The sequence below is a fragment of the Dysidea avara genome, chromosome 12 (assembly GCF_963678975.1).
Source record: "Dysidea avara chromosome 12, odDysAvar1.4, whole genome shotgun sequence".
In the NCBI taxonomy this organism is placed as follows: domain Eukaryota; kingdom Metazoa; phylum Porifera; class Demospongiae; order Dictyoceratida; family Dysideidae; genus Dysidea; species Dysidea avara.
The window spans coordinates 6,802,410-6,946,588 of NC_089283.1; the positions used below are offsets into that span (position 1 = coordinate 6,802,410).

At 37.6% G+C, this 144,179-nt stretch overlaps 7 protein-coding genes and 2 long non-coding RNA genes across 18 annotated transcripts in view; 7 read left to right on the plus strand and 2 right to left on the minus strand.

The window, feature by feature from the left end:
- The first annotated feature begins 7,800 nt into the window (after nt 1–7,800).
- LOC136240628 (uncharacterized) lies at nt 7,801–12,272 on the plus strand. Of its 2 annotated transcripts, none has more exons than XR_010693912.1 (4): nt 7,801–8,255; nt 10,049–10,180; nt 10,956–11,063; nt 11,131–12,272. It is a non-coding gene; the product is annotated as an uncharacterized lncRNA (long non-coding RNA). The 2 variants fall into 2 exon arrangements; XR_010693911.1 differs by having other exon boundaries at nt 10,049–10,144.
- Nucleotides 10,887–26,452, minus strand: LOC136240626 (uncharacterized). Of its 5 annotated transcripts, none has more exons than XM_066031644.1 (17): nt 26,358–26,452; nt 25,769–25,831; nt 25,610–25,654; nt 17,609–17,931; nt 17,244–17,357; nt 17,038–17,179; nt 16,261–16,424; nt 16,133–16,212; nt 15,607–16,081; nt 15,483–15,554; nt 14,785–14,935; nt 14,592–14,730; nt 14,375–14,537; nt 11,878–12,001; nt 11,689–11,776; nt 11,494–11,636; nt 10,887–11,069 (listed from the first exon to the last, which is right to left on the minus strand). In XM_066031644.1, exons 4-13 carry the CDS (start codon nt 17,684–17,686, stop codon nt 14,465–14,467), a joined length of 1,488 nt encoding a protein of 495 aa, XP_065887716.1. In that variant the 5' UTR covers nt 17,687–17,931; nt 25,610–25,654; nt 25,769–25,831; nt 26,358–26,452; the 3' UTR covers nt 10,887–11,069; nt 11,494–11,636; nt 11,689–11,776; nt 11,878–12,001; nt 14,375–14,464. The 5 variants fall into 5 exon arrangements, with proteins under 5 accessions (XP_065887716.1, XP_065887715.1, XP_065887713.1 ...); XM_066031643.1 differs by having other exon boundaries at nt 12,706–14,537; XM_066031641.1 differs by having other exon boundaries at nt 11,878–14,537.
- Nucleotides 19,405–20,877, plus strand: LOC136239798 (uncharacterized). Its single transcript, XM_066030549.1, has 5 exons — nt 19,405–19,473; nt 19,588–19,659; nt 20,082–20,243; nt 20,294–20,394; nt 20,457–20,877. The coding sequence occupies exons 1-5, from the start codon at nt 19,405–19,407 to the stop codon at nt 20,875–20,877; spliced, it is 825 nt and encodes a 274-aa protein (XP_065886621.1).
- Nucleotides 22,495–24,386, plus strand: LOC136239799 (E3 SUMO-protein ligase ZBED1-like). Its single transcript, XM_066030550.1, has 2 exons — nt 22,495–23,298; nt 23,436–24,386. Exons 1-2 carry the CDS (start codon nt 22,495–22,497, stop codon nt 24,384–24,386), a joined length of 1,755 nt encoding a protein of 584 aa, XP_065886622.1.
- A 3,877-nt stretch (nt 26,453–30,329) lies between the features above and the next one.
- Nucleotides 30,330–45,337, plus strand: LOC136239800 (uncharacterized). The gene is made up of 4 exons (XM_066030551.1): nt 30,330–30,851; nt 34,891–35,611; nt 35,666–35,806; nt 45,269–45,337. Exons 1-4 carry the CDS (start codon nt 30,793–30,795, stop codon nt 45,335–45,337), a joined length of 990 nt encoding a protein of 329 aa, XP_065886623.1. The 5' UTR covers nt 30,330–30,792.
- Nucleotides 45,338–52,348: 7,011 nt separating this feature from the next.
- Nucleotides 52,349–71,622, plus strand: LOC136241281 (protein NLRC3-like). 5 transcript variants are annotated; one of them, XM_066032472.1, is made up of 10 exons: nt 52,349–53,034; nt 53,102–53,446; nt 55,630–57,087; nt 57,181–57,321; nt 62,057–62,221; nt 65,937–66,110; nt 70,551–70,924; nt 70,973–71,022; nt 71,374–71,392; nt 71,454–71,622. In XM_066032472.1, the coding sequence occupies exons 1-9, from the start codon at nt 52,752–52,754 to the stop codon at nt 71,375–71,377; spliced, it is 2,994 nt and encodes a 997-aa protein (XP_065888544.1). In that variant the 5' UTR covers nt 52,349–52,751; the 3' UTR covers nt 71,378–71,392; nt 71,454–71,622. The 5 variants fall into 5 exon arrangements, with proteins under 5 accessions (XP_065888544.1, XP_065888548.1, XP_065888545.1 ...); XM_066032476.1 differs by lacking the exons at nt 71,374–71,392; nt 71,454–71,622 and having other exon boundaries at nt 55,630–56,506; nt 56,567–57,087; nt 70,973–71,217; XM_066032473.1 differs by lacking the exons at nt 71,374–71,392; nt 71,454–71,622 and having other exon boundaries at nt 55,630–56,238; nt 56,284–57,087; nt 70,973–71,217.
- A 3,270-nt stretch (nt 71,623–74,892) lies between these two features.
- LOC136240618 (centrosomal protein of 128 kDa-like) lies at nt 74,893–104,974 on the plus strand. Its single transcript, XM_066031629.1, has 27 exons — nt 74,893–75,157; nt 75,214–75,269; nt 79,465–79,519; nt 85,572–85,633; nt 88,072–88,127; nt 88,183–88,217; nt 88,275–88,357; nt 88,481–88,598; nt 88,767–88,841; nt 94,386–94,963; nt 95,966–96,035; nt 96,170–96,227; nt 96,285–96,331; nt 98,786–98,833; nt 99,562–99,633; nt 99,685–99,756; nt 100,019–100,123; nt 100,827–100,901; nt 100,953–101,039; nt 101,143–101,202; nt 102,887–102,973; nt 103,137–103,234; nt 103,475–103,541; nt 103,591–103,704; nt 104,602–104,673; nt 104,733–104,792; nt 104,893–104,974. Exons 1-27 carry the CDS (start codon nt 74,975–74,977, stop codon nt 104,947–104,949), a joined length of 2,550 nt encoding a protein of 849 aa, XP_065887701.1. The 5' UTR covers nt 74,893–74,974; the 3' UTR covers nt 104,950–104,974.
- LOC136241208 (short-chain collagen C4-like) lies at nt 76,426–78,942 on the minus strand. The gene is made up of 2 exons (XM_066032394.1): nt 78,670–78,942; nt 76,426–77,826 (listed from the first exon to the last, which is right to left on the minus strand). Exons 1-2 carry the CDS (start codon nt 78,940–78,942, stop codon nt 76,426–76,428), a joined length of 1,674 nt encoding a protein of 557 aa, XP_065888466.1.
- Nucleotides 104,975–137,698: 32,724 nt separating the features above from the next.
- LOC136241543 (uncharacterized) overlaps nt 137,699–144,179 on the plus strand; it is a 9,708-nt gene continuing 3,227 nt past the window's right edge. Inside the window, exon 1 of the long non-coding RNA XR_010694319.1 lies at nt 137,699–138,352. This is a non-coding gene — a long non-coding RNA (uncharacterized lncRNA). The remainder of the gene's footprint in view (nt 138,353–144,179) is intronic.

Here is a 144,179-nt window from a genome sequence, read left to right on the forward strand (position 1 = left end):
ACAAATTGATGTGAACTAGGGATCAGTCTGTTTTGGTTTTTTCTCTACCATTTTTTTTCCATCATTTCTTTTATTTTCCACCTGACCATTTCTAACTGCATGGCTACAATTTCACTTTGTCTATCTCGATCGTCACTTGTTCCTACAATAGCACAGGAGCTATATATTAACATATAAATCACTGTTCTATTAAAAGGCTGCTGTCACTGCTACAAATCTTATATAATCCAGTATAAATGGTTGTGATGATATAGTAGTTTTACTAATTATACAAAGAAAGGTAGCAAGCAAGTAGTAAGTGTAAGGAAAAATTAGGGACTAGTAGGAATTATTACAATAAAAGTGTCTAAACAAGGGGGACGAGCTACAATCACCTGAAGTACACCTACTTTAGCCATGCTGTTTTATTGCCAATTAGCCATATGAGCTGGAGTAGGAAGATTATCACTTTAGGCGATAGCAGTCTTTTTAAAAGTACTTTGTATCCCTACTAGTTTGTAAAATTTCTAATTTTTCCTTACTCTTGTTAGAAATACACGACTGTTTTATTAGAACTGCTTTGTTAGAAAATCTCAACCTTGAAAAGTTGCAATATCACTCTCTAAAAATGTTAATTTAAATAGCAAGATCTCAGTGTGTACCCAGAGTGCTAATTAGTAAACAACAAATACGTACCATATTTTATAAGATCTTGAACATTAATCCTTTTTAATTTGTATGCTGATTGGTACTCAACACCTCCATCATGTTGAAATTAAATTCCCCAACCTCTTTCGTGTGAAAATCACATCTCTATTGTTGCAATAAGCCTGTTCAATATGGTAGCTGGTACATCATTAATATACTTGTTGTCACTATCTAACCACTGCCATTTGACCTTGTCATAAAACAATTTTGCTTTATACTTTGTCGATTCCACTGAGCGAGCATAACTTAGAACCTGTTGAATTTCAAACTTCAAATTGGCTACATCATCAGTCTCCTCTTAACTGAATATAACTGAGATTATTAGTAGTTTCAATGCTAATCTCTACATGCCTCTGTTTAGACATTCTTGTTATTGCATCTATATCCTTACAAGATAGGTTGGGAACAAATTGATCAAACAATTTGTATACTGTATACTGTTTATCATTACTGTGTTTTAATTGATCTTAAGTCTTTTCCACCTTCATCTTATCTGCTGTAGAGATCTGCATGGAAAAAGGCAAGGTTGGAGCTTTAGACTGTGATGAAGATTGTTGTCCACCACTGACCACTCCTTCAACACCACTATGAATTTTACTTACTTGTTCAAGAAACTTATCTTTGAACAACTCGCATACTGTCTTCTCCAAGCAAACACTGCTAACTCTCAACATGTAATGGTTGGGCCAGGTCAAACTAGAACTGCATACACTACTACGCTGAAGTTTTTCAGCATATGCTAAACATGTGGCAATCATTTTCCCAAGTAGCCATTTCTGACTTTTAGAAACAATAGTGTGAATGACATGCTTACACTTCAAACCACCAGTGGAATATGCTCTTTCTTCACACCCTCTTGATGCAAAATCATCAGAAATGTTCTGTACTTCAGGAACACATTCGTGCAATGTAGCACTTGCTACTTCAGACTGTCCAGTCTTCACCTTTGAGTTTACCATGACATCACTGTCATCTTCAGTGAAATCTCCTTCCATTATTTCAGCCTTCACATATCCAACCATGAAAGACTTGACTACAATATGAGTTGCAGTACTGTGAGAAGGTGCTGGGTCCTGTTGAAGTGGTTAAGCAAATAATGTTCCTTTAAAAATGTTGGTAGGCTGTGTTTCTGTGTTATCATCAGGTATTCTTGGCAATAATTTGTGAAAATTTGTATACAGCCTGTACGCATCCTCCATATAAACCATCAATTTTATTATTTTAATGTTGGTGGCGGTACAGTTAGATTTTAAATGAGATTCAAGTGTGTTTACTATAATATATGCAGCAATATCATGTGGAAAGTTAAGACCACCAGCGTCAAGGGCAGGAAAAGCAATAGAACAGGCCTTTAGTCTATCACATGTCTTCAAGCACTTCAACACAATATATTCTGCATGACCTAAAATGTGTAGGAATTTCACTGAGTTTAAAAGAGTCAGTGTATACATGAATATAAGGTTCACCATTAAAAAATTACATATAAGTATGTACACACTGAGCTGAGCCCTCAAAAGCAACTCATAATTTCTTGAAATTTGCTACATTTCCTATGTGAAAGCTATAAAGGTGTTCAATCTGTTTCAACCCTTTCTGATGTAGCCAAACTGCACACACTTAACACCTTTACTGACACCACTAATCATCTGGTTGGTAAAAAGCCTTTTCTCTCTCATAATATAGTAACTTCAACTTCTGTTTTTGAATGTTTTATCAAGGCTCAGCTCAATATATACATACGTACTTACCTTTTCAGAACTTTCCATCATATTTTAATTCAACTGCATAAATATCCACTTGCTAGTACACTCAATTACGGCAATCTTTCCAATAGGAACTCTTCACACTTTTTAACATAACCATAATAAGCCTTGAGTAGCAATGGTGTCATTGCTCCATATCTTAAATCAAGACTGTCATGAGAAATGCTGACATAAACATCAACCTATGATTCACACAGTGCATTTAGTCATCATCTAATAAACACTACTAACTTCCTGATTCAGCAACTCTCCTTTATGAAATTCTATGGAAATAGTACTTGAAGTGAGCTTGTCATTTGATGATGTGATACTAAAAATTATTTTGCTTGAGAGTCTGTATCTGATGGTATATATACAATTACTTACACTATCAGTACACATTAACATAATTATGGAACCATCTAAACCCCATGTAGTGTGATAAAGCATGCACGTGCATGTTTTATGAAAAATGAAGTCAAACAAAGTCCTAAAATTATGCAAGCTACAAATGCAAGTTTTAATTAAGCCATTACTTAGAGAAGCAAGACTCAAATGAACCACCTTATTTGTCTGCTTGAAAATCTTTTTGTTTCCATAGCCCAAACGGTATGTATGTCACATGAATTTGTTTACGATGTGGTAGACATACACATCTTCATCATTTCTTAAATAAAACTGCCTTCATACATAGGGCTAAAATTATACCTTCGCCAATCCAGGGTGAATATTTTAAGCCACATCCCAATGCTACTGTAGACTAATGCAAATGGAAGGTAGGGCTGGAATCTAAGTACCTGTAGGTAATTTTTGCTGTACAAATTGATTTCCTTGTTCCTCCTACTGTCTATAGTTCCTATAACTACTCAGCACAAGGTGATTTAATAGTTGGACACTAGAGAAAGTACTAAGAAAATAAAAAAAGTTCAGAAGTTTTGCAAACTAGGGAAGTTTTTCTTAAGTGTAATTATTATAATGGTGTGGCAAATGAATGCATATCATCATACAGTATGCTAGTACTGTATATTAGGGATCATCATGGAGGTTTGGGCTTTCTTGCTCAACAATATCCCCCCAAAAACAGCCTCGCCTTTCCTTTACAAGTACACAAAAAGTTTTAGAATTTTCAAGTAGAGTAGGGATCAATAAAAGGTACTGAACAAGCTGCACGATATTAAATCACAGTAAAACAATATATCCCTGCTGTACATTTCCTGCACTACTCCAACTTGTTTCAGTATCTAGCAAGTATAGTGATGTCAAGCCAGTGTGATGATAACACCAGGTTTCCCAGCTTGCCTCTTACACCAATGATTAATGACAAAGACATAGCCGCAATGATGTGTGCATCATTTTAGATCAAAACAATTCTATTTTAAATATGGTTAAGAAAAAGCAAGGGATTGTGAAACAAATTTAGGGAAGATTGTCTTCTCACCTGCAGATATACTAGTGAACATAATAACCACTTGGTTGAATTAAGAATTAAATGTCCACTAGTATATTTGTAGGTGTAGGCGACCTTTCGTGTTTTTCCCAACTTTTTTTCAATGATCCCTAATCAAACTTTCCTTATACTTGTTTGCTTACTGTTTTGTAACAATGTTATGATGACTACTGAACCCACACATACCACATCAAAATAAAGCATAGCGCCAAAGGTAATATTTGCGCACCCCAACTATCAATTACTGACTTGAAAGTCAAGTGGACATTATGTTTCACTTTCAGCTATGTTCATCCCATTTCATAGTATTACAAACAAAGAACAGTAGGAGAAGCGCCTCTGCAATCAGCCCAGTCACCATGGAAAATACAGACAATTCCCATTTACAAATGTAGAGAAGCCATCACACCATCAGGTTTACCCTGTAGTGTTTAATATTTTTTACATGAATAAACACTCATAAATATTCATCAGATTCACAGCAAACATGGTTCTTAAATTCATGCACCTTTATTTATGCTCTTCATTTTTGCCAAAGATCAATGCAATTAAGTTACAAGTTTGTGTTTTATAACAATTTTTGCAAAGTGTGTGAAAATAAAGTGAAGCCCCCATTGTTTAAACAAAGAAATTAAATCAAAACTTTGAACTCCCATATCTTGCAAATGGCAGGTGTGAATTTCAGCAAATTTGCTGGGTGGCCTACCATGCACTACCTGCCATAGCAGACAACTATATTGTAAAATTGTATGTTTTTGAGAAAGTGCCATGCATGTGCGAAATGCTGTTTTCTTTCTTTCTGTCAATATACTCATGGTGTGGCACGCTGGTTTTCTGGGCCGCATTAGGGTGTTACAATAAGTCAAATAAAATGCAATTATAACTTCTACCTTTAATACTGTAATCTATCATTGTGTCTGTATAGAAGTTTGTACAAAAAATCTAAACCACAAAGTCAGCCATAGGTTGCCTTATCAATTACTAAAATAAGTGAAATCCACTTAAAAACAGCCAAGCTGTACAATTAGTATGCTGGGTGAAAAAGCGGTGAAATCAAAAGAAGTGTGGCTAAGAATGGCTGCTATGTTAGTATCATTGCAGCTATTTCCCTTTTGATTTCACAACATTTTTTACCTTTAGTTAGTAGGCTTTGAAGACCACTTTGTGTAAACAGTACAAGTAAGAAAATTTATGACCACATAAAACTCACCAAAACACTTTACTAGCTGGCCAGTATCTTTTATTGCAGCCACTCCCTCAGAGGCTGAAGACTTACAGGATGTGGACGTAGGTAAGTTAATACATGATCCTGAAGACTCAGCTGTTGATGAGCCAACAGATCCTGATAAAGCACATGATAATGACTGACTAGGTGTCATTATACAGTTGATGCGATAGCTGGGACTGTATTAGACCAAACATATGAGCATCTTGAAAAGATTGGTGCCCAAGCCACAGTGAATGCTGATGAAGTGAGTGATGGTGACATAGCTGTCAGTGGTTGACTCAACAATAAAATACCACTTAATGATGACTGGCTGGCTGAAGTAGATACCATTATAAGATTAGTTGTGGTTACCGCAAGACTTGCTGTCATTACCCACCACTGATGCTGTGACGGGTGATGTATGCCACTGACACAATGATACCAAAAGTAAGTCAGCACTCGTTGAAGTAGTTGAAAGATTGGCTACATCTGATGGTAACAGTTCCTGAGGGCACTTTGGCTTTAGACAAAGTCAAACCATAGATACTACTACTATGTAACACAGCGTAGTATCTATAGATACTACACAGTGTAGTACAGTGTAGTATCTAGCTGAGTGGCTCATCTCGCTTGTACCTGACACACTTTTTCCTATGACAATTTGTGTAATACTCCAAGAAATGTATCAGTGGTTTGATTATGATTATGATTATGATGTGATTTGGGTTGAGGCTTAGAAGCCTGTACACCCATTCAATTACATACATATACATACATAAATTAGATGCAATGAACAAAAATTAACCATGAATATAATTATTACATTAGCATAAATCTATAGTCATAAAAGTAATTATCTATAGCTGATTTAAAATTATTTAATAAAGAATTTCCTACAATACCACTCGTAAGATTGTTCCAATCATTAATTACTCTAGTACCAAAATAGTTGACCCGACATGAAAGGTGGGCAGGGGGCTTAAGTAATATATATGCGTGACCTCTAGTTTGCCATTAAAATGTATCGTCTTTTTCCAATTGTTTGATTTTATTTATTTATTTTATTTTTATTTATTAATGCTTTACAGCACAAGTGCTGAAGGTCTGTAGGACACCTGGTCCTACAGCCTGCTCAAAGACTTTAGCTACTTAGACTTATGCCAGCACTCCTTTCAAAATCGCATGGAGTAATACCATAGCTTTTCCATGTAGTATGCAACGGCTTCCATCTGCCAGTGAGCCACAGGTAACGAGAAGAGAAGACTTCTATGTACGTCATTTTGAATTTAGCACCATTATTAATATTCACGTTGGATCAGGTGATCGATAAACGTTGCTGAGTAATATCGATCTAATCCAAAACAGCCAAGCTGTAAAAAAGTGTGCGGCCCTCAGAAAGGCTATGGTGAAAAAAGATGTGAAATCCAAGGTGGCGGCCAAGAAATGGCTGTGATGGTAGGTTAATGGTAAAAATTTTAATAATGACAATTCAGGTAAATTTTGTGAAGCGGCACAAAAATTCACCTGAATTGTTGTTATTAAAATTTTTACTATTAATCTACCATCACAGCCATTTCTTGGCCGCCACCTTGGATTTCACATCTTTTTTCACCATAGCCTTTCTGAGGGCCGCACACTTTTTTACAGCTTGGCTGTTTTGGATTAGATTTCATTTCTTTTTGTATTTGTATACCCCAAAGCTGGCCTATGGCCAGCTTTGGGACTTTTTTAACCTATGTTTTTTTTTCTTTACTATAGGAAGAAGAAAAGATGAAGTAGATGTACTTTAAATATTTTATCAGTAAATGTACAAATTATATATATAATACATATGTGACCGGATTTGCGAAAAGGGGGCTTCCACACACATCCAATTTGCCAACTTTGACAATTGATAACTTCAGATTGGAAAGAGCTATTGCCTTGAAATTTGGGCAGTGGTGATTTCTTTGCAGCTGAACTCTCTACAAGGTAATTTCTTCTCGCTGATCTCTCTACAGGGAGATTTGTTTGTAGCTGAACTATCTACAAGGTAACTTCTTCTAGCTGATCTCTCTACAGGGTGATTTGTTCGTAGCTGAATTCTGTACAGGTGATTTGTTTGCAGCTGAGCTCTTTACAAAATGGTTTCTTTGTAGCTGAACTCTCTACAAAGTAACTTCTTCTAACTGATCTTTCTACAGGGTGATTTGTTTGTAGCTGAACTATCTACAAGGTAATTTCTTCTAGCTGATCTCTCTACAGGGTGATTTGTTTGTAGCTGAATTCTGTACAGGTGATTTGTTTGCAGCTGAGCTCTTTACAGAATGGTTTCTTTGTAGCTGAACTCTCTACAAGGTAATTTCTTCTAGCTGATCTCTCTACAGGGAGAATTGTTTGTAGCTGAACTATGTACAAGGTAACTTCTTCTAGCTGATCTCCCTACAGGGTGATTTGTTCGTAGCTGAATTCTGTACAGGTGATTTGTTTGCAGCTGAGCTCTTTACAAAATGGTTTCTTTGTAGCTGAACTCTCTACAAGGTAACTTCTTCTAACTGATCTCTCTACAGGGCAATTTGTTTCTGGCAGAATTTTCTACAGGGTGATTTCTTTGCAGTTGAACTCTCTACATATCCGGAAACTGAACGACTCGAGGAAAAAAATTTTTAACTTTCAAGATGTACGCGCCTATATAGGAGCAAGCCTTTTAGCGCTTTGGCATGCAGTGTCAAGTAATGTTTAACCACCTTCCAGGTTATAGTAGCAATAACCAACATGAAATATATCTACCATTAAAAGATGAAAGCTATATACGGCGGTTTTCATAGTACAAAATACGCTTTTGAGAAATACACGCAAGACTATTAGTGAATGCACTATTGACTTACGCTAACAATCCAAGCATAAAGTTTTTCTGCGTTTCCAGGTTCCCATATGGTAGACTAGTTCTTCATTTAACCCTTCACCAACGACTAACTCTTTATCCAACGGTTTTCATAGTACAAATAATTTTAAAAAAAATTAGCACATATAATCTTTATGAACTACGACAAATTACGAGCATAAGCGGGCTTTATTGAAAAGCGCCTAATCAATAATTTTCTCTGTCTGCTACTGGTCCCCGTACTGCTCAGTCAAGATCTAACCAGCTTATATAATCCGAGGTATAATCGTGTCTTCTCCATCTCTACAGGTTAGCATTAGCGTACTGTGATGCATACAACTGGTTTACTATGCGTGATTATTGTATTTCTCCTGGTCTCTACGTATTTGCCATATGTTTATAACTTATATATGTGCACGGGTATAATTGTATAATTGCACGGGTAGTTGTCCTATTTAAGAAAGAGAGAAAACCATCCGTTTTATTGATGAAAACACAGTAACAGTACAATTGTATCCTCGGACACATGCTACCACAAATAGGGCAATATAAGCTCCACAAGTGGGCATGGCAAGGGTAACAAAAAAACAAAAACGGCATTACATATACGCTCAATTAAAAAGACAAATTAATTATATTCATCTACGGCTGACCAGCACGGCGAATCACGATATTCGCTAAGAGGGGGCAAAGTAGACACCATACTTGCCAGGCACGTGACCTTGAAATTGTTTTATTTCAGGAAGGGCCTTCTTCGCCTTGTTTGATTATTATTATTATTTATCTGATCCAGTGTCAAGACAGGGTGACACCAAAAGGCAGAGTCGGTGTTTCCCTAGAAGATACAAAACTAAAAACGGAAGGGACAAATACAGAGAAATCATAGCTACAAAAAGTTTAGCCTTGATAACTTTAAGGATGGGCAAAATCCACTGCAGTTTGCTTGCAAGTATAGAAATTTTTATGCTACTTACCTTAGTTAATGACAGCATCTAAATAGTATATTATAAAACTTTGCATCTTTACCGTCTTTAAAGTAAAAGTATGTTTTAAACATAGCTAAGGTATACATGGTCACCTCATTATAGTGACTGTGTCAAGTAGGTCCCAAACACAGCATAGGTGTAGTTCATGACCTCATTAATAAAACCGTCTCATTATAGTGACCATGTCGAGGAAGTCCCAAACATAGCTAAGGTGTATTTTATGATTATGATTATGATTATGATTAAATACGGGTAAAGGCACAGCCTGCATACCCGATCAATGCAGTAATTATACAAAAATAACTCTTGAATCAATTAAATGACTTATACAAAAATAAATCTTGAATCAATTAAATGACTATCTAATAATGATTTAAAAGTGTTAATCGAAGAACTATTTACAACATAATTAGGCAAACTATTCCAATTGTTTATGAGGACCAAGCAACTGAATTTATTATATTTTCAAGTGAGCAATAATTTTACCTAAACCTTCAGTATTCTTACATATTTGCAAGTCTGTCATAGTATCTGAAGAGTGTCTTGCAAATTTCACAATCACATAAAGTTATGCTTGAGCCAAAAATTTGGACCTCGCAGCAATATCAGTGGTCAATTTTCCAAACAAAAAAAAAAAAAAAGGCAAAAAGAGGAGACAGTGGTTAGTAGAATCAATTTGGTCATGTTGCTCATGTGGAGTATAGGGTATATGTCTTATGGCCCTACAAATGAAGAATGAGTGAGTTGTCACACAAGCAATTCAATATAGTTCACCCAGTGTTCCCAGCAATCATTCCGGATCAAATGGTAAGCATAATGCTATAGTTATTTTAAGTGGCCTGGTGGGTGCTAATACACCACTGTATACAGGGTATCTGTGCAGGCTGTATTGTGCTCAATGTACTGTGTCATATAACAGGGCTGTATGGCACTACCAGGGCCTGGATAAACTCATTTATTGTGGTGTTGGAGTGTTATTTAGCTCATCGTTAATACTTATATAAACTAATGTGTTTCTTACGTAGTTGATTATCACTGAGACATTCTCCTAGTCCTACCCTTGTAAATTTTGGGGTATATCCTAATTGTTTGGTTACTTTGTGTTCTCCATTGTAGTCTGACTGATGTGCAGACATCTTCCTACATATGTACCCTAGTGCAGCTCTGATGTTACGCTATCTACTAGTTATGATAAATGTTGTGGACAACACAGTACTGAGTTGTGTGTAGTAGTACATAATTATGTTTGTAAGTATGAGATTTGGGTTTGTGAGCAGCATCGTGCTCACATATTTCTGTTTTTACGTGTGTAGCAGTGGTTATTGTTGTCTGTGTATATTTGTTGCGAGGTGGCATAGTCAGGTGGCTACAGCATTAGCCTGAAGGTTCCATGATTCAGCTGGGGACATGGTGGTCTGGTGTAAACTGGGAAAACAAATATCAACTGTTCCACGTCTTGCATAGTGCCCAAGTGGGACCATGCAACTGAGGTGCCCAGTCTCACCTAGCTGTGAGACATGGTGCTAGGATTTGTCTACATAAGATTTGAGTCCAGCTTTGATCCCAGCACTGGTTTGCTGGGCAGCAATAGCTGTATGTGATTCACACGGCTGCCAAGGCTTTGCTTTGCTTACTGTGTGTGCATGCGTGCATGCATATGCACAAGTAGAATAGCCAGAGCCCTGACCTGGTAATCAAAAGGTTTTAAATTTAATACCCAGTATCTGTTGTTATTGTTTCCTTGGACAAGAAACTTTACTCACATTGCCCCAGTCTAGCCAGTTGTTTAGTAGTGACCATGTGTAAAATGGAAAGCAACCCACCCAGCTGTGCATGGTAACATCAATGTGTTAACTAAGTATGTACAGGTATGTGTGCAATGTAGTACTATGTGTACAATCTTGTTGCTGGTTTCTATACTAGTTGTATCAAAACTACACCCCATGTACATCCACAAATTATAAAAATACAGTGTTCAAAACCACATATCAGTTACTTTGATTGTTACTATTGTTTTTTAAAGTCACAGTTTGCTTTTATCTTCCCACTGTGATGAACAAATCTGGCATACATCTGTCAATGATCTTCTGTCTGTGTTGAGCAGAATCAATATCGTCATAGAAATGGAATGGTATGTCTGGGTTTCAAAAAATACAAGTGAATATTTGTCACACAACACTGTACACTTATGTACACAGGCACAAAGGATATTGCTGATTGCAGTTGTAACCAAAAGCTCTGAATTTGTTGGTACAAGGACAAGGAAATGAAGCTAGTGAATTTTTTTTCATTGGTATATGCAGCTATTTGCACACATTGTATCACATTTGCTACTATTTCCTCATAGCTTATCGTATGGGATAAGTAAGGACTGAAAAGATATGCTGCATACATGTACATACTACATACATTCAATTATATAACTGTTTGTGCATTTATATATCTTGAAATGATTGACACATATATTATCTATCACACATGTGTACAATAACCTCTGTAGGAAATAATTTAGGTATATATTTACACAATATCTATTCACAGGTGGTAATTAATTTACAGACCTAAATGGAAACCTTTGCAAATTTTGTTTGTGGTTATAAATCCTGGCTCTGAGTTCTCCCTTAAAACTTCATTGCTATGCTACTTTGTGAAAGTGTCATATGGCCACATTGTCTTTCCAGTGTCAAGGCTTGTGGCTTGCTGGCTGAAGTTTGAGAGGAACACGATAATCACAATCACACTTTAACAAGTATCACCTTTCATGGAATTGCCACAAGGTCTCCTCGTATACTGTGTGGAATTGCCACAAGACCACATCATCGTGTGGTTGCTGGCTGAATTTTCCTATATAGTAATATTGAAGAACACTTCTAACAACTATATTACCTTGTAATTGCTACAGTACTTCATGAAAGTGCCACAGGGCATACCTCAGATGATCTTACCTTTTGGACTTCACTGAACTGGTAGTAAGGGCAATCATTTAGAATCTCTGTGATCTTCAACTGATTAGAAATGATGCTTATGTCACATTGGCTGCATGATCACTTCATCTTGCATGGCAGAAATCTATTGATGTGATTGGAGCATGAGTTAACATTGCCTCAAAAAGTGTCTCTAAAATGTAAGGAGCAAGAATGAGAGACATTGGAGTATATTTGCTGGGCCATTTAAACAGAATGTTGAGTCCCTCCTCACCTCCTCACCTTTTACAATATATATACATTTGTCATGTGCTCACCTGCAAGTAGAGGTAATGCCAAGAAATTTTTGTAAGCTACATTTTTAGTCTATCACACACAAGTAAATTTTTATGTTTTGCAATATAACAATCAGGATACATGCCAAACGCAAAGTTGCTACATGCGAGTGCAGTGGAGGGATGAAAAGTGGTCTTTATTTGCATGTACTCACGTAGTGACATTGCGTTTAGGGATGTGCATGTACTGTAGTTCAGCTACTGTTTGATATGCCAGTCTTTCTTCAGCAAGCAAAAAAATCATTAGTACACCAACACTGTATTTAGCTGAATTTGGTCAAAAAGTTTAATTTCATAGATGTAATTTATATTGTAGCTGATTTATTAGCAATAATTTACATGGACAAAAGTGGTTTGACACTTTGATGATAACAAAAGAGAGGTCCCACTGTATTTACACACTGGAAAATTAAGTTAGTAGCAACCCACTTGTAGAAGACATGCCATTTACAGGTAGTTTAACACAGTTTTGCTATGTGGAAGTTGCAGTAATTGCTGTGTTTTCATTACATACTTTGTGAGTTCCTTGAAAGAGCATTTATCAAGGAACAAAATCAAGGTGAATGGTTGATAATCCAATTCTTCATCCAGTTTGCGAGCCCTAGCTTTATGATAGTGACTACCCTTGAACCAGCACAAAATACTATCAGAACTATACACACTGTTACAGTCTTATGTGATTATAGGCATATCTCACTGTCAGAGGAGGTTGTACATGCTTTAAAGTGCCCGCAAAACAAAATATGCAAACTTGTTTTAGAGTATGTCGATTTCAGTCTAATCCTGTGAAGTATCATTGTTCTGTTATGTACATGAAATTCTGAAGGAGTTATACAACCAAACCAAAACTTTTCAGTTTCACTCCCAAATTCAAGTACATCAGGCCAGACCAACCTAAATTCCCATTTCAAGCATTTTCTAAACAAATGCGGGCAGGCAGCCATTATTTATTATTGCTAAAACTTTGAATTTTTAAAAAAAACAACACTAAAACTAACCCACTAATACAATAACGAAAATTATATGAATATTTGAAATTCCATGAGATGGTAAAAGCCATATAATGGGGATTTTTTGGGCACTTCCACTAAAGCATGCAAGCAAAAATGGGAATTTAGGAAACAACTTGGTTTGGCCTTACCTTGAAGCTTACGTGAAACATAATCTGAATACCTACCAGCAAATCCCATCGTTTCATAGTTTTGTATTGGGACTGTTAATAAGGGTCACACAAGGAGTAGGTACGCACCGTAGGTAGATCTGTGAACTCAAAGCCTTGACTGGCGGAAATTTCACTTTGACCTGTGACTAAGCAACAATGTTTCAGTACTTTTCGATTGTGGGTTGGAAATTTTTACCTACTTGGCATGAATTCGGTGGCCTTGACTTTTTACTTAGACTTTGACGGCGGTCACAGATCTGAGTGCCTGTATGTCACCCCATTGTCACATGAAATTTCAAACAAAAGGATACGATTAGGGCAATAAATTTAACTTGGAGTGCATCTAACCTCACTATAGTAGGCATTCCAGTACCCCAATTTTTTGGAGTGCTAGATCCAGCCCTGCTTTCCCTTTTGTATTTGGAAGAGAAATCTCGTTCAAGGCTAGCTACCACAAGTATGGGTACACTTCACTGACCTGTTGATAGTATAAGCTTTCCGTTGTCGTATTTTTCCAAACTGCCCACCTCTATGTCTGCTTGTTTTACTCTTTGGGGCTAGGTCTCAGTAGAGGTTCCGCATATACAGGCATTGACAAGATTCACTACCCTGATTTCAACGGGGAATTTCACAAACGCGCTTATGGATTTTATATTGTAAGCGCGCATCGGAATGCGCGCTTATAATCTAAAATCGATAAGCGCGCTTGAGGAAGGGTCTAGGGGACGGGGCTATATTTGACTGTGAGTGATAGTGTATGTTGTCAGGATGAGACCAAGAGCACATAATAATAACTCTTAGTGAGTAGTGAGACCTAAAAACAATTTAAGACGAATATACGGAGAATATACTGAAGTTGGGTTGAAGTGACGACTATGCTAGCGAACTGTAGCGGAGCAATAATGTTTGTAGCTCTAGTCGAATAGTAGAAGCTGCAAATACAGTCATAACATAACAAAGGTTTATTATACTATAAATTTAGTAGCTACTCAGCTTCTACAGTTTACGAACACATACATACTGAATGCAATAAAGCGGGCGCCGGGACTGCCTCGCTAGATAGTTACATTGAACGGCCCAACCCAGACCTCTCAAAATAAAGTTAAATGAGTTACTCAGTTCTGCGTCTTTTGGCTCTGCTTTGTGACATTTTGCTACCATTCTTTTGTTCTGTACTTCTCTGTCTGCAATGTAACTTAAGTTAATGGCATTAATATACAATGGCAAAATCAACATACGCATAAGATCTTTTTCTTCTTGCATATTCCATGACTTTCTTAATCCTAAGTTCATGCTTTACAATGTCCACAGTTGGGTTTAATTTATTTGATGACTTAAAGTATATAGATTTACAAACATCATTTTTTTTCTCGATAGCTGCAAGTATATTGAACTATAAATTCAGTCTTCTGATCGATATAGCTAACATACCTTGACAAGTAAATTGCTTTAGATTTCCGTACATCCGTATAAAATGGGGTGCATGGTACATCATCACATGCATGTAAGGAGTGATATACTTTGGCCGGTAGCCAGCATTTAATGATCTCAGCTTTGTAAAATCATCCACCCATTTCTTTGCCTAAATACACATACACTGTTAAAAATGAAGTGTTATGATAGCACCTCTAGGTGCTATTTTTTGACTGAAGCAGTCAAAATTTAGTACTTTGAGGTGCTACCATAGCATTTCTAGGTGCATAGCGTACATCATGTAGTATATATGCATATGTGATGTGTCCCAAGTTCATGTTTAATTGCTATAATAGTATATGCATGCCATAGGGAATTATATATGCCTGAATAACTTGGGGTGTAGAATGTGAAAATCCAGAATTCATACTGTAATTCCATAACTTGATATTAACACATTCTAATAGAACAGCCACCTACACTAACAGAACAGTCAGCTAAGGTTTCTTTACTCCTCTGCTATAACCTTGCCCATTATAAACCTTATATACATGGAACATATACATGCAGTCAAAGTTTTGTTGAACATTGTACGTAATTCAAGAATCATTTTTATAAGCTGCAGCTAATCATACAATTTGTGTATATATAGCTATCTAAAGAAATCTAGGATGAACATTTGGAAATATTTCACTGACTACTATTATATTGGTTACCTTTTCATGTAATCTGTTATAGTCAATGAGAGGGTTTTTTGAGGAAATGATGTCATAGGTATCTTTGAAATCCTTTAAAATAAAAGATCAGGTAATTTATGCAGTGTTACACAAAAATGGTTACCTCCCAGAGCTTCTTAACCTTATCAGCTCCTGGCTGATCTGGAGTTGACTGTGGCTGACACAATGGGATCCTTGATGGAAAAAACTTTAAAAGATTCTTTTTTCTATATCCAGGTAAGGATGTAAAAGTGAAGGCTGATTTGTTTTCCTCATTATTATTCCAAATATTAAATGGAATGCCACACCTCCGAATGTTCTTTAGGATAGAATTAATCATTGGTCCCTTATTTAACTTCCACTTACTCCTCATTTCACATTTGTCATGTGCAACCGCTGTTGAAATTAAATTGCGAAGTAAGACGTCTGTAATTCGTAGAAGTAAATGTAGCTCATCTGGAATTACATGGTCCAGTTCAATTTGAAGTAACGGCAGTCGTTTACAACAGTATTGTTTCTTTTCGTAATCATTGTACAAGGACTTAAGTGTTCTTCGCTTCTTTACTAGATACATGCTGTCATTCACATCTGTGTCCCATCTGCAATTGTGCAAGCCTATAATAATATGCAAAACCAGTTTAGACACTCACCTGTTGCTATCCTCCACCTTGCACCAAACACATGCATATTTGCACGATGCCTGTTTTAATCCCATTAACATCAAAATCATCTAAAAACCAGAGTATAAATATGCAATAAGATATTATAACTTGCATGCCTTATAATCACTGCAAAGAAAAAATTCCAGATCATAGACCTCATCATAGATTACTATGTTTGGTTTAGCAATTAAAGCGTTTATCTGCTGCAGTGAAATCCTCATCCCTTCAGCAATATTTTCATATGTCTCCTCAGCTTTTATCACCGAGACCACTTGCACATCTTTTTAATATTGTAATTGTACATATGCATATAATTAAGTAACTTGTCGTAATTGTACATACTTATATAGTTAAGTAACTAATTGAAATTGTACACATGTAATTGCACATCAGCATTATACCCCTGGAGGGTCCTGCTGATTAACAATAAATAATAAATAATAATAACATCTGCATATGTGACCGGATTTGCGAAAAGGTACCTTTTTCACACACAAATTTTGACCCATTTTTTGAACTTTGAATCTTCATCACTTTTTGATTGTGGAATATAATTGGCTGAAATTTTTCATGAGTGTAGCTATAGTATCTGGCTGCAATTTCAGACTAAGAGCAAGTTGATCGGTATAAGGAGTCAAGTGTAACATGATTTTGTTTGCTGGTATGTAAAATGTGTGGAAAAGGTACCTTTTCGCAAATCCGGTCACATATAGTAAGATCATGTCATGTTGACTTGTCATTTAGTTTTTTTTGCCAATAATGCATGAAAGTATCATGCATGTATACAATGCAAGTATTCTGCATATAGAACATTACATTGGTAAAGTAAAATGAATGTATAGCTTAATTATAACTTAAACAAATGTGACAGTGTAGATATGTATACTGCATACTTGATTGGTTGAACTCCCGTCCTCCGCAAAGCACCGTGAAAGATAAAATGCAAAAGTTTGATGTACGGCTATACTTAGCTCCATCTAGTGAAATCTTCACTTTTACTTTGTTGGTAGTAAATCTGGTGGGATCTTTGTTTAGCTGTAATTATAGTAATGAATGACTGAATGCAAGTAGTCAAGTATGCATGCACATCGAAACTTACCAATTTACGAATTGTTTCAGACAGCAATTTTACAAAATCACATTCCGCTCCTTCAACACTACAGTCTGTGCTATTAACTGGAATAATTTCTAGACTTTTCTTGAGATTTTGAATCTGAAAAAATATTGTAGACATTCTTGTGCAAAGCCATACAAATTAACATATAGTGCATACTATTGAATATTTGATAGTTTCATATACACTTGTGATAAATGCATGAAGTAATATATATATATATTCAGCATTTATCAACAGTAAACTTCCTCTGACTTCAGAGTCGGGGTGTATATAAGTGCAATACACCTCGTAGCCATGGTTTATATATTACATATATATATATATATATATATATAGCTACTGCTTACTTCATGTGCCCTAGGTAGGCTGTTAGGAAATAGCGATGCTATTTCATGGTATGATTGCACTGAGATATTGAATCTCATCAGCGTGTGAAGGAGCGCCTTCTTTGTGTCATCATTTACTTTGCTTCTGGCTGGTGTTATGATGTGGCGTTTATTCTCACTTGAAAGATTTAGATCTAGATCCTTTCCCTCCGCTGTCCTTACTATTAATGACACAGGTTCCAAACCAGCTCTCTTTAGGCCTTTTAGGTATGCCTTTGTTTTCTTTGTAATCAAAGATAGCTTTCGTTGTTTTTGTCGTTTTTTCACTTGATGGTATGGATGACCTGCAGGATAATAAACCATGTATGCTGCAGTGTATGGCATGCATCCTTGTGTAATTTATACTATGATGAATAATATAGTTGGAAATTTTAAGAGCTTTGGCCTCATGGTACAAGTATGGCATTAATAGTACATATGTTCGAGCACTATACTGTAATTTTTATTCATGCATGGGTAATTCCCTCGACTCTACAGCTACTCTGCTCTGAATGTATAGCTAGCTTCACAATTTATTCTGTAATAGCAACAATTGATTCTTTTCAATGATTTGATATTGCACTCATGCACATGAGTGCATTATATAATATAAAGTCGCGAGAAGAAACTTTCGCGAGTCACTCGATTGGCTAGAATAATGACAATCCCTATAAAGAAAATAATCTTGACTTTATATATAGCTATTTAACTTTAGCTAAGCAATGCATGTATTCTTGAATGCTTCGTATACACTTTTTAAAAATTCTCGGTAAAAGTTTCGCGAAAGTTATTCCCTCTAAAATTCTTGCCGCTATACGGGCGGCGCAAGACTAATAAGCTAGTGTCCAGCCCAGCCTACCTGGTATCTCAATAGGGCATTGCTCCATTTCCACTTCTGTTTTAAACAGTAGAAGCTTTCTAGATAAACGCTTGAACTTGCTTTTCTTCGAACCAAACAAATCCCTGTAATCGTACTTAACGGAGGACGCCAGTTTCTTTAGCCTCCCTTCGATTGTCCTATTTACTGATGCAAATAAGCTTGATTGACAAAGGCTAAAGTTTAAGAGATCTGCATAATTAGGTACTGGTCTGCCTAATTTTCTCTGGATGTTGATCTTTTCATCCCACTTGTAGTACATGGAATTAGGTATTTCCAAGCTAGCTACTGGATTCTTGTTCTTCTCAGACTTGAACTGTCTATGGACAGTTGGATCATCGGGCACAATCTTGTCCTTGATTTGCTCATCTAAAAGTCTCAGTTTAACTTCTAACTCAAGCTGCTCTGAAGCAGAAGACATGCTAGCTACAGCTCTGCAGACTCTATCGTTCGGACGAGGACGACTACAAACACTCTTGAAATCTGATACTATCACTGAATTTATACATGTACATTCCCGCCATTTCTTACAACCTTACAGTGCTGGTTAAAATCGCGCCCTTTTTCAACGCGGGACTGCCATGACAGCGTATTGTCTTCCATCATCCATGATAGTCCCCAGGATCGTTTGCCCCTAATGCATTCAGTCCATGCAGCAAACTCTAGTTACTAGCGCATGAATAAAGTAACTATACATTCTCTTAGCGCTGGTTCCTACAGCTATAACTGCGCTCTATATACTAGCACTATATAGCTACAACTTAATTATATAGCATTGACGGAAGTGATCACATCTAGCTTTGCATGTTTACCCATAAAGGGTATATACCAGCCTGATCGTCCCATTTTGTGTTGCATGTGTATATGCAAGTATACGTAATAATACTACCTATTCGGATGCATGGAGACTCGAGGAAAGAGAGTAAGCGCAGTAGCGCTATTACAAGGAAAAATTGATATCAGATCAAAGGTAATAACTATATATGTATTACATGTATGAGCTATAAATTGGAGTTTAGAATTTATAGGATACACAATATATTAGCTAATATAGGTAGCTATATTATGCTAGCTTCTTTTATAGCGAAGTCGTTATGATGATAGTGAGGATGAAAGTCACCATCATGTGGGAGGCCATCCTGATTGCAGTGAAAATGTGAGTGCATGTGCTAGCTAATTAGCTGAAACCCTGCTCTATCTCCGCTAAGCTACAGTTTAGTAGCTATAGCTACAGTAGACAATTCTCCACTTAGCTATACTCACTTAACTTTGAAATAGCATTATAAGTAAGTGTATATAGCCATGCATATAATAGCTAAATTGTATTAGCTGCATAACCATTGCATATCCAGTGGTAATGCATGTAGTTGACGATTCCCTTGGTAACTATATACCTAGAAAGGCTACATCCATACCTGCCTTATATTGTGACTATAGCTGTACGGCTTTCTAGCAGCACCTGATGCAGTATATCATGTACATAAATGCATGCATGTAAACTATAGCCTGTGTATATATGCATGGAGTACTACAATTGTCTCAGTTAATTAGCCTGCATGTGTTACTGATATTATTTAGAATCACTGTAACGCAGTGTCAAATGTTGAATCAACTGGCCGTACTGCATCAGGCAGCACAGCCAGGAAATCAGCAAGGAGACCAATCACGAGAACAGCCAATGTAACATCCAGAGAACATCAATATTATGAGATTGAAAGGGTTATTGTTAGTGAGAAAAAGGTATTTTCACGCAGTATATTTGGCAATACTGTTATATATGTCATATTCAGGTTAGCGATACACAGAGACACTTCCTGGTTAAATGGAAGGGGTACCCAGAACATGAAGCAAGCTGGGTACCAGAAAGAGATGTCAACGCAGAAGTTTTAAGGTATACACATAACATTATAAAGCATTTCATCAATTTATATATTATATTTTACACCACAATAGAAGTTACTATCATCCTACCATTGAAGAGATGGAAGCAATGCATTTATATCAGCACGTAGATAGATTTAAGCATGCAATAGTGACAAAGCTAACTAGTAGAAGTAGTAGTAAGTACATTAGAATAATATTTGATCATGCAATTTATCGTAAATTATTTGGGGGCAAGACAGAACTTCATGCACGGGACTTTAGCCAACACCTTTTTTCAGCAGGATGGGATAATGCATATGAACAAAATGTAGGGGTAGTTAGGACTATTTATAGTGGAAGTAAAGTATTGTATCCCATTTTAACTCATCCATATTTAGGTAACAGTAAGAAAGGTATTTTTTGTAAGTTAGCAGGAAATAAGTACAGGGCAAAGCCAGTGGTTCACTTAGAAATGTTAAGAATTTTTGTAAATGTTCAAGACTGTGTATAACTTAGATATGCATAATTTAATAAGCTGTATATATTTGATGTTCATTTCATTTGATTGGTTCTTGCCACTGGGAAGTTCACTTAAATAAGTACTGCCTTTGCAATGCCATTATATACTTGCAGTTGCTCTTATATATAGCTACAGTTATATAATGTTGCAGGGTTTTCATTATCGTGATTGTCATGTCACTGTGATGACAACATTCCACATATATAAGTACGTACACTTCTGGTAGACCAACTTTGTAGAATTTTACATTGTCAGCAACCTGTATAGCGTTAAGCTACATTTTGGAGACCATTACCAAAAGGTGATATAGTGTACTTAGACAGCACACACACATCACATTTAATTGTTGCTATAGGTTTTTTTGAATTTAGCTTATGCAATATCCTGGCACTCTCTGTAATGTTATTTGCTTTGACAGCCATTCAATTTTTACTACAAAGCTGGTTAAGTGCATGGTACTACAAGTTACAAAGTGGTAACTTGAAGCAGGAGCTTACAAGTGCCTAGTCATCACTGCCCATTTCACTGTATAATCTGGCAACTTTGCAAGTTTGCATGGGACACTATGACTCTGTGAAGTTCTCATATTCATGGGACTGGCACTTTGGTTATCTTACCTCTTGACCAAAAAAGATAATTGATAATTCAATTGAGCATTAGGTGGATATCATTATCCAGGAGACTAGCAGACTGCAATGTGACTGGCACCTTCATGGCCTAAGTAATTAACTACTACATATTTTATTTTTATTTTAGCTAATTGTTGATTGATAGACCACAAGGTTTTTCAGGACCAGGTCACCACCTGGTCAGTAATTTCTCTGCATTCATCACAAGGTTTTTGATGCTGTATGGCATATTTCACTAGCAGTTTATGGTAATGTCAATGCAGCTAGTACTTTAATCTCAATTTTACTGAACATACTAGAATTATTATGAATGGTGATTTCTTAAAGAAATACTGAAGCTACATGGCATAATTGGCATAGCATGTGTAGCTATGGTATTGATCGGATGCAATGTACACAACTATAGTATATAGTTTGTAACATAACACATGCATGTATGCCTCAACTCAAACACCTGCATACCTGTTGTGGCTTTGCTGTTCAAGACTTTTCAACAGTCATAATATACTGACATGCTGTGTGCAGGGAATACAAGTTAAGTTGAATGCAAAACAAAATTCCAGTACATAGCTCACTTGCAGACTAGAACCCAAACTGAAGCCATGCAAAGAAATATAGCCACAGGATTATTGGCACCAGCCTACTTGACTACTTGCATTCTACTTGTGGTGTTGTGACTTGCAGCAATCTTATGCCTATAAGCTGATAACTGATAAGCTGATGCCTATAAGCTGTGCGTGCGTGCGTGCGTGCGTGCGTGTGTGTGTGTGTGTGTACCATATACACCAATACGTATCTAAGATGACATCATCTGGCTAGGATATCATATACTATACATTAGGCTTCAACGGTATACCGGTATATTTATTTGATTTCGATATCAGTTGCACACCGGTAGTGTTTACTAGAATATCGAAATATCGCGCATGCGTTTAATAATATCACGTGAGTTATTGTCAGCAGTTTTTATTGAACAAACATGGCCGACTCGTCGTGTACAATTGTGCCAAAGAAGAAAGTTGTGTCACCCGTTTGGGATTATTTCGGCCTCCATGCAGATAGCGAAGGGAAGATTATTGACGATGGTGTGGCGGTGTGCCGCCAGGGTAACGGCAACGTGCGAGCAAGTGGAGGAAATACATCAAATTTGCTTTCACACTTAAGGACTCACCACCCGTCGAAGTACACTCTAGTGTTACAAGCCCAAAGGGAGAAAGCGAAAGAATCGTCCACCGCATCTTCATCATCTACCAATGCCAGCCAAGCTACGCTCCCTGAGTTATTTACCAAAACTCAAAAGTATGAAAGGACTACAAGGCGATGGCGAGAAATAACAGATTCAATGACTTACTGCATCAGTAAGGACATGCTTCCGATTTATACAGTCGAGAAAGAAGGGTTTCGTCGTCTCACTTATACCCTGGATTCAAAGTATGAAATACCTTCAGCTAAATATTTTTCCAGTGTAGCAATTCCAGCACTGTACGAAAAAACAAGGGAAACAGTAGCTGTGGAAATTCAAAGTGCCTATTACTTTTCTTCCATCACAGATATGTGGTCCAGCTCAACGATGGAACCATATTTTAGCTATACTATGCATTTCATAACGAATGATTGGACGCTACAGAGTGGATGCCTTCAAACACTGTTTGTTCCTAAAGACCACAATACTGATAATCTCAGTGAAGTCCTAACAGAAACACTAGCTCAGTGGAAGTTAGAAGTAGGCCGACAAGTTTGTATAACAACAGACAATGGCAGCAATATACTATGTGCCACAACCGTAAGGCTTATGTGGACACAATTATCGTGCTTTGGCCACAACCTACACCTGGCTGTTGTTAATTCTATAAAAGATGAGTCCAGAGTTCAACGTTGCTTGGGACTATGTAGAAAGCTAGTGTCTGCATTTTCCCACAGTTGGAAAAAAAGCGAGACTTGACAAAAGCCCAAAATGATCTTGGTGTGCCCCAGCATTCTTTGGTAACAGACTGTCCTACTCGTTGGGGAAGTTTGATCAAAATGATTGACCGTATTCTTGAGCAAGAAGCTTGCATTCGACAAGTTTTTGTAGTTGATCGTAAGAATGCTCACCTTATTCCAACTTGGCAGGATCTAGAAGTATTGGAGTCGATGAAGGCTGCACTAGGGCAATTAGATGATTTCACAGACATGTTGTCAGGTGAACAAAAAGTTACAGTGTCTTCGATCAAACCTGTATTACACGTTTTGAAATCTAAAGTGCTTAAAGTCTGTGAAGGTGATGCTAATTTAACCAACTCACTTAAACAAAGGGTTTTGGATTACCTACTGAACAAGTACGATGATAATGATGTTGATGAGCTGTTGAATGTCTGCACTTACCTTGATCCAAGATTCAAGGGAGTGTACATTGAAAATGAAGTTGATCTTGCTTTAGTAAAGGATCGTTTGGCTAGAGAAGGCACAGAAATGATTGAAGATCAAGAAGGGGTTTCTGAACCAACTTCTAGTTCCCAGTCATCATCTGCGGTATCTGACCCTAGTATCAAGAAACGTAAACTCTCAAGTTGGCTCAAGGAGACAGTTGAACTACAATCATCATCCAGTACTCCTCAAACTCTAGATCAGAAAATAAATAAGGAAATCGAAGATTATCTAAAGTTACCAATGTTAGATGCTGAAATGGATCCTCTGCAATGGTGGAAGGTTCACATGGTAGTACTTCCCACCATGGCTAAACTGGCACAGAAGTACCTCAGTGTGTGTGCTAGCAGCTCACCTTCAGAGAGAATCTTTAGTTGTTCCGGCAACATAGTTTCTAAAAAGCGAACTCTTTTGAAACGAGAGAAGGTAAACATGTTGGTTTTTTTGAACAGAAACCTTCACTAGATGTTGACTATACCTACCTATCATCTACATGAACTACTATAAGAACTCATCACAACTTTTTTAAAACTGTCATGATCAACTTATAACTTTTACAACTGTCATTTACTTACAACCTTTACAACTGTCATTAAATTATACTATAATTTTTACAACTTTTATATCACTAATCACTATACAGTGTTACTTGTGATACCATGCAGGCCTGTGGGTGTGCAGATTACAGGCATATCATGTATGTGTGTAGAATTATACAGTTTATGTGATATACCGGTATATCGTGATACATTAGTAGTATCGAAACCGGGTATAATTTTTCCAATACCGCCGAACTTTACTATACATTCATACAGAGAACAAACAGCGTGAACCAAAGGAGGGGTGTCGTAATATAAATCGATTTGCAAAATTTAATGTGTAAATATCTATAAACCGATGGTCATAGGGACAAAAAAAATGTGTCAGATTGGTGAGGATGTCAGATTATCAAGGTAGCATTTGATACATAAAACAGTGTTGGATTGTATGGGTATTTTGGATTACAGGGTTGCCGGTTTCACCATACAATGTAAGCTATATACTACATGATGCAAGCACATACAAGGCCATGTATTGGTTTCTCATCCCTGCCTGTACCGCCGTTAATTAATTTTACCTCATCAAGGACACACACTCATACACACACTGACACACTCAAAGCAAAGCCTACAGCAACCATGCGAAACACAGAGCTGCTGCCCAGCGAACCAGTACTGGGATGCCTGTACACCACTTAGGCACTTGAGTCTTATGCAGGAAAATCTTCCTTGGGCAGGACTAGAAACCTGCAGGAGGACTGTCCAGGTCCCATGGAAAGAGGTCACAGGACCCGAAGTTCCACAACTACCCAAGCACCGCTAAGCAAGACAATAACGGTTGGGTGTTGGCTTCCCCATTTAAACACCAGGTACCCATTGATGTTAACAGCTGGGTGGGGTGCTTTCCCAGTTGACACCATGCCACCAGGCACCCACAATACAGCTGGGTAGACTGGAGCAATGTGAGTAAAGTTTCTTGCTAGGAAACAATTACAACACCAAAGTGGCCCCAACTGGGAATCAAGCCTGGAACCTTTCAATTACTAGGCCAATGCCCTAACCACTTGGCTGTACTCCCCCCCCCCCCCCCCCCCCCACACACACACACACACACATGCTCATACAGTATGCACGCACATACACACATACCTTCTGCCTGTCAGGAAAACTTCATATTCACTGGACCTCTGTTACCTAAAAGTACAAAAGCACATGTATAAAATGTGCATGCAACCGCACATATATACATCTATAGGCTCTACACACATGCTGGTTTGTATCACTCGTATATTCACATCACATTCATACCTGCATAGCTCATTGTGGGGATCTCATCCAGTTTTTATCTTTGTTTGGTTCCTGGTGGGAGGCCTGTGGGTGGGATTTACCACATGATTGCATCGTACCATAAATGGGGGAAGTTTCACTGGGAAAAACTTTCGTATTTTTCGCCCTTTCAAAACAAACCACATGAAATTAGTGCTATCAATTTTGCTCGGCTTACTAGCTATATTTCCATGTTATTTAGTGCTCAGTTTATTTCTGGATACATATGTACATTCCTATTCTTATTTTAAAACACACTGTTTGAACCATGATATTGCACTTTGATTCCAAACAGTACTTCTGTGTGTGGTGTTTTTGTGCTCCCCATCCCAATTTGTAAACAAACTCACCTAACTATGATAGACTCGTGGGACCGAACTGCTTTCTCCTGTCCTTATGTATACTCAGTCTCCTGTCCTTATGCATACTCAATAAACCTAAGCTGGTAAAAACTGGCCTAGAGCAGATACTAGAAAAACATCGCGGTCGGGTCACATGAGACCGTAAGCTTACAACCAGGGTAAAATATTCTTTTAATGAAAACTAGGCCCTAATCATATGATGAACTTACAAGATTTACTAGCGATAGCTGCTCCTGGTTCTCCCATTCATACATCTACGTCTCAAGTTAAAACGCCCTCTATATAAATTATTTGTCCTCAGTTGTGTGCGCTTAGTGCCTAGACTTGAAGGCCGTGCATTTTTACGCATGCGTACTATTAATAGAACGCACGACTACTCTATTAGAGTTGTGACAGATGACGCAAAAATGTATGGGATTTTTCCATATGACATGGTGGTTTCTTTGTAGCTGAACTCTCTACAAGGTAATTTCTTCTAGCTGATCTCTCTACAGGGAGATTTGTTTGTAGCTGAACTATCTACAAGGTAACTTCTTCTAGCTGATCTCTCTACAGGGTGATTTGTTCGTAGCTGAATTCTGTACAGGTGATTTGTTTGCAGCTGAGCTCTTTACAAAATGGTTTCTTTGTAGCTGAACTCTCTACAAGGTAACTTCTTCTAACATCATTCTACAGGGCAATTTGTTTGTGGCTGAATTTTCTACAGGGTGATTTCTTTGCAGCTGAACTCTCTACTTGGTGGTTTATTTGTAGCTGAACTATGTACAAGGTAATTTCTTCTAGCTGACCTCTCTACAGGGTGATTTGTTTGTAGCTGAATTCTGTACAGGTGATTTGTTTGCAGCTGAGCTCTAACCGGAATGGTTTGTTTGTAGCTGAACTCTCTACAAGGTAACTTTTCTAGCTGATGTCTCTACAAGGTGACTAGTTTGTAGCTGAACTCTCTACATGGTGGTTTCTTTGTAACTGAACTTTCTACAAGGTGACTTCTTCTAGCTGATCTAACACAGGGTGATTTGTTTGTAGCTGAACTCTCTACAAGGTAATTTCTTCTAGCTGATCTCTCTACAGGGTGATTTGTTTGTAGCTGAACTCTCTACAGGTGATTTGTTTGAAGCTGAACTCTCTAAATGATGGTTTCTTTGTAGCTGAACTCTCTACAAGTTAACTTCTTCTAGCTGATCTCTCTACAGGGTGATTTGCTTGTAGCTGAACTATCTACAAGATAACTTCTTCTAGCTGATCTCTCTACATGGTGATTTGTTTGTAGCTGAATTCTATATAGGTGATTTGTTTGCAGCTGAGCTCTTTAAATAATGGTTTCTTTGTAGCTGAACTCTCTCAAGGTAACTTCTTCTAGCTGATGCCTTTACAGGGTCACTAGTTTGTAGCTGAATTCTCTACATGGTGGTTTCTTTGTAACTGAACTCTCTACAAGGTAACTTTTTCTAGCTCATCTTTCTACAGGGTGATTTATTTGTAGCTGAATTCTGTACAGGTGATTTGTTTGCAGCTGAGCTCTTTACAGAATGGTTTCTTTGTAGCTGAACTCTCTACAAGGTAACTTTTCTAGCTGATGTCTCTACAAGGTCACTAGTTTGTAGCTGAGCTCTCTACATGGTGGTTTCTTTGTAACTGAACTCTCTACAAGGTGACCTCTTCTAGCTGATCATTCTACAGGGTGATTTGTTTGAAGCTGAACTCTCTACAAGGTAACTTCTTCTAGCTGATCTCTCTACAGGGAGATTTGTTTGTAGCTGGACTCTCTATATGATGGTTTCTTTGTAGCTGAACTCTCTACAAGGTAACTTCTTCTAGCTAATCTCTCTACAGGGAGATTTGTTTGTAGCTGAACTCTCTACATGATGGTGTCTTTGTAGCTGAACTCTCTGCAAGGTAACTTCTTCTATTGATCTCTCCACAGGGCGATTTGTTTGTAGCTGAACTCTCTACATGGTGGTTTCTTTGTAGCTGAACTCTACAAGGTGATTTTTTCTAGCTGAACTATCTCTTTCCATAGTTGCATGAACTCCATACAAGGTAACTTCTTCTAGCTGATCTCTCTACAGGGTGACTTGTGTGTAGCTGATCTCTATACAGGTTTCTTATTTCTAGCTGATCTCTTGAATTCTCTTCAGGGTGACTGCTCTATTAGGATGACTGCTCTATTAGAGTATCTCGATCTCGCACTTGCTGCACTAAGTTGGATTTCGTGTTATAACTCCGTGGCTTTAAGTCTGATTTTTCTACACCATTGATTATACTTTCTAAGATGATTACTCCATCTGTACAACGATTTTCAAAGCATTACCCCAAGCGGTTTATCTGGTAGGCGTGGCAAGCAGTCGTTTTTTATTAGCTAATCTCGATTGCGTAATTGTTACACACTGTTGGTTTTTTCGTTGTATCTTCCTGTTTTTTACCTCGATTTCTTTCAAACCACAAAAGGTTTGAGGTTCAATAGTTAACCTATTCACCCACCGATTTTCAGCTTCTTCCCATACGCGGTTTACCCTGTAGGCGTGACAACATATTGGTGTTATTTGTCGTGAATAATCGCTCATAACTCTTTGCCTGTTTATCGTATTCCAGCCAAAGTTGGTACCGAGATGCGCCTTTATATCCCCCTTCTGTGTGCCAAATTTCAAGGCAATCGGATATGGCGTTCGAGTTTTATAGCAGTTTTTGTAAGTGTGCGACAAGAAAAAGAAAAATAAGAAGAAAAAAAACGAAGAAACTGAGCCAATTTTTGAAGTCGCATATCTCGGGAACGCGCTAAGCGATTTCGCTCAAATTTGGAATGTGGAGTGCTGCAGTTAGAGGGCATGTCCACAGCAAAAATCGTCTTGTTTCATCAAGGAAGCACAGAGCTACGGAGGTGCGAAAATTGCGTTTTCTTTCTTCCTGTCAATATACTCACGGGTGTTACTCGCCGGCTTCTTGGGCCGCACGACACACTACCGTGTGTCTTGATACTTTATACACAATGACCAAAGATGTCCGCGTGTACATGCAGGCGCCTATGGAGAAATTGTCAGTGTGATCGATCATATTTTAGCAAGGGAATACGTCGAGCTCTAAGCAGCAGGTATGGTTACAAGACAATACAATAAACAAGTAAAGTATGCATGCTGTTTCGACTGAGATAATTTCAATTGTGATCGAGCCTCGGCGCACTTTTCACATCAGTCCTTTGTCCATGTCATCGTTGCTCCAGTGTACCTATCTCTGCTAACTTCAATGAACTGTAACTATAATTCTGTAATGAACGGTAACTAAAATTGTTTTTTTTTTTTTTTTCACTTTGGATGTCAGCACCCGTTTCTGGCATACCTTCAGCATGCAATTTGATTTTTTACTTGCACGCATGCTGTAAAGCTAAATAAATTAAATAAGTAAAATTAATATTAAACGTTTGTTTGTACCTTGAAATCTCGTACAGCCTCTTAATCTTGTTGAAATCTTAAATCTCAGCTCATTTTGAAATCTGAGATCTTTAAAAACTGCTGTAAAATTCCGTATATTCCCCGTATACTGCCGTATATGCACGATCATAAGCGCTACACCATAAAGGATCCACAACTTTTGTATGGCTTCTAGAGGCGAAAAATTTTGTGTGGAAAATTTCCGTACTTCTCCGGATACCAATGATCACCTGATCAATACATGCTGGATTTTTACAATTTTTTTTTGCTGTGAAATCTGAAATCTTGCTAGAAAATCTTTAAAATCTTGAAAAAAAGTTGAAGATTTGAAATCTTGTACAGGATTTTTTCCAGTTTCGGACCCCTCGGTTTGTAGCTAATATCATTATTATTCAGCTTTAGCCTTAGCTTTAACACTGAAGGTCTACAGCAACTTGTGTTGTAGCCTTTAAATTGCCCTAATAAACAGATGTTGGTGACTTTAAAACCAGCTGAGTAATAAGGCGAAACAGAAAATGGGTCAAAGAAAGGATAAAGGCGAGGATAAAAATCCCTCTAACCCCAGGATTTGAACTGCAGGCCACCCAAATAGTCCTACTGGTTGCATCACAAGCGAAAATTAATATGATCAATCAAAATAATTTTTCCATGGGCTCCTGTGCATTAGTCCTCCAAATAACGTGGTCATCTTGTGCTCATGACATCATTGTGGATACATTGTAGATAGAGATCAAGAAAAAGCACTTTTACTAAGAGTGGCCCAAGTACATCTATGTATTAGCTATACTGGCAGAAACAACATGGTGCATGCAATCCATGCATAGCCCCATGGGGGTAAAATTTTGTAATCCTCAATTTTCTAGGGGTCATCCCCCCAGACCAGCATGGTTCATTTGCTGCTGAAAGAGCAAGGCACTTATAATTTTAAGTGTTACATGTGAAACAACATTAAGGCTGCTGAGTTGTCTTTTCGACTTGTGCCAACACCTGGACTGCAATCGACATTTGTTACATAATAGATGGACTGATACTCGATGGCTTGTTCCTCTGAACACACTGACTCAGCCACTCATTGCCAGGCGGCAAGAACAGTGAGTGATTGGATAGTACCATACTCGAGTGGAAATTGTATTACTATGATCTTGTTAGTTAAGACTAAGCTCCAGGCAACTGAAAGGGCCTATTCGTTTGAACAACTACCTGCCTGGGTGAATAGAACATGGACCATCGTACTAATACAGGTCATAGATCTGAGCGCCACTGCTACTACGATCAAAGGTAAGCTTTGCACGCTACTATGGGCCTATGTGTTTCCAATTTTGGCACAGTGCGTACTTTAATAAGCTGTACAGGAACTTAATAGCTAGCTCACAAGTTACACTGTAACTAGCTGTGCTACAACAAAAAAGTAAACAAACTAGTATTTGTTAATTTAAAAATGAAACGGTAGAGATCTATGCAATAAAAAGTAGTGAAACAAGGGATGAATGTTGGTATTACAGCATAGCTTGATGGGAAAGTCCCTGCTTTGGCACATTAGCTATAATTTTGCTCAATGCCAAAGTAGGGACTTTGCCATTGAGCTATGCTGTAATACCATCATTCATCTCTTGTTTCACTACTTTTTATTGCATAGATCCCTATATACCTCATTTTTGAATTAATTTTTAAAAAATACTAGTATGTGGTTACACCTAAACAGTGAAATAAATCAGATACCTTTGGTTTACTCAGATGATAAGATAAGAGTCATTGCAGTCAAATCCTCCTGGGGCAGGACTAATACCCAGCAGGAGACTGTAATACATCTTACAGTTGAAGGTGTGGGCACCTGAAGTCCCACCTGGATTTCACTCATACACCAAGATATACACACATTCACTCACTCTTCACTTTTTATCCAACAGTCCTCATGGAGGCCACCTACCTAGCCAGGGGATGCTGAGTAAACCAATTACAAGACTGTCTATATAGGCCAGATGAGAAGCCCCTAGGCCTCTGTCTTGAATAGACCTGGTCCAATCTCCAATAAAAATGTAAAACCGTGCATGCATGCATGCATGGTCCTAGTTATTGGTTTGCAAGGCCAATGTGATGGATTTCCTGTCCCTGCCTGATCTCCACCACAAGGTCAGGGACAGGGATTCTGACATTAGCCACACCACTAAAAGTGATGATTGTGTCACTAGACCCACTATGTGCAGGTTAGCATTATGGGCCCACACACACATACATATAATTATATTAAATTAACTGGCAATTCTACCAGATCTATGCACATCTATACAACACAGCAACTGTAACATCTTTATAGTGACCAATGCTAGTAAAATGCATGTTGAATTGCATGTTGATTTTGTTAGTTTACACATTTTAGCTTCCTTGACATTAATTTCTATTTCATAGATGATTTATCATAAGTTTGACTTATTTCCTGCTTATATGGCAAATTCTTATGAAAAACTCTAGGAAATATTTTCATAGGAGCTTCCTTATGATAACATTATGTAGATATCATCACCACTAATGGTTTCCTAATGAAAACACCAGGAATTTACAGGATAATTATTTTTGTGCAATGAAATTGGTCCAGGTAGAAAGCATGTACAGATGTACATAATAGCTACTAAAGCTAGCCTTAGATTGAAAGTAGTCTGGAGATCAACTGGTGTGGGATTCTTCTTTGCATTTTACAAGTTAAAATTTCAATATCAAGGTTCTGACTTCCTGTTGTGCAGGCTTTCAACTTTTTTTATGGGGGTTGTAATAAATATATAAAATTGGAGGCAAACACCAGACTAACTGATTTAACTACCCGACATACATACACACTTGTACATTCCATCATAAGTATATCAGTGTTGTAGGGGTAACAACTGTAGTCAGATTTTTGCTAGTGAATTGTTAATACAATTTGTACCAATGCTTACTGAGACTCAGTTTACATAGGCATAGAAAAATGAGTCTCCTTGAATAAAGCATCATCTTCTATGATGGGTCATGCCAACCAAGTGGCTGAGCTATACCAACATTGCACATTCTGAAGATGATCTATACTAAGGTTTCTGATATAAAACTTATTTTTGAGTCAGGAATAGCAAGTGAAATTGAAAGTAATTAGCTGGCTTATGTTGTTGTTGTATAGCTAATAATTATTCATGGTTACTTGGACAGTTCAGATGGCCAAAGGCAATACAAATGAGCAAGGCTTGTGATAAAGTATGAATATGTGTTTGTATAGCCATGCCATGGACATATATATGAAGAATGTAATTGCGTGGGTAGTTGGATTTATATGAATTTGCTGCTGGTAACAATTACCATAACTTTGAAATGAAATATGCTGTGAGCTTGCAACACATATCAACTTGTTTCTTGGATAAAGACCTTCAATTTGGAACCTAGTTTGAACAAATTGAGTGCTGTATGGGTGATATATAGACAAAGGTCACTATTTTTGAGCATAAAATGAACTGTACAGGATACCAAAGGTCAAATCTGCAATGGCTCCATATCTCAAAATACACATCATGGTAGGTAGGTACTATGTGCAAAATTTCATACTTTCTGCACAAAGTGCACAATTTGTTCATTTTTGCTAGCTAGGCCGCTCTACTAATTATAACAAGTAGAAAAAAAAATTAGGGATTTTAAGCTGGATTAGGGATCAAAGAACAAAAAAGCAGGGAAACAAGGGAACAGCTAAAAAGTTGTGAAACAAAGGAGGTTGACTATACCTGTAGATATACTAGTCAGTGGACATCTAATCCCTATTCTTCAGTCTATAACCATGACTGAATTAGGGATTACATGTCTACTAGTATATCTGCAGGTATAGGCAACCTCCCTTGTTTCACAACTATAGCTGCTCCCTTGTTTCCCTGCTTTTTTGTTCTTTGATCCCTACAACTTAAAATTCATAATGTTTCGTTCTACTTGTTTGTTTCCTTTTTTAACCCAATTATGACTACTGAATCCACGTGTACCACATTAATGGCACCAGGTATTCCATAAAATAATTTTGCGTCTGAACACACACCCCAATAATCAATTGCTCACTGAAAAGTGAGGTGGCCATTACACTTCGTTTGTAGCTATGCTCCATTTGTTACACAGCGTTACAAATGAAGAACAGTACTAGAAACTTCTCTGCAATGAATCCGTGCAGTCACTATGGAAAATGCGGGTGAAAAGCATGACACAGCCAGAAGGAAGCCGTATCGTGGTACTGCAAATCACCACCTTGTGTTGTCAGTGAAAAGAACTGGAACACAAAGGAGGACAAAGGTAAGTCCATGATACATGCATTGTACGTACTGCGGTTAGCGAAAAGGCATGTCTCGGGACAAAGCAACATTGAGCAGTGAAAAAAATCAAGCCCGTAGCCTTATCCATTGTCGAGTTATGCTTGGCTGAAGGCATCAGTTAGTTAATCAGTAGAAAAGGTTTAAAGTTTCATAGAAACTTGTTGGAAGGGTTTGGGGTCACTTTGAAGACATTTTTGGGCTTGGCTATGCCTAACCAATACTGCCAAGCTGTTATGAAGAAACTTTGAGGGTGATTTTAGGGTGATATTTTTGGGCAAGAAAGCCCAAAACTGTATGATCCCTAATATATAGTACAGTAATACAGGACTACTGCAATGCATGATATAGTGATATGCAGCTAGAGCCTATATATATATATAGGTACAGCAATGCCAAAAATTCAAACTTAATGTTTATTCTGAAGCTATGAGCTGTAAAATCTATGCAAAAGGCTTCTGGTTTTAACATCTGTTTTTCCTCCATCACATGTGTCAAAACAAACAAAAATTATTGCTGGGTCTGGCACAAGCTGACTCACGAGAAGTGTCAGTAGCCATGGCACCACACAACCCTTAGCAAGAAAGGAAAGGTCTGGTGAAATACAAATTCCATATCATTTCTATAATGCAGAAATCCTGTGGCATTAGCTGTCAATTACACTTTTTGTACTATTATTCTTGTTTATCTGAAGGAGCAGGGATCGCCAGATCAGCACATTGTCAGTGTTTATTATTGTTATGTTACTGTACAGAGGTCCTACATAAGGAGTATATTGTATGCAAACAGTCAAAAAGCTCATTACGGAAGCTGTAGCTATGCATGCATAATAAGGTTATGAGTCACTATGATTTCATCTGTTATCACCCTATAAAAATCACTCAACTGCTACTCTGGCTACAGTTCAGAAACTACAGTTACCAAATCACAGTGAATTTCATTCAGCAAGCTATATATTTTATTGATCCAGCTTGTGTAGCTGCAATTGTGATGGCATTTTCTTTCTCATCTAGAAATATTCGTCTCGATGCATCCTTTCTTAAAGCTGAATGCGCAGACTACAGTGGTCACTATAGAGAGTCAAAAATCAACCTCAACAGCTACATTGCCAACGTTGATGGTCAACTGAAATGGGCTGCTGGTGGAAACTTTTTTGCCTCCTCTTCAAACCTCAGATGTGTTGGAGCTTCTACACTGGAAGCAACCTGCAGGAAGATTAATGGTCAACAGATTATTAGTAGGATAGATCTAAACGATGCTATCACAAACCGTAACGGTCATTTGTTGGGCCTTTTACCAAACGTACCTGGCTATTATTCCGCAACTTCTATAGATATTAGCCTCAGGGGAACTGTACTGAGAGCTAAGTGTAAAACTAATAAGGGGGACTATCATGAATCTACTATAGATCTCAATGACTACATTGCCAATCTAAATGGTTGTCTGGAATGGGGTGGACAAGCATTTGGTGGAAGTTCTCGAAATATTAGTCTCGATGGTTCTTCATTCTTAGTGGCTGAATGTGTGGATAAATCAGGACATTACTACCGCACCAGCATCAATCTTGACCATCACATATTCAATGCCAATGGAAAGCTGGAGATGTACATCCATCGGTTTGTAATAAAAGTTGACAAACATAATGCTGAGCGTGTTGCCAACGTATTGCAAAGTTATTATGATGCCAATAAAGGCAATGTTAGGACACAGGTTGCTGATGGCGATGGTGTGAAGGTAATTCAACAAATTCAAAAATATTGTATGTTTATCTGTTTTCCAACAATCTAGTATCTATATGTCTCTACCCATTCTGGAATGGATGATGGACTTATTTTCCAGATGAGTAGAGGTGCTGAGGCATCCATTATCCATGTTGCTAGCAAACAAGGGAAGATAGATGGTGTGAAGTTGGATATCTTACAAGCTAAGGTAAGTGTTTGCTTTATGAAGTGATACCTATAGCATGGAAGAGAGCATGCATGTGGGTGTGGGAACAAACTATACTTATTCACAGAAATAGTGATGTGCAGTATTGAATTTACAAGCACTGATACACCATTATTTAAAGTAATGACATCTAATCTAATCAGCCAAACTGTGAAAAAAACTTACCGTTCAAAAATGGCTATTGTGAAAAAAAATTGATGCAAAAGTTGGTGGTTAAGAAGTGGTTATAGTAATATCATGTTAGTAAATCATTTCTTTGCCAAAGTTAATCCACAGTTGGTCACTTTTTAACTCTTTCACTATCCCTAGCCCTAGGGGTGCATGATCGATGAACCTTCATGCAGCTTAAAATTTATATGTAATTAACTAATTCAAATAATTTGAGACTAGTTGACTGGACAAATAAGCACATGCATTGTACCTGTTAAATTATAAGCACTACTTCAACACTTTCAAACCATGTGTTGCATGTGAAAGCAAGGTTTATTCACAGGTTCAAGAAAGGATGCCATAAATTGGGAAGGCTATTGGCTAAAGTGACCATTTGTACTGGGGCTGAAACAAAGAGTTCGGAACTTTGAAGCTTCATTTGGTTTCACTACATTCAGATGCTGTTTTACCCCTCCAAATCTTTATTACCATGGATACTATCATGTTAAACTAGTTGCACAAGTATAATGTTACTCCTTATGGCAGCTGCTATTTATGGTATAGCTAGTTGTAATTTAACCAATGGTTGTACTGGAGCTTAGGGTTGGGCAATATTAAAAATATTCTACCATAGTTATTGTGGAGCTTATTATCACGATTATTGCAAACATCACGGTATTGAAATGAACTATTATAGCAAGTACGCTCAAAACGGTTCAATTATATTGGCATGGGTGAACTTTGTTTCAGTTACTCAGCTACGTAGCTACCACAACTGCAAGGAGTTTGGAAAAACCAGTCTTACTTATATACGTAGAGATGCCATGGGGTGCATATAAATTTTGAGGGAGACATAGCTAGTTCCTATGTATATAGCTAGCAGATAATTTACTAAGGCTTACTAAGGTGAGGCCAGAACTTTTATTTCACAATCACACAGTAGTATTGCATCCGGTATACGTGCCTCGCGTGTATTCTAATAATTAGTGCGTCACTTCATGTAGTAGTTATAGTCTGTAGTAGTACATGGGTTAGGCTTGTTTTCTAGTACAAGGAGGCTAAAATGCTGATTGACAAGTACAATATGGCGTTGTTAACACGAAGTGTGTAGTTGCAGCTGTATTCCCGCTATGATGTCGCAATAACCATTATACCGGTACTAGTGTTTTTTTTGTTTCAAAACAAGCCAGTATCAGTTATTGCCAGCTATAATATTGCCTTGTTACCATCATACTGGTATATCGCCCAACCCTACTGGAGCCATATCATAACTTGCTATTGGGAATTGTAAACCAAAGTGGTGAAAATAAAATTTTACATAAAATCAAATTTTGCTATTAATTATTATGAATTATGTATTATAACAGCTAAAAATCATGAGGGGTCCTTCACTTCCAGAAATGTCGTCGATGACCATAGAAATTTGGCAATTTTTATTAGAAATGTAGAAATTTTTGTTGGGAATTCAGAAATATTAACTGAAATTTTAAATACATAAATCTATACGATTAAAATTTTTATAATGTTTGGCATTGAATTTTGATTATTTCATTAGTGTAAGTTATATTGCATGGATTTATATGTGTATATACACGAGGCCAGATGCAAGGAAGAGGGGTCACTATCAATAGAAGACGTATAGCGCCATCTAGATTATACGCACTAACATTTGTCCGTAATCTGCTTCGTAAATTTGTTATATACTTTCGAGTTGATTCGATTCCCACGGTGCAAAGGCCACAGTGTAAGTCGTTTTGGCGTGTCCGTGGATTACTGGTGAGCGTTTTATTCAAATTCCTACCTCACCCCAACCATGATAGAGTCGCGAATGCTTACCAGACCGCTAGTGAACCATTCGGCTCGGCTTGAACCCATACTGAAACCATAATACAGTAGCCTAAGGCAAGGAATATACTACAACTCAAGCTACAACTTCGTAGCACCCAAGAATTTCCAAGCCAGAAATTCGGAAATTTGGTAGAAATTTATCCAGAAATTAGAAATTTGGTTGGCAAATTTCCATATTTCGAAATTGGATTTTGTATGTGAAGGACCCCCGAAAAATCAACTCCATGTCATTTTGGTAGTCTTAGCTTAATCAAACTAGTAGGTTGAAAAACCTTGTTGGCAGCCATCACATCTTGCCCTATGTAAAATATATGCATTTTGTACTAAATGCAAAAAAGCAATCATTAACATCCATAATCTCTACAGGACATTATACAAAAAATTAAAGCCTTTGAATTGCTCTACACGATTCTGCCCGAAGTAATGTTCTAGTGTTACCATAGTAACATTTATTTACTATTGATTACAACATAGTATGCGCCCCCATGCAATTTATATTGGAGAATTTAATTACTCGTGTGGGAAAACCCCAAAAGCAACCTGTTGCCCTCAGCTAAACTTGGTATCATTCTTCGTGTCGACACTTGCTGATTAAGAATCCGGCCGAAGTAACTTCCTAACCAATTATTATACCGAGTTACATTATAAAACCTACGAAAAAACAGGATTTTGCCGCTGTTTTAATACGTATCAGTCTGAATGCGTAATTTGGCGATCCAAGGCTCTATCTTGCCTTTTCTCTTCGTAACTTCACAAACTCCTATATATCACTCGACTCGCCATTGATCAAGGGTTCTGATGAGCCATACCATATCTCCGTAAATTAAAGTATGCGGAAGTTATGGCGCCATATTTAATAGACGGTGTCATTTTCACGTATATTTTACGCTATACGGATTTTTATAATGTATGGTAAAAGTTGACAGTGTTTTGATATGGCTATAACAAATTGTAGGAGCTTGTACTACAGTGTACACCCTAATAAAACCATCAATTATGTTCGTTAATTATTAACCCAGCATTATAGCCTTTGGTAACACTTCCAAAAGAAGCTTCAGAAGGTGTATTTGTGCATTCGTCACAGCCATAATTTGTACAGACCTACTGGTGGCTGGAAAAATTTTACATTTTAAACTCTGCAACACATAGGCGGATCTAGGAGACACTGTCAGGGGGGGCCAAAGGGGGGCAAGAAGTTTTAGTGCACAACAGTGTTTATTCTACTATGAGCTATGGGGAAATTCTAGAACACAAGTTATATTCATTTGCATAACCTTATTCGGCATATAGCTGGATGAACGATGGACATACAATTTGTAAAACTGTAGTTGGAGAAAATTTTAAAAATCAGACCTCCCAGGTTTGAATTTCAGAGCATTTTTGATAACGCTTAGCTTAAAAAGTGTATGCAATTGTATGAGTGCTAGAGTGCACAACAGTGTAGCAAATAATGATAATGACTTGAAACTATACAGGGGGGTTGCAACGGTTTCAGCTGAAACCTGCTCTGAAAATAGCAGCCACCCCCTATTTTATCTACGTGAATTTCTAGATCCACCACTGGTAGTACATCTTTCACTGTTAAATGTCTACATGAAATCTATGTTTTCTTCTTCTAAACAGGACAGGTACAACTTACAACAGTCCACTGATTAAGAAAACACAAATATGTTTGGGTTTGAATAAAAAATTGAATATTTATGGTAATTTATTAGTCAATTGGATGCATAAGTTAGCAAAGATTTTTATCTCAAGCTATTTTTGTTCTATTATTGCTATTATATTATGAAGGAAGTTCAATAATAATTTCCACATAATATTATATTGACAAACATGCTCGATCATTGTTTAGTGTCACTAATTTCAGATCTTCACACCATCATGTGCAGCATAGTTAAAGCGTACTTTGCTATTGTTGATTCAGAGCCCTGTCCATATTTTGGAATTGTAAGATTCTTTTTCAAATCATTAATGATGATAAAAGGAGACAGTGCTAATCCCACTGAACCCACAATATTACATGGTTTTTAGGAATAAGGAACTTTCCCTATTATCATAGCTCTATTTCAGACCCCTGTTAGTAGGATTACATCGACACAATTTTTCTGGAAGGCGAAAACATCAAATACAATGCTGTAATGTTATGTAGCACATATAGGCAGAATCGTATTGGGAAGAATCTAGCAAAATATGGTCTAAAACATACAACAATAAATGAATTACTTGAGAATTACCAATTGCAATCGGAACCCTTGAACATACCCCTGTCACTGTATGTATGTCTGAATCCCATTGAGATGTCTGTAACTCTACACTTAGACTAGTTCCCTTTATCACATATAACCACACAAGTGATAAACAATGGAAATAGGAGAGACATAGATTGATCCTTGTTCTCTCTTGTAATGTACATGTACCCAAAGTGATGTGACATGCACATGCTTATCAACAATTATAGAAATGTTCATAAAATTTCATGCAAAGTAAGCATATAATCTGACAAAATATTCCCTAGTACACCCTTGGCTGAACAGTAGTTAGTAAACTTCAACTGAAATCACCACTGCCGCTGAAAATTAAGGAGACTGTTGTTTTTGCAATCATATAAATTATGACAATGGATGTATGACATTTGTCTCACAATATGACAACAATGTCTATACTGAGCCATGGGCAGCAGCAGTAACCACCATTTTGACTTTTAAAGCAATATATTTATTTTGTGCTTTTATCCATGCTCACTGGAAATGATCAACTATAGGATAATAATTTTTAACCAAACATCAAACAATAATGAGAATTTACACACTGTACTATTGCTGCCTATCCTTTCAAAGTACATATTACCATTATACAGTACTTCAAGTTGTCATGAAATAATGTGTTATCACTAGACTTTATTCTTTATGAAGCAAACGATTTTCTGCAAAACACCAATTGGGACTATTCCATTTTTAGAGGTCAACCTATACAATGTCATATCTTCATTCTGCATGCCACAAATGTTAGTTGCAGACCTGTACTATTGCTGCTTTGATTGTTGCATGCTTTGGATGTCAACTGTAACATTAATAGCAACAATATATATATAATTGATTTTCCAAGGCAGTATCCCTTTCTTTATCATTAAGTATGATAGTACTTAATAAGCAAGGATTGGTAAGAAATCATGTGGCTTCATAATTTTGCACTGTAAAAAATAGCTATTACAATTGACAGAATAGTTCATCTGTATAGATTTAAAGGGACAAATATTTTTGTACTGCGGTTAATTGTGTAAATGCTCTGTAGAGGAGCATTAATGTACATCTGCAGCTGCTGATGTCTATATTTGTACAACTGATACATTATTCCCAACTCAACTGTATAGGCCGCTTAATGTAGATGGTACTTAACTACAACAACCATCTTCAGAATCATTAGGAGATATCATTTTATGTCCTCCAACATGAATATTAATCCTCTCACAAAGCCTAAAAGAAGCAAAGCCTATGGCAGCCATGTGAAATACAGCTATTGCCATCCAGCAAACCAGCACTGGGAGGCCTGTGTACTACTCAGGTGCTTGAGCCTTGTGCTTGCAAATCCTCCTGAGGTAGGGCTAGTAACCAGCAGTAGGGAGGCCATGGAACCTAAAGTTCCACAACAACCTCAGTGAGACAAAGATAATAACACCAAGTACCCATTGGTGTTACATCTTGACCTGGGTGGGTTTCTTCCCCAGATAACACCAAGCAACCAGGTCCCCAATATATATACAGCTGGATAGATTGGAGCAATGCAAGTAACGTTTCTTGCTCAAGAAAACAACAATAATAGTCCAGGCTATATATCAGATGACCTTGTTTTAGAGTATAAAGTAATTTTTACAGCTTTTTCATTTTTTTGTGCTGATTCCAAATCTGGTGAGTGCCAAATGTGAAACATATTGAGCATTTTGAGAAAATCTAATGTGGAACTCAAAAATCTATGCAATTATAGATGCATTGGTAGCTACTAAACAATTTTATGTTTACAAAGGTAATGCAGAAGCCAAGATGATTTCATCACAAATAAAAATATACTGAAATTCAGAAAAATGAGGTATCCCATGGTTTGCATGCTCAGTTCTTTCTTGCTTGGCTATGCAGATTCTTCATTGCCATGTACTGTCATCACTGCCTGGTATTACCAAGAGTACATAATAATAGAGTAGAGAGGAGAGTGTCTAACTTCAGTGGATCCACCAAACTCACTGCGCTCAGACCTTTGCGCAATCAACTATAGCCACCAAAGGTGACAAATGGCTTGCTCTATGAAGGAGGTTGTAGCACTTCTACTGCTTCAATTAGGAAATATCAACAGTCTTCTGTTCATTTAAAGGTATTGATTTATTACTAGAAGTTTTATGGATTGAAGTAGGAGGGTTTGAGCGCAGTGTGTTTGTATGGATTATATTGAGAGTTAGACACTCTCCTCCCTCTTCTATTATTATGTACTTTTGGTATTACTGCTTTCATTGGGTTTTGGAAGCTAGCTTGTCCCATACATTTGCAAAACCCTGAGCAGGTAAGGGTGAATTTAACACAAGGACAGAGTGCAGTTTTCATCCAGTTTTGCAACCACAACTGACGAGGTTGAGCAGCTCATCCAGTGCAGTTACTGCCCTATTGGGGTAAAAACCGGTCAAAGTTCTGATCAATTCATCTCCCCAACTGTACTGCAATGGATTTAAATCTAGGGGTAAAGACATGCCAGCAGCCTTCCATATGCTGTTTGGAAATGGATACACTGGCAGTGGAGTTTGTTTATGATAGAGGGTGGCAGGCTGCTCAGCTTGGGTGGTATATTGCGTTGGCCAGTAATTTTTCTTTTGAAGATGTCTACACGCATTTTGTTTAATGATGTCCTTGCCATATAGTGCGACTACAAATCTGAGATATGAGTCTTTGACCTCATCTAGTGATGCAGATAGGTCACCTAAACAGAGTGTGAATGTCAGCAACTTTTTCAATACAGTTGCCTTGCCTATACCGTATAGAGGGAAACTTTGGTGGGGGTAAACGTTAGCGAATAGCAAGCTAAATTGCATTTGGTGAAATAAACTTTGGCGAATTCAAGCTCAATCTGTAGCTATGAAGATGCTAATCTCAGGCATTACGAGTAATTGGCGGGTTAAACTTTGGTGAATTTGTAGCGAATCGCCAAATTTGCCAAAGTTTTCCCCCACCAAAGTTCCCTCTATACAGTACCAGCAAAAGAGGAGACAGTGTCACACACACTCAAAGTGTGTGCTCCAAGGAGATTGGGAATTACTGCATGATGCTGTTCTGCTACAATGACATCAATAATTGCATGGCTTCCAGAACATCTTTCCATTGCCACTTGAATTCTATGTGGCAAGTTATTGACATGAGTATGCAGGTGATGAAGTAGAATGAGAAGCACATCCGTATCATCAGATACTATGCTAATTGGGAAATATCCCGCTACAGCTTCTTGGATCATGTGATATGCCATAATAACATCAGCTTCTTCATGAGTTATTGGTGTTTGCCATTCATCTATGCCAACTTGTACTGGATGTGGCCAGGACCAGTTACAACAACACAATTGATTAACAATCATTTGAATGACTTCCTTCCTGTTGGCACTCAATTCAACACCAGGCTTGCTTGGGTAGAGGTAACCATTCTGTTAACTTGTTAATGTGACTTAATTCTTTCTGTTGTGTTGTCCAACACCCTGACTTTGTAGTCATGTTGTAGTATCTGTCAAAAACCACATGTAAAATTGTTGTGGTTTCTATTCCTTCCATGATACTGGTCATTGCTGTATTAATGAAGACAGACACTTTTGCTGGTGAAGCTTGCCAGGAACAGTCCAAAGCAAAGCACAGCAATCCAGGATTACTACCTTGGGTAGTTACCTGCTTTGCTTTCCACCACACATCACCTGCAGTTTGGTCTTCAACACAGATTTTCCAGTCTTTCTCATTTTGCCACTATCATCAAAGAGAGCTATTGGGTGTGGAGCTAATTCATGACAGAATAAAGTCTATATAGAAACAGTCTCTCTCGATGACTCCAATGACACATGCATAAATGAATTCAGTATGCTGCATCATTAGGTGGAATGGGTGATGTTGTCTAGTATGTGTGGTTAACACTAGGTGCCCATTAATGTTATGGCTTGTTAGGTTGCTTTCCCCATGACACCAGATCACTAGGTTCCCATTTAACCACTGGGTATATAGACTAAAGCAATATAAGTAAACTGTCTTGCTCAAGGAAACAATAACATGACAACAGCAAATGAGCATCAAACCTAGAACTCATCAATTACCGGGCCTGAGCTTTGCTATTCTGCCTTATACACACGCACAACACGCACATGTACACACAAGCATGCACATACACACACTACAGAGGCACATACACAAACATATCCCACATACACTATACATGTGTACATGCATAGTGTGTCTTGTTTGCATGCAAGTATGTGTGTTGTGTGTGTTGGCAATGAATGTTACAATATGTAATCATTTCAGTTTCAAAGCAATTGAGGTCTACACAATCATGAATCATGTAATTGGTGTAGTAAACTTTGAATGAGTGCATTGAATTACCGAAAGTGAAGGCACACAGATATATATATATACATGTTGTTTACATATGTTTGATGTAGTCACATCATGTGATAATTTCAATTGCAAGTAGTTCAATTGAATAATAAAAGATAAAAGTCTCATTAACAATGCACACTAGTATAGCAGCATATCCCAGCCAAATCATGTACTTTTTCATAATACAATGAAACTTTCCACGTAAATAGTACTCATGAAATGTATTTTTTGATAAAGTGCCATTGCAGATTTGACCTTTGGTGACTTTTTTGCACAAAAATTTGATCATTCTATGCCTTAATCATTGAGGCATTAGTTAGAATTTTGTAGCTAATGAATTAAAGTGATGGTAACTTCAAAATTAAATTACTTATTAACTTCAAATAAAAACAAGTTGTTTTGTTCAACAATACTTTTACATTGGTACCCTGTTTTAACAAGTTAATTAATGCCTACTGATCAGGGAGATAAAACATAAACGATCAATTTCTGCAAAAATGGCCATAAAGGTCACCAAATCAAATCTACAATGGCACTATTTAAAAAAAATACATGTCATGAAGAGTGCAAATGTGGAAAGTATCATAATTTTATGAAAAAGTGAATGATTTTTATGTTGTGCTACACTACACTGAGAGTATGCTCATTAAGGTGAGCGAGTTGCCTCACTGTTATGTATACTTCACTCTACTTTCCCACAGACTAGCATAAGGGATCACCTGCACCCCTAAAATTTTGTATGAGAATGAACATAATATTTTAATATATAAGTAGTAATAATTATTTTAAATACCATGCTAAAAGATTTTACTGGGATTCATTCACTTTTACTTGTACAGAAAGCAGGAAGTATCCAACAGGAGACTGCAGGAGCCTTGGACACGGGTATACTTTGCACAGATATCTGAAGCATCCAGCAGTCAATTATAGTTAGCCAAACAGCTCAACCATTTCCAAAAAAGCATCACTTGATGTCTATTGTCATTGAGTCATTCATTGTGATTCTACGTAGTTGGACTGTATAATTGAGTTCACAAATGTATGGAACTAAATCCTGATCTTTTGGATTTAAGAATTTTATAAACATTTAATGAGTATCATTATGATAATTGGAAGACAGCACAATGCTGATTTTATCCAATGGAAAAATAAAGATGGAAAGGGTTAGATGGGAAGTAACTAGATAAAGTGTGCACAGTAATTACAGTCTTTGTCAAAACATGGCGGGTAGTTAGTTCCAATCTTGAACATACTAACTGGACTTGTAGCTAAACCAGCACTTTTAAAAGATTTTACATCAAATCAAAATTTGTGACTGGGCCTGCGAAAATAGGGCATGTGGGCACAAGCTACACCCCATCACTCTACAGGTCATATCTCAGTACTGGAATAGTATATTTGCATTCTGTAACTTGCATCATGATGCCAATTAAATGCTTATTAAGAGCTGAAAATTGTAATGCCATAGCATAATGGTACAAGACATTATGAGTGATGAACGTGTGAAAAAGTAGGCAAAAATCATGTGCCCACATGCCCTATTATTGCAGGCCCGGTCACATTTGATGTAATAATGCATTGGGAACAGAATATTATTATTAAACACTTCTCGTCGGTGGCAGAAAGGGAGTATGGGGTGAGAGAGGGCTAGAACTGAACCCCCCTCAGTTCACTAAGGGGGCTGTTCCTAAAAGTAGTCTACTAAAAACAACAACAAAAAATGTCTACAGCAGGGAATTGAACCGCTGACCTCTTATTTTGAGCATTGGTATCTACCACTATTCCGTGTGTCTATAAAGGCCGCTTATTAATGCTGTAGTTATATGCGGATTAATCCTGTAGTCAGTAACACTAGAAACTTTGCAACAGCTTTTATTCTAAAAATTTTACCAAAAGAGTTTTTAAACAACTGCAAATAGCTTCTTTTAACTTTAAAAGTTGGTGTTTTGGTTGAAACTGTGCTTATACATAATTCTGGTGAACTCATGAAAGTTAAAATGGCTACAACTTAAGACATGTTTATGGAATCATTTTAAACACATTTTGATAGTGACTCCTCTTCAGTGTACCTTTGTCCTTGTAGCTACCCATTGTGACTCCTGTACCCCACAACTATATTGACAAACTCTTAATACACAACGAGTAAAAGATACTATAGCTAGCTTTGTACATAAGTAATCTTCAGGCTGCCAGTGAAAGTCACTGGAAGACCTTCAGAATCACCTTGTTAATGAGTCACCACCTGTTGGTGATGTAATAATAATGTACACATGCGTATAAAAAGATCATTCAAGAATTGTACTTGATTGAAAGTGTTGATGTCCGAACATGGTGTCAGGAGTTTAGACAATGAACACATAGCAGCCAACCCCGGAACTGATTAACTGCCACAGTGATGTGGTCGCTAACTGGAAAGCTTTTCGTGATGCTTATGAAGACTACGCAATTGTGGCAGAGTTGACAGGAAGAGATGCAACCGTTCAAGCAGCAACACTAAACACGGTTATGGGAGAAGAATGCAAACAGATACTAAACCAGCTAGGAGTAACAGCAGACTGAAGAACTGAAGAACAGTTCTACAATACTAGCCAAGTTGGAACCGCACTTTGCACTGACATGTAATATTTTGTTTGAATGATACCGTTTTCACAGTGCTGAGCAACAGCCCTCAGAGACAATTGATCAATTCCTCATTTGCCTAAATCGTTTAGCCGAATCGTGCGCTTTCACAACGTTACAAGATGAAAGGATCCGTGACCGCTTGCATGGTCCTGGGATGCACTGACCGTGATGCAAGAGCAAGACTATTTTGCAAGAAAGAGTGCAGCAGTTGAAATGCTCAGAATCAGTGAAACCACAAGACATACTAGGGACAACCCTGTGCTTACTGTGGACACAAACACGAGTGAAACAATTGCCCAGCATTTGGCAGACAGTGCCATTACTGTGGTAAACTCAATCACTTCAAATCAGTGTGTAGACAGCAAAAACACGAGAAGAAGCCAGTGTCTCAGATAGAAGAGGAGCAAGATGACTCTGCAGTTTCAGTGGATTGCATAGGAACCATTGCTTACAGCAAAACAGGACAATACTTTGTTTATGCCTGTAACAATCAAGGATGACAACAGGAATTTCGCAGTGATTAATTGCCAACTTGACAGAGGAGCCACATGTAATGCTATGACATTTACTGACTTGTGTACCACACAGCACACAGAGTGCCCGTCTATGCAATTATCTACAGCCAAGCTGAAGCTTTTTATGACAAAAGTACAATATGTGTCCTAGGAGAAAAAAACCTTGCACTGCCAATACCAAGGGTCAGACTATCATCTAAACTTCAAGATCATTAAAGGCACGCAAAAGCCATTGTTGTCGGGAGAAGCTTGGTCTCATCACTATTAACAAAGTCCACTCAGTCAAGTCCATGGATGATCCTATAATTACTCAGTCCTGTGATGTATTCCAAGGTCTTGGCTATCTAGAAGGTGATTACCACATTGAGGTCGACCCATCCACTAGGCTAGTTCAACACTTGCCACGAAGACTGCCACTAGCATTAAAATCAAGGTTAAAAGCAAAATAGATGACTTAGAACAGAGAGATGAAAGTTGAAGAGCCAACCCCATGGATCAGTAGCATGGTAAACCATACAAAAAAGCTGATAATCTGCATTAATTGATCTGAAAGATCTTAACAGGGCAATCAAGTGTCCCAAGTACCAGATGCTGAAAAGAAGTCCTTCCAAACTTAAAATATTCTTAGAGTTAGATGCAAAAGATGGCTTCCACCAGGTAAAGCTAGATGAGTCCAGTTCTTATTTTGGACCTTTGGAAGGTATTGATACCTTAGAATGCCATTTGGAATTAGTTCTGCTCCAGAGGAGTACCAGAGGTGAATGTACAAGGGTTACAGGGTGTTGAGGTCATTGCAGATGACATACTAGTGTATAGCAGTAGAAGCACACACGAATATATGCAGTATCATGACAACAACCTGACCAAACTACTGAAGCGAGCCAGAGCAGTCAACCTCAAGCTGAATCGTAAGAAAGCGAAGGTATGCCTAGAAGAGGTCCAATATATGGGCCATTTATTGACAAGAGATGGTCTACAGCTAAGATCAGGGCTATAACAGAAATTCCCAGACCACAAAACAAGAGAGCGGTAGAGAGGTTTCTAGGCAGTGTCCGGTATTTGTCAAGGTTTCTTCCAAGACTTTCAGAAGTTGCAAAATCACTGCGACAACTTACTGAGAAAGATGTAGCATTTACTTGGCAGCAATCTCAAGAAGAGGCATTCACCAGCATACATGTACAAAACTTAGTGACATCAAGTCCAATGTTGAGATTTTGATGTCAAGGATGAAGTTACAGTGCAATGTGACGCTTCAGAAAGTGGTCTTGGTGCAGTCAGGCCAACCAGCGGCATACACTTCAAGGGCACTCTCATCAACTGAGCAAAGTTATGCACAAATAGAAAAAGAATGCATGGCGATTGTGTTTGCTTGTGAAACATTTGACCAGTACCTACTAGAACCCTCATTAATGTGGAAACAGACCAAAGGTCATTAATTCCAATTTTCATGAAGCCATTACTAAGTGCTCCAAAACAACTACAGAGGATGTTGCTACAATTGCAGCAATACACATTGAGTGTTAAATACCGACCTGGTAAGCAAATTTACATTGTTGACATGCTCAGTAGAGCTTACTTGCATGAGAAAGTCACCGCCGCCCAGATGAAGAGCATCTTTCAGTGTCTTAACTGCAGCTTGAAATAGAGTCAATATGCCATGCCGAACATGTACGTATGAAGAAATTGACACACCAACACATAAAGAAAGCATCACAGACTGACCAGACACTTCAGGTGTTGATGAGCACAGTCTTACAAGGCTGGCCTGAACACAGATGGGACACACCCATCTTTATACACAGTTACAGGAATTATACCATGATGAAATCACAGTGCAAGATGGAGCTCTGTGTAGAGGCTCACAAGTGATAATTCCACATGTTATGAGACCACCAATGGTGAAGAAGACCCATGAGAGCCACCAGGATGCAGAGGCAAGTATCCTGCAGAGCCAAGGATGTGCTATTCCAGCCTGGGATGAATAATGAGATACACAACATGGTGAGTCAATGCCCAGTATGTAATGATTATCTTTCTAAACAACAGAAGGAGCCAATGATGACACCAGAGATTCCCACCAGGCCATTGGAGGGTAGTGGCACAAGACCTGTTTATGTTGGACCAAGAGAACTTTCTAATTACAGTTGACTACTTTAGTGACTTCTGGGAGCTTGATAAATTGCCTGATATCCTTAGCTCTACAGTAATAACTAATACAAAAATCATTTGGACAGTATGCATGGCATACCAGAAAAGGTCATTTCTGATAATGGACCCCACTTCTGCTCTCAAAGTTTGCAAAAGACTGCGATTTCACACATGTAGCCAGCTCACCATACCATGCACAGTCAGAGCAATGGAAAAGCGGAGTCAGCAGTCAAAATAGCTAAATCACTGCTAAAAGAGTTAGTAGAGGGATGGCACAGATATCTACCTGTTGATCCTTAACTGGAGAAATACACCAAGCGATACTAGTAACTATAGAGCCCTTCTCAGAAGCTGTATTCCAGAAGGACCAGAACTATACTCTTCCAACAGCCAACGAACTGAAGCATATAGACAGAGAAATTCACCTGAGACGTCAACAGGCAAAACAGTAGTATGATAGAAGTGCCAAGCCATTACCAGAACTGATCATTGGGCAAAGAGTGAGAATGCAGCTATTAGAAGCTAGTGTACAGTGGAGAGAAGCAAAAGGTGGGTGAGTGATCTTACCTGGCACAAACAGATGATGGTAAAGTGAACAGAAGAAACTGAAAGCACTTCAGAACAACTATGAAAATCCCAAACATGCTAGATTCCTCTGATACGCCTGCAGTCGAACCAGTTGTGTCTTTAACAGGGCCAGCAATGATCCCAGATGAACTGGCAGAAACCAACCTGGATCAGAACATCAGTCAAAATGAAGTAACTACCGGTCTAATAAGGGCACTAATATGGACAAGACACTGTCTGAAGTAGATGACCTGCTCTGGTCGCATCATCAAGCCACCTGCCAGGTATCGTGATGATTGAGACAAACTGTTTATATGAACTTAATATAGGAATAGTTGATTTATTGTAATTAGTTTTCAATTGAGGCCTCACATTTGTATTTATCGATGAGCTGATTTTTGCATTCTGACTCCCTCACTACTGTTTACTTATAAAAGAGGGAGATGTTGGTGATGTAACAATACTGTACGTATGCATGTAAAAAGATCATTCGAGAATTGTGTTTGATTGAAACCGTTGATGTCCGAACACAACACCCCCCCCCCCCCCCCCCCACACACACACACACACACGCACATACACATTGACGCACACCATAAAGGTCACATGGTCATGAATAAGCTTAAGTCAGCCTTGCACTCGTGCACAATTAGTCCTCCTTTGCTACGGAACCAACAGTGACACAACAAACATTTGAATGGCCCCTTGTTGTTCTTTAACTGGTAGTGGTCTTTCTGCCAAACAGACTACCACGCCTCTGGAATGCATTACCAATTATAAATCATGAATTGTTACGCCCTGCTACAATCAAATATAAACTTCAGAATTATTTTTATACCCACTTTGAGTAAAATTTTATATCTAATAATCCATGTACGTACTCTTTCCTATGCTCATGTAGTAGATGCAACAAATCACCCAAATGTACCAAATTTTGATTATTTGAATTTTGTAGTTTAACAAATCAACAATTAATTATTTTTATATACTATATACTTAATTAACTACCCAATGTACCAAATTTTGATTATTTGAATTTTGTAGTTTAACAAATCAACAATTAATTATTTTTATATACTATATACTTAATTAACTTGGCCACCAGCAGAGGATACTGGTGGATCGACCTTCAACACACTAAATAGTGCAACCTATATAATAATCATGTAATGCTACATACTGTTGTAATTTCTGTGTGTTGAAAAACATTTAAATAAATAAATAAAAACACTCACAATCACACATAGCTACACACAGGCTGTTTGTACATGACTCAATCTGTACAGGGCTGTTAGTAACTGAAGTGATTAAATTAAAGGCAGTGGTTACTGAACCAAAAGTTGGTTCAATAATCCGGACTTGATATTGAACCGACAGTAAAACTTAGACAAAAAGGGGTCACTAAATGAAAAAACACACAAAACTCAACCTGGGCTCAAACCCTGGACTACTGGAACTGTAGGCAGTGGGTTAAGTACTGTGCTACCGCTGCTAGCTACCCACTACCCCTACTTTTGTACCTTATAAATGCTACTCACGTAGTAGTCTCACTATATAGACCCTTTTCAGGTGAGCTGCTGCCATAGCAACACCCACCATCTTGGAGTACACCCTGTTTTGCAACACTGGTAGCATTGCTTTCAAGTAAAACAACACCCATGTTATTCTTCAGCATTCCACAACAAAGGTTGACCTGGTTTAACGTACGCTTTCCCCCACACTATCAGGGTTTCAAAACGGGTTGTACTCCAAAATGGCGGATGTTGCTATGGTAGCAGCTTACCTGAAAAGGGTCTATACACTATAATACAGTAAGAAGAACGAAATCTAAAGGTGAAGAAGAAACCAAAGCTAAACCCAAGCCTAACCCTAAGTAGAATGCTCAGGGAAACTACAACTGAAGACACGTCCCCTAAAGTAGAATGCTCGGGGAAACTACAAGACGCGTCCCCTAAAGTAGAATGGTCGGGGAAACTACTAGACGCGTCCCCTAAAGTAGAATGCTCGGGGAAACTACTAGACGCGAAAATAAAACCTTTCAGTTCAGTAACCACTTCTTAAATTGAATTGGTTCACAGCCACTCACTGTCACTAGTTCTACTACGGTTAACAAACGCTTGAGCTCTACTCGTTTATCCTTGGTTTCTTTTATCATCGAACATGTCCGGCGGATTCCGGATGTTTTAAAATCATGTGACAGCAGAGAAGAGCGCTTGTAATTAGCTAGGCGAACTGTAAGTTTTCAGCATTTGAGCGAAATTTGGTTGTTAGCTAATGCCATTGGCTAAACTTTTAATCTCCAGAAAGTATTGACTATGCGCTAGCTAGACTGCTAGTCTAGTTAACTTTTAAAATACGTATTTGCGTAGCTATAGCGGCATTAATCACCGAAAGTAGTTAGCTACCCACATAAAAATTCTTCTTGAAGACGGTAACCTCGACGGTAGCTCAGCTTAGTTAGCTAGACTATATGGAGAACAGCTTGATTGTACAGGAACAAATATTAACAGCAAACTATGACTTTCTTGTTAAGCATTTGGACGCCGACGACGTCATAGATGAGCTAATTCAGGAGCGTCTAATGGGTCGGAGTGCAGCACAGCGAGTTCAACTGGCGGGCACGAGTAGAGGAGACAAGAACCGGATCATTTGTGAACAACTAGCCACCGCTGGACCAGATGCTATCAACAAGTTTTGCATACTATTACGAAATAGCAAGAGACAAACTTTCATAGCAGAACGACTGGAGAACTGTAAGTGTGAAGCCATGTGCATGTTATTCGATATGCACTATATTATACTATGATAATACTACTATAGGTCTCCTTTCTGTGAGTATGTTGCACATAAGCATCCCACCCACTATACAGTCCAATGTTGCTGTAACTATTAAAAAAAGGTTGCAGGTCAGATATCTTGAAAAGTTGCAGACATCACAAACTGACTGGCCAAAGCACTGTGTGACCCAGTATGTGAGGTTGGCCCTTGTGGACAAGGAAGTTGTCACTATAAGAGATGAGAATTTAGATGAGATTACAAAATTGACATTACAAGGCGAAGTGGACAGGATTTTGAAGAAAAAGGAACCACTTAACAATTTGAAGGACATCTTCCACTATCAAAATAAGCCCTGCCCTCGACTGATACTAATAATGGGAGCTCCAGGTGAGTAATGCAAAGTGTACCTATGTATAACTGTATGAGATGCGTTATGATTATTGTGACATGGTTTAACTGGAAAAGGAATCTACTTTATTAGCAAATTTGCTACCTTTTGTGTATCAAGACTCGAGTCAAGACTCACATAGCTACATGATAGTAAGTTACGCAGCCAAGAAGGTAGAATACAGCCTCAAATAAATAATTGTGAGCCGCTATCATGAGTTTCATGTATCAACTACAATTCACATGATGTTTACAATTTTTTGTCAAGGAAGTTGGGCAATTTCTTTCTGTTACACATACCCAGCCAGATAGCCGCTGTTTTCTTTTCAGAATTTTTGATCATGAAGGCATACGATTAAGCTTATACTATTTCTCACCTCCTCCTGTCACTATTGAAATATTACTACAAGAATTTTTTTCATTAGTGTTAATTTAAAAATGAAGTAGGGATCCAAGCAATAAAAGTAGTGAAACAAGAGATGAATGATGGTACTATTACAGCATAGCTCGGTGGGAAAATCCCTACATTGGCATATTATAACAATCATTTTGTTTAAAGCCAAAGTAGGGATTTCTCACCGAGCTATGCTATAATAGTACCATCATTCATCTCTTGTTTCACTACTTTTATTGCTTAGAGCTCTACTTCATTTTAAATTAATAAACTAGTTAGTTTGGTTTTTGATATAGCATACAGCTATATATGCATGTGTGACTGTTCTATTAGGGTGGCTGCTGTATTATATTACTGTACTGTTTGATACAATAAGTGGCACCAGATGTTTTGGCAGGTTTTCATTAAGGTGGTGATTTGAAATCCTACCACAAATGATTAATTGTTTTGAATGAAATTACTGTACATGATTGACATTGTCATATAAGCACACTATAAACGTTTCAAGAAACTATGACAATTGCAATGGTAAAAAAATTCTTGATGGGAAGTCAACTGCTATACTCTAAAGAATGTCAGGTTCACATGCTTTTGTCAGTTGCTACTAAATTTCTCTGCAGCAACAATTATACAATGAAAATAGTCTACACCAATTTTTCAGGTTTGTATTCTCCCCAGGCCTAGACTCCCAAGAATGACTGCTGCTACTGTATAACTTTTATTTCCAAAGTTGCTCTTTATTCACTGTTTGCCTTGCTCCACCATCCCCCCTTTACTTCAGAGGTTCCAACTTGGGAATTTTGTTGGGAGTTAGACTTGTTACCAACTTGACAGTGTCTATTGATGATGCTGAAGTTCAAGTCCTTTAGCTGCAAGTGTGTATATAATAATGCTTGCATACAGTTACATCACTGACTAGATACATACAGTAGATATCACCACCCAAGTGTACACAAATTTAATAAGTGCAACTTCTGTGTGCACAATACATTATAAAATATTACCATAAGTTCACAACTAATTATAATCTTGAAATGTTACTGTTGCACTATTATGCCATTGCAAGATGTTTTTCATCTGGCTATCTGGCTACCTGCATGGCCACACTGCAAGAACACATCTGGATAAATCAATGTGGTTGATTTACAAAAACAAGTGAATTCTTCCATGCAAAAACAACGTAGCTGTAAAAATGGCGTGTCCATGAAAGTAAAAGTAACTGGCAACCCAAATAACTGATATCTGGAGTGACCAAGAATGAATGGTAATGTACCTAATTGTAATAAACAAAGTTTTAATATTGAATCCTTATCATTGACTTGTATTCTACATTCATGCAGTCTTGTCGCATTCTCCTATTGTCTAGTATTTTGGCTGCATTTTCAATAGTTAGCTAGTGTAGAGAAAAAGAAGGCAGCCAAATTACTAGCCAATTTTTGAGTTAAATAGAATGAATTAGCTAATTGGGAATGCAGCAGAACTATAGAATACAAGTCAGTAGTAATGGTCCAATATTAAACTTTGCTTATTACAGTTAGTTATATTACCACTTGTTGCCAATTATTTTAACTTTCATGGATGTACATTTTTTTGCTGTTTTTGATTTTTTTTTTTTTTGGAGGGCCCATATGTATATATATACACATATACCTGCCAAAATAGCTAGTTATTACCATATATATATATAGTGTCTCCAAATCTTCAAGGCTAATGCCAGTAAATAGGTAATCAATTTGCCAAACTTATTATATACATAAATCATCAAAATTAAACCACATATATGGTATAGGTATAGGAAAGACGACTCTTGCCAATGAGATCTGCATGAAGTGGGCAAAGGATGAATTTATGGCAGAAGATTTTGATGTGGTATTGCTAATTCCATTGAGGTTAGCTCAAGCAAAATCAGTTAAAGAAGTGATGGTGGAGCACATTGGTGGAGAGGAAGCATATGAGCAAATAAACAGGTCAGCAGGTGCAAGGTGTCTGATCATTTTTGAAGGATTGGATGAAATTGCCACAGAACGTCAAAGAAGTGATAATATTTTAATTCAAGTGATCAAAAGATGTACACTATTAGAGCAAGCAAAAGTGCTAATCACATCAAGACCTCATGCTTGTGAACAAATTGACGCAGGCAGGAGAGTAGAAATTGTCGGTTTTGGCAAGAATGAAATTAAAGATTTTGTTGAGAAATCATTTACGGATGTCCAAAGTGTCAGAGAATTTCTGCTGCAACTTAAAGTGTATCCTCACATTAATAGCCTTTGTTATATTCCCATGAATTTGGTAATGATTGTAGATATATTTCAGGTGAACAAGAAACTTCCATCAACTGTAACTGAGTTGTACCAACTGTTCATGGTAATGACTCTGCAAAGACAAACTATGAAAGAAGGTACTGTACATATGTATCCATCATGTTCATTTGTAGCAATGCCAGGAGATGATGCGAAAGTGTTGTATAGGATGCTGAATGGCATCCCCAAAGAGGCAATAAGAACAGTACTTGATTTGAGTAAGTTGGCCTACCGTGGTTTCTTTGACTGGTACAACAGTAGAGAAGATGATATTAATCAGTGGTTGAAGTGGAAGGACCCCAAAATCATCTTCACAACAGAAGACCTCTCCCAGTGTGATATAGAGGTGACAGCTGACTGGGATGGGTATGGTCTGTTAAAAGTGACGCACACTCACCACTTACCTACAGATACTATCACATACAGTTTTGCACACCTTACCCTTCAAGAATTTTTGTGTGCACTTTACATGACAACATTGTCAGATGAAGAACAGCAGGGCATTCTGAGTGAACACTTTGCTGATTATCCTAATGTATTTATTTTCTTGTGTGGTATAACACAGTTAGAGTCCAATACAACATCACAGTTTGTTTACACAATGTTACAAGATGATAGCACCAGTAGCAGAGCTGTTTTTGCCACAAAGTGTGCTTATGAGGGACACCAAACTTGTTCACCACAGCCAGCCACTCTTTTAAAGCTGGACTTGCATCACAATAGTTTGCAGCCATTTGACTGTCTCTGTGTTTCCCATGTATTATCATACTATCCAGTGTTAAAGTTGGATATGGGACAATGCCATATTGGTGACAATGGTGCAGAACTGTTGGTAAAGTGCTATCCTAAAAAGAACAGTAGTGGTCATTTACTGCAACAGTTGATCCTTTATGGAAATGATTTAACTGCAACTGGAGTAAAGAATGTGATGGAGATTGTGATGAAATGTGAGTTCCACTTATTAACTGTTGATAAAATCATAAACTGTGCACAATAGTGAATTGATAACACTTCACTAAGCTATTGTTTGATAATTACAGGTAGTGCATCATTAAGAGTGTTAGATGTTGGCAAGAATCCCATTGGAGATGATGGGATATCACAGATAACAGAGTGGATGCAGAATAACAACAATATTCTTACTGATCTCAGGGTACATGGATGTGGATTGTCGAATAAAGGTATGTATATTATACTATTCTTTGTAGATTTATGAATGAAAAAAAACTCAGTTTTCAATTACTCATTTAAAAAGACAATTTAACAGGGCAAGTGGAACAGATGCGATTAAGAGTGGGTTTAAACTTTAATGGCATGTCTATAACATTAGGGCCCGCTGATTATGCTGAGCATAATAGGTGCCTGAAAACATTGAGCATAATGCTAACATAATAGACAGTACTTGTGCATTACCATAAATTCTTGTTTATCAAAATACATATCACAGAAAAGATAGAGAGAGAACCATCATTATTAATGAGGAAACATGTAAATACAATACAATATGATGAGACCTCGGTCTCATGTGACCACAGCCAGACTCTTAAAAGAGATCTGTGTTGGCACGGCAAAGTTAAACAAACAAACAAACAAACAAACAAAACCCTAAACCTACATACAAAAATAGAAAATTTGTGTTACATTATTACACGCTGTCCACTCACTACAATTCCTGGCCAAGAAAATTTTCTGTGAGCAGAATATGTACACCTTAGCAGCATCTCGTCAAAAGTGTGTCGAATAGAAGACTTGGTGGTGGTTGAAGGCTGGATAAAATCAACAAAACTCTTGAAATTCTGAATACAGCTGGGTTGATAGTGTCCTAGCACACTAATTTCAATTGTTTTGTAATAGTTATCGATCCTCAAGCAATCAAATTCTGCAAGTGGCTGTATGTACTCTGTCTTATTTTGCTTCCTAGATCTAGCTGCTTCAATGTGATGTTCAGAGTCCAAGGGACAAGTCAGTTCCAGTAAAGTTACAGAGGATGCTTCAGAATTGTAAACAACAATATCTGGTCTGTAAGAAGTGATCAACAAGTTTGATGGTATAGTTGCTTGAGGACCTTCACTAGTTCGCAATCCTGGTAGGTCAGAATACACATGGATACATGAATAACTGACAAACATATCCACAAGTCTACAGGCAAGAAGATGAAGAACCTAGTCATGTTGACATGTATAGCACTGTTGAGTTAATGCCACAGGGCAACCACCTAAGATTTGGGCAGTGATAGGCCTGGAAGAGTCACCCGATATACTCTAATAGAGCAATCAGCAAATAATCAGGTAGCTGACTGCTCTATCAGAGTATATTGATCTTTTCTGTGACATATGCATTTTAACAAGCACGGATTTAGAGTCGGTACTTCAGCAACTTACTGTTTTCCCATAAGTGCAAATTTACTAGAAAACATGGGAACTGGTAAATACTGAGCATAACAGGTTAATATTGAGCATTAATGCATAACAGGAAAAATTTTGAGCAGTGCAGCATAGCATAATAGGTAAAATAATGAGCATAATTGGCAGTCTGATATTTGGAATCATGGAGGTTTGGGTTTTCTGGCCAAAATATCACCTGAAAACCAACTTTACAATACTATCCTGGAACTTAGGCAGTATTGGTTAGGTATAACCAAGTCCAAAAGTGCCTTCAGTATGACCCATTCCTTATGAATACTTTTATTCAATGGAATGACTAACTGCCTACCTGCCTGATGCCTTCAGGCAAGTGTAACTTGATAACGGTTAAGGCTACAGCTTGATTTTTCACTCTTTGGTATTGCTTTGTCCTCAGACGGGCCTTTTGGCATACTGCAGTGTGTACAATGCACACATCACAGAATTCCTTTGTTTTTCTCTTTGGCTGACAGCCCAGGGTGTTGATTCACAGTAGCTCAATTAATGGCTTCCTTACATTTGTAAACAGGAATTGCCTGTATTTTCCATGGTGACTGGATTAATTGCTAATACTGTTCTTCATTTGTAATGCTATGTAACAGGCTGAAAATAGGTTAAAGCGAAGCGCTTCGCTTTCGAGTCAGTAATTGATAGTTGGGGCATGTGAATTGGCCATATGTTTTGGTGACTGGATTGATTGCAGAGACATTTCTCCTACTGTTCTTCATTTGTAGTGCTGCAAAAATGGGCTGAAAATAGCTGAAAGTGAAGCGTAATGACCACTTTACTTTTGATTTAGTAATTGATAACCAGGGTGCGCGCTCAGACAAAAACATTAACTCTGGTGCCATTCTTTTGATGCAGAATGTGCGGGTTCACCAGTCATAATAAGTGTTACAAAAAAGTAAACAAACAAGTATAAGGAAAAATTATGAATTTTAAGTTTGATTAGGGATCGTAAAAAAATAGGAAAACAAGGGAGGTTGTCATATACACACTAGTAAGCATTTAATCCCATAGGTATAGCTTATGGCATGGTGCTGCAAGTGCCTATTTTCATACTGAGCATTGGCTTCTTTAGATAATTATGGCACAAAACATGTTAGGGTTATACTGTATACTACGTACTTATGGAAATCACCACTGCAACTACTGTATCCCTACTACATTGAACTTGCTTACTTTATTATAAGTTGTTAACTTTTGATAGTATTGACAAGTGTGCTGGCATTAGATGAAACATATTAATTTTGTTCACCACAAAGGATACAAAGATTGCTGAGATCCAATAAACCCTGCCATTACACATTCAAAGTTGCAGCTAGTAGCACAAGTACATGATAATAAAATAATATTATGTACTCTTGCTAGAAGTAACTGCAATTTCAAGATGGTCCACGTTACTAGATGGCTTGTGCACCATATTTCTTTAAAATGTATGGGGAGCCCCAGACAAAAATGTACGTTTTTGAGATTGGCAAACAATACTCTATCTAATGAGCATCTAAACGCCATTTTTCCAAAGTATAAAAATCAGGCTGGGAATGATTATCCTGTAACTAATAGTCCAATCCATGGATCAGGTGAGTTACATGCTATACCGTGTATAGCAGGTAATTTTTGAAGGGTTTTATTTTCGGATATTTTGAAGAGGCCCTTCGGTTTGAAAATAAATTCCCATCTGGTTGTTCTTCAAAAATAAATTCCCACAAGTGGAAGTAATGATCCACCTTTCGGTGATTCGCTTGTGTGTTCCCTGAGTTGTAGCTCAGTATCACTGATGATAATGGGTAAACTGTATCATTACTGTACCAATTAATAACCAGAAAACAGGTGGTCCAGAATGTGAATTAATGCCGCCTGCTCTAGAATCTATGGTATAGCCAGTTAGCTACGATCGAGTGCAATTGAGCCAGTTCTACTTGAGACTCCCTCAGTCTTCTCTCCAGTACACAGGTATGGGAATTATTCCATCAGTAAGTCCATGTATGGCACTGACATTCATGTATCTTCATAATTTGTGACACGGATTTCCATTTATTTGAAATGATCCACCTGAACTTCGAAATATGCACTCTTCAAAATTAAACTGGAATGGTTTACCTGATTACATTGTAAATGCTGAATCATTAACTTAATTCAAGAATCTCTTAGATAAACATTGGACTGATTATCATTATTTTTATGATTGATTTGTATGCATGTAATTGATGTATTTTCCCTGAAATTAATACTAATACTAAAATCCTTTGGAATTCAGATTTTGCGTCTTGTGCGAAATTTCCTGTTTTGAAAATAACCTGCTATACGGTACCATACAAATTTGCAATACAATGCTAAGCTTTGCCATGCAACAATTTCTAGTGCCACCAAACATGAACTTTTTGAATGTATATGTTCAGTGTTAGTACATGTCTACATCATAGGCAGCGGAAAGGGGGGGAGGGAGCTGAAGCTTCCCCTCGGTCTGCTGACCCCCTTAGAATGATATCTTGCCAAAATTATCCTTCCTGGTGTGGGGCTGAAAACCGTGAAGAAGATTGATATACTCTAATAGAATGCTCAAATACCCTAATAGAGCAGTCAAAAATGCTTCATAAAAAAACGTGTTCCAAAAAGTAGTCTAAAAACTTTCATTGTCTACAGCGGGAATCAAATCACTTACCTCTTACTTGAAAGAGTTGGAATATTACCGCTGTACCAAGGTTTCCAAGTGTATGAAAGGCTATTTTGAACTGCTTATATATGTTATATGTTTATTAACCCAGGCCAGTAGTCAACATTGCCAAAAGTGTTTTATAAACTGCAAATATATAGCCTGTTTTAAATACTTTTGACTAAAAAGTTGGTTATGATATGCTTCAAATTGTACATTCTGGTGAATTTTGAGACATGTAAAACTTAAAATGGCTACAGCTTCTGGAGGGCTGTGCTCCCAGACCCCCTGCCACCAGAGATGATACTGACATTCTGGTTAGCCCCCCCCCCCCCCCCCCCATCAACTAATTGGTCTACATGACATGGCAATAATTCCAATTATTGCATGGTAATCTTATTGCAATAATCACAAGTGGTATTACCAAACCTTACTTGCTAACTGTAATAAAAAATCATTCATTATTCTGATTGCTTACAAGTCACTCCATGTTGTCAGTGGATTCATGTAGCTAGTGTAAATGTAGGCCTACAAAGGGTCATACAAATATAACTGATTAACTATATAACCATATGTATAAACTCCTACATGAAATAGAGTTTAATCTGAACCATTAAAATATTCGAAGTTTCTCCTCCATATAATATGTTACTCGGTATTATATTGTTGGAAACCCCCTTATATATGCTACATAATATTATTGATGAGGTCATGAAATACTCATTGTATATAGTTGGGACCTATGCTATATAAGTGGACACTATAGTGAGGTGGCTGCTAAGTAAAGTTTTATTGTATTATAAAGCTAACAGTACTAGTGTATCTGAATTGTTGTAAATTGTTATGCAATCACTGCAGGGGCAAATTCTGTTGGCATATTATTGAAAAAGTGTACCCTTCAAACTATAAACACAAGGGTCAATCCTATTGGGGATGATGGAATATTACTGATATTAGAAGGACTCCAGCATAGTAAGACACTCACTAGTCTACATGTGTCAAAGTGTGGATTGTCAGTCACAGGTATAGCTAACGTACATAGGATGTAGTAATTATGTCAGGAATGTTGGGTATGTATGGGAATCAAGCATTATACTGACATTTTGAAGCAAGCATAAAAGTTTTAACAACAAAACAATCTTGTAAATTGCACAACTCCACTAAATTGATTGTCACATAGGCGGATCTGAGGGGGGCCTTGCACCCCCTGCTCCTTCCTTTGCCCCCCTTGGATCTACAGGACTATATTGACACCAGAAACTGGAATCATATATTGATTGCATTCACACTGTATTCAGAAGTAGAGAAAGCCAATCGGCAAATAGAAGACAATAGTTATAATTGCATTTTACAGTTATAAACTGTACACTGTGAAGTAAGTGAGGCAAACAACAAAGTTTGAATTTTTGTGCCAAGATCAAGATACTCTAATAGAGCAATCACTACTTAAAGAGCAGTCACTACCGTAATAGAACCAGGCCCGTACCCGTGCAGGGGGGTTCGAGGGGGTTCGGTTGAACCCCCTATTTTAAACTGGAAATTTTATTTTTACTGTTAAAAAATCTTTTCAACTGTAATCTGTGTTCTAACATTCATTACACGCCTTCCATGGTTTCTATATACCAGCTGAGCTGCATGTGGCTTCCATAATTAACCATAGCGCTTCGATTAGACCACTCCAAATAAATTCTCTGTTTCCTGTCCACCGGCCTCATCTAGTTACTGTCAGTTCTAAATATTCCATTATTCCGTATTCTTCCATTATTTTCCGGTTATTCTTGCATACTGAGAGGCTCAGTAAAAGCCATCTTGACACAGTGTCAGCTCAAGTGTCAGCAGTGCTATCGAGTTGGCACAAACTTCACGTTTGCACTATTTTTGCAACTTGAAAAGCTTAAGCATGCTTTTATGCAGCTTTTTATGGTTGTGCCAGGCAAATAATGGCTTGAAAAGCTGCCAATCTTATAATGAAATAATGGAAATGGACCGCCCGCCCACATGCAAATATGCTTGAGTCCCCGGACAGGAGAATTTATTTGGAGTGGCCTTAATCACTGATATAGCGCTTTGAGGTCCACTTTAATGCGGATGCATGAATATAGACAGTGATTTTTCTCCCTATCGCTAAGGCTTCTATTATACTACATACAGTATCTTAATAAGGCCATCCATGACCACACTGCATTGAGAGCTACAATATATTTTGATTAATTCCAATCGTAATTCATTAAATATTTTCTAATAAGAGCCCGGAATAGCAATGATGAATGCCAGACTGGATGGACACTGCGACTGATAGACTTTTAACTATAACACAAGTAAGCCTGGCTTGTTGCATTCAATGACATGAATTCTAAAGTGTCAAGTGTGTGAGTCTGTCAGTTGTTTTCATATTAGCTAACCTTAGCTATTATGGTTATCATCGTGGGCCATGCATGTTTGGACAGTCGTGGAATGTAAGGCTTAGCTTATAGTTATAGCTCAAATAAACGACTCTGAGCAGTCTTAGAAATGATGGAGTGTACATGCACTACAACCATATTTTAATCTCTTGTTTGCATTAGTGTGTGATATGCCCATGTTGAGAGGAATTTGTGTCAGCACAATGATGTGTGAGAAGTTTATTCAATCAGTGCATTTCTGCATTTCTGCATTTAAGCAATTTGAGGCTATTTTCAGGACATTGAATATTAAACCTTTCTCAGCGTCTGGGGCTGCGCGTCTGGGATCACCTACCGCTTCAATTTAGAACCCCCCTTTTGAAATTCCTGCGTACGGGCCTGAGAACAGTTACAATTCTAATCTCATCATTTTAACAATACTAGCTACACGTACCTTATTTTGATTTAGTACACTTTACCATCATTTTCTCAGGTAGGCTAACTAATTTTTCAAAGTATACACTTTGTTAGCTGAATGCTATCAAAAATACTACCAAATTCTACCAAATTAAAAAATTTCTCATAAGATAACCAACTGGAGTCTTAAAAGGAATTTGTTCCTCATTCATCCAACTTAGTGGTTGCAGTATGTACTTTGGTCATGGATTTACAATCATCATTAATTGTACTATTGATAGCTCTTTGGAACTTTAAGAATGTAGGAGTCAGATTTACATATACACCTACACTCACTGTACCAGTATAGTCCTGCATACTTGAGAGTGTTATATATGATGTATCCAATGTGCTATGCATACATTATATGCATGGTTCATGCATACATGTACACATAATACAACAGCAATTGTATCGAGAATGCTAAAAACATATTAATAGCCAGAGAGAGTCTTATGACACAGCACTATACTGGAAGAGTTCCAATGAAAATGTATCTGCCCTCCTGTGAAAAGTCAAGTTTTCATTGGGTGTCTTTTGTCTTTTAAGCACATTTTCACAAACCTATTCACTTTTTACAAGAGGGTGAGATTTTTTTCAATAGGCAGTATGGTGCAACCTCCGATCAGTACCACTACTATTTAGAAACAGTGTCCAAATAGTGAGCTGGTGTAAAGTTTTAATTATACTGAAGTATGATTGCAATTGTACATATGTACTATATTGCAGTGCAATTATAGGCATGGGGTTTATATGCACATAACATTGACAGTGTTGGGCAAGTTACTTTTTATAAAAGTAACTAGTTACATATTACTTGCAACTGAACTATTTAGTTACAGTTACATATTACCCATAAAATAAAGTAACTATAATAATATTACATATTATATTACTTTGTGTCCACAGCCTTAAGCTGTCACATGTGAAACTACCACCTTATCACGTGACATGATTTCGTTGTTGGGCAATGTGCAAATCTTGGTTATAAGTAAGAAGCTGGTGAAAAAGCTTCATTCAGTAGGCTTCAATACTTCGTTGTGGCTAGGCGTTACTCAGTGGATTACTAACGAGATTAGTAACTTTGTTACTTGTAGTAATAATATTACATAATATTAGACTCGTTACAGTAACTATATTACTTAGGTAACGCGTTACATTTGTAAGTAAAGTAACTTGAGTTATATTACCTGTTTTTATAGCGTATTTTGTTATATTACTTAGGTACCACAAAAGTAATAATATTACGTAACGCGTTACATAAGTAACGCATTACTCCCAACACTGAATATTGAACAATATCCTTTTGAGCAGTGCCCCTATTATACTCATGAGAATGCCAATTCATACCACCATTCTAGTTTAATTACTATATTAAACCATTTATTTCAACCTCAAAATAGCCTTAAGTTCTTTAGTTGGTTGCTATATTAGTTTAACTTTTATCATTCTATCTGACTTGCTTTATTAGAGCAGTAAAATTAGTGCAACTGTTTTGTTACAATTTTAACTATTCTAGTATATCGATCAATCATAGGCAGACCTGGAAGACACTGTCAGGGTGGGGGGGGGGGGGGGGGGGGGCAAAGAGAGGGGCAAGTGTAAAACAGTGTGTGTTTTCACTAAGAGGAGAAAAACTGAACTCTAGTATGCAAGCTATATTCATTTGCAAAACCTTGATTGGTATATCAATGTAAATACGTCAGTACAAAGGTACATGGTCAATCACATTACACTATGGTTTTCTCGCTAAGGAGTTTTCATTCTGGTGTTTTGGAGTAAGCAAAATGTATCAAACATTAACTATACAAGGATATAATTTAAATAACTCAATTAGGGCAAGCTATGTAGTCATTTCATTTTAAAGTGATACAACATGACCTTGTTTTTAATAACTACAGGTGCCAGTTATATTGGTGAATTTCTGAAGGGAAATTGCATCCTGAGAGTACTTGACGTACAGGATAATTCTATAGGAGACAATGGACTATCACTGATTGTTAAAGGAATTCAGCAAAATACGTCTACTACATTGAGGGAACTGAGTGTACAGAAGTGTGAATTATCAGTACAAGGTACCATATAACTGCATGCAATAGTTGTATGCATACTATAACAGTTACAAGTTGGATATGGCTGATGAAGGGTGGTGAATACATAATTAGGTACGTGTTTGCCAGAATGCTAGAAGCCTAAGTAAAAGTCATTTTAGCTAAAGTGAAATCACTTGGAAAATCAGAATTTAACTTAAGTAAGGATTAAAGCAAATAAGGAGGTTGTCTACACTTGCAGAGATATCATATCAGCCCTAGAAGCCTAGAGTTTTAGAAGTTATACACATTGCTATATAGGTAACAACAGAAAGATTGAATTGTGCAGTGATAAGTGGGAAAATAAACTACAAGTGCTTTATATTTTTATTCCTACTTTAGTCCTATATCTTGGTAACTGATTGTGTGATCTATAGGGATTCAATGTGTTCTAGCATGGCTACTGGTATATGATTGTTGAGTTATAGCAGGCTGTCTAACATTTGTGTATTCATCACACTAAAGGACACATGACCTACCATGTTGCAAGGTGATAATAGTGGACATTGTCATAGTGATTAGGCATTGTGCAATACAATAGTTGATTTTGGTGTCGGACTTGTAAGTGTAGCTACTGGCATCAGTGGGTGTGGTCACAAGGTACATAAATCATTAATGCAATATATTAAAACAAGTTTAAGGAAAAATTAGGAATTTTAGGGATCATAGTAAAAAAGTAGGGAAACAAGGGAGGTCACCTGCACCTGTAGATATACTAGTGAAGATTTAATCCCTAACTCAGTCTATACCCCCAAGACCAAGACAAAATTAGAGATTAAATGTTCACTAGTATATCTGCAGGTGTAGGCTACCCTTGTTTCCCTACTTTTTTTTCTATGATCCATAATTGTACTTAAAATCCTAATTTTTTCTTAAACGTGTTTGTTTACTTTTTTGTAACATTATTATGACTGGTGAACCATGCATACTGCATCAAAAGAAAGGATGGCGCCAGTTAATGTTTTCATCTGAATGGCACGCACCCCAGCTATCAAATACTGCTTCGAAAGTGCAGTGGCCATTACGCTTCGCTTTCAGTTATGTTCAGGCGTTACACAGTGCTACAGATGAAAAACAGTAGAAGAAGTGCCTCTGCAATAATCCAGTTACCATGACAATACGACGATTCATGTGTCCCAAGTATCAATTACCGTCTCAAAAGTGCAGCCGCCATTACGCTTCGCTTTCAGCTATTTTCAGCCTGTTATACACAGTGTTACAAACGAAGAACAGTGTTAGAATCATCTCTGCAATCAATCCAGTCACCACGGAAAATATGCCACGATTCTCATTTACAAACACACTGTAGGGAAGCCATGCATCATGCTACCGCGAATCAACACTTTGGGTTGTCAGCAAAAAGAAATGGGTCACAAAGGAGGACAAAGGTAAGTCCATGATGTGTGCATTGTACGTACTGCAGTATGCCAAAAGGCATGTCTCGGGACAAAGCGATGTCGAACAGTGAAAATATCAAGTCCATATTCTTAGCCGTTATCGAGTAACACTTGATCAGGCAGGAAGGCAGTAGAAAATTCCATTGAATAATTTTTTTTTAATTTCGTAACAATTAATAGGAGGCTTTTAGGATTGCACTGAAGGCACTTGTTTTACCTAACCAATACTGCCAAGGTGCCATGATGGAGTGGTGAAGCTGGTTTAATTTTGGGTGAATGTTTTGGCTAGGAAAACCCAAACCTCCATGATCCCTAATATACAGTACTACCCGTAACCGTACTGTATGATTATAAAGAATATGCAATGTTTAATATAGTTGATAACTTGTCAGCGATGTAGTAGAGTTAGGGAAGTCTGTTCTGTTATCATCAAGCCCCAAACTGGCACTGCAATAAACTCTGTTAGCCAGCTCAGACTTAATCTAGCTAGAGCACTCTATCATGGACTTGCACTCCTTCGCAGATCTCGATGACTTATGAGTAGAGCAAAATGTACTTGCAATTCTGCGAGACATGAGTGCAGCTTTATTCACAACTCTACTTATGACTCAAGGAAACAGTGCAAGTGATTATGATGTTATATTTGAGCAGTACTGTATTGGCTCAGTAAGGCACTTTAAAAGTAACTAGTTTCTGATTGACATTTTTTGTGAGAAAACTCAAGCTTTCGTGATCCATTCTACTAAAATTAATACAAATCATGTACTGACTTCACTAGAAAAGTGCATTAATTAATTTGTTATTTGGTAGGATTAAATGTCCACACGTATATCTGTAGGTGTAGGTGACCTCCCTTGTTTCCCTACTTTTTTACTATGATTAGGCTTGAGCCAATTATAAAATGTCAGCTTTGAAGTTTTCTTTTGTTACCAGATTCAATTACAGAATACTGTGACATAATGGGAGCATGCCCCCAGACTCCCTAGATTTAACTGTGCATTTTACAGAAAATTTAGAAACTTGTCTCCAAAATTCCTGGAACTGCTCTTGGAGGATGCATTCAGTTAACTGTGCAATGGTGTGTACATGTGCAACTATATTTGTTTTATTAATGTTTTGCAACATTTATTCTAGGGGGAATTCCACCCCTAAAATTGTGAGTGATAACTACACTGTACTTAGGTTAAAAACAGCACACAAAACTGTCAATAATTAAATGTTTTGTACTTAAAAATTTCTCTTGCTGAAAACGTCCTTGAAGATGCTCTCAGATTCAGTCTCAGATGGTCTACTGCTTAAAAATTTCCTGTAGTACATACGTATACAGTACAACTATCAAAATTCTTATTATAGTGATAACTATTAAATCTCAAAGATTTCTATAACTGAGACTGAGCTGCATGCAGTGTTATGTGAATGCTATCCCACTAGGGGCCTTGTGAAAAGGCTTAAATCCTGTGAATACAGTGAGTCAGAAACATGAATATAACAAAAACATGAAGAAAATCCCATGCAGACCAAGTGATGACTTCTTAGATTAAATTTGCTTTCAAAAAGCACATGCACACATGCTGACATGCATAACTCTCAAAATTGTCAAGTGTAATTAAAAAATAATTTTGAGCCAATTTGCTAATGCACAACCACAGCAGATTTAATCTCACAAAGCCTGATTAAAAAAATACAATGGCCTCATGAAATTATCACAAGCACTAGGAAAAATTAAGAATTGTAAGTTCAATTAGTGATCATAGTTAGGCTTGCGCCAATTATGCTGGCATAATTTTGAGCATAATAGGCTAACAAAAGCATCAAGCATTATGCCAGCATAATAGGAAGAAGAATTTTAATTAAAATGTGCAATGCGCGTGCCAAAAATACTGCACATCATGAACACACTGCACATTGTTACTGCATCTCATAGCAAAAACCTTGCAGTGTTATTATTTTTACTATTTTTTGACTGATTATCCACACTTTATGGAAATAAGATCAAGATACTCTAATAGAGCAGTCACTTACTCTAATACAGCAGTCAGAAAATGCAAATATACTCTAATAAAACAGTCAGCTATTGAGCATAATCTTGAATTTAAGAGCATAATTTTGAGCATAATAGGTTGGATTTTTGAGTACTGCTCAAAAGAATAATAGGCAATATTCAAATGTTAGCAGGCTAAAGAGCTTTAAGGTGGAGCTATGTACAGTTTGAAGTATATACCATTGTGGGTAAGTGTAAGGAAAAATTTCACGTCTGACATTAAATTTTGACTTTAGATAAACTAAATAGCTTGTAAAATTACAAAATTTTACTGCTCTATTAGAGTATTTTGATTTGAACTTTGATACCTTTGTAAATCAATTTTAATTTCCTGAATATACCTTACCAGTTCTGGAAACCTCAGAACGCCCTCCCCCCAAGCCACTGATGTCCTCTGGAATTGCTCAGATCTGCGGTACAAATATGTACATGGTGTAATAAATACAATGCATGTGTTCGCAGTATATAAATGTCAGACACAGTGTGGTCATGTTTGTTTGAATTGTTCATCATATCTGCTGGTTAGCAAACATAGTCACACAGTGTTATTATAACATATGTTGCATATTATATGTCCACAAGTACAGTACCAAAATGTTTAAAATGATAATGGAATAGGTGATCTGACTCTGTCAAATTAGTTAGTAAATTTGTATGACCCATCTTTTTGTGAAAATGTTATTGTATAGCCACTTTATAACCTGCTATCTAGTATGACATTGCATGGAGCAAAATAGCCAACCAGAGTGTCACTGCTGTGATGTCAGTATTGTAGCTTGCATAAAAGATCCAAGTTTGAGTTCACAAGTATATCAGCTCAACACACTTTTGTAGATTAAAACACTCCAATAGGGGAGCTTGAGCTTAGTATATATACTTGCATAATATGTTATAATATCCCATCAACTGATCATTACTACATAATATAATCACCCTACTTCTATAAACTTTTGCTTTGTTATCTGGTAATAATTATGATTGCTGCAGGTGCAAGTTGCATTAGTGAGCTTCTACAAGTTAATAGCGTTATACAAGTGCTTAGAATGGGATTGAATGAGATTGGTAATGATGGCATCACTGCCATTGCTGGAGCTCTTGGTAAGAGCAGGATCAGGGTGCTTGGTGTATGGAAATGTGGTATTACGGCTGTTGGAGCAAAACAACTAGCTGCAGGATTATTACTAAACCAAAGCATTACAGTGTTAAGCATATGGGATAATCCCATTGCTGTGGAAGGAGCTAGTGTGATACTGGAATCAGCAGTGGGTAACAGAGTGTGTGAAGCAGTGTTAATAGATGATGAATACAAGAAAGACAATATAATAAAAGAAATGTTGACTATCCTAGAGACCAGAAGAAAAGTAAGCATTGGTATAGCATTATTGTTGTCATGGTAATATACCCTGCAGATCAAGCAAGATAACACTTCTGCACAGCCTGATGATGAAGAAGACATGAGGTGAGCATTTCACAGAATTTTCGTGACATATACTTGGTGGACCCCCTGCACAATAGATACCTTGGAATCACTCCCCAAATTTGCTGCAATACTGGGGTCTTCAAAGATAAAATGTGTAGAGCCAAACTTGTCAATACTAAAACTTTTGTCATTAATAGCGGGTTGTCCTTAATTCAAAGGGTTTAGTAAAGCACTTCTTCTCTGTGTGTGTGTGTGTGTGTGTGTGTGTGTGTGTGTGTGTGTGTGTGTGTGTGTGTGTGTGTGTGTGTGTGTGTGTGTGTGTGTGTGTGTGTGTGTGTGTGTGTGTGTGTGTGTGTGTGTGTGTGTGATATTTTTTTGCTATTATGGTAGGTAACACGCAACGGATCAGGTGAGCTACTACTGCATGTATATGCCTGCTGAATTAATAATACATTCTCTTGTTAACCTAGCTATTTGCTCATTCAAAGCACAAGTGATCATGACCACAAGCATCTGTGACATTAACCTTCACAAAATTCATTTAACTTTATTTTTTTAAATTATAGTACATGCATGTGTTTGCATATAACTGTATAGCTACTGTATAATGATTCTAAACATATACCATAATTCGCTTTATTTTCATGCAAATTTTTTTCATGATAAAACTTTTCATGTAAATATTTTCGTATGATTTACATGAACGACTGCTCTATTAGAGTAGTTTGATCTTGTATAAAAATTTTTGTGCAAGAAATTTTCGTACAAATTTTGCATACGAAAATTATTTTACAATGAAAAAAAGTATGCAAAGCTGTATATAAATATAATTGCATATGCAGAACATCTTTCAGCATGCTGCAGTTCATATTAGTTCTCATGTCATAAACATACCTGCTTTCATACTCCATGCAATAACCAGGCCAAACTCTGCATTTGCTATTATATAATCTGGCACTGCAGCTATTTCTAAATCACATTAGCGGCACTTGTTAATAGCATACAGTGTAACATACCTGTACTACAATTACCTTGACATCCAAAACACACCAAACAATCATAACAACTTGACAAGCATTGCAGTTGTTACATCATACACCCATGCATGTCCTGGTATGTTACATAATTATAGTGTTAATATTGTTAACTATACTTGTGTTGCATTTGTATTATGGTAAGGATTATAAAGTACTGCACATAATACACCTATAAGGCCTGTTTATACACTAGCTCTGAACAACATTAAAATTAATTGGCTTAATTATAATGGGATTTCAGTGCATTAACACTTCCATTATGGTCTAGTGGTTTTTGGAAAGATTCCTAGGTGTTAATTGATTTACAATAAGCATGCCTGAAACCTTAACTTCTTGTGAACTTTTTACTGAGGCAGTGAGCAATGGAGTGAGCACATTGTCTACTATTAATCGATTCTCTAGTTACTACTATGTAGAAGGCAATTATATTAAGCCATAAGAAGACATAGAGTAACAATTGTTTTTTGCTTGATCAACAGCAGTTAAAAAGGAATTATAATAATATTATGATGTCAGTGAATTCAGGGTTGTACACAGGTTTTCAAAAGGGGTTTCCGCTGTAGCTAAGTGACTGTTATTATTAGAGTGGTTTATGTTGCCTGACTGCTTTATTAGAGTATCTTAATCTTTTCACCAAAGTTTTTAATCAGAATGATGCTACAAGTGTTGCTATCATGTGAGAAATTATTATTAAACTACGATAAAAGTTTAAAATATGTCTTGTTTTTGTAATAGATTTCATGCAGACTCTGGAAACCTTGAAGTTTCAATTTCTTAATATTTCAAGTAGTGTGTGAAATTCAAAGTGGTCTCCTGAACTCCCCTAGAATTTATTCAGTCTCTATGGTTAACTGAGCTGATTGGAGAGTGTGGGAGCAAACTGAGGAGCAGTGACTGGTGGGATAGGGTAGTAGTAGATGGAAGCATAGCCAGTGTAGACATTTTGAATTAGTTGAGTTTTATTTTTCAAGTTTGTCTTGAATCTTATGATGACCACTTCATACTGTAATCAGTGCTTTTACCTTGCTGTTGGACTGGCCAATTTCCATAGCTAAATTAGATTATCAGCTATCACCTTTTAAACCAGTCTCAAGCTACCTGATCAGGAGGTTTAGCTAAACTAGTTTGAAGTCACCTCAAATCACTTAAGACTGAATCCATTTACACTAAAGGTTAAGAACTGGATTAAAGCACAACTGTAAATAAGCTTTTATATGTGTACATTCCTAGTTCTGTTATGGGGAATGGTTGATTCTGTAGAATTAATGCAGGGCTGTAGCAAGCGGTCCAGCTTTTGCAGAACTACTTTTCAGCCACTTGGAATTTTGTTAAAGATAGAGAGGTAGCTACTCTAATAGAGCAGTCAACACACTCTAATAGAGCAGTCAAATATAGGTTTCAGTTCCCAATCTTACAATTTGCATTGATAATTCCAGTCAGAGTTACTTCCAAATTCAATCTCAGCGGACTAAATTTTCAAAAAGTTCATGTAGGGGGATGCCCACAGTTCCCTTAACTTGGCATGCTACACGTAGCCTGATCCATGACCTCTTTTTTACGCCTTGCTATATGGCTTTGTAATGCATGATGTATGATCAATTAATCTATCTTGATAATGTTTCTATACCACACATTAAGATTATGAACTTTTAAGATTCACAGATGATGTACAAGAATTAACTGTGTTAGAATGAATCACAGGTTGTTTAACCGAGAAGGGCCTATACAGATCCTCAGCCAACTGCAAAATGAAATTCTTTAAGAATCAGAGATGCATGTATGGTTTCCTAAATTTTAAATAGGCTAAAGTATACTGTACTTACTAGTAATGCAGCCACGTATAATTATGCAATGCCATTGTGTGCCTAAAATTAGCATTTGAAAAGGAATTGTGTACAGAGAGCTTTTTTACAGCTTAAAGATGTAGGTGTGCTCCAAATAGTAATGTAACAGTTTCACACCTCAGATCAAAGGAGCCACCTGGGCTACATTTCATGTGTGATCCAGCTAGCTGGGCATGTAGCCAGGCTACAACTGGGCAGTGATTATATAGATGTTGAGGCCGAAATCTTTTGTGGGGATCGGTTAATACTCATGTGATTAGGATGCACAGCTTAATTGGATTTCGCCATGAAAACCACTCAGATGGAAGTGTTTTTGTTTCCCTCACCAAGGTTTCTAAAATTATGAAGAACTAAGGGTGTAGTGCCTAACCAACCTTTTCTTTAAAAAAAAACACCAACTTAGGCAAGGTGTTTCATTATAACCATGTGCACATTATATTTTTGAAATCCACAATCCAAAACAAGTTTTGATAACTAGGTTTTAAGTATGTAGCTACATTAATGTTTGCTACGTAAATGCTACACAGTGAATGTGGTTGAAGTCTGAATAAATTACTCAGCAAGTTTCTAGCTGAGGTTTCTAGTCTAATATGCCAAGAGGTTTCTTTGTGATATTGGAGCCCTCATTAAACCAGTACCAAAAATCAAAGCATAGCTACTATGCACACCATCTGCGAGCTAAGGCTCTGCCATGTAGGAAGATCTTGTACCACCATTTTCCATGGCCTCAAAGCGATTTTATGTCATAAATGATTCTTCCTGCTTTCTTGCAAACTGGGTATTGACAAATTTCTTTTTGATGTCTTGGTGCTTTTGTAGCACTCGGTAGCAAAACAGTGCACTGAGACATATACACACACCCATTTGGAACCTCTCGTGCATTTATATACCACAAATTAACTCCAGATGCCTGAGGATATGCATATAAAATTATACATACTCACACACCAGCCGGCTGCTTCGCGCGCCCAGAAGTTACAAGTGCTCTGTACTTGAAGGCGCACTCAGATATTAGGCGCATCATAATATGTACACAAAGAGCTGCTGTTGTGGGCGTGTCCCCTTTTTAAATGTGTAGAAAAGTGACTTAAGCGTGATCATGATAACGAGATGAGTAGACGAGTTCGTAATGACCGGCGCAGAGTAGTTCTACAAACCGAGCCGTCTATAGTACGGCAGGTGAATGACTTGACACACACCCTGCACGAAACAGATAGGAATATGGCCCGAAACGAGGAGCTCCTGTCGGATTTTGTAGAAGTCACCAGAGAACAAGACGATGAAATTAGTCAGGTACGCTAGGAATGTTACGTATTCCTTTGTATTATCCATTAACACCATTACTGTAGCTAAGGGATGATCTTAACAGATCTAAACAGCTATTAACAGAGGAAAAAATGAAAAGGTGACAATCAGAATAGACTGAATGTATGTATTGTGTGGGAGAAGAGGGGCTAGTTTAAAAATGTTTGTGATCCCAGGCAAAGTAACTTTGATAATTGGTTCAGTATCAAAAAATGTGTAACTAGCTACTCAGCTAGTATGTTAATGTCCATTACACAATGAAATGTACATGTGCTATATATGCATCAAAGCTATGGCCTTCAAATATCACTGTAATTCAATAAGCTGTCGTGGTATATTAAATTGCTATATTTTTGGTTATTCTGTTAGCTGACCATGGTGAGTATTCTGACATGTATACGCACTAACCTTGAAAAATTAATATGTTTTACATAAACATTATGAAGACATCAAGTGCAATTTAAAGTTCAGTTCTGGAGTGCATACAGAAAAAGACAGCAATCCAAGGGTAGGTATGGCAGTGATCCACCCTTTCCTTCTACTGTATAGAAGAAAAATTGTTGCAAGTGCTGTCAGAATTGTGATTGGTAAAGATTATATTTGTCACGCATCTAATAGCCAAAGTATTCTGCGATCCAGCCTTCTGGACAGGTGTAGTTTCCAGGTATCATGTAGGTTGCATTTCTTGTAGGAACATAGTAAACAACACTTGTAATGCCTGTTTGGTGTGAGGTACTACTAACATGATTTGTATTGTTATCACTACTGGAGATTTCGTCCATGAAAATCCAATGAAGAAAGATGTGCAACCTGTGAAAAGTAAAGTTTTCATTGGGTGGCCCCAATGAAATTTTATTTTTATAGCCTTTTCATAGGATAATTTAGTGAAAACCCAATGAAAAATGACCACTGAAAACTGTGAAACTGCTTTTCACAGAATTTTCTTTTTATTGGTTTTTCAGTAATTTGCCCATTAAAATGCTATTTCATTGGTGCCACCCAATGAAAACTTTACCTTTCAGAGGTTGATCATTGGATTTTCATGGACAAAATCTCCAGTAGTGTACACTCTGCATGAAGGCATTGTAGTCTGCTACGTACTTTGACTGATTCAGAAGTTATAATAAATGTTTAAAACTAGTGTATGTATAAAATTTGTAAAACCAATACTACGTACATTGTATAAATTAATATGTGTTTACAAATTAATATGCATTTCTGTTAGAAAAATCACACACTAACTGTTACTACTCAGTCTACCTAGTGCAAACAGCACACGACAGCTCTTTGGTCTGCTCATAAGGAGGACATGGTAGTGATCCACAAACTCCTTCCACTGGATAGAACAGGACACCATTGTGGTCTTGGCTTGAACTATTAACTGACTTGAGGCTTTGTTCAATACAAGTGAACTGTGATCGACGATGAGTATTATGTTGACTCATTAGGTAACCGAAGTATTCTCTGGTCCACCCTTTTGGGCAGATATACTTTGCTGGTATCATGTAGACTGTATTTCTTGTAGGAACGTAACAAACTGTACAGGGAACATCTGTGTCCTGTGTGCCTCTCACTAATCCATTTGTCCCTTCATACTCAGCTCCATACATATAGGCTGCATTCTGTGCTCCACTGACTGTCTTGTAGTAGTTTGGGTCTAGTGGTAGACATTGTGGATTACTGCCACCTCCTTGATTATAACGTGCTCCTCCTGTTCTGCCGGTGTATACCAGTTCTGTTCCAGTATTTGGACAAGTGGTACAACCCCAACACACATACACTATTCCACTCTTGCATTCTCCCTTGGATCCATGAGGTCCTTGTGGTCCACTTGGTCCTGGTGGACCGAATGGTCCTATGAAGCCTCTTAAACCCATTGTTCCCTTCTCTCCCTTCTCTCCCTTGAATCCATTAAGTCCTGGTGATCCAGGTGATCCCGTAATACCTTGTCGTCCTGGCACACCTCGGTCACCTGCTGCACCTTCTCGACCTGGTACACCTGCTGCACCATCTCGACCTGGTGCACCTGCTTGACCATCTCGACCTGGTGCACCTGGTTGACCATCTCGACCTGGTGCACCTGCTTCACCATCTCGACCTGGTGCACCTGCTTCACCATCTTTACCTGGTACACCTGGTGTACCTGTTGTACCATTTTGGCCATCAAGTCCAGGATGTCCTGGAAGTCCACGTGGTCCTCCTCGGCCTCTAAATCCTTTTGTTCCATTCATACCAGGTGGACCTGGTGAACCTACTGGACCAAGAAACCCAGTCTCTCCTTTGGGTCCGGGAAATCCTTTTTCACCTTTAACTCCTTGTTCCCCATTAAAACCATCTCTCCCTGGTGCTCCTTGTGGACCTTGCGGGCCTAGTAGTCCATTATTTCCATTTGGACCAGGTGCTCCTATTTCTCCCTTGGGTCCAGGAGGTCCAGCAGTCCCATTCACACACACCATTCCATCTTGACAAGCACTTCCTGCCTCTCCCTTAGGTCCTGAAAGTCCAATCATTCCTTTGGGACCACGAAACCCGTCTCGTCCATCTCGACCATCTCTCCCTCTAAGAAGCTCCAGTGTTTTGTCAGTGGACCTTTTATTTATGCCGTGTTGAACAGTGTTGTTTGTAACTAAGGCTCCATTAGTAGACTGATCGTTGTTCTATAGATAACAATATGTGACCGGATCTGCGAAAACCCAGCATAATGGTGCATTTTCAAAAATATTTATATTCTACATAGCCTAATGTAACGTTAATTGGATGGCTGCAGGTTTGAGGCTGCCCAGGCCCAGTCATGGATTTTTTCTTCTTTCTCCTACTTTTCAAACATACTTAGTGAAGTTAATATAAACATCTTAGGCCTTTATAAGGCCTTCTGGTATACAGGCTCTGCCTTTACCAAGTACTTTAATCATAATCATAATCATAATGTATGCTCTGGTGAAGTTTAAGCCTTGTATGCTAATAACTTTTGGAGTTACAGCCCTAGAAAGTATAGTAGCAACAACAGAATGATCAATTTGTACAGTAAGTATAAATTATAGGCACTTACAAAAACGGTTGTAACTTACAAATGCAGAGTTGCAAGTTACGCCATTGTGTTCACCATGAATAGGGGAATTGTTGGGTAGGTTTTCTTTGTATCACCTTTCTTCACTACATACAGACGAAATACGTGAAGAAAGATTGATTGTGTACGCATGATCGCTTCGATGTGACACAAACAAATGCCCATAACTCACGTATAGATCTGTTGGTCTACTGCAGTGAAACAAAGATTTCGAACTCTTCTTGAGCAGGCAAATAAGATGATATCTGAGTTTTTATCTTGAGACTTTTCTTCACATAGAAAAAGATCATTTAAAAAGTTTATGATTTGTTTATGAAAAATGCAACCTATTTTAATAAGTGGCTTATACTGTAAATTTAGGTCTGTGCTATTATACCAGATTTCCACAGATCCAATCACATACGTATGGTTATCGTACAAAGGTGTAGCTTACTTTTAGTAAGAGCTGGTTAATTTGTAGTTGAGTAAACACTTTGTTTTGTTCTTTGACAGATTCTTTAAGTTGCTGTATAGTCTCTCCCTGTACCTCAATCTTTATTCTCTGCTCCACTATGTCTTGTTTTTGTACCATCATTTGTGCTCTCAATTCAACCAGTGATGACTGAAAATACCAGCCATTTGCTAGAACAATTCCCAACAATAATAAACTAAAGGAAACTAGTGCCAGTAACAAACTATAGTTGAATCCACTATTAGTAGCAGCCATCTTCATTGGAGCTACGCACGAATACTCTATACTATAAGGATAAATTTAGTTTATTCATAGGGATAATGTGGAGGTGTGTTTGTGGTAAAGTGTAGGAGACTTACTTTAATTACACTGTATTCATGAGTGGATGTCTAGCATAACAATAATTTCCACATTCCATAACCTTGCTGTCCACTTTGTGGGGATAGCTTAGCTATATAGAGCAAAACTACATGCAGAGTGCATATCAATTATTTTGATTACTGTATCAAAATACTAATTATCCAAATGTATACATGGTGTTTGTCCAATCTCTCTGACTATCCTCTCCCTTTGTAGTAACCTTACCATTTTGTGAATAGTTTTACTTGAGCCTTAGATCTCATGTGACAGACTACACCAGTGGAGAATGCTTGTGTTGCATCGCTTGGCATTTACAACTTGTTGTACATTTATAATGATCATATTCTATTATAGTCAAAGCTCCTTCTCTGCTTCATATATGATTTAAGTGTGTTAGGTGTCTTTTTTACTATGCAGGGTCTCACATCGTGATGGGAATGCTGTACGTTTTGTCAGTAATGGCTCAGCCCAGGTACTCATGTGTGTATGCGTGTTTATTTAATTGTATATGTGTGTATGTTTGTGCATGCTTGAGTGGTTGATTGATTTATGTGTGTGCGTGTGCATGCGTGCGTGCGTGTGCATGCGTGCGTGCGTGCGTGTGTGCATGCGTGTATGTGTGGAAGCAGCATAGCTAGCCAAGTGACTAGAGAATTGGCCTGGTAATTGAAAGGTTCCAGATTTGATGCTTTTTGTTATGCCAATTTGTTGTTGTTGTTCCGTGAACAAGAAACTTTACTCACATTGCTCCAGTCTACCCGGCTGTATATTTTGGGGACCTGGTAGCCTGGTGTCATTTGAGGAATCAGCCCACCCTGCTATAACATCAATGGGTACCTGGTGTTTACTACGGAAGCGAATGCCAACTGTCCCTGTCTCATATTGAGTGGTGTTGGGGTTGTTGTGGAACTTTGAGATCTGCGACCTTTCTCCATGAGATCTGGGCAGTCCTCTTGTAGGTTACTAGCCCAGGATTCGCCTGCACAAGACTCAAGCATCTGAGTGGTACACAGGCATTCTGGTGCTGGTTTGCTGGGTGTAATAGCTGTGTTTCGTATGGTTGCCATAAGCTTTGCTTGTGTGTGTGTGTGTGTGTGTGTGTGTGTGTGTGTGTGTGTGTGTGTGTGTGTGTGTGTGTGTGTGTGTGTGTGTGTCTCTCTCTCTCTCTCTCTGTGTGCATGTGTTGGTGTGTGTATTTGTTAAATAATTATTATGACTGGTGAACCCACACATACCGCATCAAAGGAAAGTGCACCCCAGCTATCAACTGTCATCTGAAAAGTGAAGTATCCATTATGCTTCGTTATCAGCTGCATTCAACCCGTTACACAGCAGTACATTTCAGTCATTAAGTCAAGTCACCAAGTCAAGTCAATAAGTCTAAGTCCTTGAAATTAGGTTAGGTAATCCTAAGGCTGTAGCACATGTTGCTGTCAGACCTTCAGTGCTGGTCACTGTAAAGTGTTACTAATAAAATCAATAACTGTTCATAAAGCAACTCTGTAATCAAAGTAACCACTATGAAAAATACCGACGATCTCCATTATGAAAGGAAGCCATCACGTGCTACCGCCAAATTGACTGTCAGCAAAGATGAATGGAACACAAAGGAGGACACTGGTATGTTCATGAAGAACGAATTGTACATACTATGGTATCGGCACCTCTCAGGCTGAAGCGACCCTGAACAGTGAAAAAATCAAGCCCATACATAGCCTTAACCATTATCAAGTTGCGCTTGTCTGATGGTATCAGTCATTCAGTTAGTTTCTTTAAAATTAAATTTTATAAAATTGCATAGCATCAGTCAGTCAGTTTCCTTAAAGTTAAATTTTATAAAATTTCATAACATCAGTCAGTCTGTCTGTCAGTCAGTTTCCTTAAAGTTAAATTTTATAAAATTGCATAGTAACTTGTTGAAAGCATTTCAGGTCGGTCTGAAGGCTTGTTCGGGCTTCATTTGCCTAACCAATGGTAGTGTGTAATCACTGGACTGGAATACTGGAATGGACTATTGGACTTTTTTTTTGGTTTTACACATTTTTAAGGGTGGGGTTACTGTACATTTGGGTGACTTGTGACAACATTTCAGCATTGACTGGTGAATATATGATACTATGATACTTTAATCCTACTGTGATAAGCCAAATGGGTTCAATTAAAATTGTACAGTAACCCACCCTTAAAAATGTGTAAAACCAATATAAATGTGAGTCCAGTTGTCCATTCCAGTATTCCAGTCCAGTGGTCCAGTCCAGTGATTAGACACCATTCTAACCAATACTGTCTCATCGTCGTCTGGGAAAACTAAGGCTGGTTTTTAGGGTGTATCCATTCACTGGACTGGACTACTGGACTCACATAAAATTTGCTCAAACATATTTTTTCGACCACAGACACCTTTTTTTCAACCACTAAAAGTGATTACATACCACGCATGGGGCTAAGGATCTCCATGTCTTGTCTTATATTAAGGTTACTGGTTAGGCGCTTAATAATAGGTTATTATTTTTCGATGCACGATAATGGTTGGTGCAATATTGGCACGAAACTCGAGCAGGTGTTAGTGAAAAGGTTGTTAACTTTAAAGCATTGTATAGCCACGTGATAATAGCGGTGGAATCGTACAAAGTGAGTGTTAATAATTTACTGCGGAAGGTAGTCAAGCGTAAAATTAAGTCCTGCAATGTGGTTGAATCAGCGTTTAGCGCTACTGCTTAATGTGGTTATTATTCATCAAAAATAGTAGCTGTCAAGCCAATTAGCACTAGTTTTTTATGGCAGTGTCAATGGGTGGTTATATTATCTAGGTCCTGTCGTGGAGACTTTGTGGGAAAACTGACTAGAAGCTGGTTAATTATCGTATCTTTCAAGGATAATGGCAATTAGTTCTGCTACGGAAATACCGCGAGTGCACTACAGTGCTGTTACAATCGGATAACAACTCAATTATTATTATTATTATTATTATTATCAATTTACCACAGACCGGGAAGGACAAGTACAAAAGGTGTAAGCCTGTACAAGGTACTGTCCTAATTCGTTCGTGACGACCTAGAAATCACTAAGTAATAGCTTATTAATGTTGAATATCATGGTCTGGCTTCCCATGAAACCTGGTTTTTGATGAATAGCAACTCAACAGTTTCGCTGTTTAGTGCCTGCATTTCTGTACAAGCGCATCCCTTGTTGAGTGTATCGCCGCTTTTGGTATTTCTAGTACGTTAATATACCATGTTATTTTAGTGTGTTCTTCCGTACAAAACGGTTAAAACAGACCTATAAGCAAAGCGCCTACAAAATTATTTAATGGGTAACCCGTAACCTTTTTTTAAATGTATTTATTAAGGCTTTACAGCACAAGTGCACCATACTGAAGGTCTGTAAGATGCTTGTTTAAAGATGTTATAGTTTTGGTGGTCTATTTAATGGTATAATTTTGATTTGAACTCTTGTTACACTCACTGTATTTTTTTTGTTTCCTAATATGTGTAACCTTACCTTCCTGTTTGAAAGTGTATTGGGAAGCTTAAATGTAACACTGCATACTCGTTGCTATTTACAAACATTATAAACCAAAGAGCTGGCAAAGCTAGAGTGAATGGGCAGTGATTTCTATGTTACATAATGTAATTACATGGTGTAAAATGTATATATGGTGTGCTATTTTACAAAAGAAACCTAGAGAAAATGGACATGCATTAACGGTGTTAACAGTGCTTGAAAAATTGCTAGCAGTAGGCAAATTATTTTTGATAACGAACTGCACTTAGGTTTTAGTGCAGTTTTTTGTGATCAATGTACAAGTTTTATGTCTCGTGGTGAATTGTGTCAATTTCTAAGATACTTTTTTAGTTAAGTTTGCACGGTGATAAAATGTAAGAAAACAAACAAACAAACAAAAAAAAACAACTTAAGTCCAGTAATCCAGTTCAGTAGTCCAGTCCAGTAATCCAGTCCAGTAGTCCAGTCCAGTAATCCAGTCCAGTAGTCCAGTCCAGTAATCCAATCCAGTAGTCCAGTCCAGTAGTCCAGTCCAGTAATCCAGTCCAGTAGTCCAGTCCAGTAATCCAGTCCAGTAGTCCAGTCCAGTAATCCAATCCAGTAGTCCAGTCCAGTAATCCAATCCAGTAGTCCAGTCCAGTAATCCAGTCCAGTAGTCCAGTCCAGTGAATGGATACACCCCTGGTTTTTGGGTGATGTTTTGTCTTGGACCACGTCTACTCCTTTGTGGTCCCTACTATACAGTACTATCGTACTGTATGGTAGGGACGACGAAGATGTGGGCGTGGTCTACGAAGATAAATCAAGCCAAAATCATCTTTGCAAACCCTTCACGGACACTTGACAGTAATGGTCAGGTATAACCAAACCCAAACATGCCTTCAGAACGACCAGAAGCATTTTCGATTAGGTGCTACGAAATTTAAAAAAAAAAATTATTTTCGCGAATTTTCTATTGCCTCACTGCCTGCCTGCCTGCCTGCCTGCCTGCCTGCCTGCCTGCCTGCCTGCCTGCCTGCCTGCCTGCCTGCCTGCCTGCCTGCCTGCCTGCCTGCCTGCCTGCCTGCCTGCCTGCCTGCCTGCCTGCCTGCCTGCCTGCCTGCCTGCCTGCCTGCCTGCCTGCCTGCCTGCCTGCCTGCCTGCCTGCCTGCCTGCCTGCCTGCCTGCCTGCCTGCCTGCCTGCCTGCCTGCCTGCCTGCCTGCCTGCCTGCCTGCCTGCCTGCCTGCCTGCCTGCCTGCCTGCCTGCCTGCCTGCCTGCCTGCCTGCCTGCCTGCCTGCCTGCCTGCCTGCCTGCCTGCCTGCCTGCCTGCCTGCCTGATGCGTTCAGTCAAGCATAGCGGAAAATTGGCTACAGCTACAGCCTTACTTCTTTGGCGGAAATGCTTCGAATTTCATGGAGATGAAACTTTTAGTATTTTAAATATCCTACAATGTATACGCTATTGCTTACTGATTTTCCTTTGATCCTTCTTTATCGTGGCCATTGCTCATCGGTAGGGCTTCCATATCAATAGGGCTTCCATAATCATTGTGAATACATGTGTTATCGCACCAAACTTTTAGAATACGTTTGTGATTTGACGTTTGGTTTATACAGGACCTATCGTACGTCGTCGACAAGATACACGCGTAAGACATCTTGTTTAGTATTAGTGTGTTTGTTGTTTAGCAGCTAGGTTTAACTGCTTGCGTTTCTAAACGCATTTCTTTGCGACTAACACATTCTTCGCTATTACAGTATTAACACTTCTTTATGTATCCTTGCATGTGCTTACTATTGTCTACACAAGTCAGCAAAACCATATACATACATGATTGGAATAGTCAAATAACTATCTAAAGCTGTTAACACTATTAAGTGTAAAATGCATATACAAAACTTCTAATTCAATGCATGAATAATAATGTATTAAGTGCATAATCTCATAGAAACCCTGCATATTATGTTTTGTCACAATTCCTTGTCAGTTGTCAGTCGCTCCAGCAGCATCGTCCTTAAGTGCAACAATTACTTATTGTGTTCCACCATATTCCTGATCAATGTGTACTGCATAGCTAACCTATGACAGGTACAAAGAAAGCATAGCTTATTTGGTAGCATCATTGTTAACAAAGTTATAGCTAACGAATGTGTAAAAGGTAGAGTAGGGCTTATCATACAGTACAATAGTAACTGTATAGTAGGGACCACAAAGGAGTAGGCGTGGCCCACAAAATAATATCACCCAAACATCAGCCTCAATTTTCCCTTACAACAATGAGGCAGTATTGGTGAGGTATAACTAAACCCAAACAAGCTTTCAGATTGACCCGAAATGCTTTCAACAAGTTCTTGATTAAAATGCTGTGTAACGGGTTGAACATAGCTGACAACGAAGTGTAATGGTAACTTCACTTTTCACACGATAGCTGGGGCACGCGGTGCCTTTTCAGATGCGGTATGCGTGGGGTCACCAGCTATAATAAAATTATTTATAAAAAAGTTAACAAACAAGTACACGAAAAAATTTGGAATTTTCAACTAGAGTAGGGACGACAGTACATTGATAAAAAGTACTGAAACAAGTGCATAGGGATAGTGAACAATACTAAAATACAGTTAAATAATAAGACGTGTTATATCCCTACTGTGCTTAAGATGCCATAATGGAAATGCACAGTAGGGATATAACACGTCTTATTATTTAACTGTATTTTAGTATTGTTCACTACCCTTATGCACTTGTTTCAGTACTTTTTATCAATGTACTGTCGTCCCTACTCTAGTTGAAAATTCCAAATTTTTTCGTGTACTTGTGATTATTGGTGTAGTTATACATTCAGTTTAAACCTGGTACTATACCAAATTGTAGGGGCCTGTACTCCTAATAGCCATCTATAGTTATTGACACAACTTTAAGCTTTGAGACCTCAGTAACACTAATAAAGAAGCTTTGGGGAGTGTATAAATTATTTGCATTTGTTACAGCCCTAACACATGTACCTATTTACTATCCTGGTCTATTGCACTGTTGTGTAGGGACCATTTGAGCAACAAAGGTTGTCTAATGAATTAGAGAGAGAAAGGTTGGCCAGAGAGAGGTGAGGGAGTGTGTGATTGTACTAGTACTATGTGTATAGATTAGTGTTGGGCGATTAACCGGTTTGACGATTAAACCGCAGTATTTGGACAAAGCGATAATCAAACCGCTTAATTTTAACTCTAAGCGATTATCGTACAAGGCGATTATCACAATTACGCAATGTTACGTGTGTGAACAAAAATGGCAGAGAGTCGGTTTGGCTTGTACCTTGTGAAGAAGAGGAGTACTAAAAGCCCTGTATGGCAGCATTTTGGTTTGGTGGCTACGGAAGATGGGGCAGTTATCGAGAGAGATAAAGATAAACCAGTTTGTCGCGAATGTGGTAGATCTGTACAAGCCAAAGGAAGTAACACTTCAAATATCTTTGCGAGCACCACCCACAATTGTATGCAGATATAGAACCGTCTTCAAACAAGTCCAAAGATAAAAGTAGTGATGGAAATGACTCGCAGTCTTTGCAGTTAACTCTAACAGAATTAATTGCACGATCAACGAAGTACACAGCAGATAGTGCTCAAGCTAAGGAGTTAAATCGTGCCATCACTTATTTTATTGCCAAGGACTCAATGCCCATAAGCACAGTGGAGAAATCTGGTTTTAAACATTTACTGCTGAAATTATACCCAAGGTACCAAATTCCTAGTAGGAGACATTTTACTGACCACGAAATTCCTCGCTTGTACTCCCATGTGAAAGACAACATTGTGACAGTTTCACTAAAGGAATCTACTTTCTTTGCAGCCACCACAGACCTGTGGACTAGTGGTAGCTGTCATCCTTACCTAACACTCACTGTACACTTCATCACATCTAATTGGGAATTAAAATCTTATTGCCTAGATACTACTACTATGTATGAAGATCACACAGGCCAGAACATTGCTGATGCTGTACTGGACATATTTGAGAATTGAAAGTTGAGTACAAGTAACCTGGTTGCAATCACAACAGACAATGGGTCCAACATGATAGTAGCATTCAGTACTTTACTGCTTCGTATTAGCTGTTTTGGTCATAATCTAGACCTGGCAATTAACAAAGGCTTACGAAACACTCAAGTTCAACGTGCCATTGGCCGATGTCATTCTTTGGTGGAACTCTTTCACCGTAGTTGGAAGAAAGCTAGGGATTTACGAGAAAAGCAACAAGTCCTCGGACTACCTGAGCACAAACTCTTGGGTGATGTCATAACACGCTGGGGCTCAACCTACCTCATGATTTCAAGGATACTTGAACAGCAGCAAGCATTAAGTGCCGTGCTAGCTGAAGACAGGAAAAATTGGCACAGAATGCCAACTGATACTGAATTAACTGTTTTAGAAACTGTCAATGATGTCCTCAAGCCGTTGTCATATTTAACAGATGCTCTTGCTGGGGAAAAGCATGTCACTGCATCAGCGGTCAACCCAGTTTTGAAGCATATTCAGAAAAAACTAGCTGAGATAGAAAGTGACACTAGCCTAGCTAAAGAATTAAAAGAATTTATCAGTTCAGATTTGAAAAGAAGATATTCTGATCCTGAGGTATGTGAAATATTAGATTTGGCTTCATTCCTTGATCCCAGGTTTAAAGAGCAGCACCTGTCTGATATAGAAGGAACAAAACAACAAATCATTGATCATTGTTTACAATATTATCAAACAGTCAATGTGAATGAAGCCAGTGAAAGCCCCACTGACTCCAGTACTTCTGATATACAAGTAATATGTCCCACTAAATGATTGAAAGGTCTTGCAGCTGTACTTCAACACATCACAGAAGAAAACAATCCAAAACATGCCACACCCTTAACTCCCCTACAGAAAATAAACAAAGAAATAACATCTTACCTGGATCATCCAGTACTTAAACCTGATACTGATCCCCTTGTGTGGTGGAGAGATGAAAATACCAGATTCCCAAACCTGGCCAATTTGGCAAAAAGGTATCTTTGCATTTGTGGTACAAGTGTACCTTCTGAAAGAGTCTTTAGTAGTGCTGGTCACATAAATAATAATTTAAGAAATAGTTTACTTCCAGAAAACGTAAACAAACTAGTGTTTCTGTCTAAAAACTTGAGTTAACTTACTTTGTATCTTTTCACACACTATGATCGTTTGCTTGTACCACTGTTTACTTGTACTACTGTATTGTGTGATACTGTATTGTGTACTGCTAGTACTGTTTAACTCTATTAACCATTTTTGTAATTGTATACTACTTTTGCCAATAAAAAGAACATGAGAGCTGACAATAATCGTGATAATCGCAATGTTTTGGGTTCACAATAATCGTGAGTGAAAATTTGATAATCGCCCATCACTAGTGTAGATGTACAACCATCAAATGTACATATGATGAGTATGCATGCGTACAGTGTACATATGGAAGTATGTATAGTATGCTTTGTACATATACATGTGCAATGGTTTGATGTTAACAATCACATTATTTTAGGTCAGATATTACCAATTCAAGATTACTAGATGCACTAAATACATCACTGAGACAAGGTCACTCTCACACGTTTTGTTGTAGTAGCTATATAGTGCACAATACTTTTTATAGGGTCTAGTTCGGCTGCTACTGTCATCAGGGATGAGGTATGTAGGGCCACTGATACTATTGCAGTGTTGATGATGGTGTTGTTATGATGTTAGGAGCTGCCAGTGACTAACACAAGAACCAGTTCCAGACTGAGGGATCATCATCACCCAGGCAGGGATATCAGACATTTATCAAGGTATGTTGTATACACATAAACTTGCAAGTGATTCATGCAGTATATATGTACACAACTACACAGTACACATACACATATGTACATGCTTTGTGAATGTATACACTACACTATAATTTCTTGTAGGGAATTGTCTGAAGAGAGAGAATTGCTGAATGATAGTGTTGGAGAGAATCGTCATTTGTCTCGCAAGCTTGGAAGAATCGAGAGAACACTGGACAGAATTGATCATGAAAAAAACTCAGTAAGATTTGCAAAGCATACTGTACACCTACTGAGCAATTCATGCTTTTATACTAATTATTCTTTTACACGCTACAGGAGTTGCTTTAGTTTTTCCAACACTGCACAACACTTTATAATAAACTGCTCAGTAAGCATACAGTGTTATTTGTATTTATTTATTTTGTAGGCTCTTAGTGAATTAGAGAGAACCTCACGTAGACTTGATCATACTCTACACAGCAAGGATGAACTATTGCAAGAGGTATGCAGTATAGACAAGGATAATGTGTAGGGTTATAACAAATGTACAAATACGCTCTCCGAAGCTTCATTTGGAAGTGTTACCGAAGATTCAAAGCTTTACTATTGTTGTGCCGATAATTTATTGATGGTTAGGGTAGCACAGGACTCTATACTTTGGTATAGCTAAACTGTAACTACATAAACAGCAGCTGCTACAAGGGTAACAATACTTATGCAACTGATTTATCATGTTAGTGTCCATGGTAATGAAGCTTTGGAGGGCATCCGGTTCAATCATAAAAGTGTTTAGATAATCTATGGTACTATTAACTGAACTAAACTTGAGGAGCTTCTCTAATTCCATCCATGAATTGTTAAATGTTTTTTTAGGGCTCAGCCAGAGACAAATAATACATTGTGCCCTGCCATGTGCAGGAGAGTGGGCAACTAAGAGTTAGATTGTACATGGTTATTAAATTCTAGTATCTACTGTTCACATCATTCATTGTTGTTGTTGTGAGCTACTGTAACATAGCTACTTGAATGGGAGTAAGCCTAGTAAATTGATGGCCAACCCCTCTTGGGTTGTAAGAATGTAGTGTCTCCTAGCAACCAGTGGTAGTTATGATGAGTAGTACAAGCCATAAACCAAACATAAGCTGTATTCGGGTAAGTAGAATTCTAGGAAAATGGGAACGGAAAGCGGGAACGGAAACGACCAACGGAAAATGCCTGATGAAGGTTATCATGTCAATAGATTTTACAGCATGATGTTTCTTTGTAACATTGTTGGACCCTTTCGCACTGTTCCGCTAAAGCGATCAAAACTCTCTAATAGAGCAGTCACCGTGCATTAAAATATTCTAATAGATCAACAGTCAAGAATGTTTTGTAAACTATGCGGACCTTTAAACCTGTGAATGATGGAGCAACTGTAGCTGGCAAAGATTAGGTATGTAGGCTAGCTAAGTCATCAACACTGACTGTTAACTGTTCCTTTAAAACTATAAACATTTAAAAGGATTCAACAGACTAGACATTGGGTGACCTACAGTTCGAATCCTGGGGTTGGAGGGATTTTTTTCCTTACTTTGGCCCCTTTTCTGTTACACCTTTCCAGCTACTGTATAAGTCATTAAGTCTAAGTCCTTGAAATTAGGTTAGGTAATCCTAAGGATGCATCACATGTTGTTGTAGACCTTCAGTGCTGGTCACTGTAAAGTGTTAATAATAATAATAACAATAATACCACTGAAACATGCATGAAGAAGTTTGTGAAGTATTATAATTATATAGACAGCGTCTATATAGGCTATGCACTTACATGCAGCTTCCCGATAAGGAATTATGGATGATAAAGTATGCTGTTAGCTCCAAGACGAGTCTTCGTGCATGGCTGGTCTCATATGGCACACACTAGCTATATCATCAACACTATTAAAAAAACTGAAATAAGCATACTTCTTGAAACCATACAAAGGATTCAACAATTAAGAATGAAGAGGTTTACAAAGTACTCTAATTAATTGACAGCGTTTACATAAAGATGTGAGAAGGTGTATGGCTGCAACCTTGTCAAGATAAAAGTTAGTTATGTGGTAGCTACAGTATGTGTCAGGCTGAGGTGACTCCAATGAAGAGGCTGAGGGTTGCCAGCTATTAATAGTACATTGATTCACAAGCTTTCAGTATTAAAAGGCCCCTGGTGAGATACATAGTTTGCAAAACATTCTGTGACTGCTCTATTAGAGCATTTTAATGGACGGTGACTGCTCTATTAGAGAGTTTTGATCGTTTTAGCAGAACAGTATGGAGGGTCCAACAGTGTTACAAAGAAGCATCATGCTGTAAAGTCTAACCTATATATTGACATGATAACCTTCATCAGGCATTTTCCGTTGGCCGTTCCCGCTTTCCGTTTCCGTCCTGTTCCCGTTTTCCTAGAATTCTACTTACCCACTGTATTCCTTAGGCTCCATCCCTTTTCTTTTGATAGCTAGGACATTATGTCTGAGCAAACTGAGTTATGGTCAGGCGCAGAAGCTATTTGGAAGGCAAATGTCCAGTGACCAACTGTTATAGTTGTCTCTGGGCTCAGCTTAAAATGTACACACTATAATCACTTAGTTAACCAGCATGCATATGTGAATAAAATATGTGACTGTCTCTGAAAAAGAGCCCAACTTGTTTGCAAAACTTCCATTTTTTTTTCACCAATATCTGCAGTGTCCAAAGAATGTATCACCAAAGTTTCAGCCTTCTGTGGTGAGTAATTTTGGAATTATAGCACTAGACAGTAGGAATATAAAGATAATCAATTTGTACATCAACTATACTGAAAATAAATTACAGGCGCTCATACCTTCCGTTTGCATTAGCCTACAAAGTTGCAATTTGGCTTAAAAAGTTTACCATGGATTAGCAAATCAGCCAAGGTATAGTGTTAGCCCTGTAGTCACTTACACATATGGGCGGTTTAGTTGAAGAAATGACGATGATCTGGTTTATGTTTACCGCATTATAAACAAATGCACGTGACATGTATACCATTAGGGCTACAGAAACGAAGCAAAAATTGTTGAGCTCTCCATGAACAGGCGAATAAGATGGTGTATAGTTTTAATTTGATTTGAGTCTTCCTTCTCCGAGTAATGGCCTGATAAAAACTTGCATATTTTTTCTTTGTAGCATGCATAATTTTACGAATTTTTATTTTCTCAATACACATGCATGCCTGTGTTAACAAGTTGGGAGATGGTCGCATATTCTAGAGTACCTCATCAAAACGTACATGATTTGTCCAAATTCACATTTAATCGTATGGTTTGCAATAACCATAAGTTTATAAACATACATATATATATATATATATATATCAAGACACACGGTAGTGTCGTGCGGCCCAAGAAGTCGGCGCGCCACACCATGAGTATATTAACAAGAAGAAAGAAAATGCAATTGTCACACCTATGTAGCTCTATGATCCCTTATCCGATTGGAACCAAATTTGCTAGGTGCCGCCCAGTTAGGGGAGTCTACATACCAAATTTGAAGAAAATCGCTCCAGCCATTTCCGAGATACGAGCGAACATAATTTCGTTTTAATTTCTTCGTTTTTTTCTTCTTCATCTTCATTTCGCATGCTTCGCAAAATCCGCAATAAAACACGAATGCTTGCTCGAATTGGGCTGAAATTTGGCACACTTAAAGGGCTCATTAAGGCAGATCTCCGTACCAACTTTGGTAAGAATCCGATGAACATTCACGGAGTTATGACCGATTATTTGTGTAAAATAAGGTCAAAGGTCTGTCACGCCTACAGGGTAAACCCCTTGGAGGAATCAGTTGAAAATTGATATGTAGATGGAGCAACCATCGTAAGAGTGCCTTTTTGTGGTTTGAAAGGAATCGGGATAAAGACCATGGAGATATGACACAAAACCCAACCTGTGTCAAAATTACGCGATTGATTTTTATGAATAAAAAAACTATTAGTTTTCATGTCTACCAGGCAAACCGCTTAGAGCAACGAGCTGAAAATCAGTATGTAGCTGGAATAATCATCATAGAAAGTCCTTGCTGTAGTACAGAAGAATCGGATTACAAATCACTGAGTTATGATTCGAAAGGCAACTACGTGCAGCAAATGCGAGATCGAGATACTCTAATAGAACAGTCACCCTAACAAAGCATTCAGCTGCATGTATAATTTACTCAATTATATTACATTGCAAATTATTCTGTACGGAATTCAGCTACAAACAAGTCACCCTGTAGTCAGATCAGCTAGAAGAAGGTACCTAATAGGGAGTTCAGCTACAAAGAAGCCATCATGTAGAGAGTTCAGCTCAAATAAATCACCCTGTAGAGAATTCAGCTACAAACAAATTGCCCTGTAGAGAGATCAGCTAGAAGAAGTTACCTTGTAGAGAGTTCAGTTACAAAGAAACAATGATGCAGAGAGTTTAGCTGCAAACAAATCACCCAGTAGAAAGTTCCGCTATGAACAGATCACACTGTAGAGAGTTCAGTTAGAAACAAGTCATCCTGTAGAGAGATCAGCTAGAAGAAGTTACCTTGTAGAGAGTTCAGTTACAAAGAAACAATCATGCAAAGAGTTTAGCTGCAAACAAATCACCCAGTAGAAAGTTCCGCTATGAACAGATCACACTGTAGAGAGTTCAGTTAGAAACAAGTCATCCTGTAGAGAGATCAGCTAGAAGAAGTTACCTTGTAGAGAGTTCAGCTAAAAACAAATCATCCTGTAGAGAGTTCAGCTAGAAACAAGTCACCCTGTAGAGAGTTCATCTAGAAGAAGTTACATTGTAGAGAGTTCAGCTACAAAGAAACTACCATGTAGAGAGTTCAGCTGCAAACAAATTGCCCTGTAGAGAATTCAGCTACAAACAAATGACCCTGTAGAAAGTTCCGCTATGAACAGATCACACTGTGGAGAGTTCAGTTAGAAACAAGTCATCCTGTAGATAGATCAGCTAGAAGAAGTCACTTTGTAGAGAGTTCAGCCACAAAAAAAACCCCATGTAAGAGAGTTCAGCTGCAAACAAATCACCTGTAGAGAGTTCAGCTAGGAACAAGTCACCCTGTACAGAGATCAGCTAGAAACAAGTCATCCTGTAGAGAGTTCAGCTAGAAGAAGTTACATTGTAGAGAGTTCAGCTACAAAGAAACTACTATATAGAGAGTTCAGCTACAAGCAAATCACCCTGTAGAGAGTTCAGCTAGAAACAAGTCACCCTGTAGAGAGATCAGCTAGAAAAAAGTCACCCGTAGAGAGTTCAGCTAGAAGAAGTTACATTGTAGAGAGTTCAGCAGTTTAGCTGCAAACAAATCGCCCTGTAGAGAATTCAGCTACAAACAAATCACCCTGTAGAAAGATCAGCTAGAAGAAGTTACCTTGTAGAGAGTTCAGCTAGAAACAAATCACCCTGTAGAGAGTTCAGCTACAAACAAGTCATCCGGTAGAGAGATCAGCTAGAAAGATCACCTTGCAGAGAGGTCAGCTACAAAGAAATCACCCTGCTTCATCTTTTCTTCTTCCTGTAGTACAGAAAAAAATGATATATAGGTTAAAAAGCCCTAAAGCTGGCCTTTGGCCGGCTTTGGGGTATACAAATACAAAAAGAAGTGAAATCTAATCCAAAACAGCCAAGCTGTAAAAAAAGAGTGCAGCCCTGAGAAAGGCTATGGTGAAAAAAGATGTGAAATCCAATATGGCGGCCAAGTAATGGCTGTGATGGTAGGTTAATGGTAATGACAATTCAGGTGAATTTGGTGCCGCTTGGTCTTGGCACAAAATTCACCTGAATTGTCGTTATTAAAATTTTTACCATTAACCTACCATCACAGCCATTTCTTGGCCGCCACCTTGGATTTCACATCTTTTTTCACCATAGCCTTTCTCAGGGCTGCACTATTTTTTTACAGCTTGGCTGTTTTGGATTAGATATATAATAACCATGACTATCATGTGCTTTATTTTATAATATTATATTAAACCTGGTAATATATGTTAGTGCACACTGTTTATTTCTGATCATTACAGATTTCAGATTTACAAGATCAATTGTATCAAAGTGAACAGGATCAAGACAAGTTAGCAGAACGTTGTGACACTTTGCAAAGACTAGCATCATCTAATGAATCTACTAAAGAAAAACTAGCAAAACAAGTAAGACACATGGACATCTCACTACAAGAGGCTAATGAAGAGAAGGCAATTCTCAATAATAAATATCATCAGATGAAAGACAGTTATCTTGAACTAAAGGAAGAAGCCAAGAAATTAGAACAACAATGTCATGAACTCCACAATGAACTAACAACAGATAGGTCATCTATTGTGGATGAAGTGATGAGTCTTAATTCAGAACTAAAGGACCGAGGTGAAGCCAATAAGAAGTTATATCGTGAGGTTAATTCTTTGAATTCGCAACTTGATGTGAGTGAGAACAACAGGAGGAGTTTAATTGGACAGTTTGAAACATTGCTACAGAAATTGGAGGGGGCTGAAAGTGACAAGAATCATTTGTTGTCTCATGTGAGACAGTTGGAAAGTCAGTTGCAATCTTGTCAGGAGAAGGATAAAGCCACCAGAGAACAAGCTGTGGGAAATATTAAAAAGTTAGTGCTATGTACGTATGTGCTGTATCATATCAAAAAAGGCTATTGGAAATTGTCACATGTGGAAAATTTTACAAAGCACTAAATTTTAGCTTCAATTCTTATGAAGTATGCATTAAAACAGCCTAAAAACTACTTCATGTCCTTTTTATAGCTGTAGCTTGCATTGGTCCCACTGATCAGTTAAAAAATCTTGTCAACAGCTATTGTTTCTTGCTCTATGGAAATACATGTATTTGCGTTATATGCAAATAAGGCAAAAGTGTGCTCATTAAAATCCATAATTTGCATGGCAAACCATGCATAAAAACAAAGCCCTTGAATTTCTCTACACAATGGCATCCGAAATGTTATTATTACACTTTCATAGTGGCAGTTATTAACAGTTGACTCCACCACAATGTGCGCTCCATACAAATTTCTATAGGAGGAATTCGTTACCTCAGTACGCAAACCTTAAAAGTGTGCTGGGTTTCCCTTACCCAAATTTGCTAAACTTTGGTCTCATTTGATGAGTTGAATTGTACTGATAAGTATCCACCCGAACTAATGGCTTAACTGGCTGTTCTACAAAGATACGTATATCACAAAACATACAAAAAAGCAAGGTGTTTCACACTATAGTTTCATACCTGGATGCGTAAATTTGCCGTACAAGGCTCTCTCCTCTCTTTTCCATTGGTTGCTATACAAAATCTTGCATATCACCTGATGCACAATATACCAAGGATTCTGATAAATGGAACCCCATCTCCGTAAACGGAGTTATGCGGAAGTTATGATGCATTGTTTGAAAGATGGTGTTATTTTCCTTAATTTTTGATTCGAAAAAATTAAATGTACAGTAAATGTGTCAAAGTTTTTCATATGTTAATTGTACGTAGTGTGTTTTGTGTGTATAGTATTTCTATCATGTAGTGTGTGCGTGTGTGAGTGCGTGCGTGCGTGCGTGGGTGTGTGTGCCAACATTTTATATTGTATTGTTTGTTTGTTTCTTTACAGATACAAATCCAAATTAAAACACCAAGAGAAGTTAGCAGCTCAATTTGAACAAGACCACTCTGCAGCCTTGGTAAGTTGTGTGCCCATAATGCTGCATACATTGTTGTACGTATAATATGTTCAATGTGTTGTGTTATCCTTGAATCGTTCACAAAATTTGGTGGTACATTTATAGTGTGTGGTATAATATTCTGTTCCACATAGCAACAGGTGGAGTTCTTGACTGCTCAAGTACAACAATGTCAGATACAACTACAGAATGGTACGTATGTGAGTACCTTGACTGTATATTTTTTTGATTTTATGTATTTCATTTTAGAAAACCAAATGTGTAGAGCTTTAGAGGAAGAAAATGTAGAGTTAAAAGTATGTATGTATAGTATGTTGTGTTAAATGCATACTGGACCAAACTTTTACGTTAAAATTGATAGGACAGGATCAAACTGTGTGGCCTCAATAATCAGGTAGTTTAATTAGTAAGGTCATCAAGTATACCTTACACCCTTCATACTATCCTGGGTTAGCAACCATCAGGTTATTGAGTTTGGGTTGGTCATGTTCTCTGAATAACAATGCAATAAAGCTAGTACGGAATGTATAATAAATAAGATTTTGATTAAACAGTACTGAAACAGTAGCACCAAAGTGTGGAACCACCTGAAATAACCTATACAACATATAGTTGCTGTGATCAAACCATTGAGTGCTCAGGAGTATCTCAGCACAATAGCTACAAAGTCTACTGGATGTATGCTCTAAATTATTGGAGTCACGTATATGTACCTCAAATCATTTTCATTGTATATATCCTGCCCACTTCATCTGTGCTTAGCACAGCATGTAGCTTGATTGATTCACGCTGCAATCAACTCCAAACCTGTACCAAAGTTAGAAGGTAGTGTGAACCTATATTTGAGGCATACTCTACTTGATGTGGCCACTACAACAAGGCGGTCTTATTAATGAAATCATGAAGCCTGCCTAGCTGTGTTTGGGACCTAATTCACATGGTTATTAATGAGGTTGTGTATGTTTGGGTTCTACTTGACATCTGTAGTCACTATCATACAGTACGATAGTACTGTATAGTAGGGGTTAGTAAGGAATCATATGGTTTCGTGGATTTTCGCACCTTAAAAAAACGGACTCGCAATAAGTTTTACCCGAAAAACCACCTGGAATACACTAGTACTGCTGTAATGATGCTGTACCTTGGTTAAACGAAGCGAAAAGTCGAATATTTTGATGTACAGTGAGTTTTAAAAATTTCGGGATTTCGTCTGCCTGCCTGCCTACCTGCCTGCCTGCCTGCCTGCCTGCCTGCCTGCCTGCCTGCCTGCCTGCCTGCCTGCCTGCCTGCCTGCCTGCCTGCCTGCCTGCCTGCCTGCCTGCCTGCCTGCCTGCCTGCCTGCCTGCCTGCCTGCCTGCCTGCCTGCCTGCCTGCCTGCCTGCCTGCCTGCCTGCCTGCCTGCCTGCCTGCTGTAAGACCCAGTTGCGCTAGGTGTACAGCTCCAGAAATTTCAGACAGCTAAGGTAATAATGGCGGATTCACGAATCTGTTGTTCCAATTACGTTCTGTCCACTACACCATGCTGTTTGCTTTCATCATTCATTCGCTTCTTTGTTCTTCTTGAAGGATAATTGATAGTTGCGGTGTGCACCACAACCCAAGCACGTGATTTTAACGAAGTGTGAGTACGTGTGCGTAAGACGAGGGTGAATGGGTGCAGTACCCAAGGAGTTGTCTCTAGCATTTAATAACGCTGGGTAGTCGTTTTATATAGTCTTAATTACCAGTTTAGCTTTTTTGTGAGGTAGCTAGCTAATAATGTCTTTGAGGGGCAGATCCACCTCGAGATCCAGACTTCTAAAAGCGAGGGTTCCACTCTTAATGGTGGGCTTTCCAGCGATGTTTTACTGTAAATCACCATTAGAAATGTAGCTGAAGCCTTTAACAGTTACTATTATAATAGCTTTAAAAGACAAAACGATGATTATTTTTAGAGGCGCTTATTGCGTACGAAGGTGAAAGCTGCTTCAAGTGATATTTATACTATGTGGAAAACAAAAAGAGTATAATATAGCTAGCTAGACAAAAAAAGTAAACAAACTAGCTATTTAAAAAATTAAAATTTTTGAAAGGAAGTAGGGATTGGTATAATATACCTGCTACAAAAAGTAAGGAAACAAGCTCAAAAATGTTACAGTTGAAATGAGAAATGATCCAGCAGTAAAAAGTAAGGAAACAAGATTAGACGACTACTTGCTAAAATGAGACACACTTTTTTGGCTAATTTGATGGTCTCATTTCAAGATGCTAGCCAAAAGTATAGGGATTAAAGTGTGTCTCATTTTAGCAAGTAGTCGTCTAATTTTGTTTCCTTACTTTTTACTGCTGGATCATTTCTCATTTCAGCTGTAACATTTTTGAGCTTGTTTCCTTACTTTTTGTAGCATGTATATTATACCAATCCCCACTTCCTTTTAAAATTTTTAATTTTTTAAAATAGCTATAATAAAGTACAATGTTGTGAAAGACACCTTGAATATGGTTTGGACCTACGTACTTGATATGTTCGCTGGTTGAATTGTCACTGTGTTATGTCTATAGGATAAACTCTGACATGTACATAATAATTTGTAGGATAACTAGTCAAAATGCTGTTACAAGAATATTCAGTACTTACATGTAGCCAAATTCTCTGTTACTGAGCGGTTCCGGGTGTTTGTTTTTGTGTGGCTTTCCATGCTGTATACTGTTTTGATGAAGTGTTTTAAGTGTTCATACTGTGCTGCTTGCTTTTTATGTTTCTTGTACAGACTAGAATGACAGAATATGAGACTACCATCAGTGATTTGAGGATGAAGGTAAGTTTAGTATTTTAATAGAATTTGTTGCCAAGTCACTATATCAGCGCCTTATCCTGATTGTATGTTATTCACTACACATCTACTTACATCTACTATATGTAAATATCCTGCAGTAATAATACTTGTTCTTTTTGAAGAAAATTTGGTCATTTTGCATTAATTTTGTTACGTCATCCTGTGAATTTTCGATTCCATTTTATTTATGTACCTTTACTGTTTAGATGTGTAGCTTTTGCTGTGTTGTTAAGTGTATAATTATAACAATACGTATAAGTACTGAACTGCTGATATTATACACCCTAATAAAGCAACCATTATTCTACTCACCGAGTAGGTTCTGTAGTGGTAATGTGTTTTTCTATTTTGTCCTTTAAATTGGAGCATGTCATGAAACATCTTGTAAAAAAGCTTTAGAGCATTTGTACAGTGTGTAATGGAACCCAACCTTCCAAATGATTGCCCTTCTAAGGTTGCTGGGTGGCTAACTGGATAGGTGACCCAAAAAAAAAAAGGTAGCCGGCTGGCTGTTTATGCTGTTGTACCATTGTTTCCACATGTACCCATAGTGTGCCTTTTTAGTGGCAAACCATCTAATTGTTAAACCTCAGGTGGCTCCCATGAGTTTTGAAAGTAACACGCGTATTATGTATATTAGCAATAACAATAAATAAGCACTAGCTGTATTGTGAATGGACAATATATTAATCAGAATGTGTTTTGTATAGCATGAGGAGCTTGCTACTGCTGCAACTGATCTAAATACAAACTTGACTCATACTAAGAAAGCTCTAGAGCTGGTGAGTAGTCCTGTGCTATTTATTGTCCTTGTACTGATTATGTGTTAACAGGCTAGGGAAGAGTTGACTGCTGAGAGGGAAAAGAATGAGCAGACATTGGCAGACAAAATTCAACTGACTGAAGTATTTATGGTGTAGATGTGTATAACCGTGTGTATGTAATGTCTGTAATATCTGTAATACCTACATACACATGTGTACACATGAATGTATGCACACAAGTGCATACACACTCACACACACATGCACATGCAGGCATGCATGCACACAGTACACCAATAAAATGTCAATTATTCTGTACGTATCTATACACACGCATGCAATTTTGTAATAATATTCTGGTGCAGAAATCCTGTACATGTTAACAAATTCCCCTACTTTACAGGAGTTAGCTGGTTTGAGAGAAGAGGTCACAACAGTCACTGACAACATCAAAGCTGAACTGGATCATGTGACCCAACAAAAGAATAAGGAAATATCCAAATTAGAGGTGTGTAACATAACATTATTAAAAATGATACGATGTACAGTGTAAACACACACTACAAGTCTTAGTAAAATCATAATGCAGTGGTATGCTCAGGTTTAGAAGAAATGGCGGCTTAACTTGTGTATGTCAGAGGCGAATCTGTAGTGGTTGTTAAGTGGTATTGGTGGCTATTGTATTTGAGTGATGGTAGGTACTGACCATTGTAGGCACATCCCTGATAGTGGTATAAGAACTGTACAAAGTGATAGTATTGAATGAGATCTCCAGTATTTCATACTATAGTATTCACTCTATGGTGCATGAATACCCTACAGTGCTGTTAGTATGAATGTTGTATTAGTGTATTCTAATTTTCGTTTGTACAATACGTACATACCATACAGCATAATAATTTGACGGGGAAAATTTTTGACGAATTTGACAAAAGGCTTGCCATTTGTCATAATTTTCCCCGTCAAAGCTCACATGACTAGTTAATTAGAACACTTATGGTGCAGGACATTCGTCAATATTTTCCTAGTCAGTATTCAAGAGATAGAGAGTTCGTCAAAATTCCCCCCTTTCAAATTATTACGCTGTGCGGTATGTCCCTTCATAGGAAGCTGTGTTACTCTAATAGTACACACACTAACTAGTTTGAGATTTTCTAATCAAACAGTCACTTGTACATCGTGTTTCACATTTACTTGTTTATTACACCTAGAAAGAATTGGGGACACTACAGTCACAGAATGGTGAACTTAGTAAGAAGCTGGCCAAATCTACCAGAGCTTATCAGGTATACCCAAAACATAGTCGTATAGATGTGTATTAGCTGCTGCTGTTATAGGGAGTGAAGGTACAGCTAGCTACCTCTAAGAGGGAGGAACATCAGAGCAAAGATGAGATGCAGAAACTTCAACAGCAATTGTTACAAGTATGCAGAGTTATCTCCTTAAATGATACACATACTGTTTAACTGTGATACACTGTACATGTGATACATGTGTTACTGTTGATCACATATTGTGTATTTATAGTTGGAGCAGTCATGTAATGCTAAAGAACAAGAGTTGAGAATGGAGATGGAGGAACTGCAGGTATAAGTTGCAAAATATCCATATGCAAATACATTGCTGCTTTGTAAATAAGGTACAGTAAATATAAATTACATACTTGTTAATACTAATCCACACAAAACAGCCAAGCTGTGAAAAATGGTGCGGCCTTAAAATTCTTGGGTTAAAAAGTTGTGAAATCAAAAGTGGTGGCCAAGAAATGGCTGCAATGATGTTAATGCTAATAAATTTTAATAATGCACACAGCCATTATTAAATATTATTAGCATTGACATCATTGCAGTCATTTCTTGGCTAAGATATTTTAAGGCCGCACCATTTTTCACAGCTTAGCTGTTTTAGTGCGGATATCACTTCTTTTTGTAATTGCAAGTTCCAAAGCCAGCCTATGGTTGGCCTTGACACACTATTTACATAATTTTTGTAGTAGCTACTCTAATAGAGCACACATGTTTTGTGAGCACTTCAATACAACACATATAATAATTATAATGTTCTAGAATTTCACTTATAGATCTATGAGTTATCATTCTAGTGTGCTAAACCGAAATTTTCATTTATAAGATAGAAATTAAGTGAGGTGAGCAACTGACGGCAGTGGCAGAGTGGTAAGGGCTTGGATGTATAGGTGTCCATGGTTCAAAACCTGCAGAATTTTTTCCGGTGTTTTTTGCACGTTTTTTTTTTTTACTTCTCAGTGACTGTTCTATTAGAGTATCTCAATCACGCTATATTCACCTGTTTAATTTTGCTTTATGTCTCCTTAGCTAATACTTTAAATACTTTCAAACCACTAAAGGTTTGCAGTATGATAGTAACTCTATGTACAGACTGATTTTCAAGTTAGTCTGTCAAGCGGATTACCCTGTAGACGTGACAACAAATAGCTTTTGAAATTTTCTAAATTGCACGTAATTCCATTGTTCTTAGTTCGATCTCTACGAAAATTGGGCTGTAATTGTACTGCATGATGCTCTTATTACCCTCCAAATTTGAAGTAAATTGACTAAAGCATGCATGAGTTATAGCGAGTGGAGCAAAAAGAAGAAAAAAGAAGCATAAGATGAAGCAGGAGCTTATGAGCCGCCGAAGGCAGCAAAAGAGCATGAAACTGAGCTCCATGACACTGTGTTTGTTTTACATCATGCACAAATGGCAGTCCAGCCGCATGAAGTAGAAATGAGTTCGCCACCATCAAAGAAGAGAAAGACCTCAAGGAAGACTCAGCCAACTTTACCATCGCTATGTGTCATTGGTCACTCACAATTTCGTATACGGCTTCAAGTAACGAGATTTTACTTTCCTTATATGGAAACTAATCGGCGATTGATTTGGATTCTGATGCACCTGGCAGGCAGTGTAAGTTTCATGCTCCTTCGCTGCCTTCGGCGGCTCATAAGCTCCTACATGAAGAAAAATACGAAGAAAATAAGGCAAACTTTGAAGGCGCATATCTCAGTGATGGCTGGGTGGATTCAACTCAAATTTGGAATAGGAAGTGCCCTACCCCTAGAGCGTTCCCACAGCAAAATTGGTTAACTTCCGTTCAGGCACTATTGAACTACAAATGCGTGAAAACAGCATTTTCTTGGTTCCTGTAAAGTACACACTTGTATGTCGCTCGTCCGCACTAGCTGTACTTGGCTGCACGAGCCTGCACGACACACTATAGGTAGTCAATACCATCCTGATTGGTTGGCTGTAGATTATGCACTTGAACGAGATTGAGCAGTTGACTAAAGCACATGAAAAACAAGTGACTGAACTGGAAAATCAAATCAGTAAACTCCAGGTAGGTATCATACTTTTTGCATGCATGTATTTATACACGTGTATGCAGTAGTACAATATGCGCATACTCATTTACCAACAATACTGTTGAGAACCACATGTCTTGTAGTTGTGTCAGCTACATAATATTATTTATGCATATTCTCATACCTGTGCTTGTATAGGTACTGTTAGCAGATGAACGGTCAACTGTCCGAGCTGTGAAGAGACAGCAGTTCAAAATGTTTGATGACCAGTACAAATTTGGCGATGATTTGTCACAGTATGTAATGTACATGTGTATGTTCTGTCAGTTAAATCACTTATCATAGCCTGTAAATTGTTTATCATTTATGCTTACCAAATACAGCTACTTATGTAATCTTGGCTACCAAATGGCTTTTATTAGAGAGAATGTTGGTTGTTGTATTTGAATATATTCTATTAGTGTCTACTTTATTACTGTATTAAGGGATGATTTTACTTTACTTCTAGTAAAGATCCGTATTGATTTTCTGTTTAGATCACTTGAAGACACAGAAAAACTTAGAAGGAAGTACATGAAGGCAAAACGGTTTTATGAAGAAAAAGTAAGGAGTGTGTACGTCTTACAACTTTTGAGATTTAATCTTCTTGTAGGTGGCTTCCCTGGAGCGTGAACAAGTGGAGATTAAAGATGAGGAAAATGATCGGTTAAGATTACAACTACAAGAACTACACAAGAAAATAGTACAACAAGCTGAAGACCATGAGGTGTGTAACCATACATGTATAGCTGTCTGTTTGAGGAGGCACCAGTATAATTGTGATCGGCTGAGCAAAAACTCACCATTTTCGCATGATTCTGTTTTGCTACAAAAACATGTTGAAATAAACTGGGTAAAAGTACACTTGCGTAATAAAAGTTTATGCACATTTTAATCACTTCGGTATGCACTAAAGCAAAGCTCAAATCAATGCAACCTATGCAGCATTGGAGTTCATGGTGTGTGAGTAAGAAAATCTTTGTTTTGTGATGGTACAACCAAAGGCACATGAGTTATGGGAGCTTAGTCGCAATGCAGTATAAATAAAGTTTTACTGTCATCATTTCTTTGTTGGAATGGCCTTCTTGTTTGTTCACATGGAGGAAAGCAATGATGGATTTGCCAGTCCATGTTCAACAGATTGAACCAAGTCCATCTTCGTAGCTCGTTTCAGTCTTGAGTTGGAATAAACACCTGTAATTTATTTACCATATTGTTACTGTACAAATCAAAGTTATTGTTGTTCCAACTGTCTAGTGCTATAAATCCAAGACCATTGATCATAGAAAGCAGAAACTTAGGGTGTCCATGCACTCCTTTGTTACTATTGATAACAGAGAACAATTTGAAGAATGTATGAAAACAACCGGATTATGCTCAACCGGTCACAATTGCTACAATTTAAAAATATCTACTTAACCTTTACTTTTCACTAGATAACTGCTTAAAGATCTTTATGCACTACGTATGTTTTCTTGGCCCTATTGTCCTGCATATATTGATTAAGAAACTGTTTATGACTCTAGTTATATATTATATATATATATATGTAATCTTAGAGTGTATGAAGTACGTAACATTCTAGTCAGGATATGTTGCAATAATCATTGTATTATTCCTACAGGCTGTGTTGCGTGCAACATCAGCTGAGATGGATGGACTTGTGCAAAAAGTTGGACAGCATATTAATATGCCAGTGAGAATTTCCAAATTATAGCCATCATATCTGGTGAATAATGTACACTCTTTCTCTAGGTCTTTCCAGCCTCAACTAATTCAGAACTTGATTCTAGGAAGTGGATAGCAGATACTTTGGTAAGTCAGCCATCTTGTGTGTAAGAAATTGTGTAATACGTTTATTATTAGTCTAAGGTGCTTTGGAACCATTTTAGTACACTATGTATGTTTTGTGTAGGCAAAACTACAGTGGTTGAAGAAAGAAACAGGTCATTTATTAAGCTACAAAGATTGATATGAACGTAACTATATAATTATAAGGCAAAGATGTATATTTTTGTATCTTAACAGAACAATCACAGGTATGCAGAAATGTATAATGTTGTATTTTCAGGTATTTTTTTATTTTGATAATCTTACAATGCAAAGTATGAAAGTTGGTCAACAATAAAAATAACTACCAATGTCATCATGTCCCCAAATACTTCATTATTACAAAATCAACTCATAGACCAACTAGATCCCCTGGGTATATAGTATGCCAATTAATGAAATCACTAAAATATTAATATCATTCCCACAAATTGACCATGACTTTCTTTCTCAACTTCTTGATTCTTCAAATATTATTGCCAATGCATTTGAATACAATGATTGTACAACACTATAAAAGTATGACTAACGATTTTCTTTGATCTTTCTTTCACTCTGGCGAACACATCTTGCATCAGATTTCTAGTTGTCTTCTCTCGTCTCCATTGTTCTAGTCAACATGTCTGATGGCTCTCCACTTGAGCTAAGGATGGTGCGACTAGTAACACTAATGGGCTGGTTGATTCTATGCTGATGGACTTTTATTGGTAAACAGGCATGACAAAACTTTTGATTTACCTTTGCATGCATAAAACTGATCCCTTGCACTGTTTGCTGTACAGGCAGTAGCATTGATTTCATCAGTGATGGTACATTGTGCCTTTTGAGGTGGCTTGCTGGGGAATTCAGTTCCACAATAACCCATGACATGGGAAATATACTCTTTGTATTGAATGTAAACGAAAATGTGGTTTGATAACCAGTCTTTACTAAATTCTTGTTTGGGCAATGAGGTGATGTACACATCTGTTGTATCTGTAACGTCTACACATGTGAAATCAAACAAAAATCCACTGTTTTCATGCAGTTGCATAACAATTAAACTTTCCATTTGCAGTTCGAGGAAATAATTTAGCTTTGAGTTTACTGCTTTCAGTATCAGTGATTTACCTTCATCAAAACAGGAACTATTCTCTAGCATCAAGGAAAAGCCAGCTTTTATAGAATTTTTCATCTCACTATCACCCAAGTGCGACAGAAATCGTGGATATTGTTGGCAGTGCAGCATTAAGATGATTATTATGCCATACCTTTTCTTTAATGTAAGGTGCAGACTGCAAAAACGGTTTTACCTTTTCTTTAATGTAAGGTGCAGACTGCACAAACGGTTTTGAACTTTTCTTACAGTTGTGATGTTGAATGGTTCATAGATTGTGTGATCTTCTAAGTAATGAATCAATTAACTTGATCCTATACCCTAGTACTCCAATCTCTTAAATGAATCGTTGCTAATGAATCATTGCTAGTTTCAGTTTTTCTATCATTGACATCAATTGCACCTTTCTTTCTTGATGGAATATTTACCAAATTCAGTAGTATGAGTACCCTTGTGCACCCATTTGTATTGGTCACACCTATATTATGTAGATGTATACATATGAAATGCATTAGAATACATGCCAATTGAATTGTGTAGCTAGCTATAGTATCATATAGTATACAGGCACATGCATTTTGATACCAGTAAACTAATTTTCAGCATGCACTTTCAAATAATTCCACTTACCTTAATTAGCTTCTTCTTCTTGACTTCCCACTGTGTTTCATCTACGCCTAGATCATAAATAAGCACCGACCCTCCTTTAGGTTGGATGGGAGGATTAGCATTCACAGTGTTCATGTACTCCTTATACATTGTGTCAGCATTCTCCAAGTAATCTATAACTTGGCTATGGTCCAGAGCTACCGCATTCAAATCAGTAGAAACAAGAGTCCTAAATATATATATGTGACCGGATTTGCAAAAAGGTACCTTTTTCACACACAAATTTTGACCCATTTTTTGAACTTTAAAGCTTCATAAAATTTTGATCATGGCATATAATTGCTTGAAATTTTCAATGAATGTAGCTACAGTATCTGGCTACATTTTGATACTAAGAGAAAGTTAATCAGTATAAGGCATCAAGTGTTACATCATTTTGTTTGCTGGTATGTCAAATGTGTGGAAAAGGTACCTTTTCGCAAATCCGGTCACATATTATGAAAGCAGTTTACAATCTGAACGTGAAATGATTTGATCTTCCACTTCACAATCCATTTGAAAAACCACTCAATAATCTCTCAGCGGTAAGGTCTGGGTTTATATAGCTAGCTATAAGGACATCAAAATCTCTCTAACCTTATATGGTAGTTCAAAGATTACCTGACAAAGTTACTTGATTTTTTCTTAGCTAAACCATGCACTAGCTAAGGACGTAAAAATTTCTCAAACTATATTTCAAAGGTTACCTCAAAGCTACTTGTTTAGTGTTATTTTTTTGCTTAGCCAACACAATTATGTCAATCCATTCAGGGAAAATCGCTTATGATCGCTACACGATATTCTAACACCACATAGCTAGCTAACTAATCCATGAAGCTCTGGTCACGAGCCTTTATAGGCTTAAACGTTTAATAGTTGCCTGTAGCTAGTACTATAGCTAAGTACACAGTAGATGAGCCCTTCCTTCTGTGGTCCCTACCCTTGGCTGTCCCCGTCCCGGTTTTACCCCTGTTGGCCGTCCCCATCTCGGTTTTACCCTTATTTTCCCCGTCCCTAGGCCCTGTTTTACCCCTATTGTCCCCGTCCCCGTTTTACCCCACCCTGAGTCACGAACAGTCTGTGCCAATTTTCGCTCCAGCAATCAGTCCCAACGGTCATAATGGTGAAGAACTTTTTTGTTGTTTTTTTGGATGCAGCTAGGTGGGGGGGGGGGGGGGGGGGTTAACTATAACATAAAAACAAAATCACATGCAATATGGCTTTTTTTCAGCCCTTCTAGGTATTTGTCTCGTTTTACTTTAGGATATTTAGCTCAAAGATTTTCGCTTAGGCTCCTAGGCTATGGGTAAACACCTCGAACAGGCTCTGCCTTCTGTGTACACCCGGAGCAGGGGCGGATCCAGAGTTTGGAAAGAGGGGGGGCACCTTGCTGAAAAACAGTTGAAGACCAAAAAAAAAAAAAAAAAAAGGTCACAACAATAATAGCTAGTTATTTACCAAATATATCACGTCTGTTATGTAAAATAAAATCCTATTTATAGCTTCATAGGTAAGCTATAGACTGCCTCATGAACATTGTGACTGCTTCATTAGAGTAATCGACTGCTCTATTAGAGTATCTCGATCTTGTATACAATTTCTTGAAGGGAGGGGGGGCATTTGGGGCAAATGCCCCATCCTGGATCCGCCATTGCCGAGGTACACCCTCCAGTGCCTAACTGGTAAAGTAGATAATAACATAATGTTCAAATCAATAAGAATATGGCTCTCCACTAAACGCAGCTGGCCAGTACAGTGGAACGTAATAGTGAAAATGATAAAGCACAGCGCATCCAGGAGAGTGCCGGTCTGGTTGTAAGAGGCATTGATAAAAGATCTGCCAGACGGTTGTAGAAAATAGTAGCCTCCTTGCCCAAACCACCAAAAGTTGAAAAAACAAGGATTCACAGTCAACATTACGAATACGATCCCCACCCCCATATTCAAGCTTCTTCTCGAGCTCGTGTCGACGAAAAAGGAAAGCAATCCGGATAACTTGGTGCATTGGGATGGAAAACTCAACATTACAAAACTCTAGTTAACTGTTAATAATATTTGCACACACACTACACCTTTATGTACGTTTACACTCGCTTGTTGAGTCCTGTACATTACATATAATTAATTATTTAACTCTGACGTCGAACAATACACCTTGTTGTCTGCCCCAGAAGTCCCTTGCATGGATGTCAGCCCTTGCGGTATTCAGACTGCAGTTAACTGAAGATGGTGTAATTAGCATAGGCGTAGCAACCGGGGGCAACACCCCCTTCTGATTGTAAATTAAAAAGATTGAGATACTCTAATAGAGCAGTCAGTTACTGCTAGTCACAGAGAAGCAGTGTAGCAAACTATGAAGTTGTGATTAAGGAATTTATGAGCTTTATCAGTGATACAATCTATATGGTAGGGTCTATTCTACGGAACGGAACGGAACGGAACGGAACGGAATGATGGACTAAACCACAGAACGGAACACTTTCTCAAATTGAAGTTTGCAGCTTACCATTGCTGAAACTGCCCTTACAAGTTATCAGTGGCACCTCCAGTGGGTGATTAAACCATAGAATTAAACATAAGATAAAAAGAATTAAAGGATCGATTGTGGGTTCTTGTTGGTTGTCATTAGTAACGAAGTATTAATTGTGGGATGAGCTGTATCAGTGATCATGTTCATCCATGGTTCATCTATGGATATATCAAGAAGGGCACTTTATGTGAGCTGTTTTGCTTTAGAAAACAGTCTGGGCCAGCTTTTCAAGTCATAAGTCAAGTGTACAAATACAAATAAAGCAAGCAGGAAGACACTGGTAACAGAAAGAGCCAGCTGAATTAAAACTTGAAGAATTTTGTGCAGTATGTGAGGAGCACATATTTTGGCAGACCACAAGGAGGCTATATTCTGCAAACATCACTGAAGTATATGCATGGAGTTATTAAGAGCTGGTGCAGTGGACTCTCGAGTGGACTCTCGAGTGGACTAGTGCCGTGATCAATAATGAGCTGATTTTTCTGTTGCACAAATTCAAGGATGTATCTGACTGCTAGCCTTGAATCAGGCTAAATGCCAAAACTCCAAGATCAACCAGATCTTAATTATAAGCCTTCTCATGTGAAACCATGCCATAGCCACAAGGCATACTTGATTTGGACCAAAATGTGTGTGTAATTTCAATGTATCTAGTCAGACCTGAAATGGAACACTCACATTAATTACATACCACCTAAGAATCCTAGTCACATGTTTCACTTCAAACACAACAGGTTAAATTTGTTCGTCTATTTTCAAGTGATTCCCAATCCAGCTGGTCCATGAAATTACAGTGGGATCACGTATTTGTTACAGTGCGGGCTGCTCTATGTTGGATCTACTAGGTAGACTGCAAATGTACTGACACTGTTGTAGCATGTTTAAATGAATACAGTAATACTAGATTATTTATGTATACAAATTTTTCATAATGAAATTGATATCCCATTTTGACTTGTACCTCCACTTTGCAACATATTCAAGAATAAGAAGTTACCACCCTTTTAAACTCCAACCACTGTTGTTAATTAACCAAGATCTCACCAGTCTTTGTTTTTTCCATCTTTGCTTTGAAACAATAATTATCTAAAGGCTCTAATTCATATTAAGTATTTAAATTTGTAATTCACCTTATTGTATAGTAGTTGTACTAATTTAATTGATTTGTCTGTATGTTTTCTTCATTTTCCTTTGAAGTTTTACAGTATAGGTAAACAAAGATGTATTTTCTCTCCCATCTTATTTTAGGATTTCTATTGACTAAGAAAAATTTTATTATTTGTATACAGGCTCAAAATTGAGAAAATATAAAGAAAGTGAAACAACATATACAGTCAGTTTGCTTTTGGATATTTATTAATGTCTCCAACTGCAACAAAAATTCGATGAATCCATGCATCTCATCGCTGGTCGTCTGAACATTCTGCAAGTGATACCTCACTCAATCAACCATATATTCTGTTTATTAGACTGAATAAAGTCATGATCACCTAGCCTTTTCTTGTCACCAGTAATTTTCTAGTTAATTTCTCTGTGCATATTATGCTCTGAAACTGAAGAAATTGAGTGGTCTTCTGAACTATTTATCTTGTCAAGATCAGCAGAAACAACTGACATCCAATCAGCTACTATATTGTAGTAACAAAACTTGCCTTGCATAATTGGTCATGCACTAAATGAATTATTATTATTATTATTATTGTTTACTGAGCAGTCAGCCCTGCTGGTGTGCTCAGGAATCACATAAACAAATACATTAGGTACAATAATATGATTGGAGTCTAGCTGTAAATAGATCAGTATCTGCAATTTCAATTGTATCAGTTGGTAGTATGTTCCACTCGTTTATTGTTCTTGAGAAATAGCTGTTTTGGTATGCCGTGGTGGATGAGGTAGGTAAAATATAGTGAAGATGGTGGTATTGTCTTGTTGGTCGTGTTTTTGGTAAGGCCATACCTACTGGATCTTATGTTGCACGGGCAAAACCTCAGAAAATTTGGGTAGGTAGGTCGATTTGATAATGATAATAATAATTAGTACATAATAGAAAATTAAAGTATTATGAACCATACAAAAAGAGCAACAACTACAAAAAACGTTAATGAAACATATAGGGTGTTCTGCAGCACCATAATGTATGAGCCTTATCCGCAATTACGTCACAACGCAAAAATGGCGAAAAGTGTGGGGGCCTTTTGTACAGAGGGCCATTGGGAAGAAACCAAAAGCAGACCGTAGGACTACTCGAGAAGTACGAAAATGCGTGCCCCTACATAGTAAGATAGTTAATAAGCCTCACCAGAGTTTTCTCATGCTTTCTTCACGTGGAACATCTCGAAACGTTATCCCTTCCATACAAAGTATCCCACTTGGCCCCCACACTTTTCGCCATTTTTGCGTTATTTTCGCGTTGTGACGTAATTGCGGATAAGGCTCATTGCTGTACAATGAATCAAACCTCTTGAATATAAGAACTATTTCGTTTGGAGTATCTTCACCATTAAAGCTCAACCTTTTGAAGAGTTTAATCCCTAGAAGAGCCTGGTTATCCCAATAGCTGATTTTCACTAGCACATACGAGATTGACCATCTTGGCACACGTGATCCTATATCACATGATTATCATTATCATTTCAGGTCATGAAAAAAGACAGTCGGTCGGGCCCGTGCAACATAAAATCCAATAGGTATGGCCTAAGTAATAATGAGGAATTTGGAGTGATAACTGTTGATAGTGTATCTTATGCAATATTTGTAACCTAGATAATTTCCGACGAATTTGTAATGTAGGCCATTTCAGCTGATCCAACATTAGAGAAACTGAACTGAATCTGCCATAGTCATTCAACACCCAGCGCGCTGCTCTTTTTTGTACTTTCTCTAACTCTGGTAATTTTCGAAAGGTTTTTATTATCGGATATTTCGAAGAGGCCCTTCTCTTCAAAAATAAATTCCCACGTCCGGTTGTTTTTCGAAAATAAATTCCCACAAGTGAAAGCAACCGTCCAACTTTAGGGCGATTCGTTCGTGTATTCTTCGAATTTTAGCTCAGTAGACCCTATATTGCTGATAATGGGTAAACTGTATCATTACTGTATCAATAACCAGGAAACAGGTTCCAGAATGGGAATTGATGCCGTCTGCTCTAGACTAATCTATGGTAGGATAACTAGCTATGATCGAGCGTGATCGTGCCAGTGAATTCACTCCACCCGAGACTCCCTCAGTCTTCTCTCCAATGCACAGGAATGGGGATTATTCCATCAGTAAGTCAGTTTTCGGCGCATCTTCATAATTTGTGACACGGATTTCCGTTTATTTGAAATCCATCCGGACTTCGAAATAGAGTAAAGTATCAATTATCGGACAATATGATGTTCGGACAGCTGCCACCCACTTCCTGGAAATCCTGCAGCTTAGGTTATTGTACCAAACGGTAAGCTACAATAAGCAATAATTATCCTCCAACAATCAGCTTTGTGTGATTAAAAGCTTAAGAGTTACAGCCAATAGTATGCTTAGTCCGATAAAATCTATGCTCGGATAAAACTATCAGTTGTCGGACTTTGATTTTTACTACCAGTAAACAATGTCCAATTTATTTCAAATTTGTATGCAATATACCATGTACTCATTAGCTATTAATGACCAAAAAATGGTTTCGTTATCTTTAGCATAGAGGGAGTACAAGCCCCCCAATTTTTAGCGGTATTGTCGGACGCCCTCCGCTTTAATTTAGCCATGCCCACCAACAGAGTTTGTATGCTTTTGTAACAAATGCACCAGTGCTAAACCACAGAAGAAGGTAAATAAATATCTCTCAAGAGTAGAGGTGTGCTTTAAAGTTGATATTCAGGATATTTCCATTGGAACGCAGTATTTTTGACTCCTAAATGAAGGAGATGCGCGCAAGGTGGAAAAATGAAGTTATGCAAAACCACCTTCTGACCACCTACATATGCTAGTCTTGGTGTCCTATCACAATTACTGACACGAAAATTGAAAGGCTTTTCTTTCTCTATCTTATATGGGTGAAACAAAAAGGACGAAAATGTTGCTTTGTGCATCCATAGAAGGTAGAAAATGGAATATCTTTTCATTTCTAGGTGGTATTCGCGGCTGAGGCACCAAGACTAACAAATGTGGTTGGTCAGAAAGTTGTGCCTCGTAATTTCATTTTTCCACCTAGCGTGCATCTCCTTAATTTAGGAGCCAAAAATACTGCGTTCCAATGGAAATATCCTGAATATCAACTTTAAAACACACCTCTACTCTTGAAAGATATTTATTTACCTTCTTCTGTGGTTTAGCACTGGTGCATTTGTTGCAAAAAGCATGAACTCTGTTGGTGGGCATGGCTACATTAAAGCGGAGGGCGTCCGACAATACCGCTAAAACTTGGGGGGCTCGTACTCCCTCTATGCTAAAGATAACGAAACCATTTTTTGGTCATTAATAGCTAATGAGTACAGGTATATTGCATACAAATTTGAAATAAATTGGACATTGTTTACTGGTAGTAAAAATCAAAGTCCGACAACTGATAGTTTTATCCGAGCATAGATTTTATCGGACTAAGCATACTATTGGCTGTAACTCTTAAACTTTAATCATGCAAAGCTGATTATTGGAGGATAATTATTGCTTATTGTAGCCTACCTTTTGGTACAATAACCAAAGCTGCTGGATTCCCAGGAAGTGAATGGCAGCTGTCCGAACATCATATTGTCCGATAATTGATACTTTACTCTATGCACTCTTCGAAATTAAAATCTTTCGAAATTCAGATTTTGCTTGTTGTGCGAAAATTTCTGTTTCGAAAATAACCCGCTATACGGTAATGGAAATGGACCATGCAAATATGCTTGAGTCCAGTACGGGAAACAGAGAATTTATTTTGAGTGGCCTAACCTTTAACTTCATCGTTCTATCTCGGACTACGGTAGCCACTTGTTGGTCTTTATTCCTCTTGCACGCCATGCACGCGACACCACCATTATGGCATACCAACCAGGGCTGACTGCTTAGTAAACAATAATAAAAAACTTCTTATTTATTTATTTATTTCTAATCATGAAGAAGGCGAATCGTACCTGGAACTGCTGCTTCGTAACACCGCCCTTCGCTACAGTTTGTAGACAGTATCAGGGTCTCTCTTGTAACTACGAAGTTGCCACAATTCGGGACGAAACCGTGAGCACAGCGACAGAAACTCAAACCGGAACTTGATTTACTATCCGTAAACTTCCGCGCACTAGGATATAAATCCCGTATACTCGGATGATATCATTGTTATTACACTCGTTCTCAGCTCCGCCTCGGACTCGTGTTAACAATGATATCACCCTCGTAACAATGTTATTTTCTTGACCGCAGGGCGTCATCACTTTTATGAAATTATTTCTAAAAGAAAAATGCGGCATCCGGCTAACTACCACGTGACGGCCGGTTACACCCCATGCATCGACGAGATTATACTATTGTTTTATTTCTCCAGTCCGGTCACAGTTGACACAAATCCTAAAAGAAGAGCTTTTTCTCGACTAGACCGTCTTAGTGTTTGTGATTCAGTGACTGGTTGGAATCAAAAATTCTTGTACCGGGTAAGGTAGCTTAAACCAGCGTTCGAATCTGCGTACGCCGTGCGTGAAAGTGTACCGGTTAGCGTGATGGCAAAGGCTGAATGCGCAATCACGCTAACCGACTGCTACGCACTCACGCACGGCATCACGCAGATTCAAACACTGGAGAAAACCTCAGTAGATACTAACTCAGTACCCAGAGTCTATAGTGTCTATGCTTAAACTGGACATAGCTAGTTGAAATACCGCATGTTGTAATTAGTACTGTGTAAACCTCACTTAGAGTATACAACACAAATAATGGTACAAATGAGTGCTATAACAGATAGTGTGCTACTTTTTCTTTATATTCATATAAGTTGTTGTTCATCACCAGTGACTCGGGGAGATTATTCCACATCTTGGTAGTTGAAGGTAGGTAGGAATATGCAAAGGTCTCAGTTCTGATGGGAGGGCGGATGGTATAGCGCAGCGTTGAACCCGGGTTGGGTCAACCGGGTCACATTTTCTCGGGGTCATTCGGGTCCGACTCGGTTTACAAATTTCACGTGAGAAACGAAATATTTCGTTAGACGACGTGGGAACTTATAAACGCTAGCCGCGTAGCTTTTTCGTAGGCCATGCCCACTTATCGCGTTACAAACACGCTCAGCCGCGTCCATTTATTAGTAGTACAGTCTCTGTAACATGAAACTGTCCGTTGCTGTCTGCAAGCTTACGTGGAGTCACGCCCACTAATCGATTATTGTACGAGTTGTATAGTCTAGTCTTGTAGCAGGATAAGTACTTTGGTGAGCCACACCCACTTTAATATATCGGGAAATTGTAATACTAGGTATGCACGAAGCCACACCCAATTGCTGTCTGTAAACTCACAGTAGCTATGACATACGTGGAACCAAACCCACTGACTATTTTAAATCTGACCCAGTCTGAGAAAACCGTTCTTATCGCCCATGTCAGCAGATTCGATTTTTCACCCAGGACACGAAGCTACATGAATAAACTCTAATTCCACAATAAAAATCAGCTAGACTTGAGTGGTTTGGTTTTGCTGGCTGCTTTTCCCAAGCCCAGTGGCAATCCGTACGTGCGGTGTGGGGCCTTAATGGAGCTCTGGTTATGATTATGATTATATTATATTGGAAAGACAGCAATGTGCTGATATACATCCAATAATATAAATTGACTTATAAATGTTGGTCCAGGAGTTTGTCATAACTAGGTGGTGGCAGCTCATTCCATTCTTTAGTAGTTCTGTAAAAAAGCATTCTTGATAATGTTGGGTGTGTGATGGTGGTAATATAAAATGTAGTTGGTGTAAATGTCTGGTGGTGGAGGTCTGTCGCAAAAAGTATTGTGGCATTTGTATGGCTGGCTCTTGATGGTAGATAAGAGTGTCAATCTGCTGGCTTTCCGTCTTTCTTCAAGTGTAGACCAATTAAGATATTTCAACATAGATGAAACACTACTATGGAAATTATAGTTGGAAAAACCCACCTTGCTGCTCGTCTCTGTATCATTTCAATTTTGTAAATTAAAGATTTCTGGTACGGGTCCCAAATTTGGGTGGCATATTCCAGGATTGGACGGACAAGTGATGTATAAGCTTTGGATTTAACCTTGTTGGTACATTTTCCTAGGTTTCTTTTGATGAAATTTAGCATTTTAGTGGCTCAGTTGGTGATATTTGTTATGTGAGAGTTCCATGAAAGTGTACTGTTGAGTAGAACTCCGAGGTACTTATATGTGTCACTTAACTGAATTGTTTCATTGTTTAAAATATATGTACTTGTAAACAGTGAATGATTCCTTGTAACTCTTAGTAACACACACTTGCTAACATTGAATTTCATCTGCCATACATGTGCCCAGTTTGAAATTTCATCAAGATCTTTCTGCAATAAGGTAGTATCATCATTGTTACTGATTGAACGGAATACAATACAGTCATCTGCAAATAGACGAATGGATGATGAGATGTTTTCACTGATGTCATTTATATATAACAAAAACATTAGGGGACCTAGTACGGTTCCTTGGGGGACTCCTGATATAACATGGACATAGTCAGATTCAGTTCCATTAATCACTACTCTTTGAGTTCGTTTTGTTAGCCACTGAGTTACCCAGTGGTGAGTTCTACCAGTAATACCATAAGACTGTAAGTTCAAAAGCAGACGTTGATGGGGCACGGTGTCGAAAGCCTTAGCAAAATCCAAAAATAACACATCAACTTGCTTACGATCATCCAGACTCTTTGCTAGTTCTTCAATCATGGTAAGTAATTGGGTAATGCATGAGTGACCAGATCTGAATCCATGCTGGAGAGGGTTAAGTATGTTGTTCTGTTCTAAGTGAGACATAATAGAATGATAAATTACATGTTCCATAACCTTGCAACACACTGATGTAAGTGAAATGGGTCTGTAATTAGCTGGTACAGTTGGGTCGCCCTTCTTATAAATAGGTATAACATTGCCCTGGAGCCAGTCACTAGGGAGTATTCCTTCCTTAAATGATTGAGAAAGTATAATTTGAAGTATAGGGGAAATTTCAGTAGCACATAATTTCAGAATACGGGTGGGAATACTGTCAGGATCAGCTGATTTACTTGAATCCAAGTTTTCTAAAATACATTTGATACCATTGCTAGTAAAATCGATGTTGTCTGTATCGGGATATTGATTTGATGGTAAAGTAGGAATGTCAGAATTTTCCTGAGTAAAAACAGATAAAAACTGTTGGTTAAGTGCATTTGCTTTATCACTTGATGAAGTTAAAATTTTATCATGGACACAGAGGGTAGTAATGTTGGAATGGTTACGCCGCAGTTTTTTGATGTATGACCAGAATCTCTTATGGTTACTTGAATCGAATAGATGACTGCAGTAAGCATCATGTACTGATCTCAGTTTAGCAATGATTTCGTTCTTGATCTGTTTGTATTGTGCCCATGAACTAGGATTTCCAGTTGATTTAGCTTGATCATACAACTTCTTCCTATTTTTAATTTTATGCCTAATGTCTTTGTTTACCCAAGGAAGGTTTTGATGATTTTTGATACGTTTAGTTGGAATAAGTTCACCAATTGTGTCTAATATAGATTGTTTGAATAGGATCCAATTTTCTTCAACAGGTCGTTCAAAGGGATCATTGCTTAGAAAAAAATCATGAAAACTTCGTATCCTTATACTTTTATTTCGTCTAAATTAGCCTTATGATATAAATATATCTTTCGTTTCACTGTAATTGGGTGTTTGTTGCCGATGACAAGTTTTGAAGTAATAGCCTCATGATCAAACATCCCTGGAATGATGGATATGTCAGAAATAATAGATGGTTGGGATGTAATCAATAAATCTAAAACATGGTTGCCACGAGTTGGCTCCGTAACTAGTTGATTTAAATTAAAATCATCCAACAACTCCAAAAAGGCAGTGCTAACAGGGTTTCCATATGAAGGACTATTCTTCACTTCTCCGCCTATGTCAGTCCAAAGTATATCTGGTAAATTAAAGTCACCTGTTAGCACTATGTAAGGGACACTAGATTTTTATGGGGTGCCGTTTGTACCAAAATTGTACAAAAATGCCTTATTTATAAACTATAAGCATACTTTATAAATCAATGCACTACTTTATAAATCATGAACATATACTTTATAAATCATATACCTGATTTATAAACCATATACCTGATTTATAAATCATTGACATACTTTATAAACTATAACATTGATTTATCATAAATTATACATGTGATTTGTAAACTATAACACTTATTTGTAAAGTATAAACACTGATTTATAAATTATAATATTAATTTATATATCAATGTACTACTTTATAAATCATGTGTATAGTTTATAAATCATGTGTATAGTTTATAAGTCATGCACATGATTTAATAAATCAATACCATACTTTATGAACCATACATGCATAATTTATAAATCATCATTATGATTTATAAATTGCACATGTCAGATTAATAAATCATAAGTATATTTTACAAACCATCATCACGAGTGACTTAGTTTGGTTATTGTTGTATTTTATAAATCATTGTCCTACTTTATAAATTTAACACATACTTTACAAATCACATGTACAATTTACTTTTGTAAACTAATACTATGATATATAAATCAATAGTGTAATTTAGTAGCCATACAGGTGTATGTTGTTGTTTAGTATTGATAGTTAGAATTCATATCAATATTGTTTAGATTTGTATTAAATGTAAGGCATTTGTGGCATGTGATCTGGCAGCACAGGATTCAGCACACTTATATTAGTAGCTACAAGCTTTGGAAACTGTTGTGAGCACTTGCACTAATGAGAGCAACCCGGCAAAGTGGAGTATATTACCATTACCAATGCCCCTGCCAGTGGTTCCACTAACTATACCACTGTTGTCACCAATTATGCCACTGTTGTCACTGACCGGCTTGAGCCTAAATCCTACACCATGTAAGAGTAGCCAGCAAGAGTGGCATAATTAGTGGAATTACTGGCAGGGGAGTTACCCACGACGATGACAGGGGCATTGGTAATGGTGATACTCCACTTTGCCGGGTTGCTCTCATTAGTGCAAGTGCTCACAACAGCTGCCAAAGCTTGTAGCTACTAAGTGTGCTAAATCCTGTGCTGGATCACATGCCACAAATGCTTTCCATTTGATGCACATCTAAGCAATATAGATATGAGTTCTAACTATCGATACTAAACAACAACATATGGCTACTAAATTACACTATTGATTTATATAGTATTAGTTTACAAAAGTAAATTGTACATGTGATTTGTAAAGTATGTGTTAAATTTATAAAGTAGGACAATGATTTATAAAATACAACAATAACCAAACTAAGTCACTCGTGATGATGGTTTGTAAAATATACTTATGATTTACATGTGCAATTTATAAATCATAATGATGATTTATAAATTATGCATGTATGGCTCATAAAGTATGTTATTGATTTATAAATCATGTGTATGATTTATAAACTATACACATGATTTATAAAGTAGTACATTGATATATAAATTAATATTATAATTTATAAATCAGTGTTTATACTTTACAAATAAGTGTTATAGTTTACAAATCACATGTATAATTTATATAAATCAATGTTATAGTTTATAAAGTATGTCAATGATTTATAAATCAGGTATATGGTTTATAAATCATGCATATGATTTATAAAGTATATGTTCATGATTTATAAAGTAGTGCATTGATTTATAAAGTATGCTTATAGTTTATAAATAAGGCATTTTTGTACAATTTTGGTACAAACGGCACCCCATAGATTTTCCATCAAATAAAGAATTCAGAAACTTTCTAAGTTGGGTAATAGGCTCTACATTGGAATTTGGTGGTCTATAAAAAGTACAAATATACACTGGTACCATGCCACTAATACACAGTTTAGCCCAAACTAATTCAGCTGATACATCAATAATGGGATCCTCCAATGATGCCAAGTTATCATTTATTGCCACAAATACACCATCGCCACCAATACATCTCTCTTTGTGGTAGATGGTAAAGTTAGATGGAAAAACTTCTGAAGTAAAATAAGAGTCATCAAGATGGCTTTCACACCCCATTACAATGTCTATGTTATTTTGTTCAATCATAGCTGCCAATAGTGCTCTTTTGCTGGTACTTCTTAGACTACATCAATTAATTGTGAGTAAGTTGCAATTAAGAGGTTTACATTTACCTGACTGGGAAGAATTGGTGCACGGAAAATTATCAGTGCAGGAGGTTACGGTTCCCTCTGCACTATCTGGCCGTTTTTTATCTTAAACTGGTTGCCTGACTTATTCATATCAGCTAGTTTAGCTCTCAAAGCTTGGTTAGCTTCCTGCTCTTTTCTAGTCAAATCTGGTGTAACAAACACATTTTTCAGGTAAGATGGTGATACTATTTTACGCAACTGGGTACATTTACTTAGAATCTTTGCTTGTTCATGCTTGCTACCAACTGATACTTTTAATAACCTAGCTTTATCACTCTTCTTACCAAGCCTGTAGGCATTGGTGACTTTAGCTGATAACCCAAGGTGTTTATTAAAAACTTCAGTTACTTTTGAGACATCATGTTGCTTCCTATCTTTCCCTGATGTAGCATTAGACTCAGGCAGATTGTGTATGATCAGATTTGTGCATCTTTTCTCTTTCTCCTTCTCATCATGCAAAAGCGAAACTACTGCTGTTGATATGTCATTGGTAGATATTTTGTTAGATGTATCTGGAATACTTTGGCAATCCGTCTCTTGCTTGTTTATAGAGGACTGAATAAGTGTACAGCAGCGACTAAGTTGTTCAGTTATGTTGTCAGGTATATTTGATAGCCTATCTTCTAATAATTTAATTCTTTCGTCAACTTTCTGTTGGTAATTAACAGCTTCATCTTGTACCCTTTATTATTATTATTATTGTTTACTGAGCAGTCAGCCCTGCTGGTGAGCTCAGGAATCACATAAGCAAATACATTAGGTACAATAATATGATTGGAGTCTAGCTGTAAATAGATCAGTATCTGCAATTTCAATTGTATCAGTTGGTAGTATGTTCCACTCGTTTATTGTTCTTGAGAAATAGCTGTTTTGGTATGCCGTGGTGGATGAGGTAGGTAAAATATAGTGAAGATGGTGGTATTGTCTTGTTGGTCGTGTTTTTGGTAAGTAATAATGAGGAATTTGGAGTGATAACTGTTGATAGTGTATCTTATGCAATATTTGTAACCTAGATAATTTCCGACGAATTTGTAATGTAGGCCATTTCAGCTGATCCAACATTAGAGAAACTGAACTGAATCTGCCATAGTCATTCAACACCCAGCGCGCTGCTCTTCGTTGTACTTTCTCTAACTCTGAAATATCTCCAACGTGGTAGGGATCCCAGACAGCATATGCATACTCTAGTTGTGGTCTCACCATTGTTAGGTAAGCTGATTCTTTAACTTGTTTTGAACATTTGTTTAGATTGCGTTTTAAGAAATTGAGTGTTCTAGATGCTTTATTGACAACATTTGATATGTGAGGTGACCAAGACAGTGATTTATGAATTAAGACTCCTAGGTACATATGTTGATCAGATATATCTAGTATGTGACTGTGAAGTGTGTAGTCGTAAGTGAGTGGTGATAAGGATCTCGTGCAACGTATAACTGTACATTTACTAATATTGAACTTAAGTTGCCAAGTATCGGCCCATTCTGACAGTTTATTTAAATCTTCTTGAAGTCTGTTGATGTCTCCCTCAACGCAAAAGGGACTTTAGAGTAACACAATGAACAAAAGAATATTATTTTTGCAGATGATGAAGTTAGTACAGAGTACGCACCACTAGTAAGACCAGCACAATTTGGATGCTCCCAGCGGTAACACCATTGGCACTCCACTCCATGTTCTTCAACGTCGTCGTCACAGGTTATGCCCGAAAATCCAGACTTCAGCCTGGGGATGACTGTATGTGGCTGTACAGCTCTGTGGTGTTGAATAAGTACCTCTGCTATGAATTTCCTTTCATTTTAGCCAATTTTGAGACCTCAGTGGCCCAATTCATCCCTACGCCTTCCTTTTCAATTTTTGAACACCATCTTTCCTGCCTTCCAGGGCCCCCACCTCCCACCCATTTTGCAGCTCACCTGATACAGTCAACCTCGGTTCTAAAATGGCAGGAAACTTAGTAGTTGGCTACGTGCACAGTGGATGCTCTGGAAGGTAAGGAATTGGTGTAAAACATGTGAAAATTTGGTACACATACCTTCAACCATTGGCGAGCTACAACACACTAAATACTTAAAGCCGGCATTTCTCGATACTTTTAAATAGGCGATAAGCCCGGTTTTCCCAGACCGGGTCACAAATTATAAACTTACCAGCTTAGTTATCACATAACTACTCGTTTACTCAACACGAATCGAAGGGATGGGGTAAAACCGGGATGGGGACGGGGACAATAGGGGACGGGGAAAATAAGGGTAAAACCGGGACGGGGACGGCCAACAAGAGTAAAACCGGGATGGGGACAGCCAAGGGTATAGGGACCACTGACGCAAGGGCTCATCTACTGTGTACTTAGCTGCTACAGCTATGACCAGAGCTTCATGAATTAGCTAGTTAGTTATGTGTTGTTAGAGTATCATGTATAGTGATCATAAGCGATTTTCTATGAAGGGATCGAATCTTGGATTGGATATAATTTATGTATGGCTAAGAAAAAAATAGCAAGTAGCTTTGAAGTATTTAACCTGTAAACTGCCATATAAGGTTTGAGAGATTTTGACATCCTTAGCTAGTGCATGGCTTAGCTGTAAGCAAGTAGCTTTCTCGGGTAACCTTTGAACTACCGTATAAGGTTAGAGAGTGAGATTTTGACTCCTCAACTAGCTATATAAACCCAGACCTCACACTAAGACACTCTTGAGCGGTTTTTCTAATGGATTGTGAAGTGGAAGAAATCATTTCGTGCTCAGTTTGTAATTACTTTGTGCATACATGCTCCCCCGGGAGGCCTGCACAGTATTAAAAATTTACTTTCTAGCAATTTGAATGTAGCTCTGGGCTATAGCCAAGTTGTAGATTACTTGGAGAATGCTGACACAACATATAAGGAGTGCATCAACACTTTGGATGCTAATCCTCCCTTCCAACCTAAAGGAAGGACAGTGTTTCTTTATGATCTAGGCTTAGATGAAGCACATGCAGTGGGAAATCCAGAAAAAGAAGCTAAGGCAAGTCGAATTATTTAGCTAAAAGTGCATGCTGTAAATTAATTTACTGCATGTGTGCTTGTCAGTATACTGCTGATACTATGGATAGTTATGCAATTCAATTAGCATATATATATATACATATGTGTGTGTTCAAATGCATTACATCAACACTACTGTATGTCATTATGTTTGAGCACTGTATGCATACAAAAGAAAACTTTTTTTGGTTTTTCTCTATTATGACCAACTTTGTATGGATATTATATTATGCACAAGATTTAGCTAATTATCCTGGATATCAAAATAATTTGTCCTTAATAGTTGTAAATACGCTATATATTAGTTTTCTGTTTATATCCACAGGTATTTTCAGCATACAATGAGCCTGCCAGAATGGAGCTGAACTATCATGCTGGAATTTCTGCCCACACTTTAGCTCAGCTAGCTCTTGCTTATCACACATCAGTCCAGTGCTTTAACACTGATTATGCAGATATTAATACAGCAGTACTGCTAATCGCAGCTTGTATGGATGAACACCTATAGACCTGGCCAATATTGAATTGGACAATGAAGCTGCTACAAAAATGCCATATACGATTTCCTTTCTTTGAAGCCAATGATAAAATGTTTGATCTTTCTTCCTTGTCAGAGGATCTTTATCAGTCTGAGATGGATGAAGTTAAACTTCATTGTTTTTGCTTGACTCCTTGGATTGATAGATCGTATTTTCCATCCCAGGCCATGCCATGGGTTGTTGTGGAACTGAATTTCCCAGCACGCCACCTCGAAAGGCACAATATACCATCACTGATCAAATTGATGCTACTGCCTGTACAACAAACAGTGTAAGGGATCAGTTTTATGAATTCAAAGGTAAATCAAAACTTTTGTCATGCCTGTTTACCAATAAAAGTCCATGGGCAATTCCAATCAGCATAGCCTCAAAGAAATCAAAAACTTGTAATTGTCACTGTCACTTATCATTATGGTTAGCGTTATTAGCTTGGTGGTGCACCATCAATACCGGAGGACATTGTGTCTCTATCAAGATATTGTGGCATGGACATCCCTCCTATTGTGATGGTATCAAGTCAACAAAATAACAATGACTTGTCAAATATTCCTCTAACGTGGCCACAAAGTTGAAAATTTCAACTGGTTCATATGCTAATTACCTTTTGTAGAGAATAACTCTAGAGCTATGTTTTGTATGCCACACATTGCTATACAGCTACATCTATGATTTTTCTTAGCATTTGTTTTATTATACTATAGGTAGCTACTGAGCTGCATTTTTAATTCATGATTTTGGTGTCTTGTATAGCTAATCCTATATTTTCAGTGTTTATCATGTCATCATTGTCTTATCAGCATATATAGCTAGCTAGTGGCAATCTTATATTACTAAGTATAACTATATTATAACTCCTGCATTCTGGAAGTATATCAGCCGCCCTGGCCACTGATCATGAGCCATATTAATTTAAACATCATCATGAATATGATGAACAAATGAAATTATAATTGCAGAACCTTGGACAGCAAGTATAGCTATAAATGCCATGTACACAAAATCAATATGCAAAATAATACACATATGAGCTACTTGAAAATTCATGTGTATGGATCCTCGGTCAACATGACCACATGCATATCTGACTAACTTGGGTCAGCTGCGGGCATGGCAAGGAAAGCAAACACACTAAGTATAGCTTGAGACTAATTGGCTCTTCTTTCTAATTAAACATCACCAGTATTTATGATGGGCAGCTAGGGATATAACTTCTGTGATACTTGCTGTCCCCGTTCCGGTTTTACTCCTGTTGGTCGTCCTCGTCCCCGTCCCGGTTTTACCCTTATTTTCCCTGTCCCGGTTTTACCCCACCCCGAATCGAATGCTCAAAACGTAGTCTCGCTCGCTCGAGACTACCCGAAACATATTATTATTATTATTTGTTTACTGTACAGAAACCTCCATATGGAGTATATAGTATAACAGATTAAATTAAGATTAAATAAGAATAAATTGTACTGATTGTAGCTACTTAGCTCTTAATCGCACGCCTTGGCTTTAATTAATCTAGGTCACATCCGGGTAAGTGGGTCATCTGGATCAGCAGTAGTGACCCGGTTTCAATGCTGGTATAGCGGCAGGAGTGATTTCGTGTGACTGAATCCAATGGTGTCAACGGATCAAGTCACGATGGGGTTGGCTTTTTTTCAGCCCTTCTAGGTATTTGTTCCGTTTCACTTTAGGATATTTAGCTCAAAGATTTTCACTTTGGCTCCTAGGCTATGGGTAAACACCTCGAACAGGCTCTGCCTTCTGTGTACACCCTCCAGTGCCTAACTGATAAAGTAGATAATAACAAGTTTATGGTGGTTTCGACAAGAGTCTTCAATTTTGTTAAACAATAATAGTTTTAGGTCTGTTTGCTAATGTGGGCCAGGATAGATGGTTAACATACTTGTAACACTACTGTGTCGGGTTCATCACAAATCGTGCCATATTGTGCTGTATCTTCTCTATTTGATAGATCTGAGCTTGTAAAAGGAACCAAACTGGTGCAGCATATTCAAGAATTGGCCTAATAAAAGATTTATAGCAGTTATAGTTGATTGTTGTGGGGCACTGGTATATATTCCATTTTAGGAATGTTTTGGCTGAGTTGGCTTTGGACCTAATTTCGTCAATGTGGTCCTTCCAAGTGAGATGGCTGTCAATAATGATCCCTAGGTATTTGGCTGAAGTAACATGTTTTATAACTGTTAGCGCTATAGATACTATAGTTATATTTGAGGAAATGTTTCTTGTTAGTTATGGCTAAGTGTACACATTTAGTGGGATTAAATTTCATTGACCATAAGTCTGCCCAGTGTTCCAGTTTATTAAAGTCATTTTGTAGCCATTTGCGGAGTCAATAACTCTGTATATTAAAGCATCGCCCACATACAGTCTGATTGTACTGTTAACAGAAGAAGTTATGTCATTAATGTAGAGTAAAAAGAGTAGTGGGCTAGTAGTCCCTTGTGGGACACCAGAAATAACTGAAATTGATCTACTAGATAATCCATCAAGTACTACAGATTGAGATCAATCAGATAGGTAGTTCTTGATCCATGATAAAAGATGACCATTGATTCCATAATAAGATAGTTTGTGACAGAGCTTAGTATGAGAATCTTTGTCGAACGCTTTAGCGAAATTGAGAAAGATAACGTCAATGTGTTTTCTATTGTTGAGGCATTGTTGGAAGTCAGAGATGGCAATAATAAGTTGTGTTTCACATGATTGTCGTGTATGAAACCCATGTTGGTTATCAATTAATATTTGGTGGTTTTCTAGATGTGAGAATATTGACGAGTATACTACGTGTTCAAGAGTCTTGCTGCATACACTAGTCAGGGAAATTAGTCGGTAGTTTGAAGGGTCTGTTCTTTTTACTTTTTAGTGTATAGGTGTGACATTAGTTGATTTATTTTCCCTGGTCAAGTGATACTTGGAAGATAAATGTAAGTAACGGGGCCATTTGCATGTGCAGTTACTTTAAGCAATCATGTTGGTATGCTGTTAGGACGTCGACCTGCTGCTTTGTAAGGGTCTGAGTTGACTAAAAGGTTGTGCACTCCATCTACTGCAACTGATATTTGTGAGATGTTAGGAACTGGCTCGTTGCTTATGTCAGGAAGAGAAGATTGGTCATCTTCAGTGAAAACAGAGGAAAAGTGGTCATTGAGAATGTTGGCTTTGGAGCAGCTGTCAGAATAGGATTCTCCATTTACCTGCAAGGTATTGATAGAGACCTGATCTTTACGCATACTTTTGATGTATTGCCAGAATTTCTTAGTACATTTATTATGAGAGTCTAAGAGGGATGAAACATATTTTTTGTTGTGTGAGGCATGGCATAATCTTTGAACTAATGAACTTCCTTTCTTTAGGTTGTAATAGGCTCTCCAATGACCATCTGTGTTTGTTCTATGGGCTACGTTATAATTTTCTTTGCTTTTTTCTTGACAGTCTCTTAATATTTCTAGTAATCCAAGGTAGTTGCTGTTTGACAGATTTCGTTTGTGGTATCATTGCCATACAATCTTCACATAGTGCTTTATAGTCATTCCATAACACATCGATTGGATCGCTATGATGATAAACTTCTAGAAATGTATTGGCAAACTCAGTTATGTGGTGTCTTATTGAGTCAAAGTTGCCATAGGAATACATTTTTCCCTTGTTGTGAGATGTGACTACCATGGAAATCGAGGCAATTTCGTGATCACTGATACCTGGTATAACTTCACATGATGTAATTGTGGATGGTCTGTTGGTGAGGAAACATCTAATATGTTTTGGTTTCTTGTTGGAGTTAATAGCGTTACAAATTGCAAGTGGGTAACTGTTGCTTACAACTGTGCTGTTATTCCAGTTGACATTAGGAAGGTTTATGTCCCCACCTATCCATATGGCAGTTGTTGGATTGTTTACTGCGATATCTTCAAGTATTGAGATTAACTCTTGAGTGTAGGTGATGTCTGATGATGGTAGTCTATATATAGAACAAACAATAACTCTTTGATCTTTAAACTTGAGAGTACAAGCAAGCAATTATTTCACATTCATTCACATTAGTTATTTGGTACTCTATCACAGTTAGGTCTTTCTTGAAAGCTAGTAAAACTCCACCAAATACATCAGATCAATCTTTTCGGAACAAGGAATAGCCAGTTGGAAAGAACTCAGTGGAATTGATGTAAGGGGAGAGCCACGTTTCTGTGCCAAAAATAACACCAGGTTGATGTTCATAAAGTAGGTTGGAGAGCTTTGCTCTTTTAGCTAGCACACTTTGAAAATTGATCACAAATAATTTTAATGGGGTTGGGTTATTATGTATCAGTGCATGAGGGGGATCTAGTCCCTCCTCTGTACTATTCTCCTGTTTTTTTATTCTGTAGCGATTTCCACCCTTGTTCATCTCTTTGAGCTTGAGGCGCAATTGTTGGTTGGCTTCTCTCTCAGCGGGAGTTAGATCTGGAGTGATGTAAACTTTGGTAAAAAGGCTAGATGGATCAGCCTTTTGGAAGTTTGTACAATTTCGCAGAATAAAAATCTTGGACTCTATAGTGTCTACAGTAATCTTCAACAATCTTGGTTTATTGGATTTTTTCCTAATCTAACAGCCTTGGTCACACTAGCCTTTGCCCAGAGAAACTTAAAAATATCTTAATATCATCTGTCTTATGAGCTTCTCCTTCATTTGCATTGGATTCAACAAAGTTATGAACAATCAGGTTAAGTTTCTTCTTTTTCTCTCTCTTTCTTCATTGAATGCTGTGGTAACTGTGCTTGCTATAATCGCAGGTGGTTTAGGGGCACTGTCACTATGTGTATTAAACATTTCAAGGCATTTGGATAAATGAAGGGTCACTTTAGGCGACGACTTGGTTTTGCTAATAAGTAGTGTTTCCATGGCTTCTTCAAAATAATTTGCCAACTGCTGTTATATATTGGACTATCTCTCACTTGAATACAGTTCCCAGTGGTGATAAATTCCATTGCCTTCTTGTGATAGAAATTGATCGAAATATCTGCGATTACGAGTCTCAGAAGCCTTGATCCTTTATTGCAATACTGGAGTTCAACCTTCCTCTGTGAGTAAACCTTCACCTAAAAGCATTGGTGATTTGATTGGTGAGGTAGGTTTCCTGTTGCTGCATCATTTGAGCATGATTTTGGGCTCCAAAAATGTGTTTTTGTCTATGGACACTGAACAATTGATAGCCCAAAGTTTGTCACACCACAGTAGTAATCATCCATCAACAAAGAAGTCACATACAAAGTATGGTTAAGTTTTGACATATCTAACCAACTGGTTGAGTGTGATAGAGGGAAAAATTTGCCCAAAATCACACCTTGACTACATAACTTGCCTACTCAACTGCTTAAAAAATAGAAATCTTGGTGTAAAACAACTGTATGATCCATAAAGTACAGCTAGAAGTGAGGTTATCATTGTCTGGTGGAATCGTAAAACAAAATTAAATGATGCTAAGGAAATTACAGTAAGCTCACGTGATTTCTGCCATTTATACACTTGATGTCTTATGCAGTGTTACAACAACTGTGATTCATCCCTCAATACAAATATAGCCTGCCAAGTAATAAAAACGTAGGTGGTGTATCATTACTGACCACACCCAAGCCTACAGTTTTTTTCTCTTTTTTCTTTAATAATATAACAAGTAAATGAAAAAAAAGCAAGGAACAACAATTCAAAGTACATGTGATGGAAGCACCTGACCCTCAGATATTGCAAGGTCATGCAAGTGCTCCAATAGTTACTGGGCTTCCACGATGAGACCTGGCTCCATGCAAACAGGTTACAGCTGACCTCAGTAAAAGAAAAACTGGTGGAGCATCTAATTCAGGACACTACACTACAATAACTCTGGTCTCTCTTAGTAGCAAGCAGAGATGCCAACCTCTTGTAAGCAGTAGTGGCCGCACCTCCCATTTCCCCAAAAGTAGAGAATACCAAAGGGGTGAAAGAGTCCATTTCAACATCCCTTACACGCTGCTCATACTTATGCTGTTTGTTGCATTCAAACCTTTTATATAGAGAAAAAACTGCTATGTTTCAATAACTAGGAGCAGTGGGATTAAAAACTCTTACATCAAAGAAAGTTTTTTGATGATGCTTTCCACAAAATCCTGCACACTGACATCCATGCATGCCTCATCCTCCACATTAGCTGTGGCATAGTGGAAAGATTCACCAGATAGGAGTTGCAACACTGGCTCAATTGCCACATACGCCTATAGCGACATGAGCCCTGATTGAATAGGCTAAGTGCGTTTGTAGCTGAATTGCAGCGATGACAACTCCGCTATTAGTTATACTTTATGGATCATAGCTACAGTTGTTTACACCGAGATATTTATTTGGAAGCAGTTGAGTGGACAAGTTGTGTAGTTAAGATGTGATTTCAGGATAATTTTTCCCTATATCATGCTCACCCAGATGGTTAAAGATGTCACAACCTAACCGTGCTTCGTAAGTGACTTCTTTGTCAATTTATGGTTACTACTGCAGTGTGAGGAAGTTTGGGCTATCAATTGTTTGGTGTCCACAGACGAAAATCTATTTTTGGAGCCCAAAATCATGCTCAAATGATGCAGTGACAGGAGACCTACCTCATCAATAAAACTACTAATGCTTTTAGGTGAAGGTTTACTCACAGAGGAAGGTTGAACTCCATATTGCAATAAAGGATCAAGGCTTCTGAGAGTTACAGCTCGTAACCTCGGATTTTGCAGATATTTCGATCGATTTCTACCCCAAGAAGGCAGTGCAATTTATCACCACTGGCAGCTGTATTCAAGTGAGAGTTAGTCCAACATGTAACAACAGTTAAAAAATTATTTTGAAGAAGTCAAATTTTTATATTGGAAGCCCTATAATAAGCACACAGCTTTACTTAGTGGCCATTGTAGTCTGTAGACTAGTCTAATCAGGTGAACAGATTTGAAGCTGCTAGTGTTTAATAATCACTCAAGAGTTCATGATAGTGTGGTTTGTGAAAGACTTTGAACCATTACTACACGTCAAATCGCTGGGAAACTAACCACATTTTTGCCAAGATAATTAGTGAAAAACAACCAGCAGACACATGGGAAGGGACAGAAAACCATTAAGAAATGCTTACAATTATTATTTTTGGGGGAAAAGGGCAGGCAGGGGAAAAAGGGCAGGCAGCAAAGCTGATTATGCCCACACAATTACAAATTATAAGTGCTGTACAATCAAGTCTGAAAATGTAGCTAAAGTGTTCAGTTCAATTAATTGCGGTGGCAGTGAATTCCATTCCTAGCTTATTTAAGCAATCAGAGCGCAGTGCACAAAAACAGACATTTAATTTTCATAGTTTCACACGAATTCTTCTACTATTGCCAAGTCCTTGTAATTAGGTAATCCTAAGGCTGCAGCACAAGTTGCTGTCAGACCTTCAGTGCTGGTCACTGTTAAGTGTTATAATAAAATGCAATTAAAAGTACTTTTTTGGTATCTGTCCCTACACCCACTACTACTGAACTGTTCTAAGGCCACTTCAACTAATTTTTTTGTTTCTTGGGCCCGATGCATTGTTGGCCATCTGTATACATTATATACGTGGGCCGAGCTTAGTTATCGCAAGAAGAGTTGCAAAAGTAGAGTTCAGATGGACTGCCAGTTGTGAATTGTAACAAGCAGTTCATTATTGGACGTCGAAGTTTCACGTGTTGTCACCTCATTTTACTGACCCTGTACATGAAGTCCCATTGGATTCGCCGGTTCAATTATGTGAACAGTATGGTTACAATAATGTGTCAAAATATTTTTTAATAGGTTAATTAATGATTGGAACACTTTGCCTGCAATTGTAGTTAATGCTAATTCTGTAAACAGTTTTAAAATCCTTATTAGATAATTACTTACTTGATCTTTTGTATAAATTGTTAATTGTACCGTTATGTCTACAGTTTAATCTTGAATGATACTTAACAGTTTGAACTGGTGTCCCCTGGTGATGGTGGTATTGGAGTAGGTATATAAATATTATTAGAAAAATCTGAATTAAAATAGTTATTGAGAATCTTGTATAGAAGCATCATGCCACCTCTGTGACGCCTATGAGTCAAAGATGGTAACTGAAGTACTTTAATCATAATCATAATCATAGTAAGGCCTTCACCACATCCTTATAAACTTATTTCACCCATATTTCAAACTGGCACATATTAACCATCTTAAACCAAAGCTTAGGAAGTTTAATACAGGTTCTATATGGCCTTTTTTTATCACATAAAGGCTGTTTTTAGTAAACAAAGTTTGCTCACGTGGGTGTGGAAAGACAAACAAATATACATGCATACAAATACACCCACTCTTTTCAGTAAACAATTGCAGTAAACCAGGCGCATGCCCACAGCTGGCCTTTGGCCGGCTGTGGGTGCGCGCCTGGTTTAAAAGTTATTTCTATCCTTGTAAAGATTGAGATAGCTAAATACTGTAATAGAGCAGTCATTTATCTAAAAGCTAAGCTATACATGCAAGTATTGCAAAAAAAATTGTGTGTGTGTGTGTGTGTGTGTGTGTGTGTGTGTGTGTGTGTGTGTGTGTGTGTGTGTGTGTGTGTGTGTGTGTGTGTGTGTGTGTGTGTGTTAGTACAGTTGTTTTCTTGTGTTGTTTCAACTATCATTTGTTGTAATGAATTACTCTACTTAATGAATCAAAGGTGGTTGCCAACAAGCTGCTGTCAGCTACGTATGTCTGCAATGGTGCTAGCTATGTTCAATTAAATACTTGGTTGCCCAATAACAGTTGAGTTGCTTTGGTTTAGTGGTTAGCTGCTTGGTGATGTTGTCATAGCTTAATATGTAGATTTTCAAATTTTCTTGCACTATAGCTCCATGATTAAATATTTCTAATTGTATAGGCAAACTTTGATGTTTTCACTGTTCCAGCTATGCAATTGAATAATACCTATATAGCTATAGCTAGCTATGTAACTAAAAGCATGAACTGGTCTGATTAGCTATAGCTACCATTTACAATGATGACATTATTTTACACAACATTCCTGACCAACTGACGAGCATATACCAATACATTATTTTTTGGGTTGGCAGTTAGCTAACAGGTATTTAGCCAAGTGTATTATATTCTTTAATGAACAAATCAGATAGCTGTAGCTAAATTCCAAACTAGGAGTATAGCTTGACACAATGCAAGGCCAAATGCTATAATATTAAAGCCAAGAGGGTAGGTTTTAAAATGAAAGCATATGTTTCCATGTTATAAACCATTAAAGCTAAATTCTACAGCAAGGGCTGCTTTATTAGAATAAACAACTGTTCTATTCTTGTTGTTTTTTTTGTAGAGATTTTAATCTGGAAATATGTGGGACACACCCATCTATCTCATCACACATACATTTATTTTGTATTATGACTATTGAGACTCACTTGAAATTTCAAATACTAATTATGCAATTACAGTAAGCGACGCACATGCTTGTCCTGTAAGCTACCTTTCTAGCTTCAAACAACAGACTAGCTACAGTATAATGCGTGGATATTTTAAAGGATTACCAGCTTTGGCCATCATTATTATATTGCTAAACTGGGACTTCGAAGTTTCACTCATTTCTATCTACTGGGACAAGCTCTCCTTCATCCACTTGTTTCTGTAGCTGTTGTTAAACCTTCTCTTTGAGAGTAAATGGTACCAATTGTAAATAGGAGCTGCTAACTTGTCAACAGTGATAGTTGCCTCAGTTCCTTTGACAACTCCAAGTTTATCCTTGAACACATCAGAAACTCTGCCACTAATTTTGTCTTGTAGCATCTTAGGATGTATGGTGGACTTGTGTAGCTTGATCCATCAAGTAGATAACGTCAAAGTATAACAATGACATCCAGTCTCTGCCTAGCAGGGGAACTGCTTCTTGACGTCAACTACCACAAACGTAGCTGAAATAGCATGATCATTGATCTTGCTGTGTGCCTGGCATTCACCCTAGACTGTAATGGGTGACTTGTCAGTTGTCATAATAAAGACACTGTGGAGGGCCGCAGCTTACAAACAGTTTTAGTATCTGTTGACAGTGGTACTGTGGACATCTCTGCTGCAGAATTTACTTCTATTTCAATTGCACTGAGTTGATTGCTACTGTGATCAAAATTTATCAAACTTGTTTCCCAACTGTAGGATAGTATACATGCATCCCAAGTAGGGCTGAGCAATATTAATGTTTTAATTATATATCGCGATATTTTGAAAGTATCGATATCACGATAATTATTTTGTTATTAACTATCGTGATACCATGCCTGTACATTATTGTCATTAAAAATCCATTTGTTATGCAGTACTGTGTAGCTAATCATCTGTGTAACTAATCAGCAGATTGGCATTGTTGTGAAGCCAGATTGTGCCGAAGATTGATTATAGGTTACAAATTACATGCAGTACAGTAGGAAGTATAAGGTGTATTACTTGTCTAGTGATCATGAACACTATAGACAACAACATTCTATAGAAAAACAATTTTAGCATAACACACAGTTAAAGGCATTTTTGACAATAATAGCATGGCTCCAAACACCATACAACTTGACCACTTGTCTTGTTCCCAGAATGCAGCACACTCATATTGCATGGTGAATTGTCAATGGTCTCTTCTGAAGACACAGTCACATACAACGAATTACCAGTGGTCACAGCATCACACTAGTATTACTGACAGAATGAGTTCTCCTATTCCACTCAGTTATTACAATGGGTTACAGGTGGTCTCCTCTGACGACACAGCATCACACACTGACAATATTATTTTGTAGATTACACATTGGTGTACAAGTGGATTTCTCTGACAACATAGCATCAAGCATATGTATAGCAATACATTATGCCTACAAAACTATACTTATTGTTTAACACTGTTCCAGGTGAGGGATACTCCTTTTTCCTCAAAAATTCTTCAAGAAATGGTTTGTTGTAAGCTGTGTTCCAAAAGTTTTAATTCTGGATTTTGTTTTATGTTTTCCACTATGGCTATGTGTCTATAATAAGAGGTAATTTTTAATCGAAGTATGGTTCCATTTAAGAATGTTAGTTGGCCTGATTTGGCTAGAGCTAGTGGCACTGATTTCATTGTTAAACTCAGCCATATTAGTAGTCTTGGTAGCCGACAGTCTGATAAAATAGCTATACACTGTTGTCTACTATTCTGTATCAGGTACCTTCAAATATGGCTCAATTATGGTTTTGCATTTGTAGCAAGCTACACAAACTTGAATGCTTGTTTCTCAGTTATCAATGGGATTTGCATGTGGGCAGGTCATTATTTATTACTGAAGATAATGTCCCAAAACACTGGATAGCTATCAGTAACTATTAATAGTAGCTACATGTATGCAGCCTTCTATAAGCTAATACTTACATTTTGATGCCTTTGTTAATTGAGCAACAAGCAATATTTCTTGTGCTGTAAAATGATAGCCAATCTTGTGCACATGCATGATTGATAGCCACAATAATGAAATTTGAACTTTGTTCTTGATTCTTCAGCAGAAGTATAGGTAATTGTCACAACAGCAATTTCAGAAAGTTTATAATTTTTAAAACAATAGGCATTTTGTTAGCAAGATACAGCTATGCTGTGTTGCATAAGGCTAACAAAGTGTCACTAACCAAAGAGCATATAATTGATCTTTAAAAATTTCAACATCACTTTTTTAACCACTGGTACTTACTTGTTTCCATCTCGCAGATTAAAGTTAAAAGATGGCTAAGGAGAGAGTGGATCCATGAATAATGGTAGCTACAAAACGAAAAGATTGTGATGGTCATATATTAGAATAATATCATAATAAAAACAGTTCTAAAAACACTCAAATTCAACCTAATTTTTCTACCCTCAGACCCCCTTAGGTTGGCTTTGCGCACTAATATGTTGTTTATAGTAAATAGGCTTGTACCAATTATGCCAGAATAATTTCGAGCATAATAATAGGCTACCAAAATCATCAAGCATTATGATTTTCAATTAAATTGCACAATATGTGCCAAAAATGCAGCAAAACATAAACACACTATACCTGATAACTGCTTGTCATATCAAAAAATGTGTGATGTTATTTTTACTGTTTCTTAGCTGATTGTTCATACTTAGTGGAAATAAGATCAAGATACTCTAATACAGCAGTTAATTACTCTAATACAGCAGACAGGAAAGGCAGATTTACTCTAATAAAACAGCCAACTCTAGAGCATAATCTTGATTTTTGAAAGCATAATTTTGAGTATAATAGGCTGGATTTTTTAGCACTGCTCAAAAACATAATTGGCTTTTTCAAAGTATAGTTGGCTTAAACCTAATTGCAAATAATTTGACTGCAGATACTAGATGAATCATATCACTTGACCTAGCATTCATAGTACCCCTTGTCATCACAAAATGTCTGACTAGTTACCTATAGCCGTATAATTAATTTCAGGATAAATTTACTATGTACTTTCAGTTGTTGCTTTAAAAGTATAGTAATTGGCTAGTTTCTAATCCTTGTTCCAAGTTTAAACACTGTGTGTACTAATGATATTTCCACTTTAGAAATCATGATTGCAGTGGTACTTTTGGTTAGTTTCAGCCTCACCTGTCACACTGACATGGTAGCTTCCACACTTGCTACAATACAGGAAGAGTGCAATGATATCATACATGTTTGGAGGAATGGCACGTGCTTGTCAGTGTGTGATGATTTCTCATGTGATCGGTATACATCTTGCAAGTGCTTTCAGCATTTAAAGTTTGATTGCGATGAATATTCACAATTTCAATATGTATTCACCAGTCAAGGTTATTGGTATGACAATAATGTTTCAAATTACGCGTTTAATTGTCCTAGTGAATATTGTGATTCGTTTCAAGGGTGGAGCAATTACTCCCATCCTGATAGGAATGAACAGTGCATACCAAATTGGGAAGGCATTGTATGTGGAGAGTGTAAGGAAAACAATTCTATCATATTTGATACATTCAAGTGTGTTCCAAGTGATGAATGTAATAAGTATGGTGGCGATTCGTGGCATGGGTGGCCATGGCTTTTGGTATTCCTTACCACTTTCTTGTACTGGTGTATCTTCATACTGCTAGTAGTTGTTGTGCTGAAATTCAAGTTTGACACTTCTATTGGATATGCATATGGGCTGTTATTTTACTACAGTGTGTTAGAAAATGTGGTAAAGCAACCAGTAACTGATTTCTTATACTTTGGCGATTCTCAGTGTGACTCGTCAGATAATGAATTCTACATTTTGACATTTGAGTCTAAAATTCTTTCATCTTTAACAAGTATTGGAAACCTAAAGCCACCATATCTTCAGTTCATGAAACTTTGTCTCCATACACAAGTAATAGATCATGTCTTTTTTGTTTACACTCATCCACTCATAGTTATTTGTTTATTGGCCATCATTGCTGTTGCTGCTAAAAAATCTTCCAAGTTAACCCAGTTAATTCGAAGACATTCTAATATCATGATTTGTTTGATTATTTTGCTTTCATACAGCTCTATATCTTACACTTCTGTACAGTTGTTGAAACCATTGTTAATTTATGATAGGGTCACTGATATAGGAAAATGGTACTTATATTGGTCACCATCTGTACCTTTTGCTAATGGATGGCGTGTATTGTATGTAATTATTGCTGTACTCTGCTTAGTATTAATCTCAATTAGTTTACCACTTCTTCTCCTCTTCGAAAAAACCTTTGCTTCTAAATTAAATCTCAACTTAATCAGAATAAAGCCCATACTGGATCAACTACAAGGATGTTACAAAGATGAATACCGCTGGTTTGTTGCTTTTTACTTGATTTGTCGACAAGTGATATACATTTGTGACTTAGTGTTTGATTTTTTGTCATCTTCTGCAGCCAATTCTACACAAAAACACACAACCATTTTGGTTGTCACCATTATCATAATGGTGATTCATGTCTGGTTTCAGCCATACAAGAAAAAGAGCTTGAATGTCTTGGATAGCACCATTTTGATGATATTTGTGTTTGCCATTTTTGCTAGTCATTCAAATAATTATATTCTACGCATTGTCCTTTGGTTTCTTCCACTGGTAATATTTTTATGCTATATGACTTACTTAACTAAACTGAAGCATATTATGATTCCAGTTTTTTGTCTTGGTACACTTGGATCATGTGGTTTTATGCTTTTTCTTGCATTTGATATGGAGATTGTTGTCTTGATCATTCTACTTGTTTCATTCTACTATTTGATCAAATACATTAGAGAAACTTACAAATCTTGTAGGCAACACTACAGGTCTGGGTATTCAAATGAAAAATATGATGATGATTATCACAATCAACAACTGTATATAAGGTACAAATTAATGTGCTTTTTAGTTTTACTAGAAAGGTGTCTGATGCATGTGTTACATGTTATATACTGTAATTTGTGCAGAAAACTTTTGTGGTAAAAATTTTTCATGTTAAAATATTCACTCTGAGTGGAATTAAATGGCTATATTAAAATTAGCTGCAGTAGCAAAAAGATTTAGCCATGTTCTTGGTGCTTATTGTGTCTTGGTTGAAGGCTAGCCAACACAGTAGCCTCATGCCTAGATTTTAAATGATACGTTTGGGAAAGAAAATCTGCATAATCTCCACTATACAGTACACCATGCTGTAATTTGCTTTATGCAAAAATCATACGAATTTTTTTACACAAATTGTTTTTCCATGGCATACTACCTTTAGCTAATGCTGTTACTAGCTATTGAGCTGAGCAGCGTTCAAAAGTATGAGAAATCTCCAAAAATTATGCCACCAGCTATGGAAAAAAACATCAATTATATTGTTATATTGGACTATTAACTATATTGATGTTTTGGTTTCAAACTGATTGCTATATGTTTCACAATCCATTCTATGTGACTGCTTTATTAGAGTAGTATAACCACATGACTACTCTGTTAGACTTTCCAACTGCTCTATTAGAGTATTTTGATATTTTTATTGGCATTGTGCAATTTGAAGATTTTCTTATTCATAGTTGCCAGCATGATTCCCTATTCCAATATCAAGACACACGGTAGTGTGTCGTGCGGCCCAAGAAGCCGGCGCGCCACACCGTGAGTATATTTACAGGAAGAAAGTAAACGCGATTTTCACACCTTTGTAGCTCCGTGATTCCTTATCCGATTGAAACCAAAGTTGCTACAGAGGTGCCGGCTAGGTAGGGGAGTCCACATTCCAAATTTGAAGAAAATCGCTCCAGCCATTTCCGAGATACGAGCGGCCAAAGTTTGGGTTTTTTTCTTCGTTTTTTTCTTCTTCTACTTCTTTTCGCACACTTTGCAAAATCCGAAATAAAACACGAATGCGTGTAACAATCGGGCTGAAATTTGGCACACTTAAAGGGCTCATTAAGGCGAATCTCAGTACCAAGTTTGGTAGGAATCCGATGAACATTCACGGAGTTATGACCGATTATTTGCATAAAATAAGGTCGAAGGTCTGTCATGCCCACAGGGTAAACCGCTTGAAGGAATGAGCTGAAAATTGCTATGTAGATGGAGTAACTATCGTAGGAGTGCCTTTTTGTGGTTTGAAAGGAATCCAGTTAAAGGCCATCGAGATATAATACAAAACCCAACCTGTGTCACAATTACGCGATCGATTTTTATGAATAAAAAACTAATAGTTTTCACGCCTACCAGGCAAACCGCTTAGAGTAGTGAGCTGAAAATCGGTGTGTGGCTGGAATAATTATTTACATCGATTACATCAAATCGGTGTGCGGCTGAATCCCTTATTTACATGGGATTTTTTCATATGCTGTGGATGTTACTGGTCGCTCTGGTAGAAATTTACACCGAGTATTTGTTCCAAGTGTTAGAACTAATTATGGAAAACAGTCTTTGGCGTACAGGGGTACGGCCATATGGAACAGATTACCTAAAGCACTATACAGTGCTAAAACTGTGAATGGTTTTAAAACATTATTTTGTACAATGTAATTCTGTTTTGTTGTGTATGTATGTACTTATATTGTATTGTATTTTTTTTTGTTGTGCTCTCAGGGCATAGCTGAAAAACAGCCTTCTTTGGCTGACGCTATTTTCCCTGATTAAATATCATTTTAAAAAAATAAAAAATAAAAATCATAGAAAGTCCGTACAGTAGTACAGAAGAATCGGATTACAAACCACTGAGTTATGATTCCAAAGCCAACTACGTGTAGCATATGCGAGATCGAGATACTCTAATAGAACAGTCACCCTAATAAAGCATTCAGCTACGTTTATAACTTACTCCATTATAGAATTATATTACATTGCAAGTTATTCTGTAGGGAGTTCAGCTACATACAGTTAATCTTATAGACAATTCAGCTACAAGCAAGTCACCCTGTAGAGAATTCAGCTACAAATATGTTGCTATAGAGATTCAGAACATTATAAGTCACACTGAAGAGAATTCAACTATAAACAAGTCACCCTGTAGAGAGTTCAGTTACAACAAGTCACTCTGTAGAGAATTCAGCTACAAACAAGCTACCTAGTAGAGAGTTCATCTAGATCAGCTACAAACAAGTTACTTTATGCAATGTTCAGCTAAAGTAAGTCACTCTGTAGAGAGTTCAGCTACAAACAAGTCACTCTGTAGTACAAACAAGTCACCGTGGAGAGAGAGTTCAGCAACCAATCAAAAAACCACCATGTAAAAGAGTTCAGCTATATAAACAAGATATAACTCTATAGAGAGATCAGGTAGAAACTTAACAGTTCACACTGTAGAGAGTTCAGCTAGAAACAAGTCATCCAGACTAAGTAGAGAGATCAACTAGAAAACATCACCTTGTAGAGAGTTCAAATCATCCTGCAGATAGTTCAGCTACAAACAAATCACCCTATAGAGAGATCAGCTAGAAGAAGTCACCTTGTAAAGAGTTTAGCTACAAAAAAACTACCATGTAGAGAATTCAGCTATGAACAGATCAGCCTGTCAAGAGTTCAGCTAGAAACAAGTCATCCTGTAGAGAGATCAACTAGAAGAAGTTACCTTGTAGAGAGTTCAGCTACAAAGAAACAACCATGTAGAAAGTTCAACTGCAAACAAATCAAACTGTACAGAGTTCAGCTACAAACAAATCACCCTGTAGAGAGATCAGCTAGAAACAAGTCACCTTGTAGAGAAATCAACTAGAAGAAGTTACCTTGTAGAGAGTTCAGCTGCAAACAAACCATCATGTAGAGAGTTCAGTTGCAAACAAATCACCTGTAGAGAGTTCAGCTACATACAAATCTCCCTGTAGAGAGATCAGCTAGAAGAAGCTACCTTGTAGAGGGTTCAGCTACAAAGAAACCACCATGTAGAGAGTTCAGCTGCAAACAAATCGAATTTTAGAGAGTTTAGCTACCAACAAATCACCATGTAGAGAGTTCAGCTAGAAACAAGTTATCCTGTAAAGAGATCAGCTAGAAGAGGTTGCCTTGTAGAGTGTTCAGTTATGAACAAACCATCATGAAGAAAGTTCAGCTACAAACGAATCACCCTGCAGAGAGTTAAGCTACGAGAAGATCACCCTATAGAGAGTTCAGCTAGAAGAAGTCACCTTGTAGAGAATTCAGCTGCAAAGAAACCACCATGTAGATAGTTCAGCTGTAAACAAATCATCCTGTAGAAAGTTCAGCTACAAACAGATCACCCGGTAGAGTTCAGCTAGAAACAAGTCACCCTGCAGAGAGATCAGCTAGAAACAAGTCATCCTGTAGAGAGACCAGCTAGAACAAGTCACTTTGTATGTAGAAAGTTCAGCTACAAAAAAAAATCACCCTGTAGAGAGGTCAACTACAAACAAATCTCCCTGTAGAGAGATCAGCTAGAAGAAGTTACCTTGTAGAGAGTTCAGCTACAAAGAAACCATTATGTAGAGAGTTCAGCTGCAAACAAATCACCTGTAGAGAGTTCAGCTACAAACAAATCACCCTCTAGAAAGATCAGCTAAAAGAAGTCACCCTGTAGAGAGTTCAGTTACAAAGAAACCACCATGTAGAGAGTTCAGCTACAAACTAGTGACCTTGTAGAGACATCAGTTACCTTGTAGAGAGTTCAGCTACAAAGAAACTATCATGTAAAGAGTTCAGCTGCAAACAAATCACCTGTAGAGAGTTCAGCTACAAACAAATCTCCCTGTAGAAAGGTCAGCTAGAAGAAGTCACCTTGTAGAGAGTTCAGCTACAAAGAACCATCATGTAGAGAGTTCAGCTACAAACAAATCTCCCTGTAGAGAGATCAGCTAGAAGAAGTTTCCTTGTAGAGAGTTCAGCTACAAACAAATCACCCTGTAGAAAGATCAGCTAGAAGAAGTTACCTTGTGGAGAGTTCAGCTACAAAGAAACCATCATGTAGAGAGTTCAGCTGCAAACAAATCACCCTCTAGAAAGATCAGCTAAAAGAAGTCACCCTGCAGAGAGTTCAGTTACAAAGAAACCACCATGTAGAGAGTTCAGCTACAAACTAGTGACCTTGTAGAGACATCAGTTACCTTGTAGAGAGTTCAGCTACAAAAAAAAATCACCCTGTAGAGAGGTCAGCTACAAACAAATCTCCCTGTAGAGAGATCAGTTAGAAGAAGTTACCTTGTAGAGAGTTCAGCTACAAAGAAACCATCATGTAGAGAGTTCAACTGCAAACAAATCACCTGTAGAGAGTTCAGCTACAAACAAATCTCCCTGTAGAGAGATCAGGTAGAAGAAGTTTCCTTGTAGAGAGTTCAGCTACAAACAAATCACCCTGTAGAAAGATCAGCTAGAAGAAGTTACCTTGTGGAGAGTTCAGCTACAAAGAAACCATCATGTAGAGAGTTAAGGTGCAAACACATCACCTGTAGAGAGTTCAGCTACAAACAAATCTCTCTGTAGAGAGATCAGCTAGAAGAAGTTACCTTGTAGAGAGTTCAGCTACAAAGAAACCATCATGTAGAGAGTTCAGCTGCAAACAAATCACTTGTAGAGAGTTCAGGTACAAACAAATCTCCCTGTAGAAAGGTCAGCTAGAAGAAGTCACCTTGTAGAGAGTTCAGCTACAAAGAACCATCATGTAGAGAGTTCAGCTGCAAACAAATCACCTGTATAGAGTTCAGCTACAAATAAATCTCCCTGTAGAGAGATCAGCTAGAAGAAGTTTCCTTGTAGAGAGTTCAGCTACAACAAATCACCCTGTAGAAAGATCAGCTAGAAGAAGTTACCTTGTGGAGAGTTCAGCTACAAAGAAACTATCATGTAGAGAGTTCAACTGCAAACAAATCTCCCTGTAGAGAGATCAGCTAGAAGAAATTACCTTGTAGAGAGTTCAGTTACAAAGAAACCACCATGTAGAGAGTTCAGCTGCAAAGAAATCACCCTGTAGAAAATTCAGCCACAAACAAATTGCCCTGTAGAAAGATCAGTTAGAAGAAGTTACCTTGTAGAGAGTTCAGCTACAAAGAAACCATTCTGTAAAGAGCTCAGCTGCAAACAAATCACCTGCACAGAATTCAGCTACAAACAAACCACCCTGTAGAGAGATCAGCTAGAAGAAGTTACTTGTAGATTGTTCAGCTACAAACAATGCACCCTGTAGAGAGAGCAGCAAGAGGAAGTCACTTTGTAGAGTGTTCAGTTACAAAGAAACCACCATGGAGAGTTCTGTAATAAATATATGTAATATATATATAATTTGTACATTTACTGATAAAATCAGAAATATTTAAAGTACATCTGCTTCCTCTTTTCTTCTTCCTGTAGAAAAAAAAAAAAGACAGGTTAAAAAAGTCCCAAAGCCGGCCTATGGCCAGCTTTGGGGTATACAAATACAAAAAGAAGTGAAATCTAATCCAAAACAGCCAGCTGTAAAAAAAGTGTGCGGCCCTCAAAAAGGCTATGGTGAAAAAAGATGTGAAATCCAAGGTGGCGGCCAAGAAATGGCTGTGATGGTAGGTTAATGGTAAAAATTTTAATAACGGCAATTTAGGTGAATTTTTTGCCAAGACCAAGCGGCACAAAAATTCACCTGAATTGTTGTTATTAAATTTTTTACCATTGACCTACCATCACAGCCATTTCTTGGCTGCCACCTTGGATTTCACATCTTTTTTCACCATAGCCTTTTTGAGGGCCGCACACTTTTTTTACAGCTGGCTGTTTTGGATTAGATACCTATTT

What these genes read in the sequence shown, in the direction of transcription:
- LOC136240626 (XM_066031644.1), bottom strand. Translation starts at nt 17,686, where the DNA reads ATGAGATTCAATATCTCAGTGCAATCATACCATGAAATAGCATCGCTA. An exon ending in AAGGTGGAGGATAGCAACAG is followed by an intron (nt 16,082 to 16,132) that starts GTGAGTGTCTAA and finishes GCACAATTGCAG; the next exon opens with ATGGGACACAGATGTGAATG. An exon ending in ATAACAGATTACATGAAAAG is followed by an intron (nt 14,936 to 15,482) that starts GTAACCAATATA and finishes ATGTGTATTTAG; the next exon opens with GCAAAGAAATGGGTGGATGA.
- LOC136239798 (XM_066030549.1), top strand. Translation starts at nt 19,405, where the DNA reads ATGGAGACTCGAGGAAAGAGAGTAAGCGCAGTAGCGCTATTACAAGGA. An exon ending in TTATTGTTAGTGAGAAAAAG is followed by an intron (nt 20,244 to 20,293) that starts GTATTTTCACGC and finishes TGTCATATTCAG; the next exon opens with GTTAGCGATACACAGAGACA. An exon ending in GTCAACGCAGAAGTTTTAAG is followed by an intron (nt 20,395 to 20,456) that starts GTATACACATAA and finishes ACACCACAATAG; the next exon opens with AAGTTACTATCATCCTACCA.
- LOC136239799 (XM_066030550.1), top strand. Translation starts at nt 22,495, where the DNA reads ATGGCCGACTCGTCGTGTACAATTGTGCCAAAGAAGAAAGTTGTGTCA. An exon ending in ATATACTATGTGCCACAACC is followed by an intron (nt 23,299 to 23,435) that starts GTAAGGCTTATG and finishes ATTTTCCCACAG; the next exon opens with TTGGAAAAAAAGCGAGACTT.
- LOC136239800 (XM_066030551.1), top strand. Translation starts at nt 30,793, where the DNA reads ATGGACCATCGTACTAATACAGGTCATAGATCTGAGCGCCACTGCTAC. An exon ending in CTGATGGCGATGGTGTGAAG is followed by an intron (nt 35,612 to 35,665) that starts GTAATTCAACAA and finishes CCAACAATCTAG; the next exon opens with TATCTATATGTCTCTACCCA. An exon ending in TGGATATCTTACAAGCTAAG is followed by an intron (nt 35,807 to 45,268) that starts GTAAGTGTTTGC and finishes TTACTTGTACAG; the next exon opens with AAAGCAGGAAGTATCCAACA.
- LOC136241281 (XM_066032472.1), top strand. Translation starts at nt 52,752, where the DNA reads ATGGAGAACAGCTTGATTGTACAGGAACAAATATTAACAGCAAACTAT. An exon ending in AGCAGAACGACTGGAGAACT is followed by an intron (nt 53,035 to 53,101) that starts GTAAGTGTGAAG and finishes ATACTACTATAG; the next exon opens with GTCTCCTTTCTGTGAGTATG. An exon ending in GTGTGAATTATCAGTACAAG is followed by an intron (nt 66,111 to 70,550) that starts GTACCATATAAC and finishes TGATTGCTGCAG; the next exon opens with GTGCAAGTTGCATTAGTGAG.
- LOC136240618 (XM_066031629.1), top strand. Translation starts at nt 74,975, where the DNA reads ATGAGTAGACGAGTTCGTAATGACCGGCGCAGAGTAGTTCTACAAACC. An exon ending in TCAGTGATTTGAGGATGAAG is followed by an intron (nt 98,834 to 99,561) that starts GTAAGTTTAGTA and finishes TGTTTTGTATAG; the next exon opens with CATGAGGAGCTTGCTACTGC. An exon ending in CTAAGAAAGCTCTAGAGCTG is followed by an intron (nt 99,634 to 99,684) that starts GTGAGTAGTCCT and finishes ATGTGTTAACAG; the next exon opens with GCTAGGGAAGAGTTGACTGC.
- LOC136241208 (XM_066032394.1), bottom strand. Translation starts at nt 78,942, where the DNA reads ATGGCTGCTACTAATAGTGGATTCAACTATAGTTTGTTACTGGCACTA. An exon ending in TTAACCAGCTCTTACTAAAA is followed by an intron (nt 77,827 to 78,669) that starts GTAAGCTACACC and finishes TGTTATCTATAG; the next exon opens with AACAACGATCAGTCTACTAA.